Consider the following 144179-nt stretch of genomic DNA (forward strand, 5'->3'; position numbering starts at 1 on the left):
AACCATGCACCTAGTTGGCAGCTCACTGTTTGCACCAGGTACTGTTCAGGCATTTCCTCGGGTAGAATGAGACAGCATCTCCGAATATTGAAGTAGTGTCGGAAATGTTCTGTATCCAAAATCAATGTATTGTCAGCATTATATTCAGGCCAAGTAGCCCAAAAATCAGAAAGCCTCTTGAATCTTGCAGCTTCCATCTGCTCACAATTTTCTCGTGCCCATTGACCTTTAAAACGACTTCGCCATTTTGGGAAGAATCTTGCCAAACACTTCCACACATCTGATTTTGGTTTCTCACTCCAAATAAACAAATCGAAGTACTCCGCAGCCCACTCTAGAAACTGATTTGCGTCCCTCCTTGGCTGCATATATCTCACACTCATCAAGACTTTATCCAGCTCCAAGATCAAGGCTCTTCGCTCGACTTCTAGTGGTTTAGGTTTCCATTCCTGAAACTGAGCCGCTGTTACACCATTTTCTGGTAGGATACGATCAATCTCAATCAGCTCAGGTTCGGCTGACACAACTGGTGTCCTTTTCCTCTTTAAACCCCTAGTCGACTGTGTTGGGCCTAGCTTCACATTCTGGTGCTCTTGTTTTGTCGACTTAGTTATCAATCCTTGGATTACCTCAGTGCATGTAGCTACTGTTCTGCTCGATATCAATCCACTGGTATCACATGCTGCATCTACCTGCAACACCAAGTCATCCGTGCTACATGCTGCATCTACCTGCAACACCAAGTCATCTGTGCTACATGCTGCATCTACCTGCAACACCAAGTCATCCGTGCTACATGCTGCATCTACCTGCAACACCAAGTCATCCGTGCTACATGCTTGATCAACTTGTGTGACCAGATCACTTGTGTCAGTTGCTACATCTACTTTCAAGATGGGGCCCTTTAAACATGCCGCAACATCAACAGTATCCACACTGCCATTGGCCTTACGAGCAATAGAATCAAACCCTTTAGACTCTGCAACATCAGAAAACACCAACATATTCACACTCACAAAGTAACTACTAGTCTCACAAAACAATATCCTGAACATCAAAGAGTTTCAGTCATAGAACAACACTCTTCAAATTATCTTGGAAAAACATCATAGAGTTCCATTACATAATGTGGATCAAGCAACAACCAATCTGAGGTTTTACTTGTCCAACAGGATAGTAAAACTTCATAAAACCCTAGCAAAATCCCTAAGCTAACAATCATATCCAACTAAACAGTATTTCGCTCCACTACGTCTGGGCCCCTTGACCGAGTAACTGGTCTTGTTCCCGATCGTGGCCCCTTCTTCAGCCTTTTTCTGGTTGGTTCCCCATTTAGCCTTGCTTCTAGGACCCAATGCGCAAGTGTGTCCTCCTCCGACAACCTTCCCATCGCCTCAGCAGCTAATTGCACATCAGCCGTTTCTTGAACTAGCTTTTCAAGTACAGAGGGATCTGTTTGGACATTTTCAGTAGTTGGGCTCGGTGGGGTGGAATCAAGGTCTTGAGACTCGAAGAAATGTTGCATCAAGTGTTCATAAACACTGTTGTTGTGAACCTCAGTTTTACATGTTGTTTCCACTATTTCATGGCATTTCACATCGTTGCCTAATTCAGTACACTGTTCCAAAAGAATAGGGTGCAGCTGATCTGAAGGAGATGTGATAGCAGGACTCTTACTTTCAGCCACATTGGCAGTAGTATCCTCATCTGTTGCAGCATCATCAGCACCAGACACATCATGTGCCGTCCTTAATCCACAAGATTCTACAATAACATGACAGTTATTTAGGATAGCTAATTAGCTACTTTACTAAACTATGGTAGAAGCTAGGATAGCTAATTAGCTAGTACGATAGCTAATTAGCTAGTATGATAGCTAATTAGGTACTTTACTCAACTATGGTAGTAGTTAGGATAGCTAATTAGGTACTTTACTCAACTATGGTAGTAGTTAGGATAGCTTATTAGCTACTAGGACAGCTAATTAGCTGCCAGTAGCTAATTAGCTACTAGGATAGCTAATTAATTAGCTACCAGTAGCTAATTAGCTACTAGGATAGCTAATTAGCTGCCAGTAGCTAATTAGCTACTAGGATAGCTTATTAGCTACTTTACACAACTATGGCAGTAGCTACTAGGATAGCTAATTCGCTAGTAGGATAGCTAATTAGTTTCCAGCAGCTAATTAGCTACTAGGATAGCTAATTAGCTAGTAGGATAGCTAATTAGGTACTTTACTCAACTATGGTAGTAGCTAATTAGCTAGTAGGATAGCTAATTAGCTACTTTACTCAACTATGGTAGTAGCTAATTAGCTACTAGGATAGCTTATTAGCTACTTTACACAACTATGGCAGTAGCTAATTAGTTACTAGGATAGCTAATTAGTTACTAGGATAGCTAATTAGCTACTATGGTAGCTAATTAGCTACTTTACTCAACTATGGTAGTAGCTAGGATAGCTAATTAGCTACTTTACTAACTATGGTAGTAGCTAGGATAGCTAATTAGCTACTTTATTAACTATGGTGGTAGCTAGGATAGCTAATTAGCTACAATGAAAGCTAATTAGCTACTTTCTCAACTATGTAGTAGCTAGGATAGCTTATTAGCTACTAGGACAGCTAATTAGCTGCCAGTAGCTAATTAGCTACTTTACACAACTATGTCAGTAGCTAATTAGCTACTATGATAGCTAATTAGCTAGTAGGATAGCTAATTAGCTAGTAGGATAGCTAATTAGTTGTCAGTAGCTAATTAGCTAGTAGGATAGCTAATTAGCTTTTTTACACAACTATGGTACTAGCTAATTAGCTAGTACCATAGCTAACTAGCTACTAGGATAACTTATTAGCTACTTTACACAACTATGTCAGTAGCTAATTAGCTACTATGATAGCTAATTAGCTAGTAGGATAGCTAATTAGTTGCCAGTAGCTAATTAGCTAGTAGGATAGCTAATTAGCTATTTTACACAACTATGGTACTAGCTAATTAGCTAGTACCATAGCTAACTAGCTACTAGGATAGCTTATTAGCTACTTTACACAACTATGTCAGTAGCTAATTAGCTACTATGATAGCTAATTAGCTAGTAGGATAGCTAATTAGCTAGTAGGATAGCTAATTAGTTGCCAGTAGCTAATTAGCTAGTAGGATAGCTAATTAGCTTTTTTACACAACTATGGTACTAGCTAATTAGCTAGTACCATAGCTAACTAGCTACAAGGATAGCTTATTAGCTACTTTACACAACTATGGCAGTAGCTAATTAGTTACTAGGATAGCTAATTAGTTGCCAATGGCTAATTTAGCTAGTAGGATAGCTATTTAGCTTTTTTACACAACTATGGTACTAGCTAATTAGCTAGTACCATAGCTAATTAGCTACTAGGACAGCTAATTAGCTAGTAGCTCATTAGCTGCCAGTAGCTAATTAGCTAGTAGGATAGCTAATTAGAAAAGACTAAGCTTATTAGCTACAGTATGGTATACCTGTTTGTTTTCTCCACTCATTTGGTAGAGTTGTACTGCAATCTCCCAAACAGAATGCAACAATTCGACAGGCATGTTGAAAACAAAGCAGATGGTATGTGTGGTTGCATGGTTGTAGGTGAACCAACAAAGACGCAGTTTTGTCCTCCACACCTAACCCGCAAGCGATGCAACGTGCTTGAACTGTCAATAAATCATTTTCTGGTTCTACTTCATTTGGTAAGGGAGCAAGAATGTTCAGGTCCAAATCCTGTCTGGTCCTTACCATTTCCTCCACAAAATGTAGCTTCTTCTTAAGGCAGCTAACTACCTGTTCTTGATGAATGTATTGTTCCTTCAACGCAACAGAGAAATTTACCGATTAATTATTCTTGTTGTTGAAAGATACACCAACTTTGCTCAGGAATCGTTAACTTACTTGAAGCTTATCCAAATTGTAATCTGCAACAGTATTTACACCTAGAAGGTCCAGGTTCATTGAAAGAACCTGGATCTCTATTTGCAGTTCTATTTTACGCTGGGGATCCAGTGGCCCCTCTAATTCAAGCTCCTGTTGCGCAACCTATTCCAGATAATGCTTGATTAGCACATTTTACCCGTTATTTATAACACAATCACATACCAGCAAAACAATAGTTACCTGAATCTTATTTCTAATTGTTGTAACAGCAGAAGTAACTTTGCTCTCCATTGCAGAAGCCATTGTGGCTTTCTCTAAATCAGTCTTAAAAAATGCCAATGTCTCACAGGCTTCATGGACATTTTTTAGCATATAGCTAACCAATGTCTCACCTGTATCATCGACATTGGCTTTCCTTGGGTGTCGGTGTGGTGTATGCCCCCGGTCTTGTTGGGAGTCGGCAGTTGCATCAACAGCTGCCATGCTCCAAAATCTGTCTATTTTTTGTGCCAAGGTCCCCATCTTTCGGCATCTTTTTACCGATGCCTCACCATAGACTGCCCAAGCTACCCTATACATTTCAGGGTCTCTAGATTCCTTCGCTGTTTTGCAGTACTCATATGCAAATGCTCTAGCAAATGAAACTGACAACTCATTGTTGACTGGGATCTCCTGATGAACTTTCTGGTGCAGTCTCATGTAGTCATCGTACAAGTCGGCTCGTACATGCTTCAGCTTGACCTTGCCTTTGACTCTAGGCACTGTATATACTGTCATCCAGTCTATATCACTGATCAATTTATCACTTAGGACAGCAGGGTCAACACCCTCGAGTGACAGACCATAGGTGTTGTGGAAGTCCTCCTTTGTCTCGCAAAATTTTGCGAAGTTTAGCACTCTCGTATACGGAGGAACGAGCCATCTGAAATATCATTTCAGAAATCAGAAATAGTGCAAAATCAGAATATGTGAGAATCAAAAACCCCAATCAACAACAACAAAAATGGTGCAAAATCTTTAACTTAACCTAATCAAAATCTGTAATCAGAAGTTTGAAATCAGAAACCCTAATCAAAATCTGTAATCAGAAGTTTGTAACCAGAAACCTTATTCAGAAATTCTAATCAGAAATTTATAATCAAAAACCCTAATCAGAAATTTCAATCAGAAACCCTAATAAAAAATTTCAATCACAAACCCTAATCAGAAATACTAAGCAGAAATTTATAAACAAAAACCCTATTCAGAAATTCTAATTTGTAATCAAAATTTGTAACCAGAAACCCTATTCAAAAATTCTAATCAGAAATTTATAATCAAAAACCCTAATCAGAAATTTCAATCACAAACCCTAATCAGAAATTTCAATCACAAACCCTAATCACTAAAGACAGGATTAAACACAAAAAAAGTAATATAAACACACCTGTTGCTACTCCCCGATTTGCGAGACATCCTTGTATGGGACTCCAAGGACTTCGCCCTATTCGATTTTGGGGAAATATGAATCGGCACCAAAGTTCAGACAGTAGTCAAAATGAAAAAACAAATGTTTGGGGTTTCTGTAACTGAAACATACCTGGACGATGATCGAGCGGGTTCTGTGTTGTAGCTCTCAATCTGCAATGTCGATTTTTTGTTGTTGCGGGAGCTACGTCTGCGTTCGTGCTCTGAGTACTCCATCTGCGTTCAAAATCAGACTTAGGCTAAACAGGAAATTGATGACATTGAAGTCGACCTTAGATGATGGTGATATTCCCCAAGTTCCACTACGTCTGAAACAGAAGTTCAAATATTTGAGTTTTTTCATAAATTAGTTTTTCAAATATTTGATTTTCCCACAAGAAAGACTAGCTAAACAAATAGCTAATTAGCTATGGCCATTTTAGTAGCTAATTAGCTATAATAGTGTTTCCACTCGCATGCTTTTACCCCTCTCCCAGATCCAGTGGTACCTCTGCTGGATATGTTTCATCCAGGAATGGTAGGCCGTGTTCTTTGCAAGGTGGATGGCACTTTGACTATCGCAGTAGAGCTGGTATTCCTCTTGTTAGATTCCTAGCTCTCCGATAAAGTCCTTCATCCAGATTATCTCCTTGCCAGCTTCTACAACTACCATGTACTCCGCCTCGATCGGTTCTATAGTTCCGGTGTCTTCTTCTTTATCATCTTTGGTCGGTACGGTTTCTTGTCTGTATCTAGCCGGTTCGTTCAGTGTCATCCGATTACCAGCTAACATCCGGTTTTCAACCGGGTATGTCCTTGTGTCCTCAAGCTGGTTTTCATTGGGTGATCCAGAGTTCATCACCTTCTTCTCTGACTCCTAGTCGACAATGGTCCTATCTTCCATGAAGACTATGTCCCGACTCCGAAACACCTTCTTGTCGACCAGATCCCACACCCGGTAACTGAACTTATCATTGCCGTATCCAAGGAATATGCATGGTCGGGACATCAGATCCAACTTTGCTCTCTTGGCCTTCACCACATGCACATATGCGAGACACCCGAACACCTTTAGTACATCTTTACCAGTCCATACTTCCGGAGGTGAATCTCCTCCCAAGGGTACTGAAAGGTGATCTATTTATCAAGTAGGTTGTTGTCATCAGCGCCTCAGCCCAAAACATTGTCGTGCCTTTCAACGCCGGATCGTTGGTGTGAGTCGGGTGGGAACCGCTGGGGTTTTGGACTAGGAGAAAGAAGAATATGAGATAATGTTCATTAGCAAGAGATTGCAAGAAGAAGATATGAAACTCGTGAATCCCACGAGTATAGTGTATTAATTGATACTTAGATTGTAAGCGAGAAATAGATGGCAAAATCGTGAATCCCACGATTATTTTATATTATTCAAACCTTATAAAAATCAACCCCCAAATACATCTTTCTCTCCTTCTTATATAAGGATGGGAGAGACTAAGCATAGCTTCCTACTTTTCCTAAAGTGTTCATGCACACTAAATGTGCACGAGTTCTCTTTTCCACTATACTTCTATTTCCTACATATAGTGCTCATGCACGCTAGATGTGCACGAGTAATTTTTTTTATTGGTTTATAAAGTATTCACGCACTCTAAAAAATGCATTGTTTACCTTTTAATAAGAGTAGGCATAAATAAAGGTCTTATATGTGTTAAATCTATATCTAGAATTGTTAGGATAAGTTAGTACAATGGTAAGGTTGGGGTTTGTCTACGTGGAGGTACAGGGTTTGAATCTTGCCTTATGCACATAATAAATATTTTCTTCTATTTTACAAATTTATCTCTTTACCTAGTGAGAGACTCTCACCGGCCTTCTTTGTTCGTCTTCATCCATAGCACTTTCCAATTACTCCCTTATATCAACTATCAATTGTAGGCCACTTTCTTCACTTTTTGCATCATCACGAGCTTTGTTTGATTTCTCCTCGTTGTCGGTCTTGTCTAAGCCTACATAAGGTTCACCGTCAGTCCGCTTCTTAAAAATCTTCACCCGTTTCCCCACAATAGGCACCCGTAGTATTGTTCCATCCAACTCGCTTAGTCGGTAAGTTCCGTTGTCGAAAACTTTCCGAACCTCGTATGGCCCGAACCACCTTTCTGCGAACTTCTGTATCGTTGTATGTTGATGATCTAGACTACTGTCATAGACAATCACCCAATCTCCTTCTTCAATCTTCCGCGGTCGTAGTCGATGCTTTGTGTCGAATCGGCTTTTGTTCCGGAATCGCGCTTCCTGTTGTCGGCATGTTGCTTCCGCTATGTCTTCCGGTATTCCCTGCAGTTGCCGTATCCGGACCGTTAGTAGTTCTTCCCGGCTCATCTCTTCCTTCCACGGCAACCTTGTCCATGTCGCATAGTGCATCTGCCCATAGTGCACACGGGAGCATCTGCAGCCAATCCTTCACCCTTCCGTCGCATGCTTTTGCAAGTGCTTTAACGATTGGACTATGTCCTCGTTCGATCTTCTCGTTGGCTTCCGGATTGTATGCCAATGTTAGTGTTAACCGAACTCCATATTTGGTGAAGAATTCCCTAGCTTTATCAGAGTCGAGTTCTCCCCGATCCGCAATCACTTGTGCTACTCACCCATACCTGCAAAACACCTCCTCCAAAAGAAATTGGCATACCGCAGAACACGTTTTCCTTCGTAGTGCCCGACCTTCTACTTAGTTTGTGAGATCTTCTCGAGCTAACACCAAGTACTTCTTTTGTCCGATCCCGGTTGGCATGGATACAATGTCAACCATCCATTTGAAGTTGATTGTCGGTGAGAATGTTGGATGTAACTCATCTCGTTGTCGAACTCCGGAGTAGAGTTGACACTTCTCGCAACTTTCCGTGAACTCCGCTATATCTTTGTACATATTCTTCCACCAATATTTTTGTTTGATTTTCACAAAATTTGCCCATGTCCCTCGATGTCCAGCCCAATTGGATTCCTGAAACTCGGACATTATCCGGTTTTGTTGCTCTTTCGTCCCGACTACCTGAAGTGGTATGCCATCTGGTCTTTTCGGCTCCCTCCATATTAATCCATTTTTCAAGAAGAACATTTGAACTTGCCGCTTCTTACTTCGGATCTCGGATCTCTTCTCTTTATTGTCCGATGACTCCTTAATTTCTTGTAGCACTTTCCCGATCAAAAAGCTTTCTCCCTCGTATTCTTCTTCCCAGAATTCTCAGACTCCGTTCACCCGGCATATGTGCTCTGAAGCAAAGTAGTCTTCAGAAACTTCTTCATTATCAGATTTGGTTATGTCGTCTTCAAACCGTGCCCTTGATAGCATATCTGTCACCGCGTTGTCTTTTCCGGAGATGCGTCGTACCTCCGGATTAAGTGACTTAACATATGCAATCCACCTTAGCATAGCCACATCCGGTATCGTGCAACACCGCATCATCTTGAGTATCGGAAGACAATCCGTTTCGATCACTACTTCGGCTCCGATCAAATAATCTCGATTCGATTTGATTGCCGACACGACTCCCCATAATTCTCTTTTGACTTGTGCATATCCGTGTTGCCTTTCGTTGAGAACCTTTGCTCCGAATCGGATCGGATATCGCAAACCATCCGAGTCGGCTTGACTGATGACCCATCTGATCCCGGTTGGACTTGTATCAACCGTTACTATGATTGGTCGCTCATAGCTCGACTTCTTAAGTGCTTCAGCCCTCCGTAGTGTTTTCTTGAGCTTCTTCATGGCTTTGGTGTGTGCCGGTTTCCACTCGAACTTCTTCCCCTTCCACAATAAGTGATAGAGTGGGTCCGCAATATGTGCATAGTGCGGAATCCATATGTGATAAAATGCACAAGCTCCAAGAAACCTTCGGACATCGGATTGTGACTCGCATACTTCTTTCATAGCTTGAATCGCATCGATCTTGGTTGGTGACGGTCTTCGGCCGTAGGGCCCACATAGATGTCCGACTACCAATATTTCTTCTTGTCCGAATGCCGATTTCTCACCGGAAAGTGTTAGGTGCACATCTTCTAACTTTCGAAGCACTTTCTCGCAATCACGAATATGATCGACTACGAACTTTCGGCATCCCCGATCATCCATAGTTTCATTTTTCTCTTCTACCGCGCATCCTTTCATCGGAATGTCATCTAGGAACGGCATCGTTATCTCCGGAATGCAATCTCGAAGCACCTTGTTCATCGTGTTCATCATATGTGCAACCAAGTTTGTCGCTCCTTGCGGTAGTGTGCACATTCGGACTAATCCTATCGGTGTCTGCATGGTAGTGATTTTTCGACTCTCCACGGCTAGTTGGAATTGGTCATATCACGAGTATAGGTCTCTGATGGAGTATATCGCATGGCCGGCAAATGCTTCCACAAATTTGTCCACTATCGGACCAACTCCGGAGTTCCGGATCGTGACCTTGTTCACCGGTTGCAAGCCTTGGATAAATCGGAGTGACCCATTCTTCTTCGGAACCATAAACCATCGATTTGAGTACAGACCGTTTGATGGCTATAGAATCCCCATCGCCACCTTCTCCTTGAGCAAGTCGATGATTTTGGGAATATGCGCCCGCGGCACCGGAATCGGCTTCAGGTTCCATGACACATGGTCAATCGTGATCACCATCGGTTCCACTATCTTCGGATGAACGCACCCTATCTCCTTCGATGTGAATGCAAATGCTTTCCCATGTTGTTCCAACATCCCACGGAATCGTTCTTTTTCATTTTGTAAAAGGAAACCACCTCCACCGATCCAAAGTTTCTTCCGGGTCTCATCCGTGAAGGCATGTCCTATATCCACGGACTTCCGAAGTGTCGGATCTCCCGAGACTTCTTTCCTCTTTTGCACGCTATCGGTGGGTAACGGTCCCGCGGCCGGTTTCACTTTCTTCTCCATGGTCTTGTATTTCGTACTTACCATTGCTTCTTCTTTGCGGAGCGCATCCGGCCCCATTTTCGCAATGATCTCGTACATCTCGACCGATTCCACTAGGACTACCCGGTCTCCTTGGCTTTTATCCTCCACAAGCTCTTCAAGCCGTTGTAGCGTGTTGCCATAGAACACTTCTTCGACTACCCCCACGATTTCTTTGTCTTCTTTTATTATTTATGCCGACCGGAACTTATCCTCTACCTTTCAGTACTCTTTCTTCTTTCCTTCGGTTACGGCCATGTACGTAGATGCCTGATTCGTACTTGTTTTGCTCCGAGAGTTTTCTTCTTGTGTGGGGTATCAGGGCTTCTCAGACTATCACTTCCCCACTCCGCAACAATCCGCTCTAAAAATCTATCCTTGTTTGGGACAAGAGCTCTTTCTTGTTCCTTTCATGATTGCCGGCACAGTTAAGAATTGGACGGATTTCACTCCACTTTGGCTTCGAATTCGTGCGAAAGCCGCACCACTATCGAGCACCTTTGTCTCCATCCATGAAGCCGTGATAAAGGGTTGCCCAAGGATCACGGAATGTGAGAACTCGTCTTGTACGAAGAAATTTTGGTCGATCTCGACATCCCCGATCTTCACTGTCACATCCGGACAGGCTGCAAATAGATCTTCCGTTGCTTTAGTGGTTGCACGGATCTTCCATCCATGGTTAGTGTTTTTATAGGCCACTTCCCCTTCCGGTAGAACTCCTTGGACATCAAATTGATCTCCAATCCGTGACCAATCAATGCTAGCACGGGCTCTTTGATGTTGCCGATTCAGACCTGAGTCTCCATAGTTGCACGTGCCCAGTGTGGCCTTGTGTAGTTGGAGTTCAGAATTTCGTCCTCCACTTCGGTGTCATTCATTAAAACGGTATTTGCATTCACCCTTGGAGCATTTTCCTGCGTACTTTGTCTTTTTCTCTTCACGAGATCCACAAGAAAATCGTGGAACTCCTTCGCTATTCCAAGTAATTCCCGGCGCGAAAATTCTACCCAGCTATCGAGGATTCTCTCTTAGAACACCTTTTTCAAGTCCGTTTGTTGTTCTATGTCCGAGGCGAGGTTGAATGCTGGAATCGTCTTTTCTTTTCCCTTCCCTCTGGAGTTCCAGCTTTCCGGTGTCTTTGATGGTCCGACCGCATCATCCGTGCGCCGTCGTTTTCCACCCAAATACACTTCATGCAATTGACATAGCGCATGTACACTATTCTTATCTACAAGGCACTCCCATCCCATAGCTTCCTGGATACATTCCGCGGCACTTTGGATTTCATCATGGTCGGCTTTCTTCAAAATTTCTTACACTTCCAGCCAAAAAGACGCCTTTGCTGTATGTAGATGACTTCCCCCACATAAATTTTTTTCGCCGCGATCTTCTCCTCTAGGACCTTCTTCATGCCGCCTTTTCGGAAGTTTGGTTGGAGTGGCTTCCGAAAATCCATCGAATGAATCTGATTTCCCTCGTAGCAGATAAGATCCCGTCGTAACGCCTCCTTGTGCTCGTCGCAATCTCTCTGATCGTGTTCGGTGCTATCGCACCATATGCATCGACGGTCCATGTACTTGGAACTTGTGGGATGGTCTTCCGTTGTCGTAGTGTATTCCACACACTACGTGAAAACCATAAAATAATATATCCGATTTTAGATACATATAAATAAATAAATAATATATCAAAAGAATTTCTCACGTGCATAGGGCAAGATTCAAACCATGCACCTCCACGTAGATAAACCCCAACTTTACCATTGTAATAACTTATCTTTAGTGTTATAAATATAGATTTAATACGTATAAGAACTTTATTTACACATACCTTTATTAAAAGGTAAAAATCATGTATTCTTTAGAGTGTGAATATTTTATTTACACGTGACATTAAAAGTAACTCATGCACATCTAGCGTGCATGAGCCCTATATTTAGGAAATGACAAAGCATCACATGCACATTTAGTGTGCATGGACACTTTAGGTGAAAAAGCATGAAGCCACGCTTAGCCTCTTCCATCTTTATATAAGGAGGAGAGAAATATGTATAAGGTTGTTGATTAATATAGAAGAATTGATCAATCTAATATATTCGTGGGATTCACGAATTTTGCCATCAAAATTACTCTTAGAATCTAAATATTGTTTTAAAATACACTAAACTCGTGGGATTCACGAGATTACTATCTTACTTCTCTTCCTATTACTCATAACTAGCCTTAAGTTGTATTCCTCTTCCTCCTAGTCCAAAACCTCGGCGGTTCCCACCCGACTCACGCAACGATCCGGAGCCGAAGGGCTCGACACCGTCTTCTTCACCATCACGATTTTCAGATTCTCCATCTCCTTCAGCAATTGCTCCACTGTGGTTGTGTCGATTCCCTTCTCGGTCGTAGTCTCCCGAGCCCGCGGTTGATGGTCTTCCAATCTGGATCTCGGTTTCGGAATCAGTTCCAAAACCCTCTTTTCTTTGTTAGCAAACCATTGCCCCCTCTTTGTATATCGTGCGACGATATCTCGCACGTTATCCCATGTATCGGTGAGGCCACTCTCGGTGGTCATGTCCTCCAGAAGCACTCCAAGATCTTTCCAGTCCCGGACGTCCACGGCTTGTAGGAACATGATCACTTTGTCCGGTGCAAGGATAGCTTGATCTCTCACGGACAGCCTCCCGAACCGACTTTCAAATGCCGAAAACACATCGAGGACCTTCATCCCCTTATACGGCGTTTCCACCCAATCTTCGAATCCTCGACTTATTGCCTTGGAAGAGTCCTCGATGGCGAACATGGTCTTTAGGGCCTCTTCAAATGCTTCCCATCTCGGATTCTGTTGTCGTATCCCAGGGATACTCCCTTGAAGCCCGTCTGTAGCCACTTGTTTGAAGGATGTCACCTACAATCCTTCCGATATTCCAGACCGTAGCATTTCCGCCTTGTAATCCCACAAATATCGCAACACATCTTTCCCGTTGCACGAGCCGCTCAACTGCCACTGCAATCTCCGACATCGAGCATTGTTCTTGTAACATCCGCTCGAACATCACCATCATATTGTTAGTCTCCATCTCCTTGCCACCCGTTTTCACGTCGGGTTCACCACTTCTGTCGTGCCTTTCAGTGCCGGATCATTTGCATGAGTCGGGTAGGAACTGCTGATGTTTTGGACTAGGAGAAAGAAGAATATGAGATAATGTTCATTAGCAAGAGATTGCAAGAAGAAGATATGAAACTCGTGAATCCCACGAGTATAGTGTATTAATTGATACTTAGATTGTAAGCGAGAAATAGATGGCAAAATCGTGAATCCCACGATTATTTTATATTATTCAAACCTTATAAAAATCAATCCCCAAATACATCTTTCTCTCCTCCTTATATAAGGATGGGAGAGACTAAGCATAGCTTCCTACTTTTCCTAAAGTGTTCATGCACACTAAATGTGCATGAGTTCTCTTTTCCTCTATACTTCTATTTCGTACATCTAGTGCTCATGCACGCTGGATGTTCATGAGTATTTTTTTTATTGGTTTATAAAGTATTCATGCACTCTAAAAAATGCATGGTTTACATTTTAATAAAGGTAGGCATAAATAAAGGTCTTATACGTATTAAATCTATATTTAAAATTGTTAGGATAAGTTAGTACAATGGTAAGGTTGGGGTTTGTCTACATGGAGGTACAGGGTTCGAATCTTGCCCTATGCACATAACAAATATTTTCTTCTATTTTACAAATTTTCTTCTATTTTCACCGGCCTTCTTTATCCGGCTGTTGCCGGCTCTGCTTGATCCGGTTCTTACCGGGTCTCCTTATCTGGTCCTCCTTACCGGTTCATCCTTGTCGCATCTTGAGGGATAAAAAATGCAAATTTCACGTAGTGTGCGAATTACACTACGACAACGTCTTGGGTAACTTGGCATGTGCGAGCATGCTCCGAACTCTCTCCATTATGGTTCGATTCATCCTTTCGGCCAGCCCGTTTAGTTCCTCTGTCTTCAGCACGGTAAATTCCAGCCAGATTCCTTTCGACCGGCAGTACTCCTCGAACTGCCCCCGGTATTCTCCTCTGTTATCTGCTCGAACCACCTTCAGCTTCCAGTCAGTTTCTCTTTCCACTCTCGTGTGGAGCTCTTTGAAGACGGATGACACTTGATACTTCGTCTTGAATGGTGAGACCCACAGCTTCCGACTATGGTCATCTATGAATGTCACGAAGTACTGCAATCCGGCATGTGACTTTGTATCTACTTGACACACATCGGTATGCACCAGCTCCAGTGGTGCATTTTGTCTCATTGGTGGTCTTGACCGGAAGGAGGTTAGGTTTTGCTTGCCGGTCAAGCAATCGATGCATTTCTCAAGTTGCACAGCTTTCACCGGAATGAGATTGTTTTCAACAAGTCTCTTCATCCCCTTCTCACTCATGTGACACAACCTCTTGTGCCAAAGCTCACCGACAATGTCGGATGCTACGTTCACTTCTTCCCAGCCTATCCGGGCATGCATCAGGCACAATCTGTTCACCTTTTGCACCCGAGCCACAATCAAGCTTCCCTTGCTGAACTTCATGACTCCGTTCTAGATGCTACCCGTGTATCCTTCAACATCTAGCTAATCGGTTGATATCAGGTTCAATCGAACCTTCAGAACGTGTTGGACATCCTACAGCAGCAACTTGCATCTGGTTGGTGTCATCAACAACACATCTCCTATGACAACAATTCAGCATATACCTTCATTCCCCATCTGGCTGTGTTGGATGAGAAGCATTTCCGATCCGGTGTCAGGTGGAACGACGCTCTAGAATCGACAACCCACGTTGTCTCGTCGCCGACAAGGTTTAACTCATTCTCCTCGGTGATGAGCATCAATTCTTCTTCACTTGTCGCAATCGCCGAAGTTCCTTTCCAATCCGACCCTTTCCGGTCCGAACCCTTCTTCGATTCTGCACTATCGGTTCCTTTCTCTTTCCGGAAATGCCGACAGTTCTTCTAGAAATGCCCCGGCTTCCCATAGCAGAAGCAAGTAGGCCTCCCCCTTGACTTTGACCTTGTCCCCAATTTGTTCCGGTTTTGGGGACTCCAATACCGGCCTCTTCCCCGGTTGTGGTCATCTTCCGTGACCAAGGCCTTCGGATCGGTTCCGGACTCCCGGTCCTTCCGGCGAGCTTCTTCATCTAGCAAGCTTGATTTTATCCTTGCTAGGGACAACTAATTTCCTTCCGGCTCAGCATTGCCCAACGTACCAACTGGCGTCTCCGAACTATCCGGGAGGGAACCGAGCAGGAGTAATGCGAGTACCTCATCGGCGAGAGGTACTTCCAATGAGGTTGCTTAGTGTATCGGTCCTTGGAAGGCATTCATGTGCTCCGCCATACTGGAGCCGTCCTGGTACCGGAGCCTCACTAGCTTCCGAAATATTGAAACCTGATTAACAACATTCTTGTTCTGGAACATGATGCCGATCTTCTCCTAGAGTTTATGAGCCTTGCTCTCTTCATTGAAGTTGTTGTACAAGCTCATGTCGATGAAGCACCGGATGTATGCCGTTGTCTTCATGTACATCACCTCCCATGTTGTGGCGTCGATCTTATCCGGTCTCTTGTCCCCGAACTGAACCAGCAACCAAAGATCTTTAACCACCAACATATCCCTCATCTTCGACTTCCATACTAAGTAGTTGGAGCCGGTGAGCTTGAACATGCCGCCGAATGATTCTTTCATTTTCTGTTTTGTTCGCTCTGATACCAGATTGTAGAGAATAGTGTTGGGATTTCGGTCCCTCCGGATGGGATGTCCGGAGATGAATGACGGCAAGCCCGGTACCCGGATACGGATCCGGATGATGAAGTACCCGGGATGCGGATCCGGATGATGAAGACCCCGACTACGGAGTCGGATGAAGAGTGCCCGGATACGGATCCGGATGATGAAGTACCCGGATGCGGATCCGGATGATGAAGACCCCGACTACGGAGTCGGATGAAGAGTGCCCGGATACGGATCCGGATGATGAAGTACCCGGATGCGGATCCGGATGATGAAGACCCCGACTACGGAGTCGGATGAAGAGTACCCGGATACGGATCCGGATGCGGGGACATATTTGTAAATATGTTTGCCAAGAGCCCTTGAGGCTATATGTGTAAATAGTCCGAAAGTCATATGTGTATAAATATGACTTAGGGCAAACAGTTTTACTGTTGTTGCTCATTTTCTGTTTTCACTGAGAGAGAGTGAAGTGAGCAGCCGAGAGAGAGAGAGAGAGAGAGAGAGAAAGACGAAGAGGTCGTTGCCTCTGTGTAATACCGCCCCCTGTGGCGAAGACAGTGAGCTCAAGGTTGTTGCCTTGTAGCTTCACCATTGTATATCTCTGTGCATAGTTTTGGTTTGGAGTCGTGCACTCCCGTGGTTTTTCCCGTTTAGGGTTTTCCACGTTATACCCTGTGTATTCGTCTCTCTCTGTGTCTTTTTCCCATTTTCTGCTGCATTGATTCGCGACTACTCGGTTGTGGCCGAGCGGTGAAGGTTAATCGGAGCATCGATTCTTTACAAACTGGTATCAGAGCACGGTAACACAGAAAATGGAAGGCGGCGGTAGTGGGCCTCCGGGCATGATGGTGCTGAATGCACAGAACTACGCCGACTGGAAGATCAAGATGGAGGATCTTCTGATTGTTCGGGACCTGTACGAACCGATTGACAGGTCGGAAATACCGAAGGGGGTACTTGAGACGGAATGGAGGCTTCTGAACCGGAAAGCCGTAGCGACGATCCGGCAATATGTCGATGTAAGCGTCCTACAACATGTGGCGAACGACACCAACGCATACGAGATGTGGAAGAAGCTGTCGGGCCTCTACGAGAGGAAGAATGCGTTGAACCGGACCTCCCTGATGAGAAAGATAGTGAACCTCAAGTACCGGGACGGCGAGAGTATGGTGGAACACGTAAGCACGTTCATGGGATTCGTGAACCAGCTTGCGGCGATCAAGTTCCCGTTGGAGGATGCAATGCAAGCCATCATCTTGATGTGTACATTGCCGGACAGCTGGGAGAACTTGGTGGTGACTCTCAGCACCTCCTGCACCGAAGATAACTTGTCTCTACAAACGGTAAAGACAAGTATTCTAAATGAAGAAGCGCGTCGGAGAGATAAAGAACCGGTCTCCGACTCGAAGGCGCTGCTTACCGAATCGGAACGGGGAAGACAATGGAACCGGAGTCCGCAAAGACGGGAGAAGTCGGGGACCCGGTCGCAGTCAAGAGGAAGACCCACATGCTTCCACTGTGGGAAGCCGGGGCACTTCCGGAAGAATTGTCGGCATTACCGAAAGGACAACGGGGCCGACGACACCGATTCGAAGAAGTCACCGGAGCGAAGCGGTGCGTACCGGGGAGCCATGGACCGGAGATGTCCGGATCGGCGAGGGCAGGACCGGAAAGGAACGACGGCACTCGCGGCAAGTGAAGAAGAGATAATGCTCATTACCGAAGAGACGGAGCTGAACCTTGCCGGTGAGGAGATGACCTGGGTGGTCGATTCCGGAGCGTCGTTCCACCTGACCCCGGAGAAGAAATACTTCTCATCCTACACAGCCGGTGAGCATGGTTGTGTTCGGATGGGAAATGAAGGTACGTGCCGGATCGCCGGCATAGGAGACGTGTGGTTGACAACCTCGACCGGATGCAAAATGCTGCTGAAGGATGTCCGACACGTTCCGGAGGTTCGATTGAACCTGATTTCGGCCGGGAGGCTAGACGATGAAGGCTACACGGGTAGCATCCGGAACGGTGTCATGAAGTTCAGCAAAGGGAGCCTGATAGTGGCTCGTGCCCGGAAGATCAACACGCTGTACCTGATGAATTCCCGGCTATGTCCGGAAGAGCTGAACGTGGCAGCCGACACAGCCGGTGAGCTGTGGCACAAAAGACTGTGCCACATGAGTGAGAAGGGGATGAAGAGGCTTGCAGAAGACAACCTCATTCCAGTGAAGCATGTGCACCTGGAGAAGTGCACCGATTGCCTGGCCGGTAAGCAGAACCGGACCTCCTTCCACTCAAGGCCACCGACGAGACGTAGTGCACCATTGGAGTTGGTGCACACTGACGTGTGTCAGGTAGAAACGAAGTCACATGGCGGAGCCCAGTACTTCGTGACATTCATTGATGACCACAGCCGGAAGCTGTGGACAGCGCCGTTGAAGACAAAGGACCAAGTGTTGGGCGTCTTCAAAGAACTCCACGCGAGAGTGGAAAGAGAATCCGGCAAGAAGCTGAAAGCAATACGAGCGGATAACGGAGGGGAATACCGGGGGCAGTTCCAGGAGTACTGTCGCTCGAAGGGAATCCGACTCGAGTTTACTGTGCCGAAGACGCCGGAACTGAACGGGCTGGCCGAGAGGATGAACCGGACCATAATGGAGAGGGTCCGGAGTATGCTGGCGCATGCGAAATTACCCAAGGGATTTTGGGCTGAGGCAATGTCGACGGCGACATACGTGATAAACAGATCACCCTCAGTACCTTTGGACGGAGACACGCCGCAGAAAGTGTGGACCGGTAAGGAAGTGTCCTACCGGCATCTGAAGGTGTTCGGGTGTCTCGCATATGTGCATGTGGCAAAGGACCGGAGAGGAAAGCTAGATCCAAAGACCCGGCCATGCGTATTCCTCGGTTACGGTGACGACGAGTTCGGCTACCGAGTATGGGACCCGGTCGACAAGAAGATATTCAGGAGTCGAGACATCATCTTCATGGAGGACAAGACACTCGCCGACTGGGAGTCGGAGAAGAAGATGAAGAGCTCCAAGTCGACCGGTGAGGATAAACTCTACGAGGAGCAGTCCCGACCGGCAAGGGACCGGTTAACATTCGAAGATCCGGCCGAAGACGGTGAAGAAACAGAACCGGCCGAAGAAGATGAAAATGATACCGGAACCGGCCCCGATCCCGAAATGGATTCGGATGAAGAAGAATCGGAAGAACCGGTTACCGAAGCTCCGGAAAGGAGATATCCTCTAAGAGAGAGAAGGGCCCCCCGGAGATTTCCGGAACCAGAGCACGTGCTGCTAACCGACGAGGGGGAGCCGGAGAGCTTTGAAGAAGCAAAGCACGACACCCAGAGCCGCAGGTGGTTAAGTGCCATGCAGGAGGAGATGGATTCCCTGCATGAGAACCACACATATGAAATTGTGGAGTTGCCGAAAGGAAAGCGGGCACTTCGAAACAAGTGGGTGTTCAAGCTGAAACCGGGAGATGCCGGAAACCCCCCGAGATACAAAGCCAGGATCGTGGTGAAGGGGTTTCAGCAGAAGAAGGGCGTCGACTTCGACGAGATATTTGCCCCGGTAGTGAAGATGACCTCCATCCGGACGGTGCTGAGCATAGCGGCAAGCATGGACCTCGAGGTAGAACAGATGGACGTGAAGACGGCATTCCTTCACGGTGACCTTGAAGAAGAGATCTACATGCAGCAACCGGAAGGATTCGAGAAGAAAGGGAAGGAGCACCTGGTATGCCGGTTGAAGAAGAGCCTTTACGGACTGAAGCAGGCTCCCCGGCAATGGTACCGGAAGTTCGACTCCTTCATGACCGACGAAGGGTACCACAAAACGCAGTCTGATCACTGCGTGTTTGTGAAGAAGTTCGAAGGAGGAGACTCTCTGATACTCCTCCTGTACGTGGACGATATGTTGATCGTCGGACGGGACCAGGTCAAGATAAGGATGCTGAAGAAGGCTCTTCACCGAACCTTCTCAATGAAGGACCTGGGTCCGGCGAGGCAAATACTAGGGATGCATATCATCCGGGACCGGAAGAAGAAGCAGTTGTGGCTGTCACAGGAGAAGTACGTGACAAAGGTGCTTCACCGGTTCAACATGTCGGAAGCAAGACCGGTCGGATCGACCCTCCCGGCAAACTGCAAGCTGTCCAGCAAGCAAAGTCCCAAGACAAAGGCTGAAAAGGAGGATATGATGAAAGTGCCGTATGCCTCAGCAGTCGGAAGCTTGATGTACGCCATGGTGTGTACGAGACCGGACATCGGATATGCAGTCGGAGTGGTGAGTCGGTACATGAGTAATCCCGGCAAAGAGCACTGGAACGCGGTCAAGGGGATACTCCGATACCTGAAGGGCACGGCAAACGTGTGCCTCCGATTCGGCTCCGGTAAGCCCGAACTCGACGGCTTCACCGATTCGGATATGTCGGCTGATGCAGATACCAGCCGATCCACATCAGGGTATGTGATGACGTATGCAGGTGGAGCTGTTTCGTGGCAGTCGAGGCTGCAGAAGACGGTTGCGCTGTCAACCACGGAGGCGGAGTACATGGCGGCTGTTGAAGCCGGCAAGGAAATAATATGGATGAAGGACTTCATTAGAGAGCTCGGTATCCGGCAGGAGGAGTACCGACTCTACTGCGACAGTCAGAGTGCCATCCACCTTGCGAAGAACGCGGCCTACCATTCCCGGACGAAACACATCCAGCGTAGATACCACTGGATCCGGGAAAGGATCGAAGACCAGGAGTTCGTGCTGACGAAGATCCACACGGACGAGAACGGGTCGGATATGCTGACCAAAGTGCTCACACCCGACAAGCTGGAAGCATGCCGGAAGAGGATCGGATTGGAGAGACATCCCATGCCGAAGTGAAGGGGGAGTTTGTTGGGATTTCGGTCCCTCCGGATGGGATGTCCGGAGATGAATGACGGCAAGCCCGGTACCCGGATACGGATCCGGATGATGAAGTACCCGGGATGCGGATCCGGATGATGAAGACCCCGACTACGGAGTCGGATGAAGAGTGCCCGGATACGGATCCGGATGATGAAGTACCCGGATGCGGATCCGGATGATGAAGACCCCGACTACGGAGTCGGATGAAGAGTGCCCGGATACGGATCCGGATGATGAAGTACCCGGATGCGGATCCGGATGATGAAGACCCCGACTACGGAGTCGGATGAAGAGTACCCGGATACGGATCCGGATGCGGGGACATATTTGTAAATATGTTTGCCAAGAGCCCTTGAGGCTATATGTGTAAATAGTCCGAAAGTCATATGTGTATAAATATGACTTAGGGCAAACAGTTTTACTGTTGTTGCTCATTTTCTGTTTTCACTGAGAGAGAGTGAAGTGAGCAGCCGAGAGAGAGAGAGAGAGAGAGAGAGAAAGACGAAGAGGTCGTTGCCTCTGTGTAATACCGCCCCCTGTGGCGAAGACAGTGAGCTCAAGGTTGTTGCCTTGTAGCTTCACCATTGTATATCTCTGTGCATAGTTTTGGTTTGGAGTCGTGCACTCCCGTGGTTTTTCCCGTTTAGGGTTTTCCACGTTATACCCTGTGTATTCGTCTCTCTCTGTGTCTTTTTCCCATTTTCTGCTGCATTGATTCGCGACTACTCGGTTGTGGCCGAGCGGTGAAGGTTAATCGGAGCATCGATTCTTTACAAATAGCGCGGAATATTGCTTGGCCACAACCGAGTCTTGAATCACTTCGATTAGAATGAAATACAGAAATGGGAATAGAGATGAATACAAAGGAGAGTACATAGGATATTTATGTGGAAAACTCTGAATGGGAAAAACCACAGGAGCCATAGACTGCAACTATCACTATATGAGAATATTACAAATAGAGGCTTGGAGGCAACTACCTCGAGCACTGTATCTTCGCCAGGCAGCGGTTACAACAGAGTATCGCTCTGTATCTCGTCTCTCGCTCTCTCTCTATACAACAATTATGCACATGCCACAATATGACATCTATCCACCCCATAAAGTGATTGCCCTAAGTCATATTTACACTTATATGAACTTAAGGCTATTTACAAATATAGCCTCAATAGGCTTACTCAACACATTTACAAGTATGTCTTCTCTTCTGGTTCTCACCGAGTCCATCCGATCCGGTTTTCGAATCTCTTCCGGTTCTCACCGGGGCCCTCTTATTCATAACCGGATCCCATCCGGAGGGACCAAGTTCCCAACATGTTGCTTGCTTTTTGAATGGTATTCCTAATGGGGATTACCATTGGATTGTCCATGACAAGGACCCCACAAATTTTGAGGAAGCCGTCAACATTGTACTTCGGTACCATAGGACTTTCAAGAAAGTCCACAATAAACCTAAGTTCGCCAAAACTCCGAATGTCAAGGTCATTGGGAAACGTAAGAAATCCAATGACACTCTTTGACACTCTTTGATTCCGATAGTTCACACAATTTTCTTAATGATCACTTTGTGTAGCAAATAGAACTCCACATAAATGCAAGTGATCATATCTATGAAGTTCACATGGCAAATGGAAGCGTTCAATACATCAGTGGCATTGTTTGTCAACTGCCAATTCAAATAGATACCTATTTGGAAAAGCTAGACTTTCGTGTTATGAAACTACAATCTACAAATGTCATTTTAGGATACCCTTGGTTTTTTTAATAAAAACCCTTCTTTGTCCATTGATTCGGTTAATCACTCAATCACATTTGAACTTAATAATTGTAAACATTTTATTCAATGTTCCAAACTTCCTTCTCGTTCACTTGTGTCTTCTAAATCTTTAAGTGAGTATTCTAGTTCATTAATTTATTCGTGTGTAATTGATCCTGCGCTTCAATTTTATTATTTTAATATTGACGTCACACAATTACCACATTATGAACAACAATTACTCGACTCTATTGTAGAATATTTTCAAGACATGTTTCCTAATGAATTGCCACTTACTTTACCACCAAAACGTAATGTGGACCATCAAATTGAACTCATCCCCAATGTTGCTCCTGTGAGCATTCCACCTTACTTACTTAGTCAATTAGAAGAGGATGAGATCGCTAAACAACTTAAGGAATACTTGAGTATGGGCCACATTAGGTATAGTAAATCACCTTGCGGTGCGCCAGTTCTATTAGAAAAGAAGAAGGAAGGTTCATGGCTTATGTGTATCAATTATCCCCGTTTAAATAAAATGACAATTAAAAATGCATATCCGTTAGCTCGTGCCGATGATTTGATTGATCGTTTGCATGGGGATCGATATTTTACGAAAATTAACTTACGAATAGGTTATCTTCAAATTCACATTGCCAAGGATGATATTCCTAAAGCCGCTTTTCGTACGCGTTATGGCCATTATGAGTTTTTAGTCATGCCTTTCGGGTTGACCAATGCTCTAGCCACATTCCAACAAGCGATGAATGACGTTTTCCGAGATCAACTCAATGATTTTGTTGTCGTCTTCTTGGATGATATTTTGATATATAGTCGTACCTTGTAAGATCATGTACCAAAAATTTTGTACCTAGGTAATTCTTAGGGTTTGTTGGATTTTTACGAAAATCAATTCGTAACTATTCCAAGTTGACTACGCCATTAACTAACCTTGTCATCCACATAAGTTTGTCAAACCAATTTCATGGAATGAACAACTTGACAATCATTTGAGACACTCAAAGAGCATGTGTGTCAGGTTCCCACTCTTCTATTACCTAACCCTTCTAAGCCTTTCTCAATCAAAACCAATGCTAATGATTATGCTATTGGTGTTGTTCTTTATCAAGGTGGTCACCCTATTGCTTTTGAAAGTAAGAAGCTTGATGCTGCTCAATCTCCGTATTCGGTTCAAGAGAAAGAGTTGTTTGCGGTAATATATGCACTTAAAACATGGAGGCACTACCTCTATGGAAATAAATTTGTGGTTACAACATACCATCAATCATTAAAGTATTTTTGTGGCCAACTAGATCTTGTTATTCATAAAGGACATTGGGTTGACCTTACCTAAGATTTTGATTTTTCCATACGGTATCCCAAGGATTCTATGAACACTGTTGCGGATGCTCTTAGTCGCATTAAAGAAGTTAACATGCTTAGCTTCACGGAAATAAAATCTAATCTTTTACATCACCTTCGAGGGAAATACCTTGATGATAGTTATTTTTTGAAATACTGGACGAAAGCCGAATCTGGTTTATATGCCGATAATAGCACCCTACCCTGGAAGGCGACCTTTCACATTACAAATGGTTTCCTCTACCGTAGTGGAAAGTTCTGTGTTCCAGATTTACCAAACATAAAATAGAAAATTCTTCATGAATGTCATGATGCACCATTTGCTAGTCATCCTGGAATACAACGCACACTCGTTCTCATCTCAAGTACTTTTTTCTGGCCTAAGATGCGCTCTGATATGCATAAATACGTAACTCAATTCTTACAATGTCAAATTAATAAGTCGGAACGACTTAAAGCCGCGGGTCTTTTACATCCCTTATATATTCCCAACAACAAACGGGAAAGTATCTCGATGGATTTTATTGTTATTTTACCTCGTACACAGAGGGGTCATGATGTCATTTGGGTTGTCGTTGACAGACTAACAAAATTGGCTAGATTTATTCCTACCAAAAACACGGTAACCGCTCAACAATTGGCTTATCAATTTGTTGATGAGTTATTTCCCTTTTATGGATTACCGATGGATATTATTAGTGATCGAGATTCCAAGTTTACTAGTGACTTTTGGACTCAGGTCTTTAAGAAACTAGAAACTATGTTGAGCATGAGTTTCGTAGATCATCCTCCGTCTGATGGACAAACTGAATGAGTTAATCAAATTATTGAGGACATGCTTCGAGCTTATGTAACAAAAACCCCTTCTAAGTGGGAGCAATACCTTCCTATCTTAGAATTTGCCTATAATAGCTCTAAACATACATCCACTAGATATAGTCCTTTTATGTTGATGTATGGTTTTCAGCCACGTGCCCCAGTAGATGCATTAGATAGTACACGCAATTTTCTACAAGACATGAACCAAATGTTGCATATTGGCAAAGAGAATGTCAAGACGGCTCAAGATCGTGCTCGATTTTATGCCGATCAGGATAGACGTCCTCATGCATTTACTATTGGTCAAAAAAATAATTTGCGTGTCCCAACTGACTCTACGTCATTGTCTACGGGCAAGTACGCTAAGTTAGCCCCACGATATTGTGGCCCATTTGAAATCCTTAAGCAGGTTGGGTCATCTCTGCTTATCACCTTGCCTTACTTTGTAATGTTGATATTCATCCTATTTTTCACGTCAGTCGTCTAAAACCATTTTTAGGCTCTGGTGATAACACCATCACAATCCAAGATCTTGTAACATTAGAGGATTTTTCTTACAAACCTTATGTTCCTGAACAAATTCTTGATTCTCGTACTAAACATTTACGTTCTAAAGAGATTCTTCTATTCAAGATCAAATGGATGGATAAACCTATTCATGATGCCACATGGGAACGCGAGCATACTCTTAAGGCACAATTTCCTCACTTTATATTGCAAGAGTGCAATTTTTTGAAGTAGGGGAGTATGTTATGTACACAAAACGTTGTTGAGGGTAGGTCACTAATATTTACATTAGTGAAGGGTATGTTCACTAATGTTTCAAAGGTGACTAATGATTGGATAAAAGGAGTGATAGGTGCATGCAGTATCATGATTTGGACAACCAATGAATGGAGAGACTTTTAGAAACGCATATCTATTCAAGGGGCCTACGAAAAGGTATAAATATGAGGCTTAGCTACCCTCATAAGGAGATTATGTCGGAAGGTTGTTGTCTTAGACACCAGTGCTGCGGGCTAGGCTTTACTCTCGATGATCGTGTTTATCTTTGCCAAGGTATTAGTCATCCTAATATCCGACGGTATGGGATGTCAGTGGTAGGTTGGCTATGTCTAGATCATAGCTCGGGGGTGGAACGGGTTCTTCTATCCATTCTATTTTCCTTCTTTTACTTTACTTTAGTCTATTGATTAGTAATAGACTCTTAACACTTCCTGGATACTGCTAAGGTTATCGCAGTAGATCATTGTCGGATTGAGCATGTCGAACTACAAATCTTTTAGGAGCCTCTTGAGCCATATGTCTTTGCATGTCACGATAGCCGCTCCTCGGTACTCGGCATTGGTGCTCGACAGTGCTGCTGTCGGCTGCTTCTTACTACTCCAGGCGACGGCGGTGCTTCCAAGTGATAACACATATCCGGATGTAGACCTACAGTTGCCGGCATTTCCCGTCTAATCGACATCTATGTAGCCGACAAGTTGTCCGACTACATCGGTCTGATACAGTAACCCCCTGTCCATCGTGCCACAAACGTACATGAGTATTCAGTGCACACACTGAAGGTGCTCCATGGTTGGATGCGCCATAAATTGACTATTAGTTAGACCGGATAATTGAGGTCTAGCTGGGCTTCCGACTATTTGTCGAAACCTTTTCGGGTCACATTCCAGAGTTGAGGCGGAGCTTCACATTCCCACCCAGAGGAGTCGAAACGGACTTGTATTCCGTCATACCGAATTTGAAGAGCATACTCAACACATAGTGGCGTTGACTAATCAGTATGCTTTCCGAGCTGTAGATCACTTCGAACCCGAGGAAGTAATGATGGTCCCCAAGATCCTTCATGTCAAACGATGTCATGAGTTCGGACTTGACGTGATCGATTTCGTCTAGGTCGGCTCCGGTGATGACTAAATCATCAACATAAATCAAAATATTTACCGGCCTGTTCCGAGTTCACCAGATGAACAATGAAGAATCGGACTTTGACGTGGCAGATCCCATCCGAGTCAATCACTGCGTGATCTTCACGTTCTAGGCACACGGGGCGTGCTTTAGTTCATAAAGGGACTTCTTTAGTCGACAAATGGCCGACGTGTTCATTCTGAACAGAAATCCGGGGGATTGAACCATGTATACTTGTTCCTCAATATCACCTTGCAGGAATGCATTTTTCACATCCATTTGATGTAGATATCACCCCTTCGCCACTACCATATGCAAGCAAGACATGGATGGTCGTCATCTTTGTGATCGACGTGAATGTCTCATCGTAGTCGATGTTGTGCTGCTTCGTGTAGCCCTTTGCCACTAATCGGGCCTTGTACCGATTAAAGGAGCCATCAGTGTTGTATTTGACTTTCTATACCCATGGGCAACCGATCGGCCTCACTCCTTTTGGTATGTCCACCAAGTCCCACGTCTCATTCTCCATGAGCACGTGCATCTCTTCCTCCATGGCCTTTTGGCCAATTCGGATCCTTAGCCACTTCGGCGTAGCTCTCCGGCTCACACATGACTGCTACCTTCGCCATGTAGGCATAATGATGCACCATATACTCATTATATCCATATTGAACTACGAGGTGCTTCTGGACGGTAGATCAACACAATTTCTACTCTGCCGATTTGATGGCCCTCTTGGCAGACTCCAACCTCTTCTCTGGAGCTCCGTCTTCTTGCAAACCGGAGTCGGATTCACTCCGATCCGACTCTTCCCTGCCGGTGTCATATTCTGGCATCTTCTTCTTCCCTTTATCTTTGCACGTGAACCATATCATTGGTTCCTTGTGTGGGGAGAGCACGGCCAAGTCTTTGCTAATCGTCGGCTCATCATCTGGTTGACTACTCCAGCTCAACTAGATCGGATTCGGTCCACTGATCTAGAGAGAAGTCGGAATATCCGGTTTCGATTCTGCTATGCTTCCTTCTATTCCAGAATCAGTTGCATCATCTACAACAATCGTCTTGGGTTCGGGTGATGCGAGGTACCAAAATGTTGATTCGTCGAAGACGACATCACGGCTAACTCGGACTTTCTTCGAACGGGGGTTGTAGCACTAATACACCTTTTGCTCGTCAGATTTTGCATCCAGTTTCTTCTGCTTTTCATGCGGCACATGCACATACACAATGTTGCCGAATACCTGAAGGTGTGCCAAATTCGGCTTCTGCTTGAAATACAGTTCGTGCGGCGACACCTTTGTCCCTAAGGCAGACATCCAATTCTGTATGTAGACGGTTGTTCGAATTGCTTCAGACCAATAAATCCAGGGCATAAATTTCTCTTCTAGCATCGCCCTTGCCTCTTCTACCAACGTTTGATTCCATTGTTCGGCCACGTCGTTACGCTCCAACGTGTATCTACAGGAGAACTCTCGTCGGATTCCATTCGTCTATAGATAACTCTTGAACTGGCTAGAAAAGTACTCTTTTCCACCATCTAATCTCAAACTCTTGATCTTCCTTCCAGTTTCTCGTTCTACATGATTCTTTACGTCCCGAAATCAAGAGAAGACCCTCTTCTTCTCGATCAAATAGATCCAATTTTGTTGATTGAAATACCGACTCCCACTGATGCTTACATTTTTTGCCGTTCCCCACACATCCGAATGGATGAGATCGAGCTGATTCCGGCTCCAATTCTTCTCATTGGGAAATGGAAGCCTATGCTGCTTCCCGAGTTAGCAAGCTTCACATATTTTGCCTTTCTAGACATGGAACTTCGGTAGTTCGAAAAATACGTGTTCCGACTACAACTCCTGAATCGAGAAGTTGATATGGATGATGAGCTTATGCTACAGGTTGATGTCTGACTCAACCTTTTGCCTTTTTGGGAACATAGCGGTGCCAACATCATTAGTTTCGAGGATGAACATTCTTCCATCCTGGCGCCATTGTGCAATTGCTCAGAGGGACTTGCATACCTTGATCTACGATCTAACCGACCAACAGCAAGTTCTTGGTGATTGTTGGTACATGCAGGACATTCCTTATGATTCCCTTCTGACCGACATGGCTCAGAGAAACCTCTCCGACGTGCGCGATGGGATATGGGGTGTCGTCCCCAGTTTCGACTACCCTCGAATTCTCTAGCTTCTCGAAAAAGGAGAACCACTCTTTGTGGTTCATCATGTGGTTTGAAGATCCAGAGTCCACATACCAAACTTCTTCCCATTTCGAGTCGGATACTCCCATCCGGTTGGCCTTATGCTTCATTACGAGGGCCTGTCCCGACCCGGCTCTCTCTGAGCCTCCAGCGAAGTGCGATCAATGACGCATGTCCATATCTTTCCGGCTCGATCAGACTTTGTCCGAATCAGCACTCGATTTCTGTGTGGAATAGTGGTCGGCCTCAACTGAGTCTTAAACACTCAATGGAAGAAAGCAGGAAATATAAATGAGATCAATGCACTTACCCAATATGAGAAGACATTAGATGTTTACATGGAAAATCCTAATAGGGAAAAACAACGGGAGCCCACAGATTCCAATTATCACTATGAGAAGAGGATACCAAGCGAGACTCGGAGGCAACGACCTCAACCTCTATGTCTTCGCCAACTAGCGGTTACAACAGAAAAGCTTTTTGTATCTCTCTCTCTCTCTATCTATCTTTTTACAACAGTAATAATAACATCTCGGATGACCACACCATAAGTGGTTTCCCTAAGTCATATTTATACTTATATGACTGTAGGACTATTTACAAATATGGCCAGGACAGGCCCTCTAGAAACATATTTACAAATATGTCCCTAGATCCGGTTCACATTGGATCCGTCCTATCCGGCTCCTCTAGCTCTATCCGGATCACATCCGGAGGGACCAAATCCCCAACAAACTCCCCCTGCACTCCGGCATGGGATGCTTTGTCAGTCCGATCCATCTCCTACACACGTCCAACTTGTCCACTAATAGCACCTTGGTCAACATGTCCGACCCATTCTCCTCCATGTGGATCTTCAACAGCGCAAAGTCTTGATCTTCTATTCTCTCCCGGAGCCAATGGTATCTACGCTAGATGTGCTTCGTCCTGGAGTGGTACGTCACGTTCTTTGCAAGGTGGATAGCACTTTGACTATCGCAGTAGAGCTAGAATTTCTCCTGCCGGATCGTTAGCTCTTTGATGAAGTCCTTCATCCAGATTACTTCTTTACCGGCTTCCACAGCCGCTATGTACTCCGCTTCCATTGTAGATAGTGCAACGAACTTCTACAGCCTCAACTACCATCATACGTCTCCCCCTGCATATGTCATAACATATCCGGAAGTTGATTGGCTGGTATCTGCATCAACCGACATATCTGAATACGTGAATCCTTCAACCTGGGGTTTTCCAGAGCCGAATTGGAGGCACATACTCGAGGTGCCTTTCAAGTACTAGATTATCCACTTAACCGCGGTCCAATGTTCTCTTCCCGGATTGCTTATGAACCGGCTGACCACTCCGACACCATATCCGATATCCAACCGAGTACACACCATTGCATAAATCAAGCTTCCGATGGCAGAGGCGTATGGTATCTTCATCATTTTCGACTTCTCTGCCTTCGTCTTTGGACATTGCTTTCCAGACAGCTTGCCATTTGTTGGACGTGTCAATCCAACCAACTTTGCATCTATCATGAGGAACCGTTGGAGCACCTTCGCCACGTACTTCTCCTATGACAACCACAATAGCTTCTTCGTCTGGTCCCGGACTACCTGCATCTCCAATATCTGTCGTGTCGAACCCAAATCTATCATTGAGAAGGTCTGGTTCAAGGCCTTCTTCAGATTCTCGATTTTGGTTCGGTCTAGTCCGACAATACGCATATCATCCCCATGTAGTAAGAGTATCAAGATGTCTCCTCCCTCGAAATTCTTCACAAATACGGATGAGTAGTACCCGGCAAGAGCCGGATGGTGAAGACCCTGTGAGAACCGGATGAAGAGTACCCGACTACGGAAGACCCGGTGAGAACCGGATGACAAGTGCCTGGCAGGAGCTGGATAATGCAGGCCCAGTGAGGAGTGCTCACCGGATGAAGGGACATATTCATAAATATGTTTCCTGAGAGTCCATCGGGGCTATATTTGTAAATAGCCGAAAATTCATATTAGTATAAATATGACTTAGGGCAAACTCTTCTATTGTTGGTTGTTGTCATTCTTGTTGGCACAAGACTAGAGAGCGCGTAATAGTGTACAGAGAGAGAGAGAGAGAGAGAGAGAGAGAGAGAGAGAGGAAGAGGTTGTTGCCTCTGTTGTAACCGCCGCCTGTGGCGAAGATCGTGAGCACGAGGTCGTTGCCTCCGTGAGCTCACTGTTGTAATCATTGTGATATAGTGATAGTTTGGAGTCGGTGGACTCCCGTGGTTTTTCCCTCTCAGGGTTTTCCACGTTAAACATCTTGTGTACTCTTCTCTCACTTTTTGTGTCGTGCGTTCATTACCCGTTTTTTGTGTTTGATCTTAGACTCGGTTGTGGCCGAGCGTTGTTCATCGGGAGCGTGTAGTTCCTGTCAAACAATGCACTTACAGGACAACCTCATTGTACTGGTTTGGCTAAGCTCCATGAATCTATCAATTCACCCTCAATAATGCATGCAGATGTGCTAGACCCATAAAGCCAATAGATTACTTGAGACATTTTCGGACCAAATCCTAGTTTGACCATTGTGGCGGCCACAAAATCCCATTGGATGTTGTCAAAGGCCTTTTCAATGTCAATTTGCATGAGCAATACATCTTGTTTGGTGTATTTGGCATACTCCATTCCAATATAAGCATTAGCAATATTATCTGTAATTTGCCTTCAAGGAATGAACCCATACTGATTTACGCGTATGCATCCCAACCAAGTGTCCTTAATACGATTAGCAATTATCTTTGCAACAAGTTTGTATATCAATGGCATGAGAGTGATTGATCGCCAATCCGAAAAAGATTCACACAGTTTCTTTTTGGGTATTAATTTGACCAAACCTTCTTTCCATGAGATCAGTATATCCCATTGTTGCCAAGCATTATTTGCCATAGATAGGATTAAATCCTTAAGAACATCCCAAAATTCTGTAATGAACTCTAATGTAATACCATCCCAACCAGGTGCTTTGCCTTTCCCAAGGCCCTTTTGAGCCTCCAAGAGCTCCTCAATTGTGAATGCTGCATCCAAAGAAATGGCTTTATCAACCCAAATAGTGGGTTGAACTAGTGACAAGAATGTATCTCTAGCTTGTTTAACTGCATCTGTAACAACGACATTGTTCTCAAAGATGTGCGAGAAGTGAGTTACACATTCCTTGGCTAGTTCAAGTCGGTTTGTAGTCCACAAACCATCACTAGTTTTGATGAATTTAATGGATTCCCTTTGGCCTATTAGATGCAACCTTTTGAAGAAGGATTTAGAAGAGCATCCTTTTTCTTTCAATGGAATTTGTCTTGACCTAACTTGCCATTTTTCCAATTTATTTTTGTCATGTAGCAGCATCAATGTGTGTTTGGCCATACACAATGCATCCTCTTGATGTAAAGTCAAAGATATTCTATGTGCTAACTCTGTTGGGGCTTGACAAGTAAATTTGGCTTGTTGAGTGTAATCTCTTTGTCTTGAGACATACCACCTCCCATACTCTTCTATTATTGTTTGTAATCTATGTACAAAATGTACCCATGCTATATCAACATCTATGTTGACTTCTACATAAAGAGGAGGTATTATGTCATAGACCATCCTCTTGAAGAGTTCATGCTTGAGGTAGTTGTTGTTAATGAGCATAAGTCTCTTCCTTTGGAGATGCACTTCATACAGGAGCATGATTTAACAACTACAAAGCATGCATTGTACATGTGAAATTTTCATACTGACTAGCATGCAACAAATACCATCTATCAAGCCTTGCATAGTGTGAAGTCGATTTTTGCTCATAGGAAAAGACCGTGACAAATACATTGGATGAGAAGGTATAGAAGAATAAAGCACAATATGAAAGGTCCAAGAGTTAAAAGATAAATGAAATTGAAGAGAAATAAAGTTAGAGGCATTTTTCAAAAGTAGAAAAAGAAAAAGAAGAAAAACGAAGGAAATTAAGCAGAAAAAGCAAGATAGAGAAAAAAGCTCATATCTTCTTCATCTGGGTTAAAGCACACTGCGGTGTACCAAAAAAGTATTGTTTTTGGCCAAAAAAAACATGTCTACTTTTTATATTGTTAGTACTAAAATTTAATAAATAATAATAATTTCGGCAAAATTAAAATTCAAGAGTGACGTGGGAGTAGTACAAAGTACAATAATAACAGAAAATAGGGGGAAAGTAATATGAGAGGATTTTACCATTTTGGGGGGTCTTGCCCCCTTCACATTAAATATTTTTCACTTTTTCAAGTTTTTACCTTTTTCAAAATTTCACCTTTTTCATTTTTGATGCTTTTTCTTCTCATCATTCTTCTTCCAACCAAGCCTTCTCCTTACTTAGATGTAAACCTTATTTCTGAATTATTCTCCTATCTCTGATTTGAACCTTATGCATGAATCGTTGTCTTAACTCAAATTTCATGCTTCATCTTTCAATACTTCACCTAACAACATGGTTGAAGCTTCTTCCATGAATAATAAGATTATTCTAACTCAGATTTGAAGCTTTTTCCAACACGAATCTTTTGCACTTAGATTTGAAGCTTCTTCCAACACGAATCTTCTACACTCTGATTTGAAGCTTCTTCCAACACGAATCTTCGGCACTTAGATTTAAAGCTTTGGCTAACAGGAGTCCTCCTATCTCTGATTTGAAGATTCTTTGATGAACCATATATGGTTCATTGATTGGGAAACTTCTTCCTCGTGTTCATATTTCTTCTCATATTCTCATGTAGATTTCTTTCATTTTCTTTTTTCTTCTCATATTCTCATGTCTAACATGAGTCTTCCTATCTTTGATTTAAAGTTTCTTCCATGAGCTTTGGCTAACATGAGTCCTCCTATCTCTAATTTGAAGATTCTTTGATGAACCATATGCGGTTCATTGATTGGGAAACTTCTTCCTCGTGTTCATATTCTCATGTAGATTTCTTTCATTTTCTTCTTTCTTCTCATATTCTCATGTCTAACATGAGTCTTCCTATGTTCGATTTGAAGTTTCTTCCATGAATATTAAGTGGTTCATAGATAGAGGAGATTTTTCTTTATGTTTATCTTTCTTCTCAACTTCTCATGTTCATCGTTTTTTCATGTTTATTTTTTTTATGTTCATCTTTCTCTTGTAGGTTTTTTTCATGTTCATCTTTCTTCTCTTATTCTCATTTCCAATATAAGTATTCCAATCTTCGATTTTCAAGTTCTTCTATGAATCATAAGCGGTTCATATATAGAGGAGCTTCTTTCGCATTTTCATCTTATTTTTCATATTCTCCTGTTCATCTTTCTCTTGTGGATTCTTTTCTTGCTCATCTTTCTTCTCGTATTTTTGTGTTTATCTTTCTCATGTATATTATTTTCATGCACATCATTTTTCGCGTATTCTCATGTTCATCTTTGTCATGTAGATTTTTTGCATGTTCACCATTCTTCGTATATTTCATCATTTTAATATATAAAACCATGGTTTTCTTGTATATGATTTTTTTATGTGTTTCCTTGTCATATTCAAAAAATTTATGTTGCATGTTTATCTTTCTTCCTCTATTTCTTGCTTTTCATATTTGAAATCATGTTATCATTAGTTATGAAATTACTAATACAACTCTTGTTGATTTATTATGCTTGCATGTCACATTTGGTAATATTAGTATAAAACTAATTGTAACCTTGATTGCTTTAATTACTTTCCTTGATATTCTTTTTTAAGTAATACATATAATTGAAAATGGTAGTCATCAATTAGATTGACATGTCTTGTTTACCAATAGACAATATATAGTACATGTGTAATGCTAAAAAATAGATCTATTAATCAGTCTTTCATTTCTTTTAAGACAATGTAAGTTTTGGCCACGACCCATATTTGGTACAATGAGCTTGATGTGGTAACTATCATATTGTGAAATGGAAACAAATTTAGGGTATGTAGTAGAAAATATAGGGAATAGACTAGTTAGGAAAAATATTAAGTAGGCATATAAGGAGACATATGTTACTATGCTTGTCTTAGAGTTTCAAAAGTAACTGTAGGGGTTCATTCCACGTAAATTTAGGGGTTATGGGCAAAATTCATAGTTCAAGGAATGTTACATAACAAATTAATAATCTACATTTCAGATGACAAAAAGCATTATCTGATTTTTGTTTAACATTAATTTGAGCTTGACCATGTAGATTTACTATTTCTTGGACTTACCTTTAATCAACATTAAGTTTGGTCTGATGGTGTTGCCCCACAATTTAAGGCGGCATGGTACTTCTTTTTTATTGCAAGGTAAATTGATTATTGTATGTTAAGTACACATAGTTCTAAGTCTATTCAACTAATACTTCATAGGCCTTGAACTATTACTTTAGTTTCCTATGCTTTCTAATCTTTAATGAAAACTTAGAACTAATTGTATTCAAACTTGTCTACATTACTAATATTAGTTTAATCTCCTACATTTAGTGTTGTTCAATAAAAACATTTTACTTTTCTTCCAATGTGCATGAGGACTAATAATGTTTTTACCCATGTTTAGTATTTTTAAATAATAACTTAGTATTGTCCTCCAATGTGCATCAATGCTAATTATGTATTTACCGATATTTAGTACTTTTAAATAACAATGTAGTATTGTCCTCCCATGTGCATCAATACTAATTGTATATTTACCTATATTTAGTATCTTTATATAACAACTTAGTATTGTCCTCCCACGTGCATCGGTACTAATTGTGTATTACCTAAGTTTAATATTTTTAAATAAAAACTTAACATTGTCCCCCCATGTGTGTCAGTACTAATTTTTTATTCACACATGTATAGTATCTATAAATAATAACTTAGTACTATCCTCCCATGTGTATTAGTGCTAATTGTGTATTTACTTAAGTTTAGTATTTTTAAATAAACACTTAGTACTATCCTCCCATGTGCATCAGTACTAATTGTGTATTTACTTAAGTTTAGTATTTTTAAATAAAAACTTAGTACTATCCTCCCATGTGCATCTCTACTAATTACATATTTACCCAAATGTAGTATTTTTAAATAAAAACTTAGTACTATCCTCCCATGTGTGTCAGTACTAATTTTCTACTCACTTATGTTTAGTATTTTTAAATAACAACTTAGTACTTTCCTCCCATGTGAATCAGTACTAATTGTCTATCCACGTGTTTAGTATAGATATAAATAAAAACGTACTATTATCCTCCGAATCAATACTAATTGTCTATTCACATATGTTTAGTATCTACATGTAATAACTGAGTATTGTCCTTCCATGTGCATCAGTACTAACTTACAACATAGTACTATCCTTAATTTACAAGTTAGTACTATCCTCCCATGTGCACAAGTACTGATTATGTTTTAAGCCATGTAAAATATTCTTAATTTACAACATAGTACTATCCTCCCACGTCTGTCAATACTAATTCTATTTTAAGCCATGTTAAGTATTCTTAATTTACAACTTACTAGTATCCTCTCACATGAATCAATACTAATTATGTTTTAAACCATGTAAAGTATTCTTAATTTACAACTTAGTACTGTCCTCCCATGTGCATAAGTACTAATTATGTTTTAAGCCATGTAAAATATTCTTAATTTACAACATAGTACTATCCTCCCATGTCTATCAGTACTAATTCTGTTTTAAGCCATGTTAAGTATTCTTAATTTACAACTTACTAATTTCCTCCCACTTGCACAAGTACTAATTATGGTTTAAGCCATGTAAAGTATTCTTAATTTACAGCTTAGTACTATCCTCCCACATCGATTAGTACTAATTTTGTTTTAAGACATGTTAAGTATTCTTAATTTACAACTTAGTAATGTCCTCCCACATGAATCAATATTAATTAAGTTTTAAGCCATGTTAAATATTGTTTGGCTACTTGTGATGTACTAACTTAGTATTGTTACTAATGTTTGTTGGCTACCTGTGATGCAAAACGCCTAGGTACTTCTCATTGACCAACATTAGGATGCAATGGAAATACTTCAGGTCTGGACATGGAAAGGGAGAGCATGATGGGGCGGAGGTTGTGATCAAGCATGCTCTTATAAGCAAGAAGGTGGATAATAAATGTGCTAAGTTACAAAATGCACATGATGTTGTGGAGTGCCTAACATGGAAGATGTGAAATGATGGTAAGAATAGATTGTTTATTGAGATTCGTGCTAATGAGTTAGATAGAAGTAAATCATATGGTTGTAAAACCGTGAAAAGGACATGTAAGATCAATTGTTCTTTAGGGTTTTGTCGCAAGAACACAACAAAACTACTATTTCGCAGTTTATCATGCTTTTGTTCCATGTGTATTATAGGTGAATCTTGGGATGAATGCACCAATCTATCAGTTGTGGAGTCATGGAAGTTGTAGAAGCTTGAGATTCAACAAGAAGATGATATTCAAGAAAATGAACAATCAGACAATATTGTATACTACAACCAATGTACACTTTTATTGGAGATCATTTGTAGTGTTGAAATCTCCTCAAAATGAAGATTTTGAATGAAGACTACTACATTGTGGTGTGCAAGCAAGGGAACACAATATTGAAAGAAGTGGCGAGGGATGGTTGGGGCAACATGTCCAACGTTGGCGAGTCTGTCATCTGTGGAAACTATTATGCAAAGTTGCCACAATACAAGAACACATATGCATTATTGCAAGATGCACCCACTACCATAATCTATGATGATGCCATTATCACAATCAAGTTCACTATGACTCAAGCAAAGTACATGAACTCATATTGGGGGAGTTCTCCCTCTTTAATGCTTAGAATTTTAACTGTTAATACATTGTAGAAACCTTGTAGAATGACCAATGATCTTCAATGTCAAATCTTCATATGTAACCTCACAAGTTATCCTAATTAGGGATGACAAATTCATCGATATATATCCTCTTTGGTTTTCCTAAAGTGGTTGGTGCTTATATAGTGTTATATTTTTCTAGTAATATATTATCCTCTTTGGTTTTCATAAAGTGTTTGGTGCTAATATAATGTTAAATGTTTCTAGTGAGGTATTATCTTCTTTGGTTTTCATAAAGTGTTTGTTTCTCTTGCAGTGTTAATTGTTTCTAGTAATGCATATTTTTCTTTGGTGTTTGTTAAGTGTTTGGTGCTCTTATAGTGTTAAATGTTTCTAGTAATGTAATATCCTCTTTGGTGTTTGTTAAGTGTTTGGTGCTCTTATAGTGTTAAATGTTTCTAGTAATGGAATATCCTCTTTGGTTTTCATTAAGTGTTTGGTGCTCTTGTAGTGTTAACTGTTTCTAGTAATGTATTATCCTCTTTTGTTTTCATAAAGTGTTTGGTGCTCTTGTAGTGTTAACTATTTCTAGTAATGTATATATCCTATTCGGTGTTCGTTTAGTGTTTGGTGCTCTTATAGTTGTAAATGTTTCTAGCAATGTAATATCCTCTTTGGTTTTTATAAAGTGTTTGGTGCTATTATAGTGTTAACTGTTTCTAATACAATATATATCCTCTTTGATCTTCATAACGTATTTGGTGCTCTTATAGTGCTAACTGTTTCTAGTAATGTATATATCCTCTTTGGTTTTTATAAAGTGTTTGGTGCTCTTATAGTGTTAATTGTTTCTTGTCATGTATATATCCTCTTTTGTTCACTATAACAACTATTATGCAATGTTGCGACGGTCCTCCCACATGTATGCTTCAGTAAAAGATACACCCACCGCCATAATCTATGTTGAGGCCATTATCACAATCAAGTTTACTATGACTCAAAAAAAGCACAAGGTTAAGGGAAGTAATCTGTTTACAAGGTCCCTCAAGAGGTATATGATGTCATAAACATCTTTGGAGTGTAATGGACTCAACATTCATCTTCTCATAAAACATCATATTCATACTTAGAGAGAGAACAAAAACAATGTCTGACATATCAATTCAGTACATAATAAGTATAAAAAAGATATATCATTTCAATATGACAATAACAAGTACAAACCATGACCCATAAAATCTTTGGCACTAGTATTTTCTGGTACTTATAATGCATCGAGAACTAATCATCTCCTTCATTGATTTTACATCCTTCTACATACTACTGAGTGACACTTCATCATTAGAGGCCAATAGGACAACATCAGATGGTTCCCCTCCTCGGATTGGTGGCACCTCCCTTGAGTTTCCTACTTTATTGTTTATACCAACATCATGTACCTCCTAGGTGCCGCTGGATTCCTCGTCCTTCATTTGGTGTGGCTCCTCTTCGTGGGCGGTGGTAGTAATTTTCTGAGACTCATCCTAGTTGATGTTGTCCACATCTTTCGCAGTACCCATGTGCTCCTCTTTGTGGGTGGTAGTTGTTTTTTCACTCACTCATCCGGGATGGTGTCATCCATATCTTTCGTAGCACCCAAGTGCTTTTCTTCATGGGTGGTAGCGGTGTTTTTCGTAGATTCATTCGGGATGGTGTTGTCCACATCTTTCTTAGTGCACATGTCTCTTCGTGGCTGGTAGTTGTGTTTTTTGCAGACACATCTTGGATGGTGTTGTCCACATCTTTCTTAGTACCCATGTGCTCCTCCTCGTGGAAAATGCTAGAAACCTCATTCTTTTTATAGTCGTTCTCCTCTTCTAAATTGAATGTGGTGTTTTCTTCACAATCCTCATGTGTGGTTGCAGTGTTGTCAGAGTCATCTTTTGTGCAAGGCATAGTCACGATCTCAGAGTCTTCATCTCTACCCCATATAGTGCATGAATCATCTTCTTGTATTTGTTAATCTCCTCGTTCTTGTCCAACTAAATGTGAATGCACCCAACAATACCGGTGTCAATACCAATCTCAATTAACATACAAGGTTAAGGTTCACACTCTTGCCTACTGTTACATCAACGTGATCCTCTACTTCTGTAGACTATGCTAATACTACCCCAACTAAATATAGAATAGATTCTAGTACTAAACCTACAATACAACAAATTGTAGAATGAAGTGTGTACTATGTTAGTACTAGCTCACCTAAATATAGGATGGATTCTAGTACTACACCAACAATACACCAAAAGGTCTCCTAAATTTGTACTATGCTTGTCCTAACCCACCTAAATATATAATGGATTCTAGTACTAAATCAATTGTACAACTAATTGCAGAATGAAGTGTGTACTATGTTAGTACTAGCTCACCTAAATATAGGATGGATTCTAGTACTACACCAACTGTACACCTAAAGGTCTCCTAAATTTGTACTACGCTTGTCCTAGCCCACCTAAATATAGAATGGATTCTAGTACTAAACCAATTGTACAACTAATTGCAGAATGAAGTGTGTACTATGTTAGTACTAAGTACTAGCTCACTATATATATAGGATGGATTCTAGTACTACACCAACTCTACACATAAAGGTCTCCTGAAGTGTGTACTATGCTAGTACTAGCCCATTTAAATATAGAATGGATACTAGTACTAAACCAACAGTACACCTAATTGCTGAATTAAATGTGTACTATGTTAGTACTAGATCACCTAAATATAGGATGGATACTAGTGTACTACATCAACTATACACCTAAAGGTCTCCTAAATTTGTACTATGCTTGTCCTAGCCCATCTAAATATTGTTATTCGCTTAGCCGGACAAGGCCTAACACAAGGTGTCACGGAGACACTTCACCAAAGGGTGATTACGGCATAGGATTAAGATTCAACGATTACACCAACTTACGTAGGTTACACGATTAGAATGCTTTGGTTAATTACACGCGTAAGATATAACAGTAATTACAGAACGGAAATCAACACAGAAGTATAAACATCATAAGCTCTATTAATTATCCGCTGTGATTACAATGGGGTCCGGGCCTTTAAATAGGTTTCCGGCCCGTAGTACAAAACGGTGCCTCTCGCACCTATTCGGGATCCGTCCGGATCTGGAACGGCATACCGTTTCCAGTCCGTCCGTCCACACTATGCTCATTTACAACTATATTTAAGGGAAAAGTACCAGGATACCCCTGGAAGTTCGTCTATTTACCAGAATGCCCCTGGAAGTTCCAAATTTACCAAACTACCCCTATGTCCAAAAAATTACACTTTATAGAGTAATTATACACTAGAATCTACAAGCCCTATTTACCAAAGATGGAAGAAATGGACCCGAACTAGCCCTATTTACCAAAGATTTGAGTGTATAATTACTTTATAAAGTGTAATTTTTTGGACATAGGGGTAGTTTGGTAAATTTGGAACTTCCAAGGGCATTTTGGTAAATACACGAACTTCCAGGGGTATCCTGGTACTTTTCCCTATATTTAATTAATTCCTTCACTCCGTATTTTGGACTCCTTGCCGGCCGGTAACACATGGCACGCCCGTGGGACAGTACCTTGTACGTCGAACCCTTCTCGGCCCCTTCATTGTTCACCCAAATTGTCCAAAATACTTTGTTCAAGAATTTCCACTTGTTCCTCCGGTTGTGGTTGTTGCGGCTGTGCTTGCTGCTGCTGCTGTGGTTGCGGTTGGGACTGAGGCTGTTCCGGCTGCTCTATAGGCGGCTGCTCCGTTTGTTTCTCTGACTCCGGCTGCTCCGTTTGACTGCTTCCGGTCCGGTCTCCTTCCAGTAACGGTTCCTCATCACTGAGGTTGACCGTAACCGGTTCTCGTTCTTTCTCTCCCCGGATCCGGGACCTCTCGTAGCTTTCAAACTGGATCTGCGCCTCCAGCCTGTCGTCGTCCAGCTGAGCTACAAGTTGCCGGACTTGCCCTAGTTGGTCGTCTGCCAAGGCTTGAAAGTCTTCGGCAAGCTCATCCCTTATGCCGGTGAAGTCTTCGGAAGTCAGCATATAGCAATCATCTCCCTCCTTCCGCCGGTTCTCTACGTCGGCCCGGAGCAGTTGGAGTTCCGCCGCGTTCGTGGCCCACTTGGTCCACCATTTGACGGAGCCGTTGTCAATCAAGCTCTTGGTCTGGTTCAACCAGGCCCGCATGATATCCTGGATGCGACTTGCTCCCATTTGCGCTCTACTTTCCACCACTTGTCGCTCCTCCTTCAACTGCTTGATGAGATTCGCCGTATCCTCCGCCTGCTCTCTGTAGCGCGTCAGCTGCCCTTGATATGTAGTTTGCAGCCTCTGCAGTACCTCCGCCGCTCTTTCTTTTTCCGCCTGCTGTTGCCTGAGGAGCTCTGTCCGAACCTTCTCCGCCTCTTCCAACCGTCTTCTGGTTTCCGCTTGTTCCTTGGCGAATGCGGTTGCGGTCCGATCAACTGCTTGCCGGAGCTCATCCGTCCGTTCCTTGTGCTCCGTTTGCAACCGTTTATACTCCCGGTGCAATTGCTCGAATTCCTCCGTTTTTTGTTTGAGCTTGCCGTTGATCTGGCGATGGTTCCGGTCCTCCCGGTCCTTTACCTGCCGGAGTTCCTCTTTCAGGCGCTCTACTTCTATTTCGGCGTTCCTCCGGAGCCTGTCCTTCTCTTGCAGCATTTTCTCCTTTTCTTCCTTGAGCCGGTCGTACGCTTGGTGGCCTTTCCGTAAGCTCTCCTCGGCCCGGCGTAGATTCTCAGCAGTCTTTTTGAGTTCTGCCTCCGCTGCCGTCTTCAATTCTCTTTCGCGGCTCCTCAGCGCTTCTTGGGCAGCTAGCTCATCCTTTAAATCCGCAAGCTCTTGGGCTTGTGCCGCATTTCTCTCCGGAACGGTTTCCGTTGCCGGGGTCTGATTGCTATGTACAGGTTGATCTGACGCCTTATTCTGTACATTGCCCGGAGTCACCGGTGCTTAGACTTGTGTTGTCAAAGCGAATTGAGCCATTTCCCTTGTGACCCTGTCCAAGTCTTGTTCAAGGCTCCGGATTCTGGACCGGGCCGTCTCTAGATCTACGGTTGTGACGAGCAACCGTTCGTTGTGCGCTCTCTCCTCCGCCTCTATGTACTCGACCGCTTCGGCGATCTGCTCACCTACCCACCGTAGCCACATGCTACTGGTGCCTTGCTGCTGTACTGGTCCTACTCCTTGGCTGCCGTGTGTGCTGGCTGGGCTCGCCGGCTGTTGAGTTCCGGTTCCCGCCGTCTCCGGAGCCGTTGGAATGACTTCTGGTATAGAAGTCGACAAGGCCGGTTCTACCCGCACCGGTTCCGGTTCCTCCCTTGTGTTTTGCTCAGGTTGAGTTCGGGGCGTTTCTTTCTTTTGCGGTTCCGAGCGCTCCCCCGCTGCCCCGGCGGTCCCACTTCTTGACCGTCGTTGGAGGTGCTCTTCTGGCTCCTCCGTTTCCTCTTCTTGGGTAACGGCATGTTTCTGTGCCGTCAAGGGTTCTGGTTCCTTCTGACCCGGTCGCCGTATGGTTATCTTAACGGGTCCCACCGGTGACACCTCCTCCGGTTCTGGGAGCCGTTTCTTCCCTTTCGTCGCCTTCGACGCCAGCAGCTGCTGTCGTTTGGTCGCCGGCTTTGAGGTGCTTCCTTCCGATACTCTTGGCCGCTTCTTTGGCTGAACGGTCTCGACCGGCGGCACGAGCAATATTATCCACTGAGCTACGGCGTGCCACAGCTTCCGGCCCTCCTTGCCGTCCTTTCCTCGTACCATGTCGATTGCCACGCACAAACCGTCTGCAATCAACACCGGCCAATCCACCTTGGTCCCTTCATAGGTGGCTATGATCATCCCTGCCCGATTTTTTGGCATGACAGGGGGTCGGGGGTACACGTGGCCGTACTCGTGGAGCACTCGAGCTATCTCCCTGAATAGCGGATCTTCGCTGCCGTGCATTCGATAGCCTTTGCCGGCAACAGAGTACTCACCGAAATATCGGATGAGTTGCTCCGAGGTTGGGTTATCGATTTGAAAAATACCTCCCTCCGGAAGGCCTGTTAGCGCACGGATCGCTTCCTCGGTGATGACTTCTGTGTCGAGCTCCTTGATGACCCGGTCGGCTTCTCTGTGCGGTGGTGCCTCCATGATGGCCAAGAACCCCTCCAGTCCGTGTTGCCTGAACCATTTCCTGGCCGCTTCCGACAGCGTTTGTGGTTCCATGTCTGCTTCGAGGTCGAGGAAAGATGGCGAGGTAGAGTGGTGATGAGAGTGAGAGCGAGAGAGAGAGTGTTCTGAACGCGGGGGTTCTCTGAGTGCAGGTTCGCGTCTGCTAAGCTTCCACTGCCTTGGTGCTTCTGTGCTTCTTGGCTCGCGAAAAAAGAAGGTCTCCATGCGCTCTTCTTTTTCTCTGTGCGTCTTGGCGCCTTTTTCGAGCATGCGCACGTCGTGTACCGATTTAGTATTAAGTAACGTGGCGGCTCTTAAATGCCCACTACGTACCTTTTCGCTCCTTGCTTTCACACCCGTTCATACCTCGATTTTTAATGATTTTTTTTTTTCTTTTTTCTTTTTTTTTTTTTTTTTTTTTTTTTGACGGTATGTGATCTTACACATCCGTAGGTCTCTCTGGTTGCCGTGTCTTCCTTCGCCTCTGCTACGGGTTCCCCGTCGTCTTTTTCTTCCATCCGTACCGTTCCCGGTATAGTGCCGGTGAGCTGCATAAACGGGTTCTTTGGCATCGGTCCTTTATAGGGCTTTAGTCTAAATCCGTTCACCCACTTGCCTAGTACTTCACCGACAAGTGTCCCTATCTGATAGGACCCGTTGTATTCCCGTGTCAGCCAATACGGGCCTGTCCATCTAAACCGGAGTTTACCCGGCATCTTGCCCATCCTTGTTTGGAATACTAGAACCGGTTTTCCGATTTCGAACATCTTTTCGTTACCTTTCCGGTGACGGTCAACGAACGCTTTCCGTCGTCGTTGCTCCAGTTCCATGTGTAGGATGCTGGCCAGCCGTTGCTCCTCCAGTTCGCATAGTGCTGCTAGCCGCATTTCCTCCGACTTCTTTTCATTCAGCCGTTCCCGTAGTTGGATCCGTAAGCTTGGTACCTGAAATTCCACCGGCATGACCGCTTCTAAGCCGAATGCTAACCGGAATGGCGTTGTCCGGATACTTGTCTTGTATGCCGTTCGGTACGCCCATAGCGCGCTATGGAGCTTTGTATCCCAGTCCGTCCGGTTTTCATTGACGATTTTGCGGAGAATGTTCTGCAGCGTTTTGTTGGTGGACTGTGCTAACCCGTTCGCTTGTGGGTAGTACGGTGTGCTCCGTTTATGAACCACGGCATAGAACGTTGTTAAGCTTTCCACTACCTGGTCGAGGAAGTGCCCTCCTTGGTCGCTGATTAATTCAATCGGACATCCATATCGGCACCAAATGTTTTCGTACAGGAATTTTGTTGTGGATGACGCGGTATTGTCTCTCAAGGCCTTAGCCTCCACCCATTTAGTGCAATAATCCGTTGCCACGATAACATAACGATTACCCGTTCTCATTGCCGGTGGCTTGAACGGTCCGACAAAATCCAACCCCCACTTCTGGAATGGCTCTAGTGGAAGTACCGGTTGGTGTGGCATTCGTGCTTGCTCCGTAGGCTGGCCCATTCATTGGCATAGGTCACATTCCTTAGCGTACTTCACGGCGTCTTTTAACGTCGTGGGCCACCACAAGCCGCTCTGCCATACTTTTCTTGCCGTCGCTTCCCCGGCGTAATGTCCTCCGGCAACCCCACAGTGTGCTTCCCGTAAGATTACTTCTTTCTCGTCACTACGGACTGCCCGTCTCCATATTCCATCTGCTCCCTTGTGGTAGAGAGTGTCCCGTAACAGACAGAAATTGCGGCTCTGCACCGCCAGTCGTTTCCTCTCGTCCCGGTTCATTTCCTCCGGTGGCAGGCCCGTGCTTAGGAACTGGTGCATGTTTGTCAGCCACCTATCTTCTGATGCCACCGTGTCGTCCGCTGCCGTTTCCGGGGTGATACGGAATAACTCTGCGTCCGGGAATTCATCCGCTACTCCGTCGCCTGATTCTCCGGACTCTAACCGGCTCAGATAGTCTGCTACGGCATGCTGGATACCGGGCCGGTGGAAGATCTCGAATTCGAACTCTTGCAACAGCAAGGTCCAACGGGCCAACTTACCGGTCAGGGACGCCTTGGACACTAAGTACAGGAGCGCCGAGTGATCCACATGAAATGAAAACTTCCTCCCCAATAGGTAATGACGAAACTTTGTTACACTGTAGATCATGCCCAGGGCCTCCCGTTCCGTCGTTGAATAGTTCTTCTCCGCTTGGGACAGCTTCCGGCTGGCGTAATATACCGGCCGGTACCATTTGGGCTCCGTAAGTTGCATTAAGGCGCTGCCGATAGCGATGTCGGAAGCGTCAACGAACACATGAAATTCCTTGCTCCAATCCGGAGGCTGGACGACGGGTGCTTGCGACAAAAGTACCTTCAGGGCGTTGTATGCCTTGTCCTCCGTATCCGTCCATTGGAACGGTGTCCGGTGTACCGCGGTGTGTAATGGTGTAGCCAAGTCAGCCAAGTGACGGAGCATCCGGCTGTGCCACCGGATCTGTCCTAAGAATCGGCTTAGTGCTTTGGCCGTTTTCGGTGCCGGTGCCCCTAGTATCGCGTTTACTTTGTCGGGGTCGACCGCAATGCCCTCCTTACTTACAATGTGTCCCATCAATATTCCACTTGAAACTCCAAAGATGCATTTTGCTGGGTTTAAGCTTAGCCGGTATAACCTACACTTTTCAAGGCATAACCGTAGGTGCTGCAAATGGTCTTTTCCCCGGCTATAGACTGCAAAATCATCCAGGAAAACCTGCATGAAGGCAGGAATGTATTCGCCGAAGATCTCCATGATGATTCGCTGGAAAGTTGCTGGTGCCGTTTTTAGGCCAAACATCATTACTTCGGCCACAAACACCCCCCATTCGGTGACGAACGCTGTCTTCTCCTGGTCGTCGGGGTGCATCCGGATTTGATTGTATCCGCTGAAGCCATCTAAAAAGCTATAAACTTCATGGCCGCCGACGGCATCCAGTACTCCATCCGTGAACGGAAGAGGGAATGCATCCGTAATTGTGGCGGCATTTAGTTTCCTGTAATCTACACACACGCGGATTTTACCGTTCTTCTTGGGTACGACGACGATGGGGCTCAACCACGTCGCTTTCTTTACCGGCCGGATGAAGCCCACTCTTAGGAGTTTGTCGATTTCCTCCTTCACTTTGGCGACGTAGTTGGGGTTCATTCGGTAACGTCTTTGCGCCACTGGTTTCGCGTCCTTGCCTAAGTGGATCTGATGCTGATATAGTTGAGGGTCCAGCCCTCGCATGTCTTCGTATGACCAGGCGAATATGTCGCGAAACTCCGTGAGAAGTTTGATCATCGCCGCTTTATCTTCCGGCTTCATTTCTTTGGCGATGTGTACCGGCTTTGATTCGTCCTTGCTTCCTAGGTTCACTTCGTCGAGCTGGGATGCTTTTACCCGTTGGGAAACGGCCATTTCCCGTTCCAACGCTTCCTGTGCTTGCCGTAATTCCCGAATCGCATCTTTGTCCGGTTCGGCTTCGGTTTCGTCCCGTTGCGGCAATTATTGCGCTACGGCTTCAGCCACGTCTATCTCGAAGAGTGGTACGATCTTCGGGTGTTCCTCCAAGTACTGGGCTTCTTCGTCGTCTGCCAACCCTTCCAGCATGTTCGTACGCATTCCGCATATAGCGGTGTGCATTCCTTACCGTTGCTCGTCCGTGGTTGTGTCGGAACCCGGACCTTGGCTTTTCCGCGCCGGAAGGTAATCATATTTTTCCGCCAATTTTGCTTGATGTGTGCTATTTTCAACCATGGTCTGCCCAGCAACAGTGGGTACGCGCCTTGCGTATGTAGCTGCAGCACTACAGCCGAGATGTGAAATGTGTGACCTCCTATGGTGACTTCCAATTTCCGTATTAAGCCCGTCGGCCGTACAGAGCTCGTATCCGCCATCCGTAGCCAGAACGGACATGGCTCCCATTCATGTATACCCAAGGCATTACACGTGTGGAGGCTTATTACGTTCACCCCGGAACCTCCATCGATTACTGTGCCGGGAAGTTCGTGCCCTTTGACAATAGCTGTAATCACCGGACTACTAGTGTCCACCACCATCGGTCCCTCCTCCGGATTCGAGAAAAGGACTGGTGCCGGTGGGGCTATACCGTCTGTCATGCCCGTTTTTAGTCCTTCCGTAAATCGCGGCACGAGCTGCAAGAGTCGTCCTAACGGCAACGTGATCTGACATTCTTGCAGTGCTTGCCATGTCTCGTTTTCTGGGTGGCTACCGCCGGCACTCCCGATGGTATTCGCCTTTTGCCGTTCCGCGTCCGCGACGTTCCTTTCATTGGCTTCCTTCACCCATTCCGTCGCCTGTTTTCGTATGGCGTCTTGTGTTTCCCATTCTTTGGCCATGCCTTTCGACCGTGTGGTTACTTGCTGTATATCCGCCACTTCCGGAACCACCATATTAACTGCTGGTCGTTTCTCGTAGCTCTTTACCGGGCACTGGTTACTGTAGTGGCCTTCCTGCCTGCAGTAGTAGCAGTACTCTTTACGGGTATTGCTGGATTCAGCATTGCTGGTAGCCGGAGTCGGTCCCGTAGTGAGTGGTGCGTTCTGTGCCGGTTGGCTCCTTAGGGTTCCATGTTCCGGGTCCCTAGTGTGACCACCTTTCTTGAAATTCCGTTTCTTATTATTCCTATTTTTATTTCGGTAGTCCGGTCGTGGTGGATCGTAAAATCGGCCGTAGTCCTCCTGGTGCCTTCGGTAACCAGGGGAATGGTCTCTGTCGTATTGCTCATGTCGTCTGTTGGACTCCCGATAGCGGTCCGATCGCTCATACCGGTCGTAGTTATCATTCTGATTCCCGTACCGGCCATCATTCTCTTGTCTGTCTCCGTACCGGACATCCTGTGCCGGTCGGTACCGGTTCATTTTTTGCCAACGATCTTCATCTTCGTCTCGGCTGCTTCTTGGCTCGATCCGTCGGACGGGTGGTGCTTGTCGGTTTAACAAGTTATACTCGCACCGGTCCGTTGTATGACTCTTGGATTGACAAATCACACACTGGGTTCGCATGGTGCACTCCACTGCCGAGTGTCCGGCATTCAAGCCGATTGTGCATTGAATTGCCTGCCGGAACCGGAGATCTTCATCTGTGGGTAACGCCCGTTGCAGTGCTCCCAGTGTAAGCCATGAGCTTGACTTTTCCATTTCTTTGACCCGGTCAATGACCTGGTCGATGGTGCATCCTCGAAAGTCGATCACCGTACACACCGTGCGTAACAGTTCCCGGAGTGCGTTTAAAAATATCGTCCGTAGTTCCTCCTCCGGGGGTGCACGGGCAAGCTGGCTATGCATTCGTTGGAAACGGATGACGAATTGGGGAATGCTTTCCCCTGCCTCCTGTCGGATCGTATAAAACAGGCCCACCATTGTCGTTTGGTCGACCTCCTTGTGGGAAAAATGCAAGAATTTTGCTTTTAATTCTGCAAAGGTTGTGATGGTCGCCGGGTCCTGCGTCCGCCGCCATCGTGTCGCCGGTCCCTCCAACGTGACTCTGAATTCCGCTATCTTCGAGCGTTCTTCTTCCTCCGGTGTCATTCGCTGGGACGTGTGATTTGCTTCCCATGTCTGCTCGAAGTCATGAACATGCGCTTCCGCGTCCGGATCATCGCGATATTTTGAGTATTGGAACGGCATGTCGTCGTCCAGTATTAGGCCGCGGTTTAGTGGCGTTTGTTGATATCTTTCCGGTTTTCTCTCCGGTTCCACTTCCGGTTGTTTTGCCGGTGCTTTTTCCGGTTCTTTTTCCGGTTCCTTCACCGGCTCTTCTTCCGGTACCTTTGCCGGCTCTTTCGTTGGTGTCGGTGGCTTTGCTTCTGCCACTTCCGGTGTTGGTGGGTTGACGGCTTCCGTTTGCGGTTCCGGATAGCCCTGGTCGAGCGGTTCCGGTTCTGGAGTCGGCACGGTATCCGACCCGTCGTCCTCCGGGCCGCCGGGAGTATCGTTGCTGCTCCTGTAATTCGTGTGCACGCTGTATCCCCCTTCGGAATCCGATTCGTAGGCTGAAAAGGCTTCTGCCTCGTTATCTCCGCCTGCCAGCGCCTCGAGGAGGCGTTCGGTTTCCCGGAGACTACTTAGACTGCTTCCGTCGTCCTGGTCACGAGTTTGTCGTAACCGGAGAGATTCCTCCGCGACTCTCCGGATCTCGTTGGAGAACGAACGATCCGAGCGAATTTCCTGCGCTGCTTGCTGGAAAGTCTCACGCCGTCTTTGCCGTTCGGCGAGGCGTCGAGCTCGGTCTGTAACCAAGTCGTGCGTTGGTCTAGTCATCCATTACCGTCGTTCGCTGCGAGAAAGCAGGAATCGTGGTCGCCAAAACTGTGTTATTCGCTTAGCCGGACAAGGCCTAACACAAGGTGTCACGGAGACACTTCACCAAAGGGTGATTACGGCATAGGATTAAGATTCAACGATTACACCAACTTACGTAGGTTACACGATTAGAATGCTTTGGTTAATTACACGCGTAAGATATAACAGTAATTACAGAACGGAAATCAACACAGAAGTATAAACATCATAAGCTCTATTAATTATCCGCTGTGATTACAATGGGGTCCGGGCCTTTAAATAGGTTTCCGGCCCGTAGTACAAAACGGTGCCTCTCGCACCTATTCGGGATCCGTCCGGATCTGGAACGGCATACCGTTTCCAGTCCGTCCGTCCACACTATGCTCATTTACAACTATATTTAATTAATTCCTTCACTCCGTATTTTGGACTCCTTGCCGGCCGGTAACAAATATAGAATGGATTCTAGTACTAAACCAATTGTACAACTAATTCCAGAATGAAGTGTGTACTATGTTAGTACTAGCTCACCTAAATATAGGATGGATTCTAGTACTACACCAACTGTACACGTAAAGGTCTCCTGAAGTGTGTAATATGCTAGTACTAGCCCACCTAAATATAGAATAGATTGTAGTACTAAACCAATTGTACAACTACTTACTGAATGAAGTGCATACTATATTAGTACCAGCCCACGTAAATATAAGATGGATTTTAGTACTCCACCAATTGTATACCTAAGGGTGTCATGAAGTGTGTACTATGCTAGTACTAGCCCACCTAAATATAGAAGGGATTCAATAAGAGTAGCATGTTTAGTACTACAACAACTATACACCAACATGTAAATTTAGTTACGATGAATGCACAAGAACTAAACAACATAAATATCGATGCAACATATAGTATATGGAGCGAAACCAGTACTAAACCATGAATTTTCTATTTTCTAGTATGAATTGTGGCCTAAACCAATACTAAAGCAACTATAAAATGGAATCAGAAATACTAAAAAACTGAATAGCAGTATCACATACCAGAGGAGTGAACTTTGAAACCCATAGCTAAGTACCAGTAAGCTCCAACAGTACTTTACAGTCCATACATGTATTTACTTTCTCAAAGTGGTACTTAGCACATAGCGTATGATATGTGTGCAAACACAATGTAATCACAACATCTATAGCCTTGAGCTTGAATCCAAGGCCACAGAATACACACCTGCACTCAGAGACACAAACTACAACATAATAGGTAAAGGAGAAAAATATAAACCATAGAAGGTAAAAGGAGAGATATCCTCATAGGCATCCTCAGACTTCAAGCCAGTGTTTGTACTGGAGGACTCTCTATAATGTGATGACTGGTGATGAGTAAAGTCTTCCTAGTCAACTTCAATGTCACTTGAACTTCACATGCAAAAACACACGTGCTTCACCCTTTCTTTGGTGTGTGTCTATTTACTTTCTTTGATGGGGGGGTCCACATTCTTTTCTTTGTGGGTGTCATCACTTCATCTTTGACTAGTGCCTTCTTCGTGTGTGTCTTCTTTGTCAATTTTCTAGTTCTCACTCTTCTTCTAAAAAAGCTTTCACAACACAGTATTAACTCCCTTGCATAGCTATAAACTAGTACTTCATACATCAATATACATAGCAGAATACCATTCCTAAATCATGCAGCAAATTACCACACTATAAATATGTGTAGACAACAATACTAAATCAACAAGAACAAGGAGAATAACAACAAGAAAACAACTTTTCAACATAGCAGTACTAAGTCAAGCATCCCCCTTTCCAACAACAATGAGAAGAAGCAAAGCAGATTCAAGCATATCTCGACCCTCAAATGAACACTACACAAAAACAATAACACCACCACCAACAACACGAACGTGACATAATAGTCTAGTCCAAAAATAACAAATCATATACTTGTCATCACAGAATTACTAAATCTTGACTCACAAATGAACACTGAGAGAAAAAAAACAATAATTGCAACAACATGAACAACAAGAACAAGAACAAGAACATGACATAGTAGTCCAGATCAAGAACATAGCACTTCTTGGACATGCCATTTCCAAGCCTCAACAAGTGCAAGATTCATATCTCAGCTCTTGGATGAACACTGGAGAAAACAAGAACAAGAACAAGAAGAACAAGAACAATAGATAGAACAAGGGCAAGAACATCACCAAAAATACTCAACAAGAACATGTTGAGGAACATAACATATACATAAGACCATATCATCATAGCACCCCTTTCCATATGTGAACATGTACTAGACTCAACCATATACATGTTACAAGACTCTCAAATGAACACATTTGAAAAACAAGAGGACAAACATACTCAACAAGAACACGTTGAGGAAGATAACATATAAATAACATCATATCATCATAACGCTCCCTTACCATATGTGAACATGTACAAGACTCAAGCATATTTCTATACAAGACTCTCAAATGAACGCTTTTGAAAAACAAGACAAATGAAGAACAACAACAACAACAAACATGCTCAACAAGAACATGTTGAGGAAGATAATATATAAATAGCATCACATAATCATAGCACCCCGTTACCATAATGAGCGTGTACAAGACTCAAGCATATTTCTATACAAGACTCTCAAATGAACACATTTGAAAAACTAGATATAATAAGAACATTTACAAACAAAATCAACAAGAATATACCTCTTCCCGAAAAGTTGAAGCTTCTCAATGAATATGTGGTAGAATTACAAGTTATTTGCCAACAACTTGTTGTAGATCATGCAACAAAACCTACAATAGGAGGAGACCTAGATGTTGTGTCGTTTGAAGAGGCTGTTGCATGTTTGTTGTAGAGGGTTCATAACAAGGACATCGAGTAGAGATGGTATGAACACAACGAGCAGGAGTCAAAGATAACACAAAACGTGGTTGGCTGGAGGTGCAGACGGTCTGAAGCATCACCACAACTTGAACACCTGTGAATGCAAGAGAAGCAAAGACAGATCTGAGAGAGAGAGAGAGAGAGAGAGAGAGAGATAGACAAACAGAGGTTTGAGAGAGAGTGAGAGAAAGAGAGTAACTTCAACATCCACTTACGTGAGGTAGGAGAAGGAGAGAGAGAGAGAGAGAGAGAGAGAGAGAGAGAGAGAGATATGAGAGAGACAGATAGACAAACAAAGGTTTGAGAGAGAGGGAGAGAAAGAGAGTAACTTCAACATCCACTTACGTGAGGTAGGAGAAGGAGAGAGAGAGAGAGAGAGAGAGAGAGAGAGACTCACTCACTCACTCACCTTCAATAATTAAAGACTCTATATAAGTTTACCTCGATATATGCACCTTCAACCTCAACTGGAATTTATTACACAAGGGACACTTGGATAGAGACATAACACTAGAAGGATGTGTGGGTTTATTATTCTTTTAAATTTTGAACCCATTGAATGTGAATTATATTTTTTTAATAGGTGATGATAAACTTTTTAGTCACGTTTATTGGATTTATTATAAATTATAGTGTTTATTCTCTTAATCGAAATAGTACTAAAATTTTGGCCAAAAGTTGGTACACCATAGCTTGCTTTCACCCATCTCTTATCCAAATTTCAAAAGAAAATATTCGTAAGAAAGCTAACAAAGAGATCTTTCTTTATGATAAATTTAGAAACATAAAAATAGAATAATAATATGAAAAATGCATCACATAAACTCGAGCATATGTAAAAGAAAACAAAACAAAAAAGCAAGAATAACGCAACTAGAAACCTATAAATATGAGGGTATTCTTAGCAATAGGAGAGATGATAGATTATCTACAAGAAGAAGGGAGAAAAAATAAGAGGGTTATAAGAAGCTTAGTAGAAGAAAGGGTGAAGACGGAAAGACTTTTTTGTCTAATATTATATTTAAGTAGTTATTTGATTTTTATTACGCTTAGAGTATAAGAGTATTGTATTCTTTTCTTATTAGTAGATTGAAGCATTCTTTTTTCCTCCTCCTCTCTTCTCTATCATTTTTCTCTATCTCTTCATCACATAGTATGTGGAGTGGGTGGTGTCATGAAAGGTAAAACCAGGAACATGTGGGTGTGTCATTTGCCCTAAATCAACCCAATCAAATGAGCTTTGCATATTATACCATTGACCTTGTTCCTCTCTCAACATATGTGAGTGCCCACTAGTGTTATCACCTGCATTTGGAGAGTTGTTGAAATCTCCACATATAAATGCGTTTTGTGGCCATGGATAAACACAAATATCTTGCAAAGTAAAGCTCTATCCCTTGAGGCATTCGGGACATATATTCCCCCAAAATCATATGTCTTGCCATTTATCATGCATTGCACAACCATTCACCTCCCACGTTGATCATTATAGGCAACCGTAGGATTTAGGTCATGTTTTATTATCATAAGCACTCCAGATGTTGTACCTTGTCTTGCATAGAAGATGTCAAAACCTCAAAATGTACCAACTTGACCACTGAATTCAACTTGTTTATGTTCTTGAACACAAATTACATCCGCTTGAGAAGAGGTAATAAGGTTCCAAAATAATTTCCATTTACTAGGGTTACAAAGACCCTATATATTAAAGGAGACACATTTGACTTGTTTATGCATGATTAATATGGTTGAAGATATAAAACAAAGCAAAATACTAATCTGACTGCATATTAGTATCACCACCATGCTTATTTACATGAAGCCTAATATCTGCATTTGATCCATCTTTGTAAATGTCCACATATGAGCCTCTACTCACCCTTTTCCAAGCTTTTGAGACTGAAGAGAGAATTGAAGCATTAATCTATAAAGATAAACCTTGATTTTCAAGTGCATGAGTGTAGTTTCTCACCACCACAGGCGTCTTACTTCTAAAGGACTTCTTAGATATTTGCCAACCTTCATTGTTCTCTTTGTCCACATCAAAGGCTTGTTTCAAATCATGCAGGTTTGATTGCACATTACGAATTGTCTACGGGACTTTATTTTTCCTTTTATCTTGTACTCTCGGTTTCTGAATGGGTTGCATCATAGATTGGTTTGTTGCCTTTGAAGAAGAAACCTGGCTATTTTCTTTCAATGATGCATGTTTCAACATTGCGGTTTCAGGTGATTGAATTGTCAGTGTTGGGCATTCTGATTGCATATGACCAAACTTGTTACATGTGTAAGATGAACCTACAAATTTGCCCCATTTCCTCTTGAAAGGTCTTGCACCAATAATTGGATCATTCGAATTGAGGGTGATACCTTCCAATACTTGTAGTTTTTGGGGGGCATACTACTCTCCCCATTCTTGTTGCAATTGTAGATAATAAGTGATTCCAATTTCGTGGAAAATCAAGCACTTCCACCCAAATGGGACATTTGTGACGAATTAGCCCTTGATAGTCTTTTGTCAAAGTCCACAACAATGCATGAACCATTTGATCTCTATATGCTAAAGGAGATTCCTCAAGTAATTGAGTTTTGTACTTTGGTTTTGATAGCAATACTTCGTAAAACCCTCTAGAAGCGAAATAAACTTCACTAAGCATGGTGCCGATTTTCTCCCATAGTGTGCACAAACCATTGCTTTCTTCATTGAAGTTGTTGTGCAGGCTCATGTCGATGAAGCACCTAATGTACGCCATCGTCTTCATGTGCATCATCTCCCACGTTGTGGCATCTATCTTGTCCGGTTTCTTGTCCTCGAACTGTACTGGCAACTAGAGATCTTTGACCACAAGCATGTCCCTCATCTTTGACTTCCATACTGGGTAGTTGGAGCCGGTGAGCTTGAACATGCTTCCGAATGACTCTTCCATTTTCTTCAAGGTTTAGAACCTAGGCTCTGATACCCGTTTGTGAAGAATAGTGCTTGAACTCAACCGAGTCTTAAACACTCAATGGAAGAAAGCAGGAAATATAAATGAGATTAATGCACTTACACAGTATGAGACGACACTAGATGTTTCCGTGGAAAATATTAGAGATTAGGTACTAAAGTAAGCATAAAATAAGGATATATCAATGATAGATCTAGAAAGAATAGAGAGAAAAGAGAGAAAGAAGGGTGCCGATCCACCCGACCACCCCCGAGCGAAGGGATCGAGACGGACTCGAGCCTCGATCGGCGTCCCATACCACCGCCTTGGCGTCGAGTCGTACCTGGACGATAGCGCGCTTGCTATAAGAGTCGTTCCACTCACGGACAGAGTCTCGACGTAGTCAATGCATGCCCAAATGAGGGTAGCTAGGCCTCTTATTTATAGTAATTCTCAAGGCCCCCAGCCATGTTCACACTTGGCCTCATGGGTTGTCTCAATCCCGAGGATTAAAAGTAATCCTCCCCTTCTTTAGACTCTTTATTTAACCCTCACACTTATCCACGTGTATAGAATACTACGACAATTCTCACCACGGGATATTATATGGTCATGCCCGTAACATACTCCCCCTCTTTAAAACATTGCACTCTTGCAATGGAAAGTTAGGGAAGTTAGTTCTTAGAGTCGTTTCGCGTTCCCATGTGGCATCTTTGATTGATTTATCCATCCATTTTATTTTAAATTCTCGGATTTCCTTAGCACGTAATTTTTTTGTTTTAACATCGCGAAATTCTTTCTCGTACATGTGGTTTAGAAGATAAATCTTCAGAAGTAACCAGAGTTTAAGTTGTAACTGTATTGTCGCCAGAACCTAGAAGTTCTTTTAGACGACTTACATGAAAGACTGGATGGATTCCAACACCATCGGGAAGAGCGAGACGATAGGCTGATGATCCAATGCGTTTGAGGACTGTAAAAGGTCCACAAAACCGTGGGGCTAACTTAGCGCACTTACCCGTAGACAATGTCTTAGAATTGTGAGGTACACGTAAAAATACCTTCTGTCCAGGGCTGAATACACGAGGTTGCCTGTGATGATCGGCATAAAAACGCGCTCTATCTTGAGCTGTTTTTATATTATCCCGTGCAATATGCAACATATCTTGCATATCCCGAAGAAAGTTTTGCGTACTTCGCAACTCATCATGATGTATATTAACATCAATCGGGGCTCGTGGCTGAAATCCATACATCAACATAAAAGGACTATATCCCGTCGACGTATGCTTGGAGCTGTTATAAGCAAACTCCAAAATTGGGAGGTAACGTTCCCATTTTGTTGGTTTTGCACCAACGTATGCTCGAAGCATGTCCTCAATAATTTGATTTACTCGTTCTGTCTGTCCATCGGATTGAGGATGATCCGTGGAGCTCATGCTCAACGCAGTTTCTAACTTCTTAAAGACTTGCGTCCAGAAGTCACTAGTAAACTTCGGATCTCGGTCACTCACGATATCCATCGGTAACCCGTAAAAACGAAATAACTCATCAACGAATTGGTAAGCCAATTCAGGAGCTGTTACCGTGGTTTTAGTAGCAATAAATCTGGCCATTTTAGTTAGTCTGTCAACCACAACCCATATGGCATCATGACCTTTTTGGGTGCGAGGAAGGCTAACAATAAAATCCATGGATATACTTTCCCACTTGTTATTGGGAATGTCCAAGGGATGTAAAAGTCCTGCGGCTTTAAGTCGCTCGGCTTTGTTAACCTGACATTGGTGACATTTAGTCACATAGCTATGTATGTCAGGACGCATCTTAGGCCAATAAAATTGAGTGGAGATGAGAACGAGTGTACGATGTATTCCAGGGTGCCCTGCTGAGGGTGCATCATGGCATTCAAAAAGAATTCTCTTTTTGACCTCAGGTAAATCTGGAACACAAACCTTCCCATTACGGTAGAGCAGACCGTTAGCAATGTGGAAGTATTCCTTCGAGGGTGTGGTGGTGTCTGTTCCAGACTCGACTCTTGCCCAGTATTTTGCAAAATAATTGTCATCAGGATACTTTCCTCGAAGGTGATCATAAAGATCTGATGTTATTTCAGTGAAGCTAAGCATGTTAACTTCACGGATGCGACTTAGTGCATCAGCGACAGTATTCATGGAACCTTTACGATATCGTATGGAAAAATCAAAGTCCTGGATGAGATCAGCCCATCGTGCCTTACGACCTTTCAGGTCTTGTTGGTCACAAAAATATTTCAAGGACTCGTGGTCCGTAGTTACCACAAAGCGATTTCCATAAAGATAATGGCGCCATGTTTTGAGCGCATGTATAACCGCAAATAATTCCTTTTCTTGAACGGTATACCGACATTGAGCAGAATCAAGTTTCTTACTCTCGAATGCTATTGGTTTACCATCTTGATACAAGACAGCACCTATAGCATAATCGCTTGCGTCGGTTTCAACCTCAAAAGGTTTTGAAGGATCGGGTAAAAGAAGTGAAGGAGCCTTGCATACCAAGTCCTTGAGTTCCTTAAAGGCGAGGTCTAGTGTAGCATTCCACACAATAGGTTTTGTAGACTTACGCGTTTGACCTTTTAGAAGATCAGTAAACGGCGTCGTCAATTGTGAGTAATTACGAAGAGATTTTCGCAAAAATCCGACAAAACCAAGGAATGATCGAACTTCTCGAATATTCCGAAGAGTGGGCCAAAGCTTGATTTTCTCGATGCGAGAAGGATCAATTTCAACTCCTCGTTCGGTTATGAGATGTCCAAGATAAGTAATTGATTTCTTGAAGAACTCACATTTTGAGATCTTCGCGTAAAATTGTTTGTCACGCAATATTTGTAAAACAAAGCGGACATGTCTAGCATGTTCTTGTAATGTACGGGTATAAACTAAAATATCATCTAAGAAGATAACGACAAATTTTCCAAGTTGTTCTCGGAAAATGTCATTCATTTCTTGTTGAAATGTAGCCGGAGCATTGGTCAAACCAAAAGGCATAACCAAAAACTCATAATGGCCGTAGCGCGTACGAAATGCTGTTTTAGGAACATCGTCCTCACTTATTCGTATTTGATGGTAGCCAGTACGGAGATCAAGTTTCGTAAAATACCGAGCTCCCTGGAGATGGTCAATTAGATCGTCAGCCCGGGGCAATGGGTACGAATTCTTGATCGTCACTTTATTCAAGCGTCGGTAATTAATACACATACGCCATGTGCCCTCTTTCTTTTTAACCAAGAGAACTGGTGCACCCCATGGAGATTTACTATAACGTATATAACCCATTCGTAAATAGTCCTTAAGTTGCTTAGCTACCTCATCCTCTTCAGATCGACTTAGGCGATACGGAGGTATACTAATGGGTGCAATGCCAGGTACAATATCTATACGATGGTCTATATTACGTTTAGGAGGTAAACCATCGGGTAGTTCACTCGGAAAAACATCACGAAAATCGTTTACGATTTCATCAAGTTGTTTTTGTTCAAAATATGTTAATTGACCCGAGACATTATCGATATTGTAAACGTGAATGTCCGGATCAAGTACACAATAAAATAACGTAGAACAAGACAACTCGGATATTGATGGACACGAGGAAACAATCGAGAGGGATTGTTTTGTTACACATTGAATAAAATGCGTACAATCGTTGAGTACAAAAGAAATGGAATGGCGAACCCAATCAATAAATAAAGAAGAGCTTTTATTATAAAACCAGGGATAACCCAGTATTACATCGGTGGTACTAAGATTCATTACATGGAAGTCTACTTCCTCTATATAGGTATCAATAGAAATTCCTAAAGAATGAATCGCCCCGTTGATGTGTTGTACTCTTCCATCAGCCAAGTGCACCATGTAGGTGTGATCACTTACGGTGGGTTGGATTCCCCATATCTGTACCAAACGATCATTCACAAAATTGTGTGAGCTTCCCGAATCAAATAAAAATTGTACGAGAGATCCATTGATATACCCGTTTGCACGTAGTAAATCATTGGGACCCAATACATAATGAGGGAAAGAACATTGACAATTACTCAAATGATGTGTATAGACCTGAAGGACATTAGGAAGCTGACCTTTATGGTCTGTAGCTTTAGGTTTGGCGTCGTGCTCTTTTCGTTGGAGCTTACGACATTGCTCTTTTGTATGACCCTTCTTTTTGCAGAATACGCAAAAAGGATGTTGTCGCTTATAATCGCGATCCATGAATTCGTTGGGTGTCTTGCGTTTCCCAACGAATTGCGACTGCTTAGTCCCGGGCGCTTCGTTGGGTTTGTTATGGTCCTTCTTCGAAGTGCGTTGATAGCGAAGAACTATCTCAACGGCCTCTTCGAAGGATTTTGGATCCTTATCGTGCACTATCCAGTGATAGTCCGAATTGGGGATGCCATTGACAAAACAAGCTATTAACCAATTGTCCCCTTCTAGACCCGATTTTTGGATTTGGGTTCTAACATGGTGGACATAGTCTTCTAGCGAGGAAAACTTCCTGCTAGAGAGGTTCATTAAAGCTTGTGCTGCCTCGGTTCGAGAGGGAGGTTGTAGAAATTGACCCTTGAAAACTGTGACAAAGTCTGTCCAGGTCTCGGGCAATCTCCCCAAAGTTCGGAGCCCACGCCACCAAGCGGCGGCCTTACCCCCTAGTTCTCGGCCGACATATGCAATCTTCGTACTATCTGGCGTGGGATAGAGCTCAAAATGAGACTCCCATCGGCCCAGCCACGTGCAGATTGCTTCTTCGGTTCTTTCCTTTTTATCTCTCGTAAATGGCTTTACGACAAATGATGGTTCACCCTGACGCTCATCAGGTCTATTAATCTCATTTTGGAGACTAATGACTCGTGCCTCGAGAGCACTTTGAGATTGCCGAAATTCGGTCAACTGCTGCGCGGTTGAACTAAGGAAATGTTGTACTTGTAAAATATACGCCTCAATGGACATTGTCCCAGGAGGATTTCCTTGAGGTCTTTCCGCTTGAGCGGAGGGCATCGGGTCGTTATTCTGAGCCATTGAATGATTATTTCTGGCAAAGAAATAAGATAAGGTCAGACAAATAGTCATAACATCTTGTCGTGGTGTAAACATATCATGGGCAAACATTAATCGATATCATGATCTCACGTCAATACCCCTCTAGACGTATGAGATGAGGTTCAAGATCAGGTTACTATGGTAACACAGAGGTGTTTTAAAAACCATGGGGGTGACAAATGAATGCCTTTCCCTGATCTCTATATCGATTTTTTTCATGGCGGCTCCCCGAGGCTCAACCATGTATGTTCGCGTCATGAATAGTTTATACACGAAAAAAATGTTAACAATAACTATGTTTCTGTGCCCACATATGTGGTTTCGGCTCTTTAAGTCCTATTACGAGGACCCCGAAGTGCACTTAGACCTAAAGTCTAAACATGTATTATAGTCATATGTATCAACGATGTTGTATGGTGTTGGTCATATTTGAACTCGAGACCTCGAGGACAAATACATTAAACACTTGAGCCAACCAAGTAGATTGCGCGTCTTGAATGTTTAATGTTTGAGGCGTATTCGAGATATGCGAGGCATTTGCCCCTATATGTTTTTTTTAAAAGAAGCATATAGGTCAAGTGGCCTTATTTCTCCCTCATTTATTACCCACTATGGTTGTACGCTACCTACCCTCAAGCCTCGTAAGTACAATGGCATATGCCAAAGTGTAACCTAATGGTCAAGCCGAATGAGCCCTTGTGTCTTCGTAGGCTCATGTGGCCCATCACATGGTCACGTCATTACGAATGGCGCTCGTAAGAACGAGCTCATGGTGGCATCGTATCCATGTAACGAGGGGAGATGTTGGATACGTGTGTCATTAGAGCGACCCTACTTGATGTGGATCAAGCCCGACGTATTCAACATCATTTTGGCTATACGAGGTTCGTTACGTAACGAAAGATCAAAGTGACCAACGGGAATTTCAACAATAAAAATTGTTGATAAAAGGGATGGTGACAACGCCATTCTCACAAAAATGTGAGGACGGCCACCAAAATCCTCTCCCCAATTAGGAAAACATTTGATATGAATCACGTAATCTAAAATATACACATATGTCAATATATCACATATATACGATCAGAGACGTATATAAGTGACCACATATGCGTATACTAAATGAATCGTTTTTTTTATATAGCCAACAATGATGTATTCGGGATACGTAATCGAGGCATATACCTCTACGCACACGAAACATCCGAAAATAAGGTTAAGCGTAATTCGCAATTGAGGTATTGACCTCTTACGCATAGTAAATCCAACGCATATCATTTCGAACGAATCGAGGTATTGACCTCGTACGCGAACGTAACATATGTTCGTGAACGTAATACACAATTGAGGTAGTAACCTCGTACGCATACGACACTCATCACATATGATTTATATGTCAAACGAGGTATTGACCTCGTGGACATATGTAAACGTTTAAGATAACCAATTAAATACCACGTCAACATCATTGAATATATGAAAAAAAAAAACTACATATTAAGTATACACATGTATAGAAGGGAGAAGAAAAATTAGATAAAAAATTAAGGAAAATTTACCGAAGTTCTTTCGCTAATCCTTGTCTGCATGAAGGCGACCGCACAACGATCAATCGCCATCCCACGCGAAGACAAAAAGAAAACCAAAAGAAACGTTAGTACATAGGCTCTGATACCAAATATTAGAGATTAGGTACTAAAGTAAGCATAAAATAAGGATATATCAATGATAGATCTAGAAAGAATAGAGAGAAAAGAGAGAAAGAAGGGTGCCGATCCACCCGACCACCCCCGAGCGAAGGGATCGAGATGGACTCGAGCCTCGATCGGCGTCCCATACCACCGCCTTGGCGTCGAGTCGTACCTGGACGATAGCGCGCTTGCTACAAGAGTCGTTCCACTCACGGACAGAGTCTCGACGTAGTCAATGCATGCCCAAATGAGGGTAGCTAGGCCTCTTATTTATAGTAATTCTCAAGGCCCCCAGCCATGTTCACACTTGGCCTCATGGGTTGTCTCAATCCCGAGGATTAAAAGTAATCCTCCCCTTCTTTAGACTCTTTGTTTAACCCTCACACTTATCCACGTGTATAGAATACTACGACAATTCTCACCACGGGATATTATATGGTCATGCCCGTAACAGAAAACCCTAATAGGGAAAAACCACGGGAGCCCACAGACTCCACCTATCACTATAAGAAGAGGATACCAAGCTAGACTTGGAGGCAACAACCTCGAGCTCTATGTCTTCGCCAACCAATGGTTACAACAGAAAACCTTTCTGTATCTCTCTCTCTCTCTCTCTCTCTCACTCTATCTTTTTACAATAGCAATAATAACATCTCTGATGACCACAACATAAGTGGTTGCCCTAATTCATATTTATACTTATATGACTTTAGGACTATTTACAAATATGTTCATGATAGGCCCTCTAAAAACATATTTACAGATATGTCCCGGATATCGTCCGATCCGGCTCCTTCCTTCAGCTTGTCCGATCCGGTTCCTCTGGTTCTCATCCGGAGGGATGAAATTCCCAACACTTTCTCTGTGGCCCTTCAGGCCACAATACCAGATTCTGTTTCGGCCTTTCCTTGCCAGTTTTTTAGGCTTTGCCGCCTTGACTCCTCCTGCTTCTAGAGGGTTCAGAATTGCTGTCGGCACCATCTTTGGACCTCCGATTTTGCTCATGTTGGCCGTCTGCATTGCACACTGATTTGCCCCATCCACCACGACGATGGGACCTCTCTTCCTCCGTGTACAACATCTTGCTATTGGTGTGCGTGCTCGTCAACGCACCCGCGTGGTTCTCCTCAGTAAGGAGCATTGACTCTAAGTCGAAAAAGGAGGGTGTATTCTCCCTTGTACATATTGCAGTCTGGAATGCTATGAACTTCGACGCTAGGCCCCCAAGATAGACGTGCACCATCTCATCTGCCTCGACGGTCTAGTTTATGGAGGTAAGTGAAGCGCAAATGTCTTTGATGTGGGTTGTGTAGGCAGCCACCAAGATGTCCTTTTGTCGGACATTGCTCAACTCCTGTCGGAGTTGCAATTTCCCGGCCGTGGTGCTTGCGGCAAAGACCTTTTCCAAGTTTCCCCAAGCTTCCTTTGGCATCTTGGCATCACGAATATGGCTAAGTAGCTGATCATCGACACTAGACGTGAAGTAGTACATTACCCTGCTTGCCGCTTGCTCCCAAGACAAGAAGTCCTTGTGTGCCGCATCAGGTGGCATTTCGTTAGCTCCATTCACATAACTCTAGTAGCCATGCCCGAGTAGGTATTGGTGCATCTTGTATGAACAGGATGTATAGTTGGATTTGTCGAGCTTCTCTATCGAGAGCGAGCTAGTTATTCCTTGGTCCATTCTCTCCTTCCTGTTCTTTACCGGGTGTTATCGTTTGTCTGTGAGCATCACTCATTGGTAGTAGAGGATTCTTAACCGTCACGCTTTGATACCATGAAAAAGATAATGTGCGGAAGCTAAGACAAAACCAGATAGTTCGGATGACAGTAGAACACAGAACGAAGGTTTAATGGAATGCTTGAATACACGAGAGAGACTGAGAGAGCAGAATAGTAAACTGAATTCAAAATAATAACACTGTAAATACAAGATGTCCTATAAAAGATTTTTCATACAAGTCTATTGAGCAGAGAACCTCAATTGGATCCGGATCGACTGAATAAGCTAGAACAAGATCGGTATTCGGAATGAAGAACTAGATAGGTATTCAGAACCAAGAGCCGGATCGAAGAAATGAAACAGATTATAACCGGTAGGTTGGTAGAGGCCTACAACCTTAACTTAGTACGTAGGCATATTCCTTACAGTTAGTGTTAGTTGCTCGTATGAGCATTGAAGTACATGTCAATACTTCTGTCAGTCCTTTCATGGACTTGTATAAAAGTGCCCAACAAGCACATTGTATGTATAGAGCCTTATTATTATTTGGATTTGAGTTTTGTTTTGCTTTCTCTGTCTCTCCCCTGTATCGTAGGTTCCATTAAACCTAGGTTTATATTCTGCTATTATCGTGACTAGCCAATTCGGTCTTAGCTTCCACACAATATCTTTTTCATGGTATCAGAGCGCGAGGGTTGAGAACCTCTGCAACCGACAAGTGATTTCTGAAGACAATTTCTAACACCCAGTAGAGAACATAAAACAAAGATTAGAATGGACAGAGGAATGGCTAGCTCGCTGCCAATGGAGAAGCTCGACAGATCCAACTACGCATCTTGGTCGTACAAGATGCACCAGTACCTGCTCGGACACGGTTACTGGAGTTATGTTGACCGAGCTAACGATACAACACCTGATGCAGCACACAAGGACTTCCCGACCTGGGAACAAGTGGCAAGCAGAGTTATGTACTACTTTTCATCTAGTGCAACGATTAGTTGTTGTGCCATATCCGGGACACTGGGACACCGGGATGCCAAGATGCCAAACGAAGCGTGGGGAAACCTCAAGAATGTCTTCGCCGCAAACACCACGGCCCAAAAGCTGAAATCTCGGAAGGAGTTAAGCAATGTTCGATAGAAGGACATGTCAGTGGCCAACTATGGCCCCGATCAAAGACATCTTCGACTCACTTGACTATATCAACGTGATTGTCGAGGAAGATGTGAAGGTGGAAGTCTGTCTCAGGGGCCTGGCGTCAAAGTTCGGAGCATTCCAGACAATGATCTGTACAAACGAGAATATGCCCTCGTTTTTGGACTTACAATCGATCCTCCTAGTAGAGAGGAGAACCACATGGGTGTGTCAACAAGCATGCACACCGACATCAAGATGTTGTACACGGAGGCAGATCGACATGCGGTGGAAGCACCCAACAAGAGCCAAACCGAAGGCACAAGGTCGGTGCCGAGAATAGTTTCAGATCCTCTGGAAACAAGGGGAGTCAAAGTGGTGCCGGAAACCGGTAAGAGAGGACTGCAACAGAATTTGGTACTATGGCTGGAAGAGCCACGGAGAGAGCGAGTGTTGGAAAAAGCATGCCGATACGGACAAGTCTGGATCAAGCAAGGCCGAACGGGGAAGCCGACAAGGCTCGCACTATGTGGAAGAACTAGAAAGATTTGATTCCGGAAATGTATCGGGCCTAGCCTTTATGATGAAACACAAGGCTAACTCGATGAAGAAAAACTCCTCGAAACCGAACGAGGTATGGCACGTCGATTTTAGAGCGTCAAACGATATGACAAGCCACGCGGAGTGGTTTGCTTATCTAGAAAAGCTGAAACAATCAAGGGTGTTCGAAACCAGAGATGACACCCCACATACCATCGAGCACATGGGTGAGGTTCCCTTCAACCATGTCAGGCAGAAGGGAAAATTGATGAACGTCATGCACATCCTGACAATCACAAATAATCTTGTGTCAGTCGGCTAGATTGTCGACCAAGGGATGTAGGTCCGGTTCACAGATCTCGGGTATTTCATTGAAGAAGAGGGCAAAGTCATCGCGCAAGGGCGCTAAGACAGGATGATGTTTAGCCTCGAGATGAATGATGTTGGCATTGCTATGTTTGCAAAAGGGCAAAATGTCGAGTCAGACATCGACCTGTGGCACATCAACTTTCAGAAGCTTCACGAGCTGTAGTCAAAACACGTAGTTTCCGGACTACTGAAGTTCATTGGCTGGAAAGGACAATTATGTTAAGCATTGCACCTCGGGAAGCGGCATAGGCTTCCGTTCCCCAATGAGAAGAATCGGAGCCGGAATCGGAGCCGGAATCGGCTTGATCTCATCCATTCGGATGTGTGGGGACCGGCACAAAATGTGAGCATCGATGGGAGTTGCTATTTTGTCTCCTGCATTGACGATTTCACCCAGCTCACTTAGATCTATCTAATCGAGAAGAAAAGTGAAGTCTTCTTGTGCTTCCAGGATTTGAAGAAACTTGTCGAACGCGAGACCGGAAGAAAGATCAAGTGTCTGAGATCGGATGGCGGAAAAGAGTAATTTTCTGACTAGTTCATGAGCTATCTACAGACGAATGGAATTCGATGGGAATTCTCTTGCAGATAAACGGCGGAGCAGAACGGCATGGCCGAGCATCGGAACAGGACACTGGTAAACGTGGCAAGGGTGATGCTTGAGGAGAAAAGCATGCCCAAGATTTATTGGGCCGAAGTAATTCGGACAACTGTCTACATCCAAAATTGGATATCTGCCTCTGGGCAAAAAGGTATCGCCGCACGAACTCTATTTTGAGCAGAAGCCGAATTTGTCACACCTTCAGGTGTTCGGTAGCATTGCATATGTGCATGTACCGAAGGAAAAACGAAGGAAACTAGACGCAAAAGCCAAAAAGTGCATTCTTGTCGGCTACTCGGATGAGCATAAGGGTTATAAGTGTTATAACCCCCGATTGAAAGTGGTCCGAGTCAGCGAAGATGTCGTTTTCGATGAATCTGCATCGTGGTACTTCTCTCCACCTGAGTTTGAGTTGATCGTTGTTGATGATTTGGTGCAGTCCAGAATAGAGAGAAGCGTCGTAGAATCCGAATAGTCGGATAGTTCGACCTCTCTTTAGATGAGTGGACCGAATCCGGACTGGGTATATGGTGCATCATTATGCGTACATGGCGAAGGTGGCAACTGTACGTGAGTTAGAGAGCTATGCAGAAATTTCTAGGGATCTGAACGAGTAGGAGGCCATGGAGGAAGAGATGCATGCACTCATGGAAAATGTGACATGGGATTTAGTCAATGTACCGAAACAGGTGAAGCCGATAGGTTCTCGATGGGTTTACAAAGGGAAATACAAGGTTGATGGCTTAATCAATAGTTACAAGACCCGATTAGTGGACAAGGCCTACACACAACAACACGACATCCATTATGATGAGATGTTCACGCCAGTCACGAAGATGGTAGCAGCGAAGTGATGGCATCTACATCAAATGGATGTAAAGAATGCCTTCCTACAAGGTGATCTTCAGGAGGAGGTATATATGGTTCTGAAGAGAAATAGCGTGGAATATTGCTCAGCCACAACCAAGTCTTGAATCACTTTGATGAGAATCAAACGGAGAAATGGGAAGTAGGGAGTGAACGCACGTACACACAAACAACGATAGAGAATACACAAGATGTTTACGTGGAAAACCCTAATAGGGAAAAACCACGGGAGCCCATGTTACCGGCTGGCAAGAAGGCTTAAGGAGGTCCAAATCAGAGTGCAAAAGGAATAGTTTATTAGGGAACTGTTGTAATTAGTAGTCTTAATATATATATTAATATATGAGAAGATGTGGACGGACGGACCGGAATCGGTATGCCGATCCGGATCCGGACCGATCCCGAAAAGGTGCCGGTTGGCACCGTTTTATATTTCGCACCGGAGACCTATATAAAGGCCCGGTTACAATGTAATCGAGAGCGGATAATTAATAGAACTTATTGCTTTAATCTTTCAGCATTGATTACCGTTCTGTGCTTATTGGTGTATCTTGTGCGTGTTAATGATGTGTTGCTAAGTAATCAATTAAGGTCTAATTAAGCGTTGTGCCGTAAGTCATTCTGCCGTAACACCCTTTGGTGAAGTGTCTTAAGTGGACACCCTGTGTTAGGCTGTTGTCCGGCCCTAGGATTAAAATAGTTTTTGGCGACCACGATTCCTGCACAATCGCAGTGAACAGCGGTAGGAATGGATGAGTAGGCCAACAGGCGACCTGGTTATGGAGAGAGCACGAAGACTTGCTGAACGGAGAAGGCGACGAGAGGCTTTCCAGGAAGCAACGGAAGAAATCCGATCGGATCGACCATTTTCCAAAGTGATCTGGAAAGTGGAGGAGGAGTCACTCTGTTTGCAACAAAACGCCTACCCGGACGAAGGAAGTAGCTTAAGCAATCTCCGGGAAGTGGAACCCCTTCTCCAGGCCTTGGCCGGAAGAGACGGCGAATCCGAAGCATTTTCAGCGCTGGAATCGGATTCGGAAGGGGGTTACAGTGCGCACATGAACTATCGCAACAGTAATGACACCCCAGGAGGACCGGAGGAAGAGGAGTCAGATACAATACCGACACTGGAACCAGAGTTGGCAGACCGAGAACCCCACGCACTAGAAGTGGAGCAACCTCCAGAGATGGAAGAAGACAAAGAAAGACCTCTGACACCGGAAGTCGAGCTGGCAACACCAAGGGAAGACCATCAAAGACCTTGACGCCGATAGAACATGAAGGAAGACCACCAACACCGCCAGCCTGCGTACCGACACCGGACGACGACATGTCGTTCCAGTACTCCAAGTATCGGGATGACCCGGACGCGGAGGCTCATGTTCACGCGTTTCAACAAACATGGGAAGCGAACCATGTGTCACAACGGTTAACCGCGGTCAAAGAGGAACCATCTAAGATAGCCAAATTCGGCGTGACATTGGAAGGACTGGCCGCCAGATGGCACCGAACGCAGGATCACAGCACCATCACCACCTTTGCGGACCTGAAAGATAAATTCTTGCACTTCTTTCAGAAGGAGGTGGACTAGAGAGAAATGGTGGGCCTATTTTATACCATCCGGCAGGACCCCGGGGAGAGCATTCCGCAGTTTGTCATCCGGTTTCAACGGATGCACAGTCAGCTTACCCGCGCACCTCCGGAGGAAGAAACACGGGCTATATTCTTTGCCGCGCTCCGGGAACCTCTACGAATGGTATGCACGGTCGTCGACTTTCCTACAAGCACCGTCGACCAGGTCATTGACCGAGTTAGAGAAATGGAGAAAACGAGCTCTTGGCTAACAATGGGAGCCCTCCAATGAGCGTTACCAACATATGAGGATCTCCGGTACCGGCAAGCAATCCAATGCACGACCAGCTTGAATCCCAGCACGTAAAAGCGTCTCAGAGGTAAATCTAGGAACGGTGGAGGAGGTAAAACCGGTGCACATCGCCAAAGAAATGAATGCAGAGAACAAAACAGCGATAATTACACTCCTCAACGAGTTTCGCGACGTATTTGCTTGGTCTTACGAGGATATGAGAGGGCTGGATCCTCAGTTGTATCAGCACTAGATACATCTGAGCAAAGACGCCAAGCCGGTAGCACAGCGTCGGTACCGGATGAACCCAAACTACGCAGCCAAAGTCAAGGAGGAAATCGACAAATTACTGAGGGTTGGCTTCATCCGTCCCGTAAAAAAATCTACATGGCTGAGCCCAATCGTAGTCGTACCGAAGAGGAACGACAAAATTAGAGTTTGTGTTCACTACCGGAAGCTCAATGCGGCAACTGTAACGGATGCATTTCCACTTCCGTTTACGGATGGAGTTTTGGATGCCGTCGCCGGCCATGAAATCTACAGTTTCTTAGACGGATTCAACGGGTATAATCAGATCCGGATGCACCCTGATGATCAAGAGAAAAAGGCTTTCGTCACCGAATGGGGAGTGTTTGTTGCCATGGTGATGATGTTCGGACTGCAAACGACACCCACAACATTCCAACGGATCATCATGGAGATCTTTGGCGAATACATACCGGCTTTTATGCAGGTGTTCCTTGATGACTTCGCTGTGTATAGCCGAGAAGAAGATCATTTGCAGCACCTCAGACTATGTTTGGAGAAGTGTAGGGCGTACCGGCTAAGCCTGAATCCGGCGAAGTGTGTATTTGGAGTGTCCAGCGGAACGCTACTAGGGCATATTGTGAGCAAGGAAGGGATTGCCGTAGATCCGGACAAAGTAAAACCAATCCTGGAGGCATCGGCACCAACAACGGCAAAGGCATTGAGCCATTTCTTAGGACAAATCCGTTGGCATAGCCGAATGCTCCGGTACTTGGCGGACCTAGCTACACCACTGCATGCTACGGTACACCGAACACTGTTCCAGTGGACCGACACCAAAGATAAGGCGTACCGGGCACTCAAAGTTCTATTGTCGCAAGCACCGGTAGTGCAACCCCCGGATTGGGCGAAGGAATTTCATGTGTTCGTGGATGCGTCCGACATTGCAATCGGGAGTGCGCTAATGCAACTTACGGAGCCAAGATGGTATCGGCTTGTATATTACGCAAGCCGGAAGTTATCCCAAGCCGAACGAAATTACTCCACCATGGAAAGGGAAGCTTTAGGCATGATCTACAACGTAACAAAATTCAGGCACTATTTATTGGGGAGAAAGTTTTCCTTCCATGTAGATCATTCGGCACTCCTCTATCTAGTATCCAAAGCGTCACTTACTAGTAAGTTGGCCTGGTGGACTTTGCTGTTGCAGGAGTTCGAGTTCGAGATATTCCATTGACCCGGCATACAGAATGCGGTAGCAGATTATCTAAGCCAGTTAGATTCTGGCGAAACGGGTGACAGAGTACCGGACAAGTTTCCGGATGCAGAGCTTTTTCGAATGACCACGAAAACCGCAACAGATGAAATGGTCCCGGCTTCGGCTCTTAGCTCTCGTACTGGATTTGAGCCTCCAGCCGATTGTCGTCCAGTTGAGCTACGAGCTGCCGGACCTGTACCAATTGTTCATCCGCCAAGGCTGTGAAATCTTCAGCCAACTCATCCCTTATGGCGGTGAAGTCCTCCGATGTCAGCGTATAACAGTCGTCACCCTCCTTCCGCCGGTTTTCCACGTCTGCCCTGAGCAATTGGAGTTCCGCCATATTCTGCGACCATTTCGTCCACCAACGCACAGAGCTATCGTCAATCAAACTTTTGGTCTTAGTGAGCCATGACCGGAGGATGCACTGGATCCGTTTGGCTCCCATTCGTGATTTATTTTTTGCGGCTTGTCGCTCCTCTTTCAATTGCATGATGATTCAGATTGTGTCCGCCTCTTGCTCCCGATAATGCGACAATTGACTTTGATAGGTTGTTTGCAACCTCTGTAATACCATTGTCGCTCTTTCCTTGTCATCATGGTTCTGTTTGTGGAGCTCCATCCGGTCATTCGCTGCTTCCTTCAATAGCTTGGAACTCTCAGCTCGTTCTTCAGCAAGTGCCGTTGTGGCCCTATCAACTTCTTGCTGGAGCTCGGCCATTTGTTCCTGCTGTTGCTTATACTCCGTCTCTAGCTGCTTGTAGTCCCAGTGCATATGATCAAAATCATCGGTCTTCTGCTTCAGCCTCTGGTTGATCTGCCGGCGCGCGCGGTCCTCCTGGTCCTTCTGTTGACTGAGTTCCTCCTTCAGCCTCTTGATTTCCGTCTCCGCCATCCGTCGCAGCTTGTCTTTTTCCTGCAACAATTTCTCCTTTTCCTCCTTTAGTCGATCGTAAGCATGATGTCTTTTACGAAGGTTTTCCTCTGCCCGGCGGATGTTCTCAGCAGTCTTCTTTAATTCTTCTTCGGCCGCCTTCTTCAAGTCGTGTTCGTGGCTCCGTAATGCTTCTTGTGCGGCAAGTTCATCTCGTAATTCCGCAAGCTCTTGGGCTTGCGCCACATCTTTCTCCGGGACAGTTTGTGTCTCCGGGGTCTTATTCCTGTGTACATCAACCGGAGTCACCGGTGCCTTGATCTGTGTTGCGGTTAAGGCCATTTTGGCCATGTCTCTTGTGATCCGATCCAAGTCTTGTTCGAGGCACCGGATCCTTGACCGGGCCGTCTCCAGTTCATCGGTTGTGACGAGCAACTGTTTTGTTGCGCTCTTTCCTCCGCCTCTATGCATCCGACTACTCCGGCAATTTGTTCTCCTATCCACCGGAGCCATTGGCTGCCGGTGCACTGTTGTTGCGCTTGCACGGAGGGTTGGTTGATGGGTTCACTCGCCGGTGGCTGGTCCCGCCTTACTACGTCGAGTTGCACTTCTGGTTCTGCGAGGTGACCACTTTGCCATTCCGGCTCTGAGTGTGTTTTCGTTAGCCTCCCCTTGTCTGCTTGTTCCTGACCGGCTGGGAAGGTTGGCCTTTGTATATCCGGCTCTTGATTTACGGGGCTTGCCGATGCTGCATGTTGCGCAGGGACTTCTGTGACCAGTTCCATCCAAACCGGTTCCGGTGCCTCCCTTGGCGTGGGATGCTCAGTGTGAGTTGCGGGCGTTCCATCCTTCTGTAGGTTCGAACACTTCTCGGCTGATCCAGCGATGCTCTTCACCGGCCGCCACTGGAGGTGCTCCGTGGGTTCTTCCTCCATTTCCTCCGCCTGAGTCCCGGCATTCATTCTTGCCACCAGGGTGTCCGTTTCTTGCTACACCGGTCGGTGGAGTGGGCTCTTCAGGGCCCATGTCGGTGTCTCCTCGTGTGTGTCTGTCGGCCGCTTCCGACTGGCACGCTCCTTTGCCGCCTTTTCTGCGTCAGCCGTCTTCCCCTTAGTGGCCTTGGAGGCCAACAACTGTTGCCGTTTCGAAGCAAGTTTCGGGGTGCCGTCCTTTGCTCTTCCCCGCTTCTTGGTCTGGACGGGCTCGACCGGTGGCGCCAATAGGGTGAGCCATTGCGTCGCCGCATGCCATATTTTCCGGCCTTCATTCCCGTCCTTTCCTCTTACTATATCAATCGCCGTGCACAACTTGTCGGCAATCAGCACCGGCCAATCCACCTTGACCCCTTCGTATGTCACGATAATCAAGCCTGTGTCCTGTAGCCCTTGCTGGCGAGAGAGTATTCACCGAAATATTTGATGAGTTGCTCGGAGGTAGGATTCTCGATCGTGTAGATGCCTCCCTCCGGAAGGCCTATTAACGCACGGATCACCTCCTCCGTGATCACCTCCATGTCGATTTCTTTGATAATCTTTTCGGCCTCCTTGTTTGGCGCCGCCTCCATGATCATTAAGAAACCCTCCAGTCTGTGCTACCGTAACCATTTCTTGGCGGCTTCAGACAACGTTTGGCAGTCCATCTCTGTGTTGAGGTCGGAGAGTGTTGGCGAGGTTTGGTGGTGGGGAGAGTGTGAGAGAGAAAGTTCTGAGTGAGGGGGTTCTCTGTGTGCGAGATCTCTGCGATTGATCTTCACGCGTCTGTCTGCGTCTGTTCTCCTTGGTTCGCAATAGGAGAAGGTCTCGATGCGTGGGGGTTTTTCTCTCTACATGTTGGCACCTTTTTCGAGCCTCCGCATGTGCAGGTCGTGTACTATAATAGCATTGTGTGCCATGTGGCGGTGGTTTAATGTCCTATTCATAGCCCCTCGTACCTTTTCGACGTGCCTCTTTACTCTTCGTTTGCATAGCCGTTTCCACCACTCCTTTTCATGATTTATTTGATTCCATTCGATTTTTTATTTATTTTATTTTATTTTATTTTATTTTATTTTTTTGTAAAGTTAATTGTGCGGTTAATTTTTCTCCGGTCCTGTCGGACCCTTACCCGAATCGCACATTTTGCCGGCCTCTTGACGGTTTGCCGTCGTTATGCTTTCCCCGGTTGTCGGCTCGTGCTCCCCCTTACCGGCTTGGTGGTAGCCGTTTTCCTCACGGGTTGCCGTCGTGGCTGGCCTGTCGGCGTCTGATTCGGTGGCGGCCCTTCGTTCAAATGGGTTCTTGGGCATAGGTCCTTTGTATGGTTTTAGTCTAAATCCGTTGACCCATTTACCCAACACCTCGCCGGCAAGTGTCCCTAACTGGTAAGACCCATTAAACCCGTGTGTGATCCAATACGCTCCGGTTCATCTAAACCGTAGTTTGCCTGGCATTTTACCCATCCGGGTCTGAAACACTAGTATCGGCTTGCCGACTTCGAACATCTTTTCGTTTCCTTTCCGGTGCCGATCTACAAATGCTTTCTGTCGCTGTTGTTCCAATTCCAGGTGCATAATGCTCGCCAGTCGGTGTTCTTCCAGTTCACACAGAGCCTTTAACTGAATTGCCTCCGATTCCTTTTCATTGAGTCGTTCCCGAATCTGAATCCGTAAGCTTGGTACCTGGAATTCGACCGGCATGACTGCCTCTAATCCGAATGCTAACCGGAACGGTGTTGTTTGGATGCTTGTTTTGTACGTTGTCCTGTAAGCCCAGAGCGCACTGTGCAGCTTCGTGTCCCAATCTATCCGATTTTCATTGACGATCTTGCGCAGGATATTCTATAGCGTTTTGTTTGTTGAATCCGCTAATCCGTTGGCTTGTGGGTAGTACAGGGTGCTCCGTTTATGAATTACCGCATAGAATGACGTCAAGCTCTCCACTACCTGTCCAAGAAATTCCCCTCCTTGGTCGCTTATCAGCTCTATGGGGCATCCGTACTGGCACCAAATGCATTCATATAAGAATTTTGCCGGATCTACGGCAATGCCTTCCTTTCTCACAATATGCCCTAGTAGCGTTCCGCTGGACACTCCAAATACACACTTCGCCGGATTCAGGCTTAGCCGGTACGCCCTACACTTCTCTAGACATAGTCTGAGGTGCTGCAAATCATCTTCTTCTCGGCTATAGATGGTGAAGTCATCAAGGAACACCTGCATAAAAGCCGGTATGTATTCGCCAAAGATCTCCATGATGATCCGTTGGAATGTTGTGGGTGCCGTTTTCAGTCCGAACATCATCACCACGGCAACAAACACTCCCCATTCGGTGACGAAAGCCGTTTTCTCTTTATCATTAGGGTGCATCCGGATCTGATTATACCCGCTGAATCCGTCTAAGAAATTGTAGACTTCATGGCCGGCGACGGCATCCAAAACTCCATCCGTAAACGGAAGTGGAAATGCATCTGTTATCGTTGCCGCATTGAGCTTCCGGTAGTCAACACAAACTCTAATTTTGCCGTTCCTCTTCAGTATGACTACGATCGGGCTCAACCATGTAGATTTCTTTATGGGACGGATGAAGCCAACCCTCAACAATTTGTCGATTTCCTCCTTGACTTTGGCAGCGTAGTTTGGGTTCATCCGGTACCGACGCTGTGCTACCGGCTTGGCGTCTTTGCTCAGATGTATCTGGTGCTGATACAACTGAGGATCCAGCCCTCTCATATCCTCATACGACCAGGCAAATACGTCGCGAAACTCGTTGAGGAGTGTGATTATCGCCGTTTTGTTATCTGCATTCATTTCTTTGGCGGCGTGCACCGGTTTTGCCTCCTCCGCCGTTCCTAGATTTACCTCTTCTAATTGAGACGCTTTTACGCACTGTGATATGGCCATTTCTCTTTCCAACGCCTCCTGTGCTTGCCGTAACTCCTGGATTGCTTCTTTATCCGGTTCCGTCCGGTTTGCAGTAAGTAGGGTGATACCGCTTCGGCAACGTCAATTTCGAATAGGGGTACAATCTTCGGGTTCTCTTGCAAGTACTGATCTTCTTCTTCGTGTGCTAATCCTTCCAGCATATTGACGCACTCCGCATATAATGGTGTCAAATCCTTGCCGGTACCCTTCCTTGGTTGTGTTGGTACCCGTACCTTCGCTTTTCCTCGTCGGAACGTAATCATATTCCTCCTCCAGTTCTGCTTGATGTGTGCCGTCTTTAACCAAGGGCATCCCAACAATAATGGGTACGCTCCTTGAGCCTGCAACTGGAGAACTACGGCTGAGATTCAGAATGTGTGGCCCCCGATGGTTACTTCTAAGTTCAGTATTAATCCTATCGGTCGCACCGAGCTTGTGTCCACCATTCGGAGCCAGAACGGACATGGCTCCCACTCTTGGATTCCAAGAGCATCGCACGTCCGGAGGCTTATTACATTAACGCTGGAGCCTCCGTCTATTATCGTGCCGGGGAGTTCTTTCCCTTTCACAATGGCAGTAATTGCCGGACTGTTGGTGTCCACCACCGCCGGTCCCTCCTCTGGATTTGAGAAGAATGCCGGAGCCGGTAGTGTGTTGCATGTCGTCATGCCGGGCTTGAGTCCTTCTGTGAATCTTGGTACTAGCTGCAAGAGTCGTCCTAACGGCAACATGATTTGGCATTCCTGCAATGCCTGCCATGTCGCGTTTTCAGACTGACTGCCGCCAGCGAGCTCTTTGCTGTTCTCCTTTTGCTGCGCAAGTTCTGCTACGTTTCGCTCATTTTCCTTTTTCACCCATTCCATTGCCTGTTCCCGGATGGCCTCTTGTGTCTCCCATTCCGTCGTCTTGCCCTTCGACCTTGTGGTGACCTGTTGTAGGTCTGCAACTTCGGCGACTACCATGTCTACTGTCGGTCGCTTATCATAGCTCTTTGTCGGACATTGATTACTATAATGTCCTTCTTGCCGGCAATAATAGCAATATGCTTTCCAGGTATTGTTGGATTCGGGATTGTTTCCTGTACCCGGTGGAGGACCTCTGATAACCGCGGGGCTCTGGTCCGGTTGGCTGCTTGAGGCACCTTTTTCTGGTTCACGTGGGTGGCTCCCATTTTTGAAATGCCGTTTTTTATTAAAGTTCTTTTTGTTGCAGTACCCTTGCCGGGGTTGGTCGTTATATCTCCCGTAATCTTCCCGTCGTTGGTGATACCCGGGGGAGTGATCAAGGTTGTGATGCTCGTACTATCCATTGTAATCACGATACCTGTCATATCTCTCGTACCGATCATAGTTGTCTTGCCGATCGCCGTACCGGACATCCTGTACCGGTCGATATCGCTCCTCTTGCCGCCAGCGTTCGTCTTCTTCGTCACGGCTACTACGTGGCTCAATTTGCTGGACTGGTGGTGCTTGCCAATTCAATAAGTTATATTCGCACCGGTCCATCGTGTGGCTCGTAGATTGGCAGAGTAAGCAATGCGTCCGCATGGTGCACTCCAGTGCCGAGTGTCCGGAATTCAAGCAGGTCGTGCATTGGATTGCTTGCCGGAACCGGAGATCCTCATCGGTTGGTAACGCTCGTTGGAGGGCTCCCATTGTTAGCCAAGATCTCGTTTTCTCCATTTCTCTAACCCGGTCGACGGTGCTTGTGCAAAAGTCGATGACTGTGCATACCTTCGTAGAGGTTCCCGGAGCGCGGCTAAAAATATAGCCCGTGTTTCTTCCTTCGGAGGTTCGTGGGTAAGCTGACTGTGCATTCGTTGAAACTGGATGACAAACTGCGGGATGCTCTCCTCGGGGTCCTACCGGATGGTATAAAATAGGCCCACCATTTCTCTCTGGTTCAGCTCCTTCTGAAAGAAGTGCAAGAATTTATCTTTCAGGTCCGCAAAGGTGGTGATGGTGTTGCGATCCTGCGTCCGGTGCCATCTGGCGGCCGGTCCTTCAAATGTCACGCCGAATTCGGCTATCTTAGATCGTTCCTCTTCGACCGCGGTTAACCGTTGTGACACATGGTTCGCTTCCCATGTTTTTTGAAACACGTGAACATGAGCCTCCGCGTCCGGGTCATCCCGATACTTGGAGTACTGGAACGACATGTCGTCGTCCGGTGTCGGTACACGGGCTGGCGTTTTCAGTGGTCTTTCTTGCTGTTCCATCGGCATTGGAGGTCTTTGCCGGTCTTCCCTTGGTGTTTCCGGCTCGACTTCCGGTGTCGGAGGTCTTTCTTTGTCTTCTTCCATCTCCGGAGGTTGCTCCACGTCTAGTGCGAGGGGTTCCCGGTCTGCTAACTCTGGTTCCAGTGTCGGTACTGTATCCGACTCCTCATCCTCCGGTCCTCCTGGGGTGTCGTTACTGCTGCGATAGTTCGTGTGCGCGCCGTAACCCCCTTCTTGAGAGAGAGCACGTCTTCCTGGGGTGTCGTTACTACTGAGAGAGCATGTCTAGTGCGTGGGGTTCCCGGTCTGCCAACTCTGGTTCCAGTGTCGGTATTGTATCCGACTCCTCTTCCTCCAGTCCTCCTAGGGTGTCGTTACTGCTGCGATAGTTCGTGTGCGCGCCGTAACCCCCTTCCGAATCCGATTCCAGCGCTGAAAATGCTTCGGATTCGGCGTCTCTTCCGGCCAAGGCCCGGAGAAGGGATTTCGCTTCCCGGAGACTGCTTAAGCTGCTTCCTTCGTCCGGGTAGGCGTTTTGTTGCAAACAAAGCGACTCCTCCGCCACTTTCCGGATCACTTTGGAAAATGATCGATCTGTTCGGATTTCTTCTGTTGCTTGCTGGAAAGCCTCTCGCCGCCTTCTTCATTCAGCAAGTCTTCGTGCTCTCTCAGTAACCGGGTCGTCTGTTGGCCTAGTCATCCATTCCCGCCGATGTTCACTGTGATTGTGCAGGAATCGTGGTCGCCAAAAACTGTTTTAATCCTAGGTCCGGACAACAGCCTAACACAGGGTGTCCACTTAAGACACTTCACCAAAGGGTGTTACGGCAAGATGACTTAGGGCACAACGCTTAATTTGACCTTAATCGATTACTTAGCAACACATCATTAATACACATAAGATATAACAATGAGTACAGAACGGTAATCAATGTTTAAAGATTAAAGCAATAAGTTCTATTAATTATCCGCTCTCGATTACATTGTAACCGGGCCTTTATATAGGTCTCCGGTGCGAAATACAAAATGGTGCTAACTAGCACCTTTTCGGGATCGGTCCGGATCCTGATCGGCATACCGATTCCGGTTCGTCCGTCCACATCTTCTCATATATTACTATATATTTTAAGACTACTAATTACAACAGTTCCCGAATAAACTATTCCTTTTCACACTCTGGTTTGGATCTCCTTAAGCCTTCCTGCCAGTCGGTAACATCCTCCGTCGAAATTCTTCACAAATATATAGTGGTCATCTTGTTTCTTGTGGTATGCCTGGTCAGTCATGAAGGAGTCGAACTTCCGATACCATTGTCGGGGAGCTTGCTTCAGTCCGTATAAGCTCTTCTTCAACCGACACACCAAATGCTCCTTCCCTTTCTTCACAAATCCTTCTGGCTGCTGCATGTAGATCTCCTCTTCGAGGTCACCATGGAGGAACGTCAACTTTATGTCTAGTTGCTCTACCTCGAGGTCCATGCTTGCCTCTATGCTCAGCACTGTCCGAATGGAAGTCATCTTAACTACTAGGGAAAAGATCTCGTCGAAATCTAGTCCTTTCTTTTGCTGGAACCCCTTCACCACGATCTGAGCTTTGTATCTCGGTGGGTTTCTGGCATCTCCCGATTTTAGCTTGTACACCCACTTGTTTTGGAGTGCTCTCTTTCCTTTCGGCAACTTCGTCAGTTCATACGTGTGGTTCTCATGCAGGGAATCCATCTCATCCTGCATGGCACTCAACCACTTGCAGTTGTGGGTGTCTTTCTTTGCTTCTTCGAAGATTTCTGGCTCCCTCTCGTTGGTCAGCAATACGTGCTCTGCAACCAGAAATCTCAGGGGGCCTCTTCTCTCCCTGAGAGGGTATCTCCATCTTTGGTCTTCGGAATCCGATTCGAGGTCTTGTCCGGTTCCAGTGTCTTCTTCTTCTTCTTCTTTGGTCGGTTCGGTTTCTTGTCCGTATTCGGCCAGTTCGTCGAGTGTCATCCGGTTTCCGGCCAACATCCAGTTTTCACCGGCCAACATCCAGTTTTCAACTGGGTAGGTCCTTGTGTCTTCAAACCGTTTTTCATTGTATTTCATCATCTTCTTCTCCGACTCCCAGTCGGTAATGGTCCTATCTTCCATGAAGACTATGTTTTGACTCCGGAACACCTTCTTGTCTACCAGATTTGACACCCGGTAACCGAACTCATCATCGCCGTATCCAAAGAATATGCATGGCCAGAACTTCGGATCCAATTTCGCTCTCTTGTCCTTTGCTACATGCACGTAGGTGAGACAGCCAAACACCTTCAGATGCTGGTAACATACATCTTTACCGGTCCATACTTTCTGTGGTAAGTCTCCTTCCAAGGGTGTTGAGGGCACCATCTTCCAAAATATAGAAACTCGATTAACGACATTTTTGTTCTAGAACATGATACCGATCTTCTCCCAGAGTTCATGAGCCTTACTTTCTTCTTGAAGTTGTTGTACAAGCTCATGTTGATGAAGCACCGGATGTACGCCGTCGTCTTCATGTGCATCACCGCCCATGTCCCTACATTGATCTTATTTGGTTTCTTGTCCCCAAACTATACCGGCAACCAAAGATCTTTAACCACCAGCATATCCCTCATCTTCGACTTCCACACTGAGTAGTTGGAGCCGGTGAGCTTGAACATGCTGCCGACGATTCTTCCATTTCATGTGTTGTTCGCTCCATTACCAAATTGAAGAGAAATAGCGCGGAATATTGCTCGGTTGGAATATTGCTTGGTCACAACCGAGTCTTGAATCACTTCGATGAGAATCAAACGCAGAAATGGGAAGTAGGGAATGAACGCACGTACACACACAAACAACGATAGAGAATACACAGGATGTTTACGTGGAAAACCCTAATAGGGAAAAACCACGAGAGCCCACAGACTCCAAACTATCACTATATAAGAAAGGTACAAACAGAGACTCAGAGGCAATGACCTCGAGCTCTGTATCTTCGCTAGCCGACGGTTACAATAGAGTATCGCTCTGTATCTCTCTCTCTCTATACAACAGTTATGCACATACAACAATATGACAACACTAATATCTGTGATTGCCCTAGGTCATATTTATACTCATATGAAATTAGGGCTATTTACAAATATAGTCTCAATAGGCTTACTCAAAACATATTTACAAATATGTCTTCTCTTCCGGTTCTCACCGGGTCCATCCGATTCGGTTTCCGGATCTCTTGCGATTCTCACTGGATCCTCTTCATTCATAACCCGATCCCATCCGGAGGGACCGACTGACTCAAGCAAGCCCCACGTGCCTAGAACGTGAAGATCACATAGAGACTACATTGGATGGGGTTTGCTCCATCGAAATCAAACACTTCACTCTTTATCTGGCAAGGTCGAAACGGGCTGGTGAGCATATTGCTCTATGTGGATGACCTTGTCATCGTGGGCGCCGACCTGGACGAAATCGGTCGCGTCAAATCCTAGCTCGAAATGAAGAATATTGATGACCTTCATTACTTCCTCGGGATCGAAGTGATCGGTGTTGGGAAATAGGTCCCTCCGGATGGGAAGAGAAGAATTGATTTGGTGAGTAACTCGGCCGGCCCAAAACCAAAATCGAGGATACAAGGGTAATTCAGAAGACTATAATTGTTAATAGTCTACAATGCCTCTTGGGGCCTATACTTGTAAATAGCCAAAAAGTTGCTTTTGTTTATAGCCAACTAGGGAAAACTTTAGTAAGTAGTAGTTGATCATTATTGTAAAGTTAGAACGAGGTAGTTGCCTCTATAACCATGAGTGAGAGAGTGAGAGTTTAACTCTCTAGCCGTCTCTTAGACGAACGCGAACTTGAGGTCGTTGCCTCCTAGTTCCGTATTTGTACTTCCTCTCGACTATAGTGATCTATTTTCTCGGGGTTTGTGGACCCCCGTGGTTTGTTCCCATTTCGGGTTTTTACACGTAAAATGTCGGTGTCTCTATGTCTTCACGGTTTTCTGTTTGTGTACTAGTTCTTGGTTTCTACACACGAATATGTTACCCGTAAGAATATACAGGGAGGTATAAGGGTATGTGTAATGATGTGGTTGATGTGTATGTGTAAAGTAAATGAGTATGTGAGGATGAGTATGTGTGAGCACATGCACAATTATGTGCATGTGACAAGAGTGTAACGGTCGTCTCTTTTGTAACGGTCATTATTTACCGTTACATTATTGTAAAAGAATAGCGTGCGGAAGAAAATAGGAAACCGAACATAGAAACATAGGTTTAATGGAGAGCTTAGGATATACGCAGTACACGGGAGAGATAGAGAGAGAATGCACACAAACTCAATTAAAAAATAATGCTCAGTTTGTACATCCTATGTGTTCAGTGAACACTTTTATACAAGTCCATACGGACTGACAGAAGTACGGTGTACTTCAATGCTCACACAAGTGTCTGACACTAACTATGAGACATTAACTTCCTAGTAGTCTAGGCTGCTACTAGGCTTCCGGTTACTAATGGATCGGCTAACCGGCTCCCCAGTTCACCAACTCACCGATCTGGTTCATCCTTCCGGATGCCAATCCGGCTCAGGCTTATTCAGCCGATCCGGATCCGGTTGAGCTTGTCGCTCAACACTCCCCCTCAAGCTCAACTTGAGGTCGGATCGTAGTGTCAGTCTCCATGGCAGCTGGTCCCTTCACCCGGCTCCTTCTAGCGTCACTCCGCCTCGCTCGCGCTCCTTATTCAGTCCGGTCCCGTTTGCCACGACCCTTCTGTTTCTGTGCACCTTGACCTCCTCGGTCGGCTTGTTTGTTCAACAGGCCCAATTCAGCTCCCTCGTTGTTGTGACTTCGGTGCTTGCCGATTCGCCGATTCCTTCGTGTTGGCGTCAACTTTCGCTGCCTTCTCGTCATCTTGGCCTTGAATTGATCCAGTTCTTCTGAATCCATCTATTGAACCGAATCGGCTATCTCCGATTTGTTCCAGTTCTTGTCCGAATCGGTTGTTCCCGATTCGTTTTCCTGTTCCAGGCCCTTCACCACATCGGACCATGTCCTGGTCTTGGCGGCTCTCTCTTTCTTGACTCTGTCGCCACTGCCGCTAGTTCCGACTTGTTCAGATGTGTCAACTTCCTTTGTCAACTCGGCTCCTTTCTTTTTCTTGTCTCTCCCCTTGTCGGTTCTTCCCTTACTAGCGCAATCTACAGTCTCTTTGCCTTTGCCCGTTCCGGTGTCTTTGCTAATTCTCCCCCTCAAATGTGGCACGTCGAGATGCTGAACACAAAGCATTTCGGTGAAGTGCTGCAACTTGTCCGATCCGAGCAGTTTGGTGAAGATGTTGGCAACTTGCCGATCCATATGAACATACCAAAGTTCGACTTCACCACTCAGAACACCCTCACGCACGAAGTGGTAGTGCACTTCTATCTGCTTTGTGCGAGCATGGAATACAGGGTTCTTGCCGAGCTGCATGCTGCTTATGTTGTCGCAGTAGAGCAGGATTGGGGTCGGCACCTCGATCCGCAAGTCTTGCAGTAGTTGCCGGAGCCAAATGGCTTCAGAGGTGGCAACGGTAGCGCCCTGGTATTCAGCCTCAGTGCTCGAAAGGGCCATTGTTGGCTGCTTTTTGCTGTTCCACACAATAGCCACGCTACCAAGGGAAAACATATAGCTGGAGGTGGATTGGCGATCTGATGCATCCCCGGCCCAATCGGCATCGGTGTAGCTGACTAGCTCTCAAGTTATACCATGCCAGTATAACAGTCCCCGTTCCTTCGTGCCGCTCACATATCGCAAAATTCGATGCCCGCAAAGAAGGAGCTCCACGGTCAGCTTCTGCATGTATTGGCTAATCACGCCGACCGGATAACTGATGTCGAGTCAGGTGATTGTCAAATATATAAGGCTTCCAACGATTTGTCAGAACCGTTTCTCATCGCAGGCCGGTCCGGAGTCGGGACGGAGCTTTTGGTTCCGGTCCAGGGGTGTAGAGATAGGTCGACATTCTGTCATGCCGAACTTGTACAACATATTCAACACATAGTGTCTCTGTGAGAGAAATATGCCGTCGGGGGTTCAGATCACCTCGATCCCAAGGAAATAGTGAAGGTCCCCCAAGTCCTTCATATCAAATGTATCTGACAGCTGGGACTTGACTCGGCCGATTTTAGCGAATCCCGGTCCGGTGATGACTAGATCATCAACATACAGCAAGATGCAGACCGGATAGTCTTGACCTTGCCGGATGAACAACGAAGAGTCAGACTTGGAGGCCGCAAACCCATCTTACGCAACCGGTGCATGATCTTTGTATTCCAAGCTCGGGGGGCTTGCTTTAGGCCATAAAGTGACTTCTTCAGTCGGCATACCGCCGACTTGTTGATCTCCGACTGGAAACTGGGGGGTTGGGTCATAAAGAACTCTTCTTCAAGATCTCCTTTAAGAAATGCATTCTTCACGTCCATCTGGTGAAGATGCCACCCCTTTGCCGCATCAACCGCCAGCACCACACGAACCGTCGTCATCTTTGCTACTGGAGCGAAGGTCTCATTGTAGTCGATTCCGTGGGTCTGCGCGTATCGCTTCGCCACTAACTGGGCCTTGTACCGGTTAACCGAACCGTCAACATTGTACTTTACCTTGTACACCCACTTACATCCGATCAGTTTACAGTGTCAGGGAGGGTCAACTAAGTCCCATGTGTCACAAAATGTGAATATCAAGGTTTGAACTCGTGACCTTCAAACAATGGTATTACACTTCAACCATTGCACCAACTCATTTTCATTAATAAATACATTTTCATAACTCTAGAGCACTAGACACATTAGATGACCGCCAAATGGCATGCACCCTGTACGCCAAGTGGCGCACAACATATATGCCAAATGGCGATCGTGCACATTCTGATGTACAGTATATAAGTCGAAGATCTGCTTAGTGTTGAACCTTCCGGTTCAAACTGTCGCGACCCAAGCTTCGAAGACAAGGTTGATTTGGAAGAAAAGAAGATAATAACAAACGAGAAGATGTTTACAAGACAAAAATACAAGAATTTCTATTACCGGAAACAACACAAGATATTTTAGACCACATTGTTCAAGATTGTGCTTCTTGTTCACGCTCCAAGTTTTCTCGCATGGATTATGGGAACTTCAATTGGCATGATGGGTTGCTTTTTCGAAACAACCGTACTTATATTCCCGATGGACCTTTTCGACTTGAAGTCTTGCATCACTGCCATGATTCACCGCTAGCTGGACATTTTAGAGTTTTGAAAACATTAGAGCTAGTTACCCGAAACTATTGGTGGCCTCAGGTTCGTCAGTTTGTCATAGACTATGTTTCTACTTGTGATGTATGTTGTTGATCAAAGATGCCTCGACATCGGCCATATGGTTTCTCGCACCCATTGCCCATTTCAGATGGTCCGTGGAAATCCATTTCTATCGATTTCATCACAGATCTCCCATCTTCCCAAGGCTATGATGCAATTCTTACAGTGGTGGATCGCTTTACGAAAATGGCACATTTTCTTCCATGTCGAAAAACTTTTACTAGTCAACAATTGACAAGTCTTGTTATGCGAGAAGTTTTCAAGCACCATGGCCTTCCAGATGAAATCATTAATGATCGTGGACCACAATTTATTGCAAAGTTTTGGACACACTTACTTGAGAGCCTTGGAATTTCTCGTAAACTATCTTCAAGCTACCATCCTCAAACCGATGGGCAAACAAAACGCACAAATCAAACATTAGAACAATATCTCCGTTGCTTTATCAACTATCAACAAGATGATTGGATGGATTTCTTACATATAGCAGAATTTTCCTACAATAATTCAATGCATTCTTCTACAGGATTCACTCCGTTCTTTGCAAACACAGGATATCATCCTCGATGGATGATGCTCGAATGTCCAAAAGTCTCAAACAATCCCACAGTCAAAGATCGTCTAGAAAAACTCAAAGAAATTCAAACCAACCTTTCTCACAATTTGCTTCATGCTCAAGCCAAGGACAAGAAGGTGGCGGATAAACATTGCTTAGATTCTTCACTTGAAGACCCTAAGTTTAAAGTTGGTGATCGTGTCTGGTTATTGCGTTGTAATGTGAAAACTACTCGACCAAGTGCCAAATTGGATTTCCAACGTCTAGGTCCATTTGTAATCTCTCATCCAGTCAACGATGTTGCATTTCATTTGGACCTACCTTCACATATGCGTCTTCATCCAGTATTTCATGTTTCATTATTAGAACCATGGACATCAAGTTCTATTCCAAATCGGGTTATCGCACCACCACCTCCGGTTCAACTTGTTGAAGGACTTGAATATGAAGTAGAAGCTATTTTGGACTCTAAGGTCATCCGCAATAAGTTATATTATCTGGTAGATTGGCTGGGATACACGCCTGCGGATCAGATATGGGAACCTGCAACAAACATTACTAATGCCTATGAGCTGTTGGTAGACAGGTCCCTCCGGATGGTGCAAGCCCGGTATGAACCGGATGAGGAGAACCCGACTTCGGAGAGTCGGATGGTGCAGGCCCGGTATGAACCGGATGAGGAGTACCCGACTTCTGGGAGAGTTGGATGGTACAGGCCCGGTATGAACCGGATGAGGAGAACCCGACTTCTGGGAGAGTCGGATGGTGCAGGCCCGGTATGAACCGGATGAGGAGTACCCGACTGCGGAGAGTCGGATGCTGTAGGCCCGACTGCAGAGAGCCGGATGAAGCCCATCAAGGCTACATTTGTAAATAGCCGAAAAGTCATATTAGTATAAATATGACTTAGGGCAAACTTTTATGTTGGTTGTTGTCATTCTTGTTGTTCTTCTTTCTTGTTGGTGCAAGTAGAAATTAGAGCGCGCAACTGTACAGAGAGAGAGAGAGAGAGAGAGAGAGAGACAAGGTCGTTGCCTCTGTTGTAACCGCCGCCTGTGGCGAAGATCTGAGAACACGAGGTCGTTGCCTCAGTGATCTCACGGTTGTATATTTCTGCATAGTGACAGTTTGCAGCTGGTGGGCTGCCGTGGTTTTTCCCCTATTTTGGGGTTTTCCACGTATACCTCCTGTGTACCATTTCTCCTCTCCTTTTTTCTTTTGTGTCGCGTTTCATTACTTGTTCTCTGTGTATGAAAAGAATCTCGGTTGTGGCCGAGCGTCGGACATAAGGAACGTCGAGACCCCAACAAGTGGTATCAGAGCGAAATCGACACTGAAAATGGACGAATCGTTTGGCGGCATGTTCAAGCTCACCGGCTCCAACTATTCAGTGTGGAAGTCGAAGATGAGGGACATGCTCGTGGTTAAAGACCTCTGGCTGCCGGTTCAGTTCGGGGACAAGAGACCGGACAAAATCGACGCTGCGATATGGGAGGTGATGCACATGAAGACAACGGCGTACATACGGTGCTTCATCGACATGAGCCTGTACAACAACTTCAATGAAGAGAGTAAGGCTCATGAACTCTGGGAGAAGATCGGCACAATGTTCCAGAACAAAAACGCTGTCAATCAGGCGTCGGTATTCCGGAAGCTTGTAAGACTCCGGTACCAAGATGGCCACAGCATGACGGAGCATATGAATGCCTTCCAGGGGCTGATTCACCAGGCAACATCATTGGAAGTACCTCTTGCCGATGAGGTCCTAGCGCTACTCCTGCTCGGTTCCCTCCCGGATAGCTGGGAGACGTTGGTTGTTACTTTGGGCAACGCCAGGCCGGAAGGAAAACGACTATCCCTAGCAAGAGTAAAGTCGAGCTTGCTAGATGAGGAGGCTCGTCGGAAAGACAAAGATACGAGCTCCGACTCCAAAGCGCTCCTTACCGAATCGGAACGCGGAAGACAGAGAAACCGTAGTCCCCAGAACCGGGAGAAGTCGGGGACACGATCAAAGTCAAGGGGGAGGCCTACTTGCTTCTATTGCGGCAAGCCGGGACACTTCCAAAAGAACTGTCGGCATTTCCGTAAAGACAAGGAAACCGACGGTACCGATTCGAAGCAAACCCCGAATCGGAACGGTATAGACCGGAACGGTAAAGACCGGAGGGGGCCGGACCGGAAGGGAACGACGACAATTGCGGCAAGTGAAGAGGAGTTGATGCTCATCACCGAGGAAAGTGAGATAAACCATGCCGGCGATGAGATGACCTGGGTGGTAGACTCCGGAGCGTCGTTCCACCTTACCCCGGACCGGAAATGCTTCTCATCCTACTCAGCCGGTGATCACGGCTGTGTCCGGATGGGGAATGAAGGAACATGCCAAATTGTCGGCATAGGAGACGTGTGGCTGACAACACCAACCGGATGTAAGTTGCTGTTGAAAGATGTCCGACACGTTCCGGAAGTTCGTCTGAACCTGATATCAGCCGGTCGGCTAGATGATGAAGGCTACACGGGTAGCATCCGGAACGGTGTCATGAAGTTCAGCAAAGGGAGCCTGATTGTGGCTCGGGCCCGGAAGGTAAACACACTGTACCTGATGAATGCCCGGTTATGTCCGGAAGAAGTGAACGTGGCTTCCGACACTGCCGGTGAGCTGTGGCACAAGAGGCTATGTCACATGAGTGAGAAGGGGATGAAGAGGCTTGGAGACGACAACCTCATTCTAGTGAAGAACGTGCACTTAGAGAAGTGCACTGATTGTCTAGCCGGCAAGCAGAACCGGACCTCCTTCCGACCAAGGCCACCGATGAGACGCAATGCACCACTGGAGCTGGTGCATACGGATGTGTGTCAAGTAGACACGAAGTCACATGCCGAAGCGCAGTACTTCGTGACGTTCATAGATGACCACAGCCGGAAGCTGTGGGCCACACCGCTGAAGACGAAGGATCAGGTGTTATCCGTCTTCAAAGAGCTCCACGCGAGAGTGGAAAGAGAAACCGGCAGGAAGCTGAAGGTGGTTCAAGCAGATAACGGAGGTGAGTACCGGGGGCAGTTCGAGGAGTACTGCCGCTCGAAGGGAATCCGGCTCGAATTTACCGTGCCGAAGACGCCGGAGCTAAACGGACTGGCCGAGAGGATGAACCGGACCATAATGGAGAGGGTCCGGAGTATGCTAGCGCATACAAAACTACCCAAGAAGTTTTGGGCTGAGGCACTGTCGACGACGACATATGTGATAAACAGATCACCCTCAGTACCCTTGGACGGAGACACGCCACAGAGAGTATGGACCGGTAAGGAAGTGTCCTACCGGCATCTAAGGGTGTTCGGGTGTCTCGCGTACGTGCATGTAGCAAAGGACCGGAGAGGAAAGCTAGATCCAAAGACCCGGCCATGCATATTCCTCGGTTACGGTGACGACGAGTTCGGCTACCGAGTGTGGGACCCGGTCGACAAGAAGGTATTCCGGAGTCGAGATATTATCTTCATGGAGGACAAGACGCTCGCCGACTGGGAGTCGGAGGAGAAGATAATGAACTCCGAGTCGACCGGTAAGGATAGACTCTACAATGAGCAGACCCAACCGGCAAGGGACCGGTTAGCACTCGAGGAACCAGCCGGTTACGGTGAGGGTACCGAACCGGCAGAAGAAGAAGTAGAGGAAGCTGAGACCGGAACCGGTCAAGACCCCGAATCGGATTCGGATGAAGAGCAAATGGAGGAACCGATTACCGAAGCCCGAAGACGTAGATATCCTCTCAGAGAGAGAAGGGCGCCCCGGAGATTTCCGGATGCAGAGCATGTCCTGCTGACCGATGAGGGGGAGCCGGAAAGCTTCGAAGAAGCGAAGGTTGACACCCACAACCGAAAATGGTTAAGTGCCATGCAGGATGAGATGGATTCCCTGCATGAGAACCATACGTACGAATTGGTGGAGCTGCCGAAAGGAAAGCGGGCACTCCGAAACAAGTGGGTATTCAAGTTGAAACCGGGCGATGCCGGCAACCCCCCGAGATACAAAGCCAGGATCGTGGTGAAGGGGTTCCAGCAGAAGAAGGGCGTGGACTTCGACGAAATATTCGCCCCGGTAGTAAAGATGACCTCCATCCGGACGGTGCTGAGTATAGCAGCAAGCATGGATCTCAAGGTAGAGCAGCTGGACGTGAAGACGGCATTCCTTCACGGCGACCTCGAAGAGGAGATCTACATGCAGCAACCGGAAGGATTTGTGGAGAAAGGGAAGGAGCACCTGGTATGCCGGTTGAAGAAGAGCCTATACGGACTGAAGCAGGCTCCTCGGCAATGGTATCGGAAGTTCGACTCCTTCATGACCGATCAAGGGTACCACAAGACGCAGGCCGATCACTGCGTGTTTGTGAAGAAGTTCGAAGGAGGGGACTTCCTGATACTCCTCCTGTACGTGGATGACATGTTGATCGTCGGACGAGACCAAGGAAAAATACGGATGCTGAAGAAGGCTCTCAACTGGACCTTCTCAATGAAGGACTTGGGTCCGGCAAGACAGATGTTGGGGATGCACATCATTCGGGACCGGTCAGTGAAGCAACTATGGCTGTCACAGGAGAAGTATGTGACAAAGGTGCTTCACCGGTTCAACATGTCAGATGCAAAACCGGTCGGATCGACACTTCCGGCAAACTGCAAGTTGTCCGGCAAGCAAAGCCCGAAGAAAAAAGGAGAGAAGGCAGATATGATGAAGATTCCATATGCCTCTGCCGTCGGGAGCTTGATGTACGCAATGGTTTGTACCCGACCGGACATTGGATACGCAGTCGGAGTGGTGAGCCGGTTCATGAGTAATCCCGGCAAGGAGCATTGGATCGCGGTCAAGTGGATACTCCGGTATTTGAAGGGCACTTCAAATATGTGCCTCCGATTCGGCACCGGAAAACCTCAACTGGACGGTTTCACCGATTCGGACATGTCGGCTGATGTGGATACCAGCCGGTCTACATCCGGGTATGTGATGACATATGCAGGGGGAGCTGTCTCGTGGCAGTCGAGGCTGCAGAAGACGGTTGCATTGTCAACCACAGAGGCGGAGTACATGGCGGCTGTGGAAGCCGGCAAGGAAATATTATGGATGAAGGACTTCATCGGAGAGCTCGGTATCCAGCAAGAGGAATACCGACTCTACTGCGACAGTCAAAGTGCCATCCACCTTGTTAAGAATGCGGCCTACCATTCCCGGACGAAGCATATCCAGCGGAGGTATCACTGGATTTGGGAAAGGGTAGATGACCAAGAGTTCGCACTGGCGAAGATCCACACGGCCGAGAACGGGTCGGATATGCTGACCAAAGTGCTGACACCCGACAAGCTGGACGCATGCCAGAAGAGGATCGGGCTGGAAAGACACCCCATGCCGGAGTGAAGGGGGAGTTTGTTGGTAGACAGGTCCCTCCGGATGGTGCAGGCCCGGTATGAACCGGATGAGGAGAACCCGACTTCGGAGAGTCGGATGGTGCAGGCCCGGTATGAACCGGATGAGGAGTACCCGACTTCTGGGAGAGTCGGATGGTACAGGCCCGGTATGAACCGGATGAGGAGAACCCGACTTCTGGGAGAGTCGGATGGTGCGGGCCCGGTATGAACCGGATGAGGAGTACCCGACTGCGGAGAGTCGGATGTTGTAGGCCCGACTGCGGAGAGCCGGATGAAGCCCATCAAGGCTACATTTGTAAATAGCCGAAAAGTCATATTAGTATAAATATGACTTAGGGCAAACTTTTATGTTGGTTGTTGTCATTCTTGTTGTTCTTCTTTCTTGTTGGTGCAAGTAGAAATTAGAGCGCGCAACTGTACAGAGAGAGAGAGAGAGAGAGAGAGAGAGAGACGAGGTCGTTGCCTCTATTGTAACCACCGCCTGTGGCGAAGATCTGAGAACACGAGGTCATTGCCTCAGTGATCTCACGGTTGTATATTTTTGCATAGTGACAGTTTGCAGCTGGTGGGCTGCCGTGGTTTTTCCCCTATTTTGGGGTTTTCCACGTATACCTCCTGTGTACCATTTCTCCTCTCCTTTTTTCTTTTGTGTCGCGTTTCATTACCTGTTTTCTGTGTATGAAAAGAATCTCGGTTGTGGCCGAGCGTCGGACATAAGGAATGTCGAGACCCCAACATGAGATAATACAAGAGTTTCATCTTCGTTATCCCCATAAACCAAAACCTAGTTCATGCATTGCGACTCATGGAACTCGTCATCAAAGGAGGGGATGATGTCACAAAATGTGAATATCAGGGTTTGAACTCGTGACCTTCAAACAATGGTCTGACACTTCAACCATTGCACCGACTCATTTTCATATTATTATTATTCAAGAACTCTAGAGCACTAGACACATTAGATGACCGCCAAATGGCATGCACCCTGTACGCCAAGTGGTGCACAACATGTATGCCAAATGGCGATCATGCACATTCTGATGTACAATATATAAGTCGAAGATCTGCTTAGTGTTGAACCATTCCGGTTCAACACCAGTCTTCAACAACCTTGTAATATCGGTTTCCTGTAATAGAAATTCTTGTATTTTTGTCTTGTAAACGTCTTCTCGTTTGTTATTATCTTCTTTTCTTCCAAATCGACCTTGTCTTCGAAGTTTGGGTCGTGACACCATGTGTCGTTGACATCGAGTGCCCGCATTTCTTCCTTCATAGCGGCACGCCAATTTGCGTCCTTTGCCCCTTTTGCGTAGGTCTTTGGCTCATGCACTTCCACCACCTTGGTCATTTACACATAGTGATGCGTGATGTACTCATTGTACCTGTACCACTTCAAGGGGTTCTTCTGGCAGGAAGACTGGTGTATCTTTACGTTACCTAGTTTGAAGCCCTTCTTGGCCGATCCAGACTTCATTCTCGAAGATCCACCTTTATCCTTTCCGGAGTCGGATTCGCTCTGATCCTACTCAATGTTTCTGGTTTCGTATTCTGGCATCTTCTTCTTCCCCTTCTCTTTGCGCGTGAACCGTTCCTCGGTTCCTTGAGCGGGGAGAGCACGGTAGAGCCTCCATTACTTGCCGGTTCCTCATCCGACTGGTCATCCCGACTCAGCCACTCATTCGGTCCACTCAACCGAAATGAGATCAGACTCTCTTCTACATTGCTGAGTTCTTGATCTTCTATCTAGACCGATTCATGCTTACTAGCCTCATCCTCCGGTATCGGGTCGGGGTCGGAAGTCGGAGCCGGTAAGGCATACCATGATGCCGTCTCATCAAACTCAACATCCCGGCTAACTCGGACCTACTTCGTCCGGGGGTTATAACACTTATACCCCTTTTGCTCATGTGAGTAATCGACCAGGATGCATTTCTCCAACTTTGCATCCAACTTCCTTCGCTTCTCATCCGGCACATGCACATATGCAATGCTACCGAATATACGAAGGTGTCTCAAATTCGGCTTGCGTCCAAAATACAGCTAATGCGCGGACACCTTGTCACCGATCCGGTTTTGGATATAGACGGCCGTCCGGACCTCCTCGGCGTAGTAGAAATGGGGCATGCTCTTCTCCTCCAACATTGCCCTTGCCGCGTCAACAATCGACCGGTTCTTCCTTTTGGCCACACCGTTTTGCTCCGGTGTGTATCTGCAACTGAACTCTCTCAGAATTCCTTTTTTCTACAGATAACTGTTGAATTGGACAGAAAAATATTCTTTTCCACCATCCAACCGCAGGCACTTGATCTTCCTCTCCGTTTCCCATTCAACCAGGCTTTGCAGGTTCTGAAAACACTCGAAGACTTCACTCTTCCGCTCAATGAGGTAGATCCATGTGTTCCGACTGTAGTCGTCGATGAAGGAGACGAAATACCGACTCCCGCCAAGACTAACGTTCTGTGTTGGTCCCCATACATCCAAATGAATAAGGTCGAGCTTGTTATGGGTACAGTTTCTTTAAGTGGGGAATGGAAGCCGGTGTTGCTTCCCGAGTTGGCAGACTTCACATACTTGGGCCTTTCGGCCACTAAACTTCTGTTGCACACAGTGCTCGGCCACAACCGACAAATAGGATTAACTCACAGAAAATAGGAAATACAAAGTACACTAAGACAGTAGAGAGAAGAGTACACAGGATATTTTACGTGGAAAACCCTAAATGGGAAAAACCACGGGAGTCCTCAAACTCCAACTATCACTATGAACAGAGATGTACAATGGTGAAGCTTCAAGGCAACAACCTTAAGCTCACTATCTTCGCCACAGGCGGCGGTAATACACAGAGGCAACGACCTCCTCGTCTCTCTCTCTCTCTCTCTCTCTCTCTCGGCTGCTCTCTTCACTCTCTCTAAGTGAAAACAGAAAAATAAGCAGCAACATAAACTGTTTGCCCTAAGTCATATTTATACACATGTGACTTTCGGACTATTTACACATATAGCCTCAAGGGCCCTTGGCAAACATATTTATAAATATGTCCCCGCATCCGGATCTCTCTCCGGGTACATTCATCATCCGGCTCCGTAGCCGGGTCTTCGTCATCCGGCTCCGTAGCCGGGTACTCTTCATATCCGGAGAGTGCGCTCACCGGGCCTGTATCTTCATCCGGTTCCGTAACCGTAACCGGGCTTGCCGTCATTCATCTCCGGACATCCCATCCGGAGGGACCGAAAATCCCAACAAACTCCCCCTTCACTTCGGCATGGGATGTCTCTCCAGTCCGATCCTCTTCCGGCACGCTTCCAGCTTGTCGGGTGTGAGCACTTTGGTCAGCATGTCTGACCCGTTCTCGTCCGTGTGGATCTTCGTCAGCACGAACTCCTGGTCTTCTATCCTTTCCCGGATCCAGTGATATCTTCGCTGGATGTGCTTCGTCCGGGAGTGATAGGCCGCATTCTTCGCAAGGTGGATGGCACTCTGACTGTCGCAATAGAGTCGATACTCCTCCTGCCGGATACCGAGCTCTCTAATGAAGTCCTTCATCCATATTATTTCCTTGCCGGCTTCAACAGCCGCCATGTACTCCGCCTCCGTGGTTGACAATGCAACCGTCTTCTGCAGCCTCGACTGCCACGAAACAGCTCCCCCTGCATACGTCATCACATACCCTGATGTGGACCGGCTGGTATCTGCATCAGCCGACATATCCGAATCGGTAAAGCCGTCAAGTTCGGGCTTACCGGAGCCGAATCGGAGGCACACGTTTGCCGTACCCTTTAGGTATCGGAGTATCCACTTGACCGCGTTCCAGTGCTCTTTGCCGGGATTGCTCATGTACCGGCTCACCACTCCGACTGCATATCCTATGTCCGGTCTTGTACACACCATTGCGTACATCAAGCTCCCGACGGCAGAGGCATATGGTACTTTCATCATGTCCTCCTTCTCAGCCTTTGTCTTGGGACTTTGCTTGCTGGACAGCTTGCAGTTTGCCGGGAGAGTCGACCCGACTGGTCTTGCTTCCGACATGTTGAACCGTTGAAGCACCTTTGTCACGTACTTCTCCTGTGATAGCCACAACTGCTTCTTCTTCCGGTCCCGGATGATGTGCATCCCTAGTATTTGCCTCGCCGGACCCAGGTCCTTCATTGAGAAGGTTCGGTGAAGAGCCTTCTTCAGCATCCGTATCTTGACCTGGTCCCGTCCGACGATCAACATGTCGTCCACGTATAGGAGGAGTATTAGAGAGTCTCCTCCGTCGAACTTCTTCACAAACACGCAGTGATCGGACTGCGTCTTGTGGTACCCTTCGTCGGTCATGAAGGAGTCGAACTTCCGGTACCACTGCCGGGGAGCCTGCTTCAGTCCGTAAAGGCTCTTCTTCAACCGGCATACCAGGTGCTCCTTCCCTTTCTTCTCGAATCCTTCCGGTTGCTGCATGTAGATCTCTTCTTCGAGGTCACCGTGAAGGAATGCCGTCTTCACGTCCATCTGTTCTACCTCGAGGTCCATGCTTGCCGCTATGCTCAGCACCGTCCGGATGGAGGTCATCTTCACTACCGGGGCAAATATCTCGTCGAAGTCGACGCCCTTCTTCTGCTGAAACCCCTTCACCACGATCCTGGCTTTGTATCTCGGGGGGTTTCCGGCATCTCCCGGTTTCAGCTTGAACACCCACTTGTTACGGAGTGCCCGTTTTCCTTTCGGCAACTCCACAAGTTCATATGTGTGGTTCTCATGCAGGGAATCCATCTCCTCCTGCATGGCACTTAACCACCTGCGGCTATGGGTGTCATGCTTCGCTTCTTCAAAGCTCTCCGGCTCCCCTTCGTCGGTTAGCAGCACGTGCTCTGGTTCCGGAAATCTCCGGGGGGCCCTTCTCTCTCTTAGAGGATATCTCCGTTCCGGAGCTTCGGTAACCGGTTCTTCCGATTCTTCTTCATCCAAATCCATTTCGGGATCGGGGCCGGTTCCGGTATCATTTTCGTCTTCTTCGGCCGGTTCTATTTCTTCACCGTCTTCGGCCGGATCCTCGAGTGCTAACCGGTCCCTTGCCGGTCGGGACTGCTCCTCGTAGAGTTGATCCTCACCGGTCGACTTGGAGCTCTTCATCTTCTTCTCCGACTCCCAGTCGGCGAGTGTCTTGTCCTCCATGAAGATGATATCTCTACTCCTGAATATCTTCTTGTCGACCGGGTCCCATACTCGGTAGCCGAACTCGTCGTTGCCGTAACCGAGGAATATGCATGGCCGGGTCTTTGGATCTAGCTTTCCTCTCCGGTCCTTTGCCACATGCACGTATGCGAGACACCCGAACACCTTCAGATGCCGGTAGGACACTTCCTTACCGGTCCACACTTTCTGCGGCGTGTCTCCGTCCAAAGGTACTGAGGGTGATCTGTTTATCACGTATGTCGCCGTCGACATTGCCTCAGCCCAAAACCCCTTGGGTAATTTTGCATGCGCCAGCATACTCCGGACCCTCTCCATTATGGTCCGGTTCATCCTCTCGGCCAGCCTGTTCAGTTCCGGCGTCTTCGGCACAGTGAACTCGAGCCGGATTCCCTTCGAGCGACAGTACTCCTGGAACTGCCCCCGGTATTCCCCTCCGTTATCCGCTCGTATCGCTTTCAGCTTCTTGCCGGATTCCCTTTCCACTCTCGCGTGGAGTTCTTTGAAGACGGACAATACTTGGTCCTTTGTCTTCAGCGGTGCCGTCCACAGCTTCCGGCTGTGATCATCTATGAATGTTACGAAGTACTGGGCTCCGCCATGTGACTTCGTTTCTACCTGACACACATCAGTGTGTACCAACTCCAATGGTACACCACGTCTCATCGGTGGTCTTGAGCGGAAGGAGGTCCGGTTTTGCTTTCCGGCCAGACAGTCGGTACACTTCCCCAAGTGTACGAGCTTTACCGGTATCAGGTTGTCTTCGGCAAGCCTCTTCATCCCCTTCTCACTCATGTGGCACAGTCTCTTGTGCCACAGCTCACCGGCAGTGTCAGCTGCCACGTTCAGCTCCTCCGGACATAGCCGGGAATTCATCAGGTACAGCGTGTTGATCTTCCGGGCCCGAGCCACTATCAGGCTTCCTTTGCTGAACTTCATGACACTGTTCCGGATGCTACCTGTGTAGCCTTCATCATCTAGCCTCCCGGCCGAAATCAGGTTCAATCGAACCTCCGGAACGTGTCGGACATCCTTCAGCAGCATTTTGCATCCGGTCGAGGTTGTTAACCACACGTCTCCTATGCCGGCAATCCGGCATGTACCTTCATTTCCCATCCGGACACAACCATGCTCACCGGCTGTGTAGGATGAGAAGTATTTCTTCTCCGGGGTCAGGTGGAACGACGCTCCGGAATCGACCACCCAGGTCATCTCTTCTCCGGCAAGGTTCAGCTCCCACTCTTCGGTAATGAGCATGATCTCCTCTTCACTTGCCGCGAGTGCCGTCGTTCCTTTCCGGTCCTGCCCTCGCCGATCCGAACCTCTCCGGTCCGTGGCTCCCCGGTATGCACCGTTTCGCTCCGGTGACTTCTTCGAATCGGTGTCGTCGGCTCCGTTGTCTTTTCGGTAATGCCGACAATTCTTCCGGAAGTGCCCCGGCTTCCCACAGTGGAAGCATGTGGGTCTTCCTCTTGACTGTGACCGGGTCCCCGACTTCTCCCGTCTTTGCGGACTCCGGTTCCATTGTCTTCCCCGATCCGATTCGATAAGCAGCGCCTTCGGGTCGGAGGCCGGTTCTTTATCTCTCCGACGCGCTTCTTCGTTCAAAATACTTGTCTTTACCGTTTGTAAAGACAAGTTATCTTCGGTGCAGGAGGTGCTGAGAGTCACCACCAAGTTCTCCCAACTTTCCGGCAATGTACACATCAGAATGATGGCTTGCATTGCATCCTCCAGCGGGAACTTGATCGCCGCAAGCTGGTTCACGAATCCCATGAACGTGCTTACGTGTTCCACCATACTCTCGCCGTCCCGGTACTTGAGGTTCACTATCTTCCTCATCAGGGAGGTCCGGTTCAACGCATTCTTCCTCTCGTAGAGGCCCGACAGCTTCCGCCACATCTCGTATGCGTTGGTGTCATTCGCCACATGTTGCAGAACACTTACATCGACGTATTGCCGAATGGTTGCAACGGCTTTCCGGTTCAGAAGCCTCCATTCCGACTCAAGTACCCCCTTCGGTATTTCCGACCTGTCAATCGGTTCGTACAGGTCCCGAACAATAAGAAGATCCTCCATCTTGATCTTCCAGTCGGCGTAATTCTGCGCATTCAGCACCATCATCCCCGGCTGCCCGCTGCCGCCGCCTTCCATTTTCTGTGTTACCGTCGCTCTGATACCACTTTGTTGCACACAGTGCTCGGCCACAACCGACAAATAGGATTAACTCACAGAAAATAGGAAATACAAAGTACACTAAGACAGTAGAGAGAAGAGTACACAGGATATTTTACGTGGAAAACCCTAAATGGGAAAAACCACGGGAGTCCTCAAACTCCAACTATCACTATGAACAGAGATGTACAATGGTGAAGCTTCAAGGCAACAACCTTAAGCTCACTATCTTCGCCACAGGCGGCGGTAATACACAGAGGCAACGACCTCCTCGTCTCTCTCTCTCTCTCTCTCTCTCTCGGCTGCTCTCTTCACTCTCTCTAAGTGAAAACAGAAAAATAAGCAGCAACATAAACTGTTTGCCCTAAGTCATATTTATACACATGTGACTTTCGGACTATTTACACATATAGCCTCAAGGGCCCTTGGCAAACATATTTATAAATATGTCCCCGCATCCGGATCTCTCTCCGGGTACATTCATCATCCGGCTCCGTAGCCGGGTACTCTTCATATCCGGAGAGTGCGCTCACCGGGCCTGTATCTTCATCCGGTTCTGTAACCGTAACCGGGCTTGCCGTCATTCATCTCCGGACATCCCATCCGGAGGGACCGAAAATCCCAACAACTTCGGCAAACCGAAAACAACATGTTACGTTTGCAAGTCTTAAAGCCTCTGGTAATTAACGTGGCCAATCCGCTTGTGCCAGAGATCGATATCTGATTCAATCTTTTGTCCTTTGGCAAACAAAGCGGTGCCAACGTCATTGGTGTCGAGGATAAACATCCACCCGTACCTGTGCCCTTGCGCAATGATTTGGCCCTCTTCCTGGATGAAGCACCTGAGGTGCGTAAACCGCACCTGCATCCCCTGGTCGACAATCTATCCACCGACACCAGGTTCTTCGTGATGGTCGGAACGTGTAATACGTTCATCAGCTTCCCCCTCTGTCCGACGTGGCTCAAAGGGACTTCTCCGACATGCACGATTGGGTGTGGAGTGTCGTCTCCGGTTTCGACAACTCCTGGTTGTTCCAGTTTCTCCAAGAAAGAGAACCACTCTTTGTGGCTCCTCATGTGATTCGACGCACCGGAATCAATGTACCACACTTCCTTCGATTCGGAAGTGGTCTTCTTCATCGAGTTAGCCTCGTGTTTCATCACCAAGGCTAGCCCTTTAGCGGCTTTTCCAGTTGTGGATCCTCCCAATCCTTCTACCTAGTGCGAGTATTGTCGGTTCTCTCTACCGGCCTTGCCGGATCCGGATCTGTCCGGATCGGCGTGCTTCTTCCAGCACTCGCTTTCTCTGTGGCCCGATTTACCACAGTACCAACATTCCGTGTTGGCCTTTGCTTGTCGACCTCTGGCGCCGCCTTTACTCCCCCTGCTTGTGGAGGGTCCGGAACTGTTGTCAGCACGTTCTTTGTGCCTTCGGTCCTGCTCTTGCCGGCTACTACCGATTTACCACAGTACCAACATTCCGTGTTGGCCTTTGCTTGTTGACCTTTGGCGCCGCCTTTACTCCCCCTGCTTGTGGAGGGTCCGGAACTGTTGTCGGCACGTTCTTTGTGCCTTCGGTCCTGCTCTTGCCGGCTGCTACCATTGCGAGCCGACCCGCCTCGTCCACCATGCCCATGGGGCCAATCCGCCTCCGTGTATAGCATCCGGCTATCGGTGGGTGCACTTGTTGACACACCGGCATAGTTCTCCTCCACAAGGAGCATCAACTGTAAGTCGAAAAATGACGTATTCTCCCTTGTACACACAACAGTTTGGAACACTCCGAACTTTGACGCCAAACCTCCGAGACAGATGTGCACCATATCGGATTCTTCGATATTCACATCGATGGAGGCCAGAGAGTCGCAAATGTCCTTGATTTTGGAGGTGTAGTCTGCCATCGACAAGTCGCGTTGTCGTAGGTTGCTCAACTCATGTCGGAGTTGAAGCTTCCTGGCTGTAGTGCTTGCGGCGAAAATCTTCTTCAGATTTCCCCAAGCATCTTTCGGCGTTTTTGCATCCTGAATGTAGCTTAGGAGCTGTTCGCCCACACAAGACGCGAACCAGTACTGTACTCTGCTCGCCGATTGTTCCCACACCGGGAAATCTCTGTGTGTCGATTCGGGTGCTGTGTCATTTGCTCCGTCGACATAGCTCTAGTAATCGTGCTCAAGCAGGTACTGGTGCATCTTGTAGGACCAAGACGCGTAGAGGTTTCTGTCGAGCTTCTCGGTAGGAAGCGAGCTAGCCATGCCTCTATCCATTTGTTTTTCCTGTTCTTCTTGGTTAGTTTTCTTTTCAAGCTATGTCGGCTACAGAGGTTCTCAACCATCGCGCCCTAATACCATGTAAAAGAATAGCGTGCGGAAGCAAATAGAAAACCGAACACAGAAACACAAGTTTAATGGAGAGCTTAGGATATACACAATACGCGGGACTGAGAGAGAATGCACACAAACTCAATTCAAAAATAATACTCAACCTATACATCGTATGTGTTCAGTGAACACTTTTATACAAGTCTATACGAACTGACAGAAGTATGGTGTACTTCAATGCTCTCACAAGTGTCAGACACTAACTATGAGACATTAACTTCCAAGTAGCATAGGCTGCTACTAGGCTTCCGGTTATTGATGGATCCGGCTAACCGGCTCCCCAGCTCACCGGCTCACCGATCCGGCTCATCCTTGTTACCCGGACCCGGACAGTCAGTTTTACCGAACAAGTGGGAAAGCATCGAAAACGGAGTCGGTTCGGATCGACTGTTCGGATCGATGACTCAGCAGTGAACGAAGAGAACTAAGTTAGTTAGATAATTTTGTAATTCTTGATAGTAAGTAGGAATAGTTCTTGATGAGAAAAGACCTTCGGTATACCTATAAAAGGGAACCGAAGGCATTGTAAGAAAGGTCGTTTATTTAGTAATATAAGTTTAAGTTAGGAATATCATGTACGGATTCTGTGTTCTTCCTATTGTCTATTTTGTTAAGTGCAATCTTCCTAATTTATAACTAAGTAACGATCACGGTAATTACCGATTAATATAGTATATTTCTGTTCGTAAAACACAATTCCTTGTTAGAACGTTGAGTAGCGACGTTCACTCTTCTGTATCGGTAGTAGTTAATAATTAGCCGATTAACACAGAAGAAATTTGGCACGCCCGGTTACATCTGCAATTAAGCAGAGAACAAATCGAATGGATGTCGTCTGAAGAGGAGACACTGGTCGGTTGTAAGCGCCCTCGTACAAGGTCAGTTACGAAGGCAGTGCAGGAAGCGTTCATTGCGCAAGAACAGCCGGAATCAAGCACAAAGTGGTCGAAACTTCCTGACTTATCCGATCAATTACCTTCAGACGAAAAACAGACGGAAGAGGTATCGTTTTACGACATTTGGGACGATATGCCTTATACTTATTCTAAGTTCCGGGAAGGAACAGATGCGGAAGCACATGTTAGGGATTTCTTAACGACATGGGAGATTAACCATGGAGCTCAGCGATTGTCGGCAGATGCCGAAGATAAGTCAAAAATCGCTGAGTTCGTCTTATCATTAGACGGATATTCCGCCAATTGGTTTGCGCAGAACGGTCTTCAAGGATTTCCATCCTTTGAAGTGTTAACTAGTAAATTTTTACAATTATTTCATCGACAAATTCCGCAGAAGGATTTGATTGCGCAATTTTATGCGTTATATCAAGAAAAAAATGAAACAGTCTCTCAGTTTGTGATACGATTTCAAAACTTACAGCTTCAGATTTCAAGGCCGATTCCGGATAATGAATTAAAAGAAGTCTTTCTAGAAGCTGTAAAAGAACCATTAAGGACGACATTGAAAGTGTTCGATTTTTGAAATCAGACTAGCGAACAAGTAATTGATAAAGCAATAGAAATGGGTCGACCGCCGGTCAATGTTCAGAGTATGGACATGTCGGCATTTCAACGTACATTACCAACAATGGAGGAGTTACAATTTCGTCAAGCAGTTCAATGCACCACTTGTTTAAATACGGGGCATTCAGCAATTGAATGTACGTTAAGAACACATTGTACAATATGTCATTCAAAATTACACTCAGTAGAACAATGTGAATATAATCTGCTTAATAAAACTACAGCGTCAGTACGACAAATTTTTACTGACAATGGTTACCAAAATAACACTAATCTGTTCAATGGTTATCAAAATAATAATTTTTCACAAAATCAGCAAAATGTACAACAAAATCCAATTTTTCAACAAAATCCGGTTCTACAGCCAAATCAGATCTTTTCAGAACAAAATATGCAACCCACTCAAGTGACTCAAGCATTTCATCCAGGTTTTGCTCAATCCAACCCACCATTCGTACAGAATCCGAATCAATATTTTCAACAAAATAATCAAAGTTTCCAACAAGATAACCCACCATTTCAAGGGTTTCAACAGAACTGTCCGAATGTGCAACCGAATTCTGCATTTCAACCGAATCCGGCATTTCAACCGGGTAATATGACCTTTCAACATAATACTCAAACCTTTCCACAAAATAATCAAATGTTTCAACAGAATAATTTTCCGCCAAATCAGGAGTTCGGGATAACACAAAATTTAGCACAACCAAATGATAATACCGAACAATTTAGGCAGAATCGGTATAAAAATAAGAAATTTTACAAACCAAAAGCTACACGTCAATTCCAACAAAACCCGAGTGGTAATGAAGAGCAACAATTTAATAACGGCCAATTTGCACATGGAGAGACCGGTGGAACATTTGTACCCACTTGTTATATTTGTCGACAACTGGGCCATTATGCTAATCAATGTCCGGCTAAAGGAAAGGGTCCAGCAATTAATATGGTAATACCGGAAGTTCAGCAAGTAACGACACGCAGCAAAAGCAAACAATCAGAATGGGAAATTCAGGAAGCAGTTCGGAAGGCGGCAAAAGAATGGGTTGACGAAGCAAATCAAAGTAATGTGAATCGAATGTTACAAGACAATAACATTGACCAGAACATCATTGTACAACAGTCATTGGGGAATAAGGAACAGGAAGAAACTTGGAAACTGTTCGCTGATTGCCAAGTGTCATTGCCACTTACGGGCTTACTTAAGTTAGTACCAAGGTTTACAGAAAAAGTGGCAGCATTAATTGCATATAAACGTTCCGAACAAATAGCAGTACAATACAATCACCCAAGTAATAACCCTTCGATCATGGATGAACAGAATCCGTCGATTAAGGTAATACTTTACGGGCAAGAAATCGGAAATGTGATTATAGATGGAGGCTCGGGAGTTAATGTGATTAACAAAGCTACATGTGAAAAACTAGGAATCACGGAATGGGAAGCATGTCCGTTTTGGTTACGAATGGCAGATACAAGTACGGTACGACCGATTGGTTTGCTTCGACAACTGGATGTAATAATCGGGGGACACAATTTTCAGATTTCGGCAGTAATTTTGCAGTTAGAAGCACAGGGAGCATACCCCTTGTTATTGGGGAGACCATGGTTAAAGACAGCTAATATCAAACAAAATTGGAAACAAAATGTGCTAACATTTAGGAAAGGAAAAACTAAGGTCAGGATTCCGACGCACAACAAAGTGACAACAAGCAAACAGAGTTTACCTGTACATGCAGAAACAGTTAATATGATGGAAGGATTGGACGAGGAAGAAGAAAGTCAGTATTTTAATGATAATCAGAAAATCATCCCTCTATTTGAGGTAGATATTTTGCTAGCATTAACACCATATGTAGACTCACACGAAGAAGTGCCAATAGATGAGCAAACAATGAAAGAAATACGAATGCAACAAGAAGCTACAGATAAGGAAATAAAGGTATCTCAGAGAGTGCAAGCCTCAGCATTAGAGGAGATCGATTTGGCAGGAGTAGAGGATGGTGAAAGAAAAACAGTCTTGATTGCTAGAGATTTGGCGGAAAATGACAAACGGACATTAACAACATTACTATTACAATATAAAGACGTTTTTGCATGGTCGTTTGACGATATGAAAGGTCTGGATCCCGCTTTTTGTCAACATCAAATCAATTTGCTGATCCGGATCCGGTTGAGCTTGCCGCTCAACAATTATGTATTATATAAATCCCTTATGGGGCATCTAATGGATATACATTTTTTCCCTCTCATTTTGTGTCATTTTGTATTTGTCTTTCTCTCTTGCTCTCTCACTATCATAACCCCCTTGGGAGGGGGGTGAAGCCCACCCCAACAACACTTTTGGCACACCTGAACGGACGACCTCCCTTGAGAAGAGGTCACTCTCCCTCTCTATCACTAATCTCTTTGTCTGTCCCTCTCTATTTCTCTACTAGTCTTTGTGTAGAGCGTTTGTTTTTGTGCAGACACTCTTTGTATGGAGAGCCATTTGGATTAGAGGTTTTTGATGAAAGACTCTCTACATCTATGATGAGAGGTTTTTCATGAGATCAGAGATTTGAAGAAGACATGTAGAACATCCGATCACAGAAGAGTGAGAAGATCGAAGCTCAAAGGAAATCTATAACCATGGAGGAAGTTCATCTTCAATCCTTTAGCTCTATGGTGGTGAAGTTGCACAATACTAACGGTCTTATTGCAACTAAAGCAACTAAACTAAGAGAAGAAGCAGATGTTTCTACGGCTGAGAAGAAAAATTGATGCATAAGATTATGGGAGAAAAGCATTCTACAAGATTTGTTCTAGAGTTGCACCTTGATGGCAGGCCATCAATCGAGCACTTGCAGAAACACTTACAAAGAAAACTAATCTTCTCCCTCTCTCTCTCTCCTGCCTTCCTCGTTCCCTTTTCCCTTGGTGGTGGTAGTGACTCGAGGGTAACTTTACAGATATGTATGTACACAGACACACCCACATGATGATAGAGAATCAACAAGAGGAGGAGGAGGATCATGATGTTGACCTTGCATATGCTTGTGATGCCTTAACCAGCACCATCTCCAACAATCATCAGCCCCTTTCTACATTAATCATCTCATATTTCCTCTCTGCGTGTCTGTTTGTCTACCCCAAAGACTCTTCACAGCTATGACAACTATCATTACTCCCACTCCATCGCTTCCATCCAAGCTCTTTCCCCCTCCTATGGCAACTTTGAGCCTGAGTCTGAATCTAAATTAGAGTTATGGTGGAATGTGTAGCAATGCAAACTACAGATTACATGCCTCCAGACTTAATGTTCCTCTGCCATAGTTCAAGCTCATTGATACCCCAGTCATTCAAAATGTTTCTCTAGAAAATACAGAGTTATGGCTAGTTCCCATTTAAGATGGTTGGTTGGGACCTAATGCGTTGAAGGAAAAACACGTAAGGCTCACTCTCACAACTATTGATGAACAGAAGATCTCTACATAACATATTGTGGAATCTTTGCACATTGGTCATTTTGACAATGAGATTGATATGTGCGGCTTGGAGAATTACCCTAGAATGATATGTACATGGCCTGATCTCCATCGAATGTTCTAAACAACTGCCATCGCCACCGCCATCGTAGTCGTCGTCGCCGCCACGCCATCATCGCCGTCGCGCCGCCGCCGCAATTAGCTAGAAGTGAAAGGTGAGAATATGAATGGAAGCAAGAAGAGAGGGGCATTCAAAAAAAAAAACTTAAGGGCAGAGAAGATGAAATTTCAAAAGCTCAAGGGCATGACATGAGATTTCAAAATTTGGAGGGCAGAATGCAGAATTTCGAAAACACAAGGGCTCAAAATAAAATTTCAAAAAATTTGAGTGTAAAAATTTTAAAGACCAAAGGGTAAAAAATATAAAACTCACTTCACATGATGAAAGAAAGGATACACAAATGCACAACACGATTTCATGACCCATGCTACATTGAACTAGCCGATTGGTGTGTGATCCAATCGCGACTTGTGCTGACCAAATGAGAAGGTTCAAGTCAAGCAAAGGTCCGATCGAAGTTATTGATCATAGAGCAGTGATCCGGTCGAGGGATTTCCGACCGTTGAGACGACCAATGGAGTTCCGGTCGAGAAGAGTTGCCATGGCGAGTGGGTTCACCATGCAATGCACTGTCCCACAAGCGTGCCATGTGTTACCCGTAAGAATATACGGGGAGACATAAGGGTATGTGTAATGATGTGGTTGATGTGTATGTGTAAAGTAAATGAGTATGTGTGAGCACATGCACAATTATGTGCATGTGACAAGAGTGTAATGGTCGTCTCTTTTGTAACGATCATTATTTACTGTTACATTATGTATTATATAAACCCCTTATGGGGCATCTAATGGATATACATTTTTCCCCTCTCATTTAGTGTCATTTTGTATTTTTCTTTCTCTCTTGATCTCTCTCTAACTTAACCCCCTTGGTAGGGGGGTGAAGCCATTCTAGGTTTCACCCCCCACCCCAATAACAGAATACGAACGTGGAACTGGTTGTGAGAGGTCGATTCCTAACAATCCACAACCCCGAAGGCATACTGATCTGTTAACGCCACTATGTGTTGAGTATGCTCTTAAAATTCGGTATGTCAGAATGCAAATTCGTCTCGACTCCTCTAGACCAGATTGTGAAGCTTCGCCCTGACTTTGGAATGGCATGCGACCCGAAAAGTTTCTGACAAATCGTTGGAAGCCTTTATATATCTGACCATCACCCGATCGGACCTCAACTATCTGGTCGGACTGATTAGTCAATTTATGCCACATCCAACCATGGAGCACCTCTAGTGCGCACATCGAATACTTCGAATTGTCACTGGCACTAAGGAAAGGGGGTTGTTGTATCAAACCGGAGTAGCCGGACAGCTTGTCAACCACACGGATTCCGGTTGGGCCAGAAATATTGGCTATCGTAGGTCTACATCCGGATATTCGTTTTCACTTGGAAGCGTTGCGATCGCCTAGAGCAGTAAGAAGAAGCTGATAGTGACAATATCGAGCATAGAGGCCGAGTACCGAGGAGCGGCTATCGTGACCATAATTCCTAATATTCGCATACGTCCAATTTACTAGACGTACGCGAACGTTTGCAAATGTACGCGTATGATACGCGATATTCGTTTGGTTTTTTTTTTTGGGGGGGGGGGTTTGTTAGAGGTTTTTTATTTCTGCTATTCATCATTCTTTGCAAATAGAAGTGACGTTTGACACACACACACACCCTCTCTCACACAGGAGAACTAACAAATTTTCTCTCTCTACAAAATCTAGATATCTAATATTCACATCCCTCACATAGACAAACCCCATAGCTCCTCTCTCTCTCTCTAGAGTCTAGACATACACTCAAACCACTGTCTCCTCACACATGCAAAACAAGGCTTCTCTCTCTAGACCACACATGCTCTCTCTTTTTCTTTCTTTTTTTGTAAATCTCTCTCTCTCTCTCTCTCTCTCTCTCTCACACACACACACACACACACACACACACACACACAATGTACACCATATGTATATATCTATGTACCACGTATGGATTTCAATCATACTCGAAGCCTTTTCACGTATGAGTATGATACGAATATTGGCGTTTGGCTAGAACTATGGCTAGATACGTATGAGAATGGCACAAATGGGACGTATGGCTAGAACTATGGTCGTGACATGCGAAGCCATATGGCTCAAGAGGCTACTAAAGGATTTGCAGGTGGAGGTATCCAATCCAACAACGATCTACTGCGACAATCTCAGTAGCATCCAGTTGTCTAAGAACCCCGTCTTTCACACCCGAACAAAGCACATTGAGGTGCACTACCATTTTGTCTGTGAGCGAGTTCTGTCCGGTGAAGTGAAACTCATGAATGTTCCTACAAATCGGCAGATTGCCGATATCTTCACCAAACCCCTAGGCTTAGACAAGTTGTGGCAATTCCTTGGAGCACTAGGTGTGCAGTACCTCAATATGTCAAACTTGAGGGGGAGAAACAAGAGGAATGAGAGAGATGGCCGGACCCAAAAGTGGAATCCCGTCGAGGAAGACAATTGGGAAGCCGAGTCGAATACTAATTTTGATTTCGTCCTGACTGAAGAAGTCAGAGTGCACGGGTTGGCTAGAGAACTCAACACCGGATGTAAGGAGAACCACCGGAACGGAAACCCCAAACCGGAGCCAATTGAAAAAGGTGGAGGTAAAGCCAAGAAAGGAAAGAAGACCAAGACACCGATGTTGTGAAGGGTTTAAAGACTAAAGACAAGTTGGAGACAACCAACTCGGCCAAGAGCGGGAACCAATTAGAGATAGCAGATTCGGTTGAGATGTTCATTTCGAAGGACCCGAATCGACTGGAGGCCAAGGGCCAAGGGAGCACACTACCCGACCAAGAAGGTCGAGGTGCGCGGGACCGGACGGGTCATTGAAAGCGGAACCGGACAAGTCGAGGAGCGCGAGCAAGGTGAGGAGACGCTAGAAGAAGCCAACTGCAAGGCTTGGCCGCCACTAACACATTGATCTAACCTCAAGTTGAGCTTGATGGGGATTGTTGAGCGGACAAGTTCAATCAGATCCGGATCGGCTAAATAAGTCGAAACCGGATCGGTATCCGGAACCAAGAGCCAGATCAGATAGATGGACCAGATTATAACTGGTAGGTCGGTAGAGGCCTACAACCTTAGCCTATTACGTAGGCATATTCCTTGGAGTTAGTGTCAGTCGCTCGTATGAGCATTGAAGTACATGTTAGTCCTTTGATGAACTTGTATCAAAGTGCCCAACCAGCACATTGTATGTACAAAGCATTATTATTATTTTGATTTGAGTTTTCTTCTGCTTTCTCTGTCTCTCCCGTGTATCCAAGGTTTCATTAAACCTGTGTCTGTATTCTGCTGTTATCCTTACTAACAGGTTTTGTCTTAGCTTCTGCAAAGTATCTTTCTCAAAGTCCTTAAAATGACTGACAGAAGTACTGACATGTACTTCAATGCTCATACGAGTGATTCACATTAACTCCAAGGAATATGCCTACATACTAGGCTCAGACCGTAGGCTCCAACAGCCTACTAGTTCTCACTATTCTGGAGTACATCTAGTTCTCCAGTTCGGCTCTAGGTTCCAGATACCGATATATCCGTGCACTGATTCGGGTACCTATCCGGTTCTTCATTCTGGATACCGATCCGGATCCGCTCAACACCAGTTCTACTTAATATTCACTAAGTGCAACCATGGTCTCCCCAAAATAAGGGGTACACACCCGATATTTTGAATGCATGTCCGCCTATGATGATTTCTAATTTTCGCAACAACCCCAATGGTAGGACAGATCGGGTGTCCGCCATGCGAAGCCAGAATGGGCATGCTTCCCAATTTGCGATGCCGAGGTGGGTGCAGGTCGCTTTGCTGATGACATTGTCGTGCCTTTCGGCTCCGGATCGTTACATGAGTTGGGTGGGAACCATTGAGGTTTTGGACTAGGAGAAAGAAGAATATGAGATAAGGCTAGTAATGAATAGGTAGAATGATAGGTAAGTTATGAATCTCGTGAATCCCCACGAGTTTAGTATATTTAATCAATATTTAGATAGTAAGAGAAAATTAAGATCACAAATTCGTGAATCCCACGAATGTATTATAAATTGGTCAATCCTTACAAAATAATCAACAACCATATACATCTTTCTCTCCTCCTTATATAAGGATCGGAGAGACTAAGCATAGCTTCCTCCTTTTTCTAAAGTGTTCATGCACACTAAATGTGCGTGAGTTGCTTTTTCCACTATACCTTTATTTCCTAAATCTAGTGCTCATGCACGCTACATGTGCAGGAGTATTTTTTTTTATTGGTTTATATTTTTCTTGTAAATAAAGTATTCACGCATTCAAAAAATGCATGATTTACGTTTTAATAAAGGTAGGCATAAATAAAAGTCTTATACCTATTAAATCTATATTTATAACACTTATGATAAGTTAATACAATGGTAAAGTTTTGGTTTATTTACATGGAGGTATAGGGTTCGAATCTTGCCCTATGCATGTAATAAATATTTTAATATTTTCTTTTATTTATATATATATATACTTAAATCGGATATATTATTTTTACATTTTCACGTAGTGTGCGGACTGCAGTACGACAACGTTGACCCCTGCGCTGCCATCAAGAATACATCTAGATATTTCTTCCCCTTTTAGTATAATTATAATGGTAGGGTTGTGGTGATCGACCATTCTCGGCCTTGCTGCGGACTTTGTAAAATTGACCGGAACGGCTGGAGGGTCCGCTTTACGCATTCACGTTTCCACTGTCTACCGAAACCTGGGGACTAAGTTTGATAGTTTGTTCATGGACATTGAAATTTGGCAATCGACCATGGCTTGCCAAATTGGGTCCTCCTCAAGGTTGTTAGGTACGGTACGGATACCATGCGTATATAACGTATTAATACGCGTATAGTACCTCCCAATTTAAAAATACGTTAAATACGTTTTCTTAATATTTTAAATACTTACAAAATACGTATTTTACATATAGTACGTTAAATATTTCTAGATTTTGAAAATAAAGTATTCACGCACTCAAAAAATGCATGATTTACCTTTTAATAAAGGTAGGCATAAATAAAAGTCTTATACCTATTAAATCTATATTTATAACACTTATGATAAGTTAATACAATGGTAAAGTTTTGGTTTATTTACATGGAGGTATAGGGTTCGAATCTTGCCCTATGCATGTAATAAATATTTTAATATTTTCTTTTATTTATATATATATATACTTAAATCGGATATATTATTTTTACATTTTCACGTAGTGTGCTGACTACAGTACGACAACGTTGACCCCTGCGCTGCCATCAAGAATACATCTAGATATTTCTTCCCCTTTTAGTATAATTATAATGGTAGGGTTGTGGTGATCGACCATTCTCGGCCTTGTTGCGGACTTTGTAAAATTGACCGGAACGGCTGGAGGGTTCGCTTTACGCATTCACGTTTCCACTGTCTACCGAAACCTGGGGACTAAGTTTAATAGTTTGTTCATGGACATTGAAATTTGGCAATCGACCAAGGCTTGCCAAATTGGGTCCTCCTCAAGGTTGTTAGGTACGGTACGGATACCACGCGTATATAACGTATTAATACGCGTATAGTACCTCCCAATTTAAAAATACGTTAAATACGTTTTCTTAATATTTTAAATACTTACAAAATACGTATTTTACGTATAGTACGTTAAATATTTCTAGATTTTGAAAATTATTTACCTTTCTAAAAAATATCTATAATATTATAAAAACATCTATGTTTACACAATTTTGTGATGTACAATATAGTTTTACATCCTAAAATGCATATAAGACATTTGAACATTTCACATCTTAAAATACTTGTAGTAATATGGATGTCGACATTCCCTTATTCTATAAATCAGTGTAAGTGTGTATCACGATGTTCTACTTTAAATTGTAATTATTTACAATTATGCCTTCATAGATTGAGGAATCGCCACAATTATCACACTCATGATAGGTTTCTCTTTTCTTCTTTTTCTTCTTCTTCTTCTTCTTCTATCTTCTGCGATTATCACACTTAGAGTTAGGACAGGTTTATGGCTTCTTTTCTCTCTTCTTCTTTCTTTTCTTCATGTTCTTCATCGTCGTCTCTTCTATTCTTCTTTCTTCCTTCCTTTGGCTTCATTTTCACTAAAATCTTTTTTTTCTTTTGGTTTTTGATGGGGTTTTACTTACATTTTCTTTATAAATATGTATTATACCTGTTTTTTATAAATACGTTAAATACCGTATTGGACAAATGTACATGATATTTGGCTGAACAACATTGAGGTACAATACGTACTATACAAATGATGAGGTACTATACGTATTTAAACGTTACATACGGATACTTAAACAATCATGGTTGGGAAATAGGTCCCTTTAGATGGGATCTGGACGAGCCGAATTAGACGGAACGAAGGAAGTGTTGAGAAACAAGCTCAACAAAAGCATATGATGCATATTGGTAAGTGAGATCTCCTAGAGTAGGTATTGGGAAATTAGCTACTATTAGATGTATAGGCAAAACAACTATTTAGCTATCTACAACTATTTAGCTACTCACAGCTAATTAGCTGCATATGTAAGTCACTTATAACTTAGGTAAAAGAGTAGTTGTAAGAGAAGAAGAAAACAGATGAGAGAGGTTTCTTTGTGCGTAATGAAATAGAAGCTTTTGGTTTTGCTATAGAGGTAAGTCTCCTTCCCCCTTCCTTTTTTGTCTTGAGCGCACTAGCGATAAAGCACATCACGATCCATTGTGCATCAAGAAGAGCCGGAGCACCTTCATAACATGGTATCAAAGCAGAGTTGCTCGTAAAGAGGAATAGTACAAATTTGAGAATTTTGGTTCTGGTTGCTGGTTTGAAGTAGAGAGTTGTCTGTGAAGTGGCTAGACTACCTAAATTGAAAGATATGTAAACCTTGAAAAATATGTTGAGGAAAAATGCAGTGGTTGAATTGCCTAAGTTGAAAGACTATGAGATGAGCAAAATATGTGAAGCATGCCAATATGGAATCAAAACAGGTTACCTTTCCCTCATGAAAGACATGTAAGCAAAAATTTGTTGGATTTGGTACATACAGATAAAAAATGCATCAATTGGAAGTAGCCGAGGAAGAGGCCATGGAAGATTTGGTTCAACTAGAACCAACAACAATCAAGGAAGAGGACAACATGCTACAAATGGAAGAAACATAAGAGGCAGGGGGAGCAATCGAGGTAGAGATAAGCAAACTTATTTGAATGATGATGGCTATTGGTATTGTGGAAAACCAGGCCATACATAGGCTGAAGGGTATAAAAAACAAAATGATGAAAAAAGAGGGAAGAGACAGCAAAATAATTATGCTTCAACTAGTGAAGACTGATAAATATGGTGCATTTGTGATGCAACATGAAACAATAGTAATGGTTGAATGTTCACAGAGATGTAATGAAGATTTTATGTGGTATGTAGATTTTGGGGCATCTAATCATATGACAAGACATACAAATTGGTTTGAAAGTTTAAGGGAACCAAAGATGCTTGGTTATGTAGAGATAGGTGATAACACCACTCATACAATCAAGCATGTTGGAGATATCCCATTGTGGGAAGAAAAAGGAAAAACAAAGTATATGTTGAATGTGATGCATGTTCCAAACCTTGCAAAAAATCTAATTTCTGTTAGACAGATAGTAGAGCAAGGAATGCAAGTTAAGGTTAAGCAAAGTGGATGCTTTATAGAGAAACAAGGAAAACTTATTGCAACAGGAAAATGTCAAGGATGAATGTTTGTGTTAGATGTGGATATGCCTAAAAAGATTACAACCATGTTTGCAGAAGGAATGAGTGTAATCTTAGATGTGGAAACGTGGCATAAAAGAATCAGTCACATAAGTATGCAAACATTGAAAAATATGTTGAGGAAAAATGCAGTGGCTGGACTGCCTAAGTTGAAACACTGTGAGATGAGCAAAATATCTGAAGAATGCCAATATGGAAAGCAAAACAGGTTACCTTTCCCTCATGAAAGACATATAAGCAAACATTTGTTGGATTTGGTACATATAGATTTGGACCAACAAAAAATGTCTCAATTAGTGGTTGCAGGTTCAATGTAATCTTATTGATGATTGCTCAAGGAAAACATGGGTTGACTTCATGATGGAAAAAAGTGAAGTATTTGATTGCTTTCGTAAGTTCATATGCATGGTAGAAAAGCAAGTCGGGACTAGAATAAAATGTTTAAGATCTGATAGAGGAGGAGAATACTTCTCAAATGAATTTTCTGATTTTCTATGTAATCAAGGAATAAGGAGACAGTTTACATGTAGATATACTCCACAACAAAATGGAGTTGTTGTGAGGAAAAACAAAACTTTGGTGAAGAAAGCAAGAGCCTTGATGACTTGAAAAAATATGCCATTGTATTACTGGGCAGAAGCTGTAAACACAACAAACTTTATTTTAAATAGATGTATAACATCTAGAGTACATGAAGTAACTCTTGAAGAATACTTATATGGAAGGAAACCTAGTTTAAGACACTTAAAAGTGTTTGGATGGCTTGCCTATGTCCATGTACCTGCTCATGTAAGAAGTAAGCTTGATCCAAAAGCTAAAAAATGTGTTCTTGTTGGATAATTAGAGGAGCAAAAAGGGTATAGATGCTATAACCCTTTGACAAAAAGGATCGTGGTAAGTGGTGATGTAATATTTGATGAGTTGGGCAGTTGGTATAGCCCAAAACAAAATGTAGAAACTGATCAAGACAATGAAAGTGAAGATAGGGGTGAATCTGAAAATGGAAGAGATTGCCATGGAAATGGAAACAATGTTGGACAACAAAGTTCAACATCAATAGAATGCACTGGACCCTCTGAAAAATTTGGTAGTAAATTTGAATCAAATGCTTGGAGTGGAAAGAATGCAAGACAAAAAAAATATGAGGATAAAAAGGGAAAATAGAAGATGCTAGAATATGAAATGTTTGATAAAGGATCTACAAACATGGAAGATATAGATTCAGATACATCATTGGATGATGAGCTGGGTATACGATGTCGTGTGAATCTTCACACACTATGTAAAAAAGAAAAAGAAGTAATTATTTTAGATTAGATTAGTAGCTTAGAAAAGCCAAAAAACCCTATTTTTCTATCGAATCCATATCTTAAATTCTTCTAATCTATTACTCTAGCAATCTCCATTAGCTAAACTTTTTGTAATCCCAATCTTGGGATTAATTGTAATCTTTCTTTCTATTTGTTAATGAAATTTGTCAATCTTTCTTATTTCGGTTAATTCTTAGTACATAAACACACAAATTTGATATTCTCTGGTCTGAGGCCCCGAGGTCCTGACTCAAGTTCACGTATCCTCGTTGTATTTTTGCGACAATGAGCCTTGAAAATCCCTGGTATCGAGAAGGCAATGAAAGATGCAAATAAAAAATTGAGAAGATCAGATAGAGATAAAAAGACTGTTGAAAGAGTTGGTTATGATACATACATGGTTATGCATTATGCATATATGTCTAAAGTGGTATAGATTCTTGATCCAAATAGTTTTGATGAAGCAAAATCTGATAAGAAATGGGTGAATGCAATGCAAAAAGAAATAAATACATTGGCTGAAATTAAAACATGGGATTTAGTAAAGTTACCAAAGCGAAAAAAAGTTATAGGTTGCAAATGGGTCTACAAAACAAACCATGATTCCAATGGGAATGTAAGTAGACATAAAGCAAGACTTGTGGCAAAGGGATATGCCTAGATGCAAGGAATTTGATTATGATGAAACATTTGCACCGGTTGCAAAAATGGCAACCTTGAGGACACTACTTGCTGTAAGTGCAGCCAAAAGATGGGTTCTGCACCATATGGATGTAAAAAATGATTTTTTACATGGTAACTTGGAAAACCAGGATTTGAAGATAAAGAGCATCCAAAATATGTTTGTAAACTGAAAAAGGCTCTCTATGGAGTGAAACAAGCACCTAGAGCATGGCATAGGGAACTTTTAGAATCTCTAAAAAAAATTGCTTTCAAAATGGCAAAATTTGATCCATCATTGTATGTAAAGAAGATGAATGATTGTGTTGTCATGATTTTGATTTATGTCGATGATCTAATCATCGGAGGTGATTCTATGGATGAAATAAATAAGCTGAAGAAAAATATGGAAATGCAATTTTATATGAAGGATTTGGGAGAGTTGAGATACTTTCTTGGTATTGAGATGATCATATCTGAAAGTGGTATATATATGTTGCAAAAACAGTATGCAACAACTATGTTGAAGAAGTATGGTATGCTTGGATGCAAACCTATTGATGTACCACTAGATAAGAACTACAAATTGAGGGCTGATTTCGGAGCTAAAATAAAAGATGTAAACATGTACAAGTCTATGGTAGGCAGCCTCATATATTTGACTATAACAACACCTTATTTGAGTTATGTTGTTGGATTAGTCAGCCAATTTATGCAACAACCAACAAAGCCACACTTGGACTGCATTAGAAGAATCTTGAGGTATGTAAAAGCTACTTAGAACTATGGACAGTTTTACAGGGCTGATCTAAACATAAAGCTGGAAGGATATACAAATGTTGATTGGGTTGGAAGCCAAACTGATGGAAGATCCTGTTACAAGCTATTGTTGCATTATCAAGTATTGAAGTTGAATATAGAGGAGCTACAATAGCTACTTGTGAAGAAGTATGGATTAGAAGATTGCTTGTTGATTTGGGTGAGTATATAGATGGTGCAGTCACAATTTGGTGTGACAATATGAGCAACATTCAGCTCGCAAAAAACCCAGTGTTCCATGCAAGAACAAAGCACATTGAAGTGCATTATCACTTTGTTAGAGAGAAGGTGATTGCTGGAGAAGTGGATTTGTTGTATGTAAACACAACTCAGCAAGTTGCTAACATTCTTACGAAAGGACTAAGTGTGGAAAAACATACACAATTCAGGGACATGATGGGAGTTATAACCATTGGTATGATAGCTGAAAAGCATGAAGGAAAGAAGACTGAAGATGATCTCAAGCAAGGATAAGTTGAGCTTGAGGGGGAGTGTTGAGAAACAAGCTCAACAAAAGCATATGATGCATATTGGTAAGTGAGATCTTCTACAGTAGGTATTGGGAAATTAGCTACTATTAGACATATAGGCAAAACAACTATTTAGCTATGTACAACTATTTAGCTACTCACACCTAATTAGCTGCATATGTAAGTCACTTATAACTTAGGTAAAAGAGTAGTAATGAGAGGAGTTGTAAGAGAAGAAGAAAACAGATGAGAGAGGTTTCTTTGTGCGTAATGAAATAGAAGCTTTTGGTTTTGCTACAAAGGTAAGTCTCCTTCCCCCTTCCTTTTCTGTCTTGAGCACACTAACGATCCAGCACATCACAATCTGTTGTGCATTAAGAAGAGCTGGAGCGCCTTCGTAATAGGAAGGAACCGGGCCGGATGGATCCAGAAGGTATCTACATACCGGATTGGATGAATCCAGAAGGAGTCTAGCGAGATCCGATATGAACCAACAAATAGGAACATATTTGTAAATATGTTCAGACATGACTATTGAGGTCATATTTGTAAATAGCCCATAATTTATATGAGTATAAATATAACTAGGGAAAATAGTGTTGTTATCATCATCATTGTAGTTGTGATTATTATTATCGTTGTACAGAGAGAGATAGAGTGATAGAGTGATAGATACATAGAAAGTTCTCTGTTGTAACCGCCGGTTGGCGAGATGGAGCTCGAGGTCATTGCCTCTGAGTCTCTTGTTGTACCCTTCCTCTCATAGTGATAGTTGGATTCTGTGTGCTCCCGTGGTTTTTCCCGATCCAGGTTTTCCACGTTAACAGACTATGTTGTCTCATTTTGTGTAAGTGCATTAAACTTATTTCTCTTCTATTTCATCCATTGTTTGTTTGGATCTCGGTGGTGGCCGAGAACAATTGCTCTCAAACTGGTATCAGAACGAACAAGAACGGAAAGAAAAATGGAAGAATCATTCGCTAGCATGTTCAAGCTCATCGGCCCCAACTACCTAGTGTGGAAGTTGAAGATGAGGGACATGTTAGTGGAAAAGGATCTTTGGTTGCCGGTATAGTTTGGGGAAAAAAGACTGGACAAGACTGATGCCACGACCTTTCCGAACAAGACCACCAATGAGATGGAATGCGCCGCTCCAGGTGGACACTAAGTCACATGCCGGATCACAGTACTTTGTTGATGTCCATAGATGACCACAGCTGGAAGCTGTGGGTCTCACTGTTGAAGACGACAGATCAGGTGTTGATCCTCTTTAAGGAATTCCACACGAGAGTGGAAAGAGAAACTGGCAAGAATCTGAAGGTGGTTCAAGTAGATAACGGAGGAGAATACTAGGAGTATTATCAGTTGAAGGGAATCCGGCTCGAATTCACCGTGTCGAAGACACCAGAGCTGAATGGATTGGCCGAAGGGATGAACCAGACCATAATGGAGAGAGTCCAGAGTATGCTTGCACTCACTAAATTGTCCAAGACGTTTTGGGCCGAGGCGCTGATGACGGCGACCCACGTGATAAACTGATCACCCTCAACACCCTTGGATGGAGACACTACCATGACAAAACTGGGAAGGGAGATAATCTTATTAGAAGAAGAAGTCGCTAAGTCGCCATGGGTCTTACCTTCACTAAGCTCTTCAAGCGCTTGTTTGTGAAGAAAAAGATTAGGACCCTGATGGTGGGACTTGATGCTGCTAACAAGACCACCAACCCTCTACAAGCTCAAGCTCGGAGAGATCATTACTACAATCCCTACCAATAGTTTCAATGTTGAAATTGTTTAGTACAAGAATATGAGTTTTACACTTTGGGATGTCGGAGGCGAAGATAAGATCCGACCTTTGGGGAGGCATTCTTTCCAGAACACCTAAGGTCTCATTTTTGTTGTAGACAGTAATGATAGGGATCGTGTTGTAGAAGTTTGGGATGAGCTTCATAGGATGCTAAATGAGGATGAGTTGCGGAATGTTGATCTACTTGTATTTGCATACAAACAAGATCTTCCAAATACAATGAATATGAGTGCAATTATAGATAAGCTCGGCTTGCATTCTCTTTGCCAGCCCCACTGGTACATTCAAAGCACTTGTGCCACATCTAGCGGAGGTCTTTATGAAGGTTTGGACTGGCTCTTGAGCAACATTGCAAGCACGCCCTAAGGTGTAATGATTCAACAACATATGATATAAAGATTTTGAGCTCCTTTGCACCTTTCTATAAGAAGAGAGATCCATAGCCTTGTACCTCCATCCAATCTTCCCTTCATCACATCCATCCTCATCATCATCTAAAGTAGGAGGAAAGATAAGAAAGAAGAAGAAGAACAGTCAGCAAGGGCAGAACTGGTGAGACGGCCGATGTCCGGTAGGTGACTGGATGGCTGAAATGAGAGACGACCAAGCGACATCTGTCTAACAAATAGCAACATCCATTGACATAGACGTTCAACAGCCGACCATCTCATAAAGATGGCCCCGAATAGAACCGGATGCCGAACAACCTCAACCGAGCTGATATCCGACAACCAGTCGGATAGCTGACAAAGAGATGACCAGCAAGAGACGGCCCCGGATAGATGGCGACGACTGGACACAGCCGGCGGCGGATTGCAACGATTGAGAACGGAGATGGCTGGTAGACAAAGAACACCTCGGAACACACAACTACAGACAGACAAAGAGATTGCCATGGATGGAGGCAAACAGAAATGGTAGGTGGAAGAAGAGGTGCCAAGAGGAGACAAGAAGGAATAAGAAGAAGAAGAAGATACAGACAGAGAGAAGAAGAAAAAAGTGACGAAGAAGAGGAAAGAAGAAGAAGAAGAGAGAGGCTAGACAAATACACAGAAAGAGGAAGAAAAAGTAGAAAAGTAGAAACAAAGGAGAACGGGAAAATTTGCTTTTGCGTCAACTATAGAAAATTGAATTCCCTAACAGTGACCAACGCGTTTCCTCTACTGTTCACAGATGGTGTGCTGGACACAATAGTCGACTATGAAATGTATAGTTTTTTAGATGGTTTGAGTTGCTATAATAAAATTCATATGCACCCAAACGCCTAGGAGAAGACGACGTTTGTAACAAACTGGGTTGTATTTGTCATGGTCGTTATGATGTTCAGACCCACAACATTGCCGACAACATTTTGTTGAGAAATGAGCAAAATAGATACATTGACAGAAAATCAGGAAAAATAGAAAGAACAAAGACACAAATATTTAACATGGAAACCCAAATTGGGAAAAACCACGGCAGTCCACAAACCCCAAGAAACAGATCACTAAGAAAAAGGAGGAGTATAGATAAGAAACTTAGAGGCAACGGCCTTGAGTTCTACTTCATCTGACTGGCAGCTACAGAGTTATACTCTCTCTCTCTCACACACACACAGTTACAGAGGCAACTACCACCTGCCTAACTATACCAGAATAATGATCAACTACTACAACTTAAAGTTTGTCGTAGTTGTTTATATACTATAAGAACTTTCTGGTTATTTACAAGTATAGCCCATAAGGAGCATATTTGGACTATCTACAAATATAGTCTCCCGATTTCGGAAATCGATTTTCGGCCAAGGCCGATAGCTCTTCGCATCCGGAGGGACCTGGTTTTCCCAACAAACTCTCCCTTCACTCCGGCATGGGGTACTTCATCAATCCCACTTTTAGGGTTTCCACGTAAATCTTTGTGCACTGTTGTGTGTCTTGTTTTTCTTGCCATTTGTGTGATTCGTATTTTAGAGTGTAGTTCGTTCATTGTGATTTATATTCCGCAATGATTTCTCAACAAACTGGTATCAGAGCTTGAGGTGCAAGCATGGAAGGAGGTGTTAGCAGATTCCCAGGTATGATAGTTCTAAACTCACAGAACTATGCAGACTAGAAGATCAAGATGGAAGACCTTCTCATAGTTAAAGATTTGTACGAGCCAATCGACAGAGCAGAAATACCCAGGGGGGTATTGGAGTCGGACCGGAAGCTTCTAAATAGGAAGGTGGTGGCCACTATCTGACAATGCATCAATGTAAGTGTCCTTGAACATGTGGCGAATGACACAAATGCCCACGAGATGCGGCAGAAGCTATCGGGTCTTTATGAGAGGGAACGCGCTAAACAGAACCTCGCTAATGAGAAAGATCGTACGGCTGAAATATAGAGAAGGTGAGAGCATCGTCGAACACATCAACATGTTCATGGGGTATGTAAATCAACTTCTTGCGACCAAGTTTCCCCTGGATGACGCAATGCAAGCCATCCTGCTGATGTGCACACTGCCGAAAAGGTGGGAGAATCTGGTGGTTACTCTCAGCACCTCCTCTCAAGAAGAGAACTTGTCTTTACAGACGGTGAAGACAAGCATCCTAAACAAGGAGGCAAGGAGGAAAGACAAAGTAGTCCTGTCCCAAATGGAGTCGAATCTGACTCAACATATGGACAGAGGAAGAGACTGGCGAGGAAGAAGTCTGCAGCGAACAGACAAATCCCCCGCCAGATCGGAGTCCAGAGGTAAGCATGTGTGCTTTTATTGCGGAAAACCTGGACACTTCCAGAAGGACTGCCAACACATGAAGAAAGATAAGTCTGTCGGAAACAATGTCGAATCTCGAAAGATCCTGGATGACAAGAACACTTCAGCCATTGCTACGAGCAATGAAGAACTCCTATTCATTTGTGAACAAATGAGTGAAAATCTTGCGAGTGAAGATTGCACGTGGGTGATCGACTCTGGTGCATCCTTCCATATTACTCCGTCGAGAGAGTATTTCTCAACTTACATAGACGGGGATCATGGCTATGTAAAGATGGGTGATAGTGGAGAATGCAAGATAACCAGAGTTGGAAGTGTGTGCTTAACGACGTCGATAGTGTTGTTTTTCAAGGAGTTCCAGGCAAGAACCGAAAGAGAGTCGGGTCGGAAACTGAAGGTTGTCCGAATCGATAACGATGGCGAGTACAAAGGGTAGTTGAGGAATACTGCAAGTGCCAAGGTATTCGGATCGAATACACAGTGCCAAAGACCCCAGAGTTGAACGGGCTTGCAGAGAGGATGAATCGAACGATCATGGGGAGTAAGTAGCATGCTCTCTCATGCAAAACTGTCGAAATCCTATTGGGCTAAGGCGTTGTACACAGTTGTTTATCTGATCAACAGGTCTCCCTCAGTACCTCTAAAGGGTGATGTCCCACAGAGAGTGTGGACAGGGAAGGATGTCTCTTACCAACACCTGAGGGTGTTCGGATGTTTGTCGTATATGAATGTACCAAAGGATCAGAGGTCAAAACTCGACCACAAGTCGAAACCATGCGTATTCATGGGATACTCGGAAGATGAGTTCGACTACAAGTTGTGGGACTTAGTTGATAAGAAGGTAATGAGAAGTCGGGATGTCATCTTTCTTGAAGATAAGACAATTGAAGACTGGAAGCAACAAAAGTCGGAACCAACTCCCTAGTCAACCTCGACTACTATCGACTTAAGGTCAAATGTGTCGTCACCGGCATTTGAAAGGAGATAATTGGCCGACAGAGCCGAATCCGAGTCGATCGACTCGGAAAGACCGACAGACTATGAGTCTGAGTCAGCAAACCTACTAAAATCAATTGAGGAATATGAGTTGGAGTTGTCCAACCTGGAGATGCCAATTGATGAGTAGAATCCCGAGCAAAGAGAAGAGTTGGCAGAGACATCCGGAAGAGAGCCAACAACGAGTGGACGAAGGTACCCACTCAGAGAAAGGAAGGCACCGATTACATATGCCAGTCAATACATCCTCTTAACTGATGACGGTGAACCGAAGTGCTATGAAGAAGCCATTGTCGACGAGAGCAGAGAAAAATGGCTGAACGCAATGCAAGAGGAGATGGAATCCTTGCACACGAATTACACCTACGACCTAGTAGAGCTGCCGAAAGGTAAGAGAGCACTCAGGAATAAATGGGTCTATAGGGTCAAGACTGAAGAAGTTGACAGCGAGCCCAGGTATAAAACCCGCATAGTGGTTAAGGGTTTTCAACAAAGGAAGGGCGTTGACTTTGACGGAATATTTGCACTAGTCATGAAGATGACATCCATACAAACTATTCTGAGCATAGCGGCCAACATGGATCTGGAGATCGAACAGTTGTATGTCAAAACCGCATTTCTGCATGGGGAGTTAGACGAAGAGATCTATATGCATAAACCTAAAGGCTTTGAGGAGAAAGGGAAAGAGAACCTGGTGTGTCGACTTAGGAAAAGCTTGTACGGATTGAAACAAGCTCCACACCAATGGTACAAGAAATTCGAGTCCTTCATGATGGAACATCGGTTCTAGAAAACACAGGCTGATCACTGTGTGTTCGTAAAAAGGTACGAGGAAGGAGATTTCTTGATTCTCTTGCTTTATGTTGATGATATGTTGATAGTCGGTCAAGACGCAAGGATGATCGGAAGCTTGAAGAAAGCTCTCGGCGTGTCATTTGCCATGAAAGACCTTGGATCGGCAAAGAAAATCCTAGGAATGCACATAACCCGAGACAGAGCTCGGAAGCTGCTATGGTTGTCACATCAGAAGTATGTGACGAAGATCCTAGAGAGGTTCAACATGTCAAACGCAAAGCCGGTCGGCTCAATGCTGCCGACAAATTGCAGACTAAATGCGAGGCAGTGTCCGAAAGGGCAAAAGGAAAAGGCTGAGATGAAGAAGGTACCATATGCCTCAGCCGTCGACAATCTAATGTATGCTATGGTGTGTACGAGACCGGACATAGCATTTGCTGTGGGAGAAGTAAGCCGATATATGAGTAATCTAGGGAGAGAACACTCGGCAGTGGTGAAATGGATACTCAGGTACTTAAAGGTGTTAGGAAACAGGTCCCTCCGGATGGGAAGGGAGAAGAATAGTGCCGATGAACAAACTCGGCCGAGGCCTATCGGCCTCGGCCGAGACCGGATGAGGAGTACCCGGCTACGGAGAGCCGGATGGTACAGACCCGGTGAGAACCGGATGAGGAGTACCCGGCTACGGAGAGCCGGATGGTACAGACCCGGTGAGAACCGGATGAGGAGTACCCGACTACGGAGAGCCAGATGGTGCAGACCCGGTGAGAACCGGATGAGGAGTACCCGGCTACGGAGAGCCGGATGGTGCAGACCCGGTGAGAACCGGATGAGGAGCACCCGGCTACGGAGAGCCGGATGGTGCAGACCCGGTGAGAACCGGATGAGGAGCACCCGGCTACGGAGAACCGGATGGTGCAGACCCGGTGAGAAGTGCTCACCGGATGAAGAGACATATTCGTAAATATGTTTCTGAGAGTCCATCATGGCTATATTTGTACATAGCCAAAAAGTCATATTAGTATAAATATGACTTAGGGCAAACTTTTAGGTGTTGCTGTCATTCTTGTTGGTGCAAGGAGAGAGAGAGCGCATAGTAGTGTACACAGAGAGAGAGAGAGAGAGAAAGAGGTCGTTGCCTCTGTTGTAACCGCCGCCTGTGGCGAAGATCGTGAGCACGAGGTCGTTGCCTCCGTGAACTCACTATTGTACATTCTAGCATAGTGAAAGTTTGCAGCTTGTGGGTTGCCGTGGTTTTTCCCTTAGTTTGGGTTTTGTTACCGGCCGGCAAGGAGTCCAAAATACGGAGTGAAGGAATTAATTAGATGGTTGTAAATGAGCATAGTGTGGACGGACGGACTGGAAACGGTATGCCGTTCTGTACGCCCATAGCGCGCTATGGAGCTTTGTATCCCAGTCCGTCCGGTTTTCGTTGACGATTTTGCGGAGAATGTTCTGCAGAGTTTTGTTGGTGGACTCCGCTAATCCGTTCGCCTGTGGGTAGTACGGTGTGCTCCGTTTATGAACCACGGCATAGAACGTTGTTAAGCTTTTCACTACCTGGCCGAGGAAGTGCCCTCCTTGGTCACTGATTAGTTCAATCGGACATCCATATCGGCACCAAATGTTCTCGTACAGGAATTTTGCTGTGGATGACGCGGTATTGTCTCTCAAGGCCTTAGCCTCCACCCATTTAGTGCAATAATCCGTTGCCACGATGACATAACGGTTACCCGTTCTCATTGCCGGTGGCTTGAATGGTCCGACAAAATCCAACCCCCACTTCTGGAATGGCTCTAGTGGAAGTACCGGTTGGTGTGGCATCCGTGCTTGCTCCGTAGGCTGGCCCATTCGTTGGCATAGGTCACATTCCTTAGCATACTTGACGGCGTCTTTTAACGTCGTGGGCCACCACAAGCCGCTCTGCCATACTTTCCTCGCCGTCGCTTCCCCGGCATAGTGTCCTCCGGCAACCCCACAGTGTGCTTCCCGTAAGATTACTTCTTTCTCGTCACTTCGGACTGCCCGTCTCCATATTCCATCTGCTCCCTTGTGGTAGAGAGTGTCCCGTAATAGACAGAAATTGCGGCTCTGCACCGCCAGTCGTTTCCTCTCGTCCCGGTTCATTTCCTCCGGTGGCAGGCCCGTGCTTAGGAACTGGTGCATGTTTGTCAGCCACCTATCTTCTGATGCCACCGTGTCGTCTGCTGCCGTTTCCGGGGTAATACGGAATAACTCTGCGTCCGGAAATTCATCCGCTACTCCGTCGCCTGCTTCTCCGGACTCTAACCGACTCAAATAGTCCGCTACGGCATGCTGGATACCGGGCCGGTGGAAGATCTCGAATTCGAACTCCTGCAACAGCAAGGTCCAACGGGCCAACTTACCGGTTAGGGACGCCTTGGACACTAAGTACAGAAGCGCCGAGTGATCCACATGAAAGGAGAACTTCCTTCCCAATAGGTAGTGCCGAAACTTTGTGACACTGTAGATCATGCCCAGGGCCTCCCGTTCCGTCGTTGAATAGTTCTTCTCCGCTTGGGACAGCTTCCGGCTGGCGTAATATACCGGCCGGTACCATTTGGGCTCCGTAAGCTGCAATAAGGCGCTGCCAATAGCGATGTCGGACGCGTCCACGAACACGTGAAATTCCTTGCTCCAATCCGGAGGCTGCACGACGGGTGCTTGCGATAAAAGTACCTTCAGGGCATTGTATGCCTTATCCTCCGTATCCGTCCATTGGAACGGTGTCCGATGTACCGCGGTGTGTAATGGTGTAGCCAAGTCCGCCAAGTGACGGAGCATCCGGCTGTGCCACCGAATCTGTCCTAAGAATCGGCTTAGTGCTTTGGCCGTTTTCGGCGCCGGTGCCCCTAGTATGGCGTTTACTTTGTCCGGGTCGACCGCAATGCCCTCCTTACTTACAATGTGTCCCAGCAATATTCCACTTGAAACTCCAAAGATGCATTTTGCTGGGTTTAAGCTTAGCCGGTATAACCTACACTTTTCAAGGCATAACCGTAGGTGCTGCAAATGGTCTTTTCCCCGGCTATAGACTGCAAAATCATCCAGGAAAACTTGCATGAAGGCAGGAATGTATTCGCCGAAGATCTCCATGATGATTCGCTGGAAAGTTGCTGGTGCCGTTTTTAGGCCGAACATCATGACTTCGGCCACAAACACCCCCCATTCGGTTACGAACGCTGTCTTCTCTTGGTCGTCCGGGTGCATCCGAATTTGATTGTACCCGCTGAACCCGTCTAGAAAGCTATAAACTTCATGACCGGCGACGGCATCCAGTACTCCGTCCGTGAACGGAAGAGGGAATGCATCCGTAATTGTGGCGGCATTTAGTTTCCTGTAATCTACACACACACGGATTTTACCGTTCTTCTTGGGAACGACGACGATGGGGCTCAGCCACGTCGCTTTCTTTACCGGCCGGATGAAGCCCACTCTTAGGAGTTTGTCGATTTCCTCCTTCACTTTGGCGGCGTAGTTGGGGTTCATTCGGTAACGTCGTTGCGCCACTGGTTTCGCGTCCTTGCCGAAGTGGATCTGATGCTGATATAATTGAGGGTCCAGCCCTCGCATGTCCTCGTATGACCAGGCGAATACGTCGCGAAACTCCGTGAGAAGTTTGATCATCGCCGCTTTATCTTCCGACTTCATTTCTTTGGCGATGTGAACCGGCTTTGACTCGTCCTTGCTTCCTAGGTTCACTTCGTCGAGCTGGGATGTTTTTACCCGTTGGGAAACGGCCATTTCCCGTTCCAATGCTTCCTGTGCTTGCCGTAATTCCCGAATCGCATCTTTGTCTGGTTCGGCTTCGGTGTCGTCCCGCTGCGGCAAGTATGGCGCTACGGCTTCAGCTACGTCAATCTCGAAGAGTGGTACGATCTTCGGGTGTTCCTCCAAGTACTGGGCTTCTTCGTCGTCTGCCAATCCTTCAAGCATGTTCACACATTCCGCATACAGCGGTGTGCATTCCTTACCATTGCTTGTCCGTGGTTGTGTCGGAACCCGGACCTTGGCTTTTCCGCGCCGGAAGGTAATCATATTTTTCCGCCAATTTTGCTTGATGTGTGCTGTTTTCAACCATGGTCTGCCCAGGAGCAGTGGGTACGCGCCTTGCGCCTGTAGCTGCAGCACTACCGCCGAGATGTGAAATGTGTGGCCTCCTATGGTGACTTCCAATTTCCGTATTAAGCCCGTCGGCCGTACCGAGCTCGTATCCGCCATCCGTAGCCAGAACGGGCATGGCTCCCATTCATGTATACCCAAGGCATCACACGTACGGAGGCTTATTACGTTCACCCCGGAACCTCCATCGATTACTGTGCCGGGAAGTTCGTGCCCTTTGACAATAGCTGTAATCACCGGACTGCTAGTGTCCACTACCGTCGGTCCCTCCTCCGGGTTCGAGAAGAGGACTGGTGCCGGTGGGGCTATGCCGTCTGTCATGCCCGTTTTTAGCCCTTCCGTAAATCGCGGCACGAGCTGCAAGAGTCTTCCTAACGGCAACGTGATCTGACATTCTTGCAGTGCTTGCCATGTCTCGTTTTCTGGGTGGCTACCGCCGGCACTCCCTATGGTATTTGCCTTTTGCCGTTCCGCGTCCGCGACGTTCTTTTCATTGGCTTCCTTCACCCATTCCGTCGCCTGCTTTCGTATGGCCTCTTGTGTTTCCCACTCTTTGGCTATGCCTTTCGACCGTGTGGTTACTTGCTGTAAATCCGCCACTTCCGGAACCACCATATTAACTGCTGGTCGTTTTTCGTAGCTCTTTACCGGGCACTGGTTACTGTAGTGGCCTTCCTGCCTGCAGTAGTAGCAGTACTCTTTACGGGTATTGCTGGATTCAGCATTGCTGGTAGCCGGAGTCGGTCCCGTAGCGAGTGGTGCGTTCTGTGCCGGTTGGCTCCTTGGGGTTCCATGTTCCGGGTCCCTACGGTGACCACCTTTCTTGAAATTACGTTTCTTATTATTCTTATTTTTATTTCGGTAGTCCGGTCGTGCTGGATCGTAAAATCGGCCATAGTCCTCCTGGTGCCTTCGGTAACCAGGGGAATGGTCTCTGTCGTATTGCTCGTGTCGTCTGTTGGGCTCCGGATAACGGTCCGATCGATCATACCGGTCGTAGTTATCACGCCGATTCCCGTATCGGCCATCATTATCTTGCCTGTCTCCGTACCGGACATCCTGTGCCGGTCGGTACCGGTCCATTTTTTGCCAACGATCTTCATCTTCGTCTTGGCTGCTTCTTGGCTCGATCCGTCGGACGGGTGGTGCTTGTCGGTTTAACAGGTTGTACTCGCACCGGTCCGTTGTATGACTCTTGGATTGACAAATCACACACTGAGTGCGCATGGTGCACTCCACTGCCGAGTGTCCGGCATTCAAGCAGATTGTGCATTGAATTGCCTGCCGGAACCGGAGATCTTCCTCGGTGGGTAACGCCCGTTGCAGTGTTCCCAGCGTAAGCCATGAGCTTGTCTTTTCCATTTCTCTGACCCGGTCAATGACCTGATCGATGGTGCATCCTCGAAAGTCGATCACCGTACACACCGTGCGTAACGGTTCCCGGAGTGCGTTTAAAAATATCGTCCGTAATTCCTCCTCCGGGGGTGCACGGGCAAGCTGGCTATGCATCCGTTGGAAACGGATGACGAATTGGGGAATGCTTTCCCCTGCCTCCTGCCGGATCGTATAAAACAGGCCCACCATTGTCGTCTGGTCGACCTCCTTGTGGAAAAAATGCAAGAATTTTGCTTTTAATTCTGCGAATGTTGTGATGGTCGCCGGGTCCTGCGACCGCCGCCATCGTGTCGCTGGTCCCTCCAACGTGACTCCGAATTCCGCTATCTTCGAGCGTTCTTCTTCCTCCGGTGTCATTCGCTGGGACGTGTGATTTGCTTCCCATGTCTGCTCGAAGTCATCCACATGCGCTTCCGCATCCGGATCATCGCGGTACTTTGAGTATTGGAACGGCATGTCGTCGTCCAGTATTAAGCCGCGGTTTAGTGGCGTTTGTTGATATTTTTCCGGTTCTTTTTCCGGCTCTTTTTCCGGTCCCTTTGCCGGCTCTTTCGTTGGTGTTGGTGGCTTTGCTTCTTCCACTTCCGGTATTGGTGGGTTGACGGCTTCCGTTTGTGGTTCCGGATAGCCCTGGTTGCGCGGTTCCGGTTCTGGAGTCGGCACGGTATCCGACCCGTCGTCTTCCGGGCCGCCGGGGGTATCGTTGCTGCTCCGGTAGTTCGTGTGCACGCTGTATCCCCCTTCGGAATCCGATTCGTAGGCTGAAAAGGCTTCTGCCTCGTTTTCTCCGCTTGCCAGCGCCTCCAGGAGTCGTTCGGTTTCCCGGAGACTACTTAGACTGCTTCCGTCGTCCTGGTCGCGAGTTTGCCGTAACCGGAGAGATTCCTCCGCGACTCTCCGGATCTCGTTGGAGAACAAACGATCCGAGCGAATTTCCTGCGCTGCTTGCTGGAAAGTCTCACGCCGTCTTTGCCGTTCGGCGAGGCGTCGAGCTCGGTCTGTACCCAAGTCGTGCGTTGGTCTAGTCATCCATTACCGTCATTCGCTGCGAGAAAGCAGGAATCGTGGTCGCCAAAACTGTGTTATTCTCTTAGCCGGACAAGGCCTAACACAAGGTGTCACGGAAACACTTCACCAAAGGGGTGATTACGGCATAGGATTAATATTCAACGATTACACCGACTTACATAGGTTACACGATTAGAATGCTTCGGTTGATTACACGCGTAAGATATAACAGTAATTACAGAACGGAAATCAAGACAGAAGTACAAACATCATAAGCTCTATTAATTATCCGCTGTCATTACAATGGGGTCCGGGCCTTTAAATAGGTTTCCGGCCCGTAGTACAAAACGGTGCCTCTCGCACCTATTCGGGATCCGTCCGGATCTGGAACGGCATACCGTTTCCAGTCCGTCCGTCCACACTATGCTCATTTACAACCATCTAATTAATTCCTTCACTCCGTATTTTGGACTCCTTGCCGGCCGGTAACAGGTTTTCCACGTAAACATCTTGTGTACTCTTCTCTTCTTCGTGTCGTGCATTCTTTCACCTTTTTTCTATGTATGATTCTAAGCTCGGTTGTGGTTGAGCGTTGTGCGAAGGGAGCGTGAGTTCCTGTCAAAAGGGCACCTCAGGGGGGTGCCTAAGGTATGGTGTCGGAAAACTTGTGCTGGAAGGTTTTACCGATTTAGACATGTCAGGAGATGTCGACTCAAGCCGATCCACGTCAGGGTACGTGATGTCCTATGCAGGGGGAGCAATGTCGTGGCAGTCACGATTGCAGAAGTCTGTAGCCTTGTCGACTACAGAGGTAGAGTATATGGCAGTGGTAGAAGCCGGAAAAGAGCTGATCTGGATGAGAAATTTTCTCACCGAATTAGGCATGAAGAAAAAAGGAGTTCTTGCTTCATTGTGACAGCCAAAGCGCCATACACCTAGCCAAGAATGCGGCATACCACTCCCAGACCAAGCACATAAAGAGAAGGTATCACTGGTTGTGGGAGAGAGTTGAAGAAGGAGAATTTTCCCTTGTGAAGATCCATACTGACGACAATGGATCCGACATGCTGACGAAGAACCTACCTTTGGACAGACTCAGAGTCCGTCGACAAAATACAGGACTGACAGATTTCCTCCCACAAGAGTGAAGGGGGAGTTTGTTGGGAATAGGTCCCTCTAGTGGGAGCAAGAACAGACTGATCAGAAAGCCAACAGTCGATGACAGGGAAGATACGACTGTTCGGAAAGCCGACAGTCGAAGAGTCGAAAATAGTGAGTCGACTGTTTGAAGATTCAACTATTATTATTATAATAATAATAATAATGATGATGTGTGGAAACAAGTCCCTCTAGATGGGAAAGAGAGGAGCCGAGTTGATGAGTGAATAGTGTAAATAGCCAACTCGGGTGACTATACTTGTAAATAGTCTAAGTGTGCGCCCCATGAAGGCTACGTATGTAAATAGCCAGAAAGTTGTGTAAGTATATATACAACTAGGGAAAACTTTATGCGAGTTAGTGTGTAAGAACAGTGTAAGAGAACAAGCGAGAGTGAGAGAGAGCGTGAGAAGTGTGAGCCGCGCCATAGCTGTGTGAGTAATAGTAGACACGAAGAGCCATGTGCGGCTGATACACTCGACAGACTATTGTAACCTTCTCGCCGTTGTATATCCACTTTGTATAGTGAAGAAATTTGTTCACCCGTGGTTTTTCCCCGTTTTAGGGTTTCCACGTAAATCTCTGTGCACTGTTGTGTGTCTTGTTTTTCTTGGCATTTCTGTGATTCGTATTTCAACGTGTAGTTCGTTTATTGTGATTTATATTCCGCAATGATTTTTCAACACAACAACACTCTATTAATTATCTGCTTCTGATTACAATCTAACCGGGCCCTTTTATAGGTCTCCGGCTTAGGTACAAACCGGTGCCAACCGGCAACCGATAATAGGCAATGAATCGATCCGGATCCGGATCGGCATACCGATTCCGAGTCCATCCGTTTGCTTCTCCCAAAATCATAATAATTCTATATTATAACTAATCAGCTCCCGGTTATAAATTATCCCCCCTTTTCCCATTCTGGACTTCCCTTGCCGGCCGGGTAACACATGGCACGCCCGTGGGATAGTACCTTGTACGTCCAAATGATCCGGCCTTCATTCATCCTCTAGAATGTCCAGAATGCTTTGATCTAAGGGTTCTAATGGTTCCTCGGGAAGTTGTTCTGTCATCTACTGTTGTTGTTGTTCCTCCTCTTGTTGTTCCTGCGGCTGTGGCTGCTCTTCTTGCCGCTCCGACTCCAGATGTGGTTGTTGTTGGTTAACCTCCATTGCCTGCGGGTCCATTGGTCTAGCCAACTCTGTCTCCATTTCCGGCTCGATTAGTTTTACCAGCTCTTCCTCCTTATCCGGCTCTACCGGTCTTGGCGTCTCCTGGTTCTGCTGTCCGGCGTGCACTGGTTCCTGCGGATGACCTTCCTTTAGCGGCTCCTCCTAAGTATTATCTGGTTGGCTTCCCCCGGCTTTAACCGGCACTTGTTCTGAGATGGCTCCTTGTCACTAATGCTAATCACCGTAGTTTTCTTGGCCATTTCTTGCCGTCCCCGTTCCCGTTTGTACTTGGACGGCAAGAAATGGGAACGGTAAGAGTTGGTTGTCCAATTAGTCATCATCCAGTTGTGCCACCAATTGGCGTACCGCCACCCTCTGCTCATCAGCCAAGGATATGAAATCATCCGACAGTTCATCTTTTATTGCTTCAATGCTTTCTTTATCTAGGATGTAAACTTCGTCGCCCTCTTTCCGTTGGTTTTCTACGTCTGCCCACAGCAACTGTAGCTCTACTGCTTGCTGAGCCCACTTCGACCACCACTGTACTGAGCTTTCTTCCACTAATTGCTTCGTTCGATTCCTCCATGCCAATACGATGTCCCGGATCCGCCCCATCACCATCTTCGACTTGTTTTCCACGGCCTGTTTTTCGTCCTTCAATTGTTTGATCAGGCTTGCGGTTGCCAGTTCTTGGTTTCTGTAGTGCATGAGTTCGGTCTGATATGTCGTCTGAACTCTATTCAGAGTCATTGTAGCGCGCTCCGTTTCCGCATGGTGCTGCACTTGCAAGTCCAGTCACTCTTTTGCTGCTGCCGCAAGTTGTTTCGCTACTTCGGCTCCCTTAGACAACTCTTCCATCAATGCTGCCATCAACCGGTTAATTTCCTCCCAAAGTTCCCTGCACTTTTCCTGCAGCCGGTCACTTTCGGTAGTCAATTTTTTATGATCAGCATCCAAATGCTTATAATCCCGGTGTAGTCGGTTAAAGTCGTCGGTTTTCTGTTTCAGCTTTTGATTGATAAGCCGGCAAGCGCAGTCCTCACGGTCTTTTTGTTGCCGGAGCTCTTCTTTGAGGCGCTCAATCTCCACTTCCGCCATCCTCTGGAGTTTCTCTTTTTCTTGCAAGAGTTTTTCTTTCCCTTCTTTTAGCCGGTCATATGCTTGATGACCTCTTCTCAAGCTTTCCTCTATTCGGCGGAGGCTGTCGACCGTTCTCCTTTGTTCCTCCTCCGTCGCTTTTTTCAATTCTCGTTCCCTGGCTCGTAAGGCTTCTTGTGCTGCTAGGTCTTCCCTTAATGTGGCGAGCTCCTATGCTGACGATTTCTGAGTATCCGGGCCTGCCGCCGTCATCGGGGTTTGATCGTTCTATAGAGTTACTAGGGCCACCGGTTCCGATTGCTGTGGTCCTTCTATGACCAACTTGGCCATTTCTATTTTGGCCCTCTCTATGTCTTTCCTCCATGCTTTGGATTCTTGACCGGGCCTTCTCTAATTCCTCGATTGTGGCTAGCAACCGGTCTTCATGCGCTTTCTCTTCCACGTGCGTCTAACCGGCAGACGACCCCAGTCACTTGTTCTGCTACCCATCGAAACCATTGACTGCCGGTACCTTGTTGTCGTGCCAGTTCTGGTCGGGGGATGTTGTTTTCATTGGTCACGAGCCTACTATTGACGGTTATGTCAAGCGGCTACTCCAGTTCTGGTTGTTGTTGCTGCGGCGGTGACGCCAGCAATTCAATGACCAGTTCTTGATCCACCGGTACTGCCGTGTCCTGGACCGCTAGTTCCGTGATGTCCTACCGCAGCACTTGCTCCGTCCCCGATTCTTGTTGAGCCAATTCTGCCGCCTTTCTAGGTTGCGGCTTCTCAGGGAGGGGTTCCCGAATACTGTCCTTTGTTAGCCTTGATGTCCCCCTTCGTGGCCCTTTCTACTTGTCTGGCGATGCCGTAGCAACTTCTCAGTCGGCTCGTCTTCCTGTTGTTCTTCTTCCAGGGTCTTGTTGATTAACAATGCCAAGGGGTCCTGCCCCTGCGTTTTCTCCAATTTGTGTTCCGACAGGCGCAACTTGATTTTCAACGGTCTCCCCGAGGTGTCCACCGATGCCTCCTTCTCTACCAACCGCTTCCGATTAGGCCGTTCCTTCGCCTAGGTAGCCAGGAGTTGCTGCCGTTTTGAAGCTGTTTTGGGGGTCGAGTCTGTCGGTCTTCCCCTCTTCCCCTCTTTCTTTGTTTCGTGGACTCCATCAGCGGTGCTATCAAAGTGAGTCATTGCGCCACTGCTGTCCGCATCTTTTTGCCATCTTTTATTGAGACGATGGCAGCGCTCAGACTGTTGGCAATCATTACCGGCCAATCCACCTGTACTCCCTCGTAGGTGGCTATGATCAAACCGGCTCTATTCCTGGGCATCGCCGGTGATCGGGGGTATACATAGCCATACTCGTGGAGTACCCGAGCAATTTCCCGAAACAAGAGGTCTTCACCGCCTTGTGTGCGGTACGCCTTTTACCCCGTCCTCTCCCCAATTGCTAAGAATACCCTCGTACTTATAGGTTTTTAGTTGCATTATTCTTGCTTTTTCTTTTCTTTTCTTTTACATATCCTCGAGTTTGTTTGGTGCGTTTTTCATATCATTATTTCTGGTTTGTCATACAAGAAAGCTCTCTTTGTCAGCTTTCTTACGAATATTTTCTTTTGAAATTTGGATAAGAGATGAAGAAGTTATGAGCTTTTTTCTCTACCTTGCTTTTTCTCCTTAATTTCCTGCGTTTTTCTTCTTTTTCTACTTTTGAAAAACGCCTCTAACTTTAGTTCTCTTCAATTTCATTTATCTTTTAACTCTTGGACCTTTCATATTGTGCTTTATTCTTCTATACCTTTGCATCCAATGTATTTGTCACGGTCTTTTCCTATGAGCAAAAATCGACTTCACACCAACGTTCCGACTGCTGAGGCATAAGGGACTTTTGACATCTCGGCCTTCTCGGTTTTCAATTTTGGACATTGATCTTTGGCCAGCTTGAAGTTCGTCGGTAGTGTCGAGCTGACCCGTTTCACGCTTTCCATGCCAAATCTCTGGATTGCTTTTGTCACGTATTTCTCCTGTGATCTCCATAACAACTTCTTTGTTTGATATCGAACAATGTGCATTCCCAGGATTTGTTTTGCCGAACCTAGATCTTTCATCAAAAACGACCTACTGAAGGCCTTCTTCAGCACTCAGATCTTCATATGGTCTCGTCCGACAATCAGCATGTTATCCATATACAACAAGAGGATGAGGAAATCTCCTTCGTCGAACTTCATCACAAACACACAGTGATCAGCCTGCGTTTTGTGATACTCATTATTGGTCATGAAGGATTCGAATTTTCGGTACTATTGTCGAGGTGCTTGCTTCAACCCATATAGGCTCTTCCTCAATCGGCATACTAGGTTCTCTTTACCTTTCTCCACGAATCCTTCTGGCTAGTGCATATAGATCTCCTCTTCGAGATCACTGTACAGAAACGTCGTCTTGACATCCAATTGCTCGACTTCGAGATTCATGTTGGCTGCTATGCTGAGCACTATTCGGATTGATGTCATCTTCACAACCGGGCAAATATTTCATCGAAATCGACACCCTTCTTCTATTGGAAACCTTTCACGACAATTCGTGCTTTGTATCTGACTGGATTTCCACCATCTCTGGACTTTAGTTTGTATACCCACTTATTCTATAGTGCTTTCTTCCATTTCGGCAACTCGGTCAATTTGTATGTGTGGTTCTCATGCAAGGAATCTATCTCCTCTTGCGTGGCGCTTACCCACTTTCGGTTGTGGGTATTGTGTTTAGTTTCTTCAAATCTTTCCGGCTCCCCTCATCAGTTAGCAGTACATGCTCTTCATGCGAACATCTTCAGGGGGCTCTTCTTTCTCTTAGGGGGTATCTTCAGCCTCCATTCAGTACGGTTGGTTCTTCTTCGACTTCTTCAGTCGAGTCAAATTCGGTTACTCGTTCAGCCGGATCCCCTTATTATTCAGTCGGTTCTCGATTTTGCCGAGTATTAAATCGGCCGACTGGCTCAGATTCAATTTCGATCGAATCGACCTCTACTCGATTTGGCAGAGCGTTGCCAACCAACTAACATCAATCGAACTTCCGGAACGTGTTGTACATCTCTGAACACAAGTCAGCACCCGATTGACGTTATCAAACACACATCTCCTATGCCGATAATTCGACATGCTCCTTCATTTCCCATCTTTACATATCCTAGATCTCCGACTCTATAAGATGAGAAGCATTTCCGGTCGGGGGTTAGGTGGAATGATGCACCCGAATCGACCACCTATGTCGATTCATCGTCAACAAGGTTTACTTCGTTTTCCTCACTAATGAGAAACAATGCCTCCTCACTTGTAGCGATTGCCGAGTTGTTCTTGTTGTCCGAAATCGTCTTCGGCTGCACACCGTTCGTTCCCCCTTTTTCCTTTCGGAAATGGCAACAATTCTTTTGGAAGTGCCTTGGCTTCCCACAATAGAAGCACGTTGGCCTTCCCCTCGACTTCGACCTTGTCCCCGACTTATCTCGATTTTGGGGGTTTTCCTCACTAATGAGCAACAAAGCCTCCTCACTTGTAGCGATTGCCGAGTTGTTCTTGCTGTCCGAAATTGTCTTCGGCTGCACACCGTTCGTTCCCCCTTTTTCCTTTCGGAAATGGCAACAATTCTTTTGGAAGTGCCTCGGCTTCCCACAATAGAAGCACGTTGGCCTTCCCCTCGACTTCGACCTTGTCCCCGACTTATCTCGATTTTGGGGGTTTTCCTCACTAATGAGCAACAACGCTTCCTCACTTGTAGCGATTACCGAGTTGTTCTTGCTATCCGAAATTGTCTTCGGCTGCACACCGTTCGTTCCCCCTTTTTCCTTTTGGAGATGGCAACAATTCTTTTGGAAGTGCCTCGACTTCCCACAATAGAAGCACGTTGGCCTTCCCCTTGACTTCGACTTTGTCCCCGACTTATCTCGATTTTGAGGGCTTCGATTTCGGCCTCTTCGGCGATTCGTGTCACTTTTCGTGACAAGGTACTTCTGGTCAATGTTGGACTCTCAGTCCTTGCGGCAAGCTTCTTCATTCAATAAGCTCGACTTCACTTGCCCTAGGGATAAGTGTTTCCATTGCGGTCCCGTGTTGCCTAATGTGACAACCAATGTCTCCTAGCTATCCGTAAGGGATCCCAACAGCAACAAGAGGTACTTCTAGGGAGGTGGTATGATTCATCAGTCCTCGGAAGGCATTAATGTGCTTCGTCATGCTAGAGCCGTCTTGATACCAGAGTCTCACGATTTTTCTAAAAACTGAGACAATGTTCACGGTGTTCATGTTTTCGAACGTCACGCCAATCTTCTTCCAGAGGACGTCGGCACTCGTCTCTTCATCAAAGTTGTTGTATAGACTCATGTCTATAAAACACCTTATATATGTTTCCGCCTTCAGATGCATGACTTCCCAAGTCGATTCATCTATCTTGTTTGGTCTTTTATCTCCAAACTGCACCAGCAGCTAGAGGTCTTTGCACATGAGTATGTCTCTCATCTTCAACTTCCACATTGAGTAGTTGGAGCCGGTTAACTTGAACATGCTATCGAATGAATCTTCCATCTCTCTGATACCAGTTTTATGAGAATAGACCGGCCACAACCGGTTTCATGTTCGTATGCGGGTGCAAAGAAACGAGCGAAATAGATACATAGACAGAAAACAAGGAAAAACAGAAAGAACAGAGACACAAATATTTAACGTGGAAACCCGAACTGGGAAAAACCACGGGGGTCCACAAACCCCAAGAAACAAATCGCTATGAAAAAGGAGAAGTACAGATAAGAAACTCGGAGGCAACAACCTCGAGTTCTACTTCGTCTGACAGATGGCTATAGAGTTATATGCTCTCTCTCCCTGTCACTCATAGTTACAGAGGCAACTACCACCTGTCTAACTATACCACAATAATGATCAACTACTACAACTTAAAGTTTTCCCTAGTTGTTTATATACTACAACAACTTTTTGGCTATTTACAAGTATAGCCCACAAGGAGCATATTCGGACTATCTACAAATATGGTCTCCCGATTTCGGAAATTGATTTTTGGCCGAGGCCTATAGGGACCTCGTTTTCCCAACACATTTCAACGTATCATCACCGAGATATTCGGTGAGTACTTACTTGCCTTTATGCAGGTCTTCCTCGATTATTTTGCATTTTATAGTGTGAGAAGCCGACATCTTCGGCACATACGACTATGTTTGGAATGATGCAGATCGGCAAGGCTTAGCCTCAATCCGACCAAGTGTGCGTTCAACGTAACAAGTGGCACACTCCTGGGCCATATCATGAGTAGCAAAGGCATTGCGGTCGACCCAGGAAAATGTTGGCATAAAAGGTCGTCTCCTTCCACCTTGTATCCTAGTGTGAAATCCTCCTAATTGTTAGGGCTTAGTATATAAGTGATAACCTAACATTATAAACAGAGAGTGCTTGATCATCTTGTACATTGAGTCTGTGAGAGAGAGAGGGAGAGAGAACAGAAATAAAGAGAGCTTCTATTAAAGCTTCATCTGTGTGTCTATCATCTGTCTACATCTTCTTGCCCTCCTTCTGTGTTGTTTCTTGAGCATAACTGATAGGTTCTCACATACGATTTAGAGCAACTTGCTACTCAGACTTGCTACTCGGCAACAACATACAACAAAAGAAGGTTGAAAGGAAAAAGTCCACGTCAGTAAAATCTCACATTCAAAGAAGAATATGGCTTCAACATCCTGAACATGAGTTGAAATTAGAAAATTTGATGGCAAAAACTTTGCCCTTTGGAAGGAGATGATGCGGGACTTTCTGATCATCATAAGACAAGTCAAAGCCATTCGACATAGTGAAAAACTTGCCTTGATGACAGTCGAAGAGTGGAGATCTACAAAAGAAATCACAAGCTCCACCATCCGAATGCATCTAGCCGAAAACAACTACTTTAGCATAGCAAAAGAGACAACAATGTTCTCACTGTAGGAGAAACTACAATCTGTCTATGAGAAAAAGTCCTCATCTTCAAAAATGATTTTGATCAAACAACTGTTCAACATGAAGATGCGAGAGTCCGATCCGGCTACCTCCCACATCAACACCTTTAACTGGGTGTTGTCAGAACTCTCCTCACAAGGAATCAACTTCGAAGAAGAAGTGAAAGCCCTTGCCCTCCTATCGAGTTTTCCGGTGAGTTGGGAGGTATTCTACATGACATACGCCAATAACCAACCGATCCTAAATCTAGATAAAACGATCGGTCAAGTTCTCACTGAGGACATTCAACGAAAATCGATGGGATTTACCATCGATGAACTGGCAAAAGCCCATCACTCGACCGACATAGTCGAACGAGAGAACAAGCCAACAAAACCAGTCGGAATACCAACCACTCAAAAACGAGGGGAGACTAACAATGGTTGAAGTCGAGAATAGGCCGATTAGGCGAATTTTGCACACATTGCATAAAAGCTGGCCACAATGTTTTCGACTACTAGTCAATCAAGAAAAAAGAGAGTGGTCGGTGATCCGAGCGGAATCGAGGACGACCCGACTCGGACCACTCTCCTATAGGCAACCAAATCAATGTTGCCAACACCCGATCAAGAGAAATTCTCTCCTAAGAAGATTTAGTGATCGGAGAATACCTCTATAGTGCACAAGATGCACACACATGGTTATTGCACTTCGGTGCCACGTTTCACGTGATCCCCAACATTGAATGGTTCTCAAACTATTCAACCGAAGTCCGCAGTATAGTTCGACTAGGCAACAGGTAGGAATGCAAAGTCGCAGGGACCGGTGAGGTTCCCAAAAACATGATCACCCTGCTATCATAGATAGGATTTCACATCCTTGGAACGGTGGGGGTTGAACCCATGACCTTCTGATCTTATTGGGCAACCTTACCAGTTAAGCTACATCCACATACGCATTATTGTATTGTATAAGATTCAACATATTTCATTATAGATTGATTACTACAACTTTCAAGAACCTTTTAGAGAATGCATCTTCATGGACTCTCTAGAAGTCTTCTAGTTTTCATGCATACCTCCACATCCTTGTATAAATATTGGGGTGCACCTTGATTACAATCAAGGTGAACAACACCAGTTACGAAAGCATAATTCAGTTATTTTTCATTTGTCTATTCTCTCTCTCTCTCTCTCTCTCTCTCTCTCTCTCTCTCTCTCTCGTTCTCTTGTCTATGATCTCTCTCCCGGTATCTCTTAATATTGAGGCTCATCTACTTGTCCGTGAAAATATTGTGATCTTACTTATGCTCTCACTCTCTCTTAGTACTTAGCCTCATTCCACCCTTTTGTGACAGTTTGTTCACCTTCATTGTAAACCTCTTCCCATTTTCTAAGCCTCAGCATGTCAGATCTTACCAAGAGAATAAATCAGCTCATGGAAGACATGCATCAACTTCAACTTGAGAATGACAACCTTCGGGAATCGTTACAGAAGCTTCAAGTTAGAACACCGATGGAACTCAAAGAAAAAAACAACTCTCCTCCTGCATCAACAAATGTTCTACCTATAGAGCTTGGTTCCTCGTTAAGGCTTTCTCCAACTCCTCCCCATCCCACTACAAGTATGGAGCCCAAGATTAGTTTACCTGACAAGTTCGATGGCACGAGGAAGCACTTCCGAGGTTTCATAAATCAGATCAAGCTTATTATCCAACTACAGCCTCAACGGTATGTGGATGATTTTCTTCAAGTTGGTCTCACTGGGACCCTTCTGTCAGGAGCTGCACAAGCCTGGTTTGCAGCGTTGGTCGAAACTTCATCACCACTTCCACAAAAGTTTCTTGCCTTTTTGGTAGAGTTTGAGGCAACATTTGGGGATATGAACCAATGTCGAACTGCCATTACCAAACTCTATTCATTACATCAAGGTATGCGTACAATCGAAACTTCATCACCACTTCCACAAAAATTTCTTGCCTTTCTGGTAGAGTTTGAGGCAACATTTAGGGATATGAACCAATGTCGAACTGCCATTACCAAACTCTATTCATTACATCAAGGTATGCGTACAATATCCGTTTATGCCTCTCAATTTAGACAATTAGCATGTGATATTCAGTGGGATGGCCAAGCGCTCTACGACCATTTTCGTCGGGGCCTTTGCAGTGAGATTAAAAATTTAATACTCAACTTTCCGGACCCTATGTCATTGTTGCAAGCCATCACGCAAGCAGTTAGTTGTGACAATCGGTTGTTTGAGCATCGTCAAGAGGAACGAGCAACTTCAAGGTGGCAACCCTCTTCGAGATCTTCTCCATTGTCATCATACGATGACCCCGTGCCGATGGAAATTGATCGAGCTCGCACCCTGCCAGTCACCGAAGCCGAACAGAGGTATTGCCGAACCAACAAACTATGTTTATATTATGGTGCATCCACCCATGCAATTCGTTTTTGCCCAATCAAGAATAATCAACGACAAATATCTACAATGCAATCAAAACTGCATTTCTCAAGTTTGGCATAAAGACCATACTTTCTTAGGCATTTAAGTACTTTCTGCACATGTATATATCATGCTCCTCCTGTGTTATAGAGTAAATCAATAGATCATGTAGGTAGATGATGAGAAAGATATCCAAGAAATCCCGAAAAATGTCATTTGCCATATGTTGAAAAACTGTGGGTGCATTTGTGAGCCCAAAAGACATGACTATATACTCGAAATGACCATACCGAGTACGAAATGCAGTTTTCTACTCATCTCCCGGTTGAATTCAGACAAGATTATACGCACCCCTTAGATGGATTTTGGTAAAATTCTTTGCCCCACCAATGCACTTTAAAAGACTGGTGATTAAAGGTAGAGCATGCCTATTCCTTATGGTGACTTTATTTAAGCCTCGATAGTTCACAACCAAATGAAGGGAGCCATTCTTTTTCTTCACAAAGAAGGTAGGAGCACTAGCTAGAGACTTTGAATGTCGAATAAACCCATGTGCAAGATTCTCCTCGATATATTCTCAAAGAACCTTAAGTCAGTTGGTGACAAATTGTAAATTTTATATGAGGCGGATAAGAGAGAGAATTCGAATCAAAATGTCAGAACCAAGAATAAAAGATAAAGTTATGGAAGGAGGATATAAGAGAACACGAGAAGAAAGGAACGAAATGCTAAGAGAAGAATGTGTGTATTAAGATAGAAAGAGAAAGAGAATGGATACAAGATATGTAATGAGAGCTAAAGACTGGTGTTGATTTGAATTAATTTGAGAATACATGTATGCCCCTATTTATAGGTTCCAATAGAATAACTTAGAGATTTCTATAATGTTCTAGAATGTTCTAGAAATTCTAGGTTCCTATAGAATGGCTTAGAGATTTCTATAATGTTCTAGAATGTCCTAGGACATTCTAGAACAGTCTGGAATAATCTAAAGTTTTTACAATAATCAATGTAATACAAAAAGTAGATTTTATCCTTTTATGTGACAATAAGATATCTTAATGGTCGAGGTTTTCGATCATGGATTACAAGGTCCGAGGTTCAATTTTGGGTGATGCCATAATGGTCGTGTTCATGACACCCTATGGTCTCGCCCAAATGAAGTGTGCAAGCGAATCTTCGTGACAAGTTCTTATACAAACTAGCTATGACCAATACAACATTATTGAATGATTTACATTTCAACATATTGATTTAAAAACTATTTAGATTGTAAGAAGAAAGAATAGAAAATATAAAAAAAGGATATACCAAAGTTCCTTTGTTTCTGACTTTCTGGATCAAGCTCGAACAAACATCGATTGATGACCATCCGAAGGAAATGAACAACAATAAGAGAAACATTAGCAAATCACTTTGATAACATATGTTAGAGATTATTCCTAATGTAAGCATTGAAAAAGGGAATAAATGATATAAATAGATAAGGGTGGCAGCATGTGAATGGAAATACTATTATAGCTAACATGTAGCTAAAATCACCACAACTAAGTAGCTCTTTTATTAGCTAATATTTAGTGGGAAAATCTTAAAGATACATATAATTTATTATGGGGAGGTAAATATTACCATTTATGGTGTACATTTTAGTCGGTCTTTATTTGAGATTACATTCTGATGATCCCTAAAATTGCCAAAATATGCAAATTACATGCAGTTTTTTTGCATAGCTAATTAGTTATGGCAAGGACATAGCTAATTTTTCCCATTCCCATGCTTTCACCCATAAGAGAATGAGAGAGAAAGAAGGGTATCAATCCATCTGACCACCCTTGAGTGAAGGGATCAAGA

At 45.0% G+C, this 144179-nt stretch overlaps 1 pseudogene; it reads left to right on the forward strand.

Annotated features, from left to right (window-relative positions):
* The first annotated feature begins 119489 nt into the window (after nt 1-119489).
* LOC147867381 (ADP-ribosylation factor 1 pseudogene) lies at nt 119490-119817 on the forward strand (annotated as a pseudogene).
* The last annotated feature ends 24362 nt before the right edge of the window (nt 119818-144179 follow it).

The sequence above is a fragment of the Azolla caroliniana genome, unplaced genomic scaffold (assembly GCF_043228905.1).
Source record: "Azolla caroliniana isolate FFs.n. ecotype wild unplaced genomic scaffold, voAzoCaro1.0.p SCAF_2, whole genome shotgun sequence".
In the NCBI taxonomy this organism is placed as follows: domain Eukaryota; kingdom Viridiplantae; phylum Streptophyta; class Polypodiopsida; order Salviniales; family Salviniaceae; genus Azolla; species Azolla caroliniana.